Source organism: Sparus aurata, chromosome 12 (assembly GCF_900880675.1).
Source record: "Sparus aurata chromosome 12, fSpaAur1.1, whole genome shotgun sequence".
NCBI lineage: Eukaryota > Metazoa > Chordata > Actinopteri > Spariformes > Sparidae > Sparus > Sparus aurata.
This window is the reverse complement of record NC_044198.1, coordinates 26669038-26811374: the sequence shown is the minus strand read 5'-3', so window position 1 is coordinate 26811374 and position 142337 is coordinate 26669038. Positions and strand designations below refer to the sequence as shown.

Genomic DNA, 142337 nt, shown 5'->3' with positions numbered 1-142337 from the left:
GAGAAGGAGCCACTCATCCCTCCATGGGCGCAAAGCATGAAGAAATGTGCGTGTCACCTGAACCTTTGCACGTCCGTGCAAAACCCATTAAACCCATTAAAAGTCGCCTATTGACCCCATTCCCACTTCCCTGGGAAAGGAAGCCCATCTGCAATTTGTATCCGAGGTGTCACGTTGTACATCACAAATGCGCCGGAAACAGTTGTAACAAATGAGAAAACAACAACTGACCCGTTGTGAAAGAAGCGTCTGTAAAACGGTGGATACATTATTGTGAGTGTCACAACCCCCGAGACATGACTCGTTTCACTGTCAGTCTTTGAGCCATTCGGTCCAATAGCAGTTGGAAAGAGCCACATGATTAAATCATCTTATCCCCCTTCAATTTAGCCGGGCACGAAACCGGAAGTTAGCCGGCTCGATCTGCGATCCAGGTATTTTCATGACCAGGAAGTCGAACCTTTTTAGCTTCAAAACAGCACCAACCAGCTTTCAGAGGAATGAACAGGGCTCCACCTCCAACACTGTGTCCAGTAATAAGACATCCGCATACAAAATTCCTTCTTTATTTATGCACCACCACTGGATGTTGATAGATGTCATCACTTTGCTCGTGTCTACTGCCGAGTCAGCTGACCCGGCTGTAAATGCAGAGTTTACACATTCACATTGCACATAAGAGCCTGATATTAGTGGGTTTAAGTGGGATTCCTGACCAGTGGAAAAGGGTGTTAGAAAGCCTGATCCCAGTGCAGAGTGGAAATCTAGAATGACAACAAGAAGAAAAGACTTTGTTCATGTTTGTTTATTCATGATTTAAACCTTCAGTTGTTCAAACATCAGTAAAGACTGTTACACCATGGTCAGTGTGAATACTTGATTCAGACTGGCTGGATAGTGTCAATTAACTTTTGATATACACACTTCACTTTGACATTTAAAATAAATGTAATTATTAAAAATATGAACATCCGAATATTTTACAACCCTAGATGTGTTCCTTTAGTGCATCATCCTCTGACCACAACAGGACACAGCTTTAAGTGGCTTACACTCAGAAAATTAATTGTCTGCTGACTCAACTATCGATAACACGTAACAGAAAACTCATAGAAACTACTTATTTTTCCGGATCCCCCAAACACCAACACCACCTAAATCTTAATGTAAACAAACTCTGTCGGTGTTCAGCTGATTTCTGTCTTTACACACGACTGATAACATTTTAAAATCAACTAAATCTTTAAATTTCATCACATGTGACCTGATAAACAGTCTGTTGCTGTGTTGTCTATCATCCACCTTGTTAATAAGTCTTATTGCTCTTTTCTCTGACACATACAAAGGTTTAGTACGAGTCAAAGACGAGTTGCCCCGCACCTCAAAATATTAAAAGAATAAGTGAACAGAACAAAATATGAAGAGAATCAAAATCTGAACCATCCTTTGTTCAAAACAGCAAAACATGGACACACTTTCCACTTTGTTCACACGTCCCATCAGTAAATTCTGTTAAACGTCTCTTGTTCAATGATTTCATGAACAGATTCACTTCATCCACACAATCAGTTTGTTGGAGCAGAATCTCAGCTATGTACATGCAAATAATGAAGCATCTCCTTATTGATTATGATCATGTCAGCTGAAGTCATCATTAGCAGCGAGAGCCTCCGTGGCTGAACAGACACAGGAAGGAGCGCCGCCTGAAGAAAGTCCAACATTTACAGAACAACAAGAAGACGTCAAAGTACCGCCCACAATGTTTGATTGACAGGTGATCTGTGTGCAGTGATGAAATGCCACAACAATCAGCTCTCAGCAACAATGATGGAAACACAACAAGTCTGAAGAAATCAAACACACATTTTAACCCACTGACCCTGAAATGACTTCAGTCTATTTGAGTTTACAAAACTCAGCAGAGAATCCAGGAGACAGCCAGTTACCGAGCACCCTAATGCCAAGCCGAAGTCCAGCATAGAGAGGCTGAGTGAATGTGGTCTGGACTCTGTGGAGGAGAGTCATGGTGTCAGAGACGCTGTAGAAGGACAGAATACCTGCACTGTGATCCAGGAACACTCCAAATCTGGAGGACCGAGGACCTGAGACCTCAGTTCGGACTTTGTTGTGATAAAACTCATAAGTGTCTGTGTAACAAAATAACTTCCAAGATTTGTCATTGAATCCGAATTCACATTCACATGAGTTCCCTGCTCTGCGGATATTCTTGTATGCGACTGCTACACCAACTTCTTGTCCACTTATCTCTCTCCTCTTCACCTCCCAGTAACAACGTCCAGTCAGACTCTCTCTACTCAGGACCTGATCCCACACAGTGAATCTGTTCTGGGTGATCAGGATAAGACTGATGTGGACTGGATGTTGCTTTTCTGTTCCCCTCAGATAATAACAGATATGTGTTTGCTGTGTTTGGATCCAGTGTGATTTCACATGAATATCTTAAGAAGTCAGCTCTGGTCTTGGGCTCTGGTTGTGACAGTAAAACATCCACTTCAGTCACTGTCAGTGAGATGTTTGTCCATGTCTCTCTCAGGACGTCCTGTAGTTTGTCTCTGACCTCTGACACAGCTGCTGTCACATCCTCAAAGTACTTGAGAGGACGGATCTTGATGCTGGATGAGTGTGTAGACTCACTGAGTGCTGACAGTGAGGGGTAGTTGTGTAGAAACTGGTTGTGATCCTCTGTGTGTGAGAGCTTCTTCAGCTCAGCGTCTTTCCTCTTCAGCTCAGTGATCTCCTGCTCCAGCTTCTCCTGAAGCTCTTTGACTCGACTCACTTCAGTTTCCTGCTGGGATCTGACCTGCTGCTTCACATCAGAGCGTCTTTTCTCCATGAGACGGATCAGCTGGGTGAAGATCTTCTCACTGTGCTCCACTGCTTTATCAGCAGAGCCATTGATGGCCTCCACCTCCTGTTGAAGCACCTTCACATCTTTCTCTCTGTCCTGGATTCTCTGCTGGATGTTGTGTCGACTCCCCTCCAGCTCTCTCTGCCTCTCAGTCCTCTCTGCTGCAGCTGACACTGTGTCGTGGCCTTTATGTTCATCCAAAGAGCAGAGATAACAGATACACTGCTGATCAGTACGACAGAACATCTTCATCACCTCATCGTGACGAGAGCAGATGTTCTCCTGGAGCTTCTCTGACGGCTCCACCAGCTTGTGTTTCTTTAATGGAGCCACATCATAATGAGGCTGGAGGTGTTTCTCACAGTAAGAGGCCACACACTGCAGACAGGACTTAACTGCTCTCAGTTTCCTCCCAGTGCAGAAATCACAGGCCACATCTTCAGGTCCAGCATAGCAGTGATCAGCAGGAGCAGCTTGGAGTCCAGTCTTCTTCAGCTCCTCCACTAAAGCTGCTAACATGGTGTTTTTCAGCAGCTCAGGCCTCGGTATGAAGCTCTTCCTGCACTGAGGGCAGCTGTAGATCCTCTTCTCATCCTCTGTGTCCCAGTGGTCTTTAATACAGTTCTTGCAGTAGCTGTGTCCACAGGGAATAGCCACCGGATCCTTCAGTAGATCCAAACAGATCGAACAAGAGAAAGTCTCTCGGTCCAGCTGAACTGCTTTCTGCTCCATTTCACCTCTCAGTGACAACGACTGTCTGAGCTTCACTTCCGGATAACTGAACCTAGTCCGAACTCCGATCTGAACAGAGTGTGTTTGTGCAGTGAATGAAACCTGTAAGCTCAGTTACACCCATCCACAAACTGTAGATCTGAAGGGGAGGGAACAAGGAAATGTTCTGACAGAGTGGAGCTGCTGTGTGAGAGGAGGAAGAAGAGGGAGGGCTGATCGAGCTGTGACTCAGTCCAGGACGAGGAGCAGCTCTGTGAATCTGAACTTTGTTTCCTCTTTTACAACCAAGCCTCAGTTAAAACCTGCTCCACACTTGGAAACATCACATTTTTTAGTTGTAAAATATTTCTTGGCTCCTCAGACTTTGCTGATGTTTCTCTATCTCTTCCTCTGATTCTGTTCAGTTTTCATTTCCTGGTTACAAACAGCTGGACTACAACAGTAACTGTCACATGAAGGTTGTATTAACATTAGAAGGCAGAATTTAATGTCACAACAGCTGCTGGTATAGAAAAGTAGGTCAGCAACACTACTAATACAGTTAAATCATTATCTAAAATTAATTAAAAGCAGTTTTCAGTGCGGATGTCTGTTGTTGGGTTAATGTTTTACAGAAACAACGAATCAGGCAGGGACACATTGTGACTCACGTAGGCGTCTTCATTTTAAAATGTCTCCGTTTCTGCCTGTCAACATTAAAATGCTCCCTGGAGTATTCAAACTAAAATATACAGCTGCATTTCCAAAAGTCTCCATTTAACAGGTTCGAAAATACCTGAGTGGTGCCAGGCGTAAACGCAGCAACACTTATTTATGAGTGTGGAAAAGGGAGCACATGACTCCGGTCCTTCATCTTGAGATTGTATCACTCGTCTTTTAAGTACCAAATGTTCTCGGGAATCAGTACATTTCTGATTTTCTTGCACATTATGAAGCATCCAGACCAGGCAGGTGGTCTGAGGCAGATTCACTCAGTGTTTCCAGCATCAAAATAAAGCTAAGTGAAGCAGTTCTTAGTTTTGTGCCTTTATGCCTTCATGTTATTACCTCATTAATATCGTAAATATTAAAATTCTGTGCACCTTTAACCACTATTCCCATCTGAGGAGTCACGCCTCATGTTACTCTGCCCAAAACATACATCAAACAAACATGAACACAAAGAGAAAAGTAACGCACCTTCTCCTGATCAACACTCTTGTCTTTGTGTGACGACGCCAACCAGCAGAATCCAGCCAATCATTGAACTGCGTGCGTCCGTGTGCACATGTATGATAATGGCCTCGGTATGTTTGGGGGGTGTTAATGCTCACTCTGCATAATGAGTGTGTGCAGCCGGTGTGTGAGTCTAAATGCACAGGAACAATGGCGACCATGTGGCTGCAGTGGTGGTAATTGATGAATGGGATGTTTAAAGAGCAGAATATGAATGAAGAGGAGAGGAGCCTGAGGGAATACTCCACACCGTTGTAATCAAAGCCCTGATAGTGTCCCCGCCTTTGACTAATGGTCCCAAAAAGAAGCCTCTTACAGTGCGCCTGTTCAATTCCCTCTGTGTGACACGGACCTCCAGGGAGAGGCCGGCAGGGCGGGAGGGCGACTTGTGTCGGATCTTCTACATCAGCTCAACCTTTGCTGTCAAATACAGGTGAGATACCTGCGTGCGAGCACTTAGAGAATTATGTTTTCAACTGTTTTCTGTGTGCCGTTACATCCATTTCACCTCTGTAACCCGTTCTCATCCGGAGGTGTGTTCCTGCTCGGTGGCCGTTGATTTATGTAGTTCATATGAGGCCATTCTTCACGGGCGGGTGAAGGAGAGGAGGTGGAGAACAAGGCTCTGATGAAGGATGGAGGGCAAGAAAGTGCTAACACAAAGAAAGCAATTCACAAACACACAGAAACACACATTAATTAATGACACTGTGCAAAATCAAATGACTCTCATTCATACTTTATGAGAGCGCCTGTTACGGTGACATTCACACCGACCTCCAGAGAGGAAGCTTTTATATTACAGACCTGTAAAAACAAGCTATGAAAACTGCAGTGGTAGGAGAAGTATTCCCATCCATTGCTGAAGTGAAAGTACTGAATCCAACCTGTTAAAATACTCTATTACACATTTGCATTTTAAATCTTACTCAAATTAAAGTATTATCAGCAAAATGTACCTAAAGAAAAGAATTCCACATTAAAGTTTCCAAAAACGACTCGATCTTCCCTTTATCTTTTGTTGAGTTGTGTACATGGATTATCCCAAATGTTTCCAACAAATATGCAAAGCAGAGGAAGCCAAAAGTTTACTTAAGATAACTGTGTGTTTAATTTGGAAATCAGCGAACGAGACCAAACTTTGTGTGAAAAACCGTAAAACATCAGCTTGTTCGTGAGCATTTGTGAGTCGCATCATCTCTTCTTCTTCGTCTCCTCTCCTCTCTGCAATGTTACGTTCATGAAGTAGAGTACACAGAACAGAAACACCCAACAATAGAGGTCAGGTTGATAAACAGGAGTGAAGATAAATCCACATTTTATTGAGGACGTAATCTCTGAGCTCCCGTCTTGTCTGTAAAAGGCTCCCGTTCAGAGCAGAATCTGACGAGACTCGTGGTGTTTATTCCTAAGGTTTCTTCTTAAGGTTTGAACCTGCACCTGAGTTTCTCTTCAACATCCTGGTGATGTTGTGCATTTAAAACAAAAATTTATATTTATATTTTTACCTTCACTTTACCGGAGATGCATCGTTTTCACTGGATTGGAAGAGTTATCTGAAAAAATGACCAGTAACTGAAGCTCGCTGTGAAACCTGCAGTAGAAATATAAAGCTTCATAATAATATATATCTCTGAATTATCTGAGCTGCTTTAGTTCTAAAGATATTCTCATTACACAAGTATTAATTTGGATTTTCTTCTTTCTCCTCATTTTATCCACTGCCACTTTTTTATAGCAGCTTTAAAGATGTCATATTATGCCAATTTCCAGGTTAATACTTTCATTTCGGGTCTTTAATTTAAAAAAACACATTATGTTTTCTAGAATGGTGTATTGCTGCAGCATCTCTGTGTCTTGAACACTCTGCTTTAACTACAGAGTGAGTTTGATGAGAGTTGAGACATGGGCAAAGATGTGTCACCACCTGACAGTGACACACCTTTGTAACTCCTTTTGGTGTGGACGTTGGGCTTTTTTCACTTTGCAAACCTTTAAAATGCAACATAAACCAAACCAGTCAAAGGCAAAGACCCAAAAAAGCATAATATGTTCTTTAAGTTATTATTTTAAGTGGTCTTGCTGATAAAAATCCACCAGTTCCTGTTAAAACAATTTGCTAAATCTTGATTTTGTCTCATATTCAAGTGCACCAAACTCATTTTAAGCTGCTGTTTTAAGCCCGGGGCCAAAACACAAACACGACTCTGAACACAGAGAAGCTTGCTTACCTTTTCCTCTTAAATGTCACGACGGTGCAAGGCGAGAATATACAACCAACCAACACACACACACACACACACACACACACACACACACACACACACACACATTATTACAAATGTATGGCATTACTCCTGCACACAGTGTGTTCGTGTGGCCTTTTGCAGGCGTCCTCAGAGACGTGGCATTGACAAACCTACAAACAGTAATTGGGCCATTATGACTCCCTGCGATGGTATTGATTCCACTGTTTTAGGTGCAGGCGGGTAATGGGTGTCTAGACAGAAGGGTTCATATTGCAGGCAGTCGGGCCGGGGCGGTATTAGATACAGTAATCCTGATGTTGTTCATGACTCAGGTGTGTTGTTCTGTGAGTCCCAGCCGAGTGGAAATGATTGAATTTAGGGGCACATTTGAGCAGTGATTGTGCAATATTTCTGTGTGTGTTGAGAGCAGTTTCAATGTGCTGTGTGCTGGTATTTCAGCATAGAAGACCCATCTGGTAAAAACTTACAGACTAAGAAGAACCAAGCCGGTCCTCGCCAGAAATTCACCACTCCATCGAACGGGAGACTATGGCGGACAGTTGGGTTGAAACAAATCCAGGTTTTTAACGCAGGAGACGGCTGCTTGTGTCCTGGGTGAAACCAAAAGTCAACACTGATGTCACATAAAAGTAATGAGTTCTCATGCTTGTGCAGCCAAGTGAAGATCTCCTCCTAAAAAAAAAGGTGTAAATAACATCATTTCAAATTCATTTGGGATCTCGGAGCTGACAGGGACTTGGATTATGTTTTTTACATCTACAGCTATAACTCTGTTTTACTGTGAAGCTCCAGAAATGTTTTGTGAACTATAAACCATCAACAGTTCCTTTAAACGCACCATGTTATTAATTGAAATATGGCGGCTGTAGCTCAGGAGATAGGAGGTCATCTTTACCTCACAGTCACGACAGAGCTGACTGACTACAATCTGGTCCAGGATGTTTCCCACCACCTGGAGGGCAGAGAGCAGGTGAGAGGGATCTCATCAGAGCCTCTGCGGCTGTTCACTATCAAATATTACTGAGGCTGGGTTTCTATGGCAATAATGCGCCGCCCCCCTCCGTGACATTTGGGGTTCAGCTGTGCAGGAGGCGACCCCCTCCTCCCCTCCTCGGTCCGAGCGTGAGCAGAATAGATGAGTAAGCAGCATCTCGACCACGTTCTCACCTTGTGTGCATCTCCAGAGTTGTGTGCACAGCGCTCCCTGGGGCTGCACAGGAACATGTGTGGCAAACACACTCCCGGTTCTGCAGAATACTGTCGGTCCACAGAGGAATGCTGAGGCCATCGATTGCTTTCTCCACAGGGGCACGATGTGCAACCTGCAGGCCCACAAAATGTCAATGGATATGAATTGTGCAGAGAACTCTTGATCCTCTAATTCAATATCGTAAAAGCTTCACAAAAGGTCGTTCTGTAAGGTAAAATAGCAACAACACCTTCCACACACAATCTATTCTTACAGATATCTTTCCAGCAATTTACGTTTGCTCCTGGTTTTATTTTAACATGTTTCGGTACAGGACACGTGCTGACGTTATCGCTCGCCGCTCGCTCCAAACCAAGAAAGTTCTGTGCTGTGTCTTAATTTTAGGTGAAACTGTAGCTTCAAAATAACTTTGAGTTGCCAAAACCACATTTCCCAAGCAGAAATTATTCATTTCAAGTTACATCTAGGCCTGTGTAACAAGGGAAATAATTCAATATGCCACCACTATTAAAAATGTAAAACATAAATAGACTGCAAAACTAAAACGACATGAACTATTAGGCCAAGCCTTTAGTTATTACTTGTTTTAAAGCTTCACTCATGAGATTATTTAAACCCTTGAAGATTCATCTCTGAACTGCACAATTACATATTTGGAAGTGCTGAAGTTTAGTTCTATGTAATGAAAACAAAACCTCCTTCAGAGGAAACAACCAAATATATAAAACACATCGAAATACAAAACCAAGCAGAGCTGGAAAATTAGCTAGTTTATTAGCTCTGTGCTAAGGTGTTGTGTTTTTTTGGTTGGTTGGTTGATTTTTTGTTTATTCAGTCAGTTTGTTGGCTGGTTGGTTGTTTGGACGGTTTGGTTGGTAAGTTGATTGTTCTTTCCTTTGGCTGGTTGGTTGGTTGGTTGGTTTCTTTAACATTGTAAAACAGGGCGATTTTCTACAATTTCTGTTGATTTCTCAGTGAATAATAAAAAAATCTTGATGATAAGAAGCGTCTGTTTTTAGGTTGGTGTCTATGAATGAGTACAGAAGTGGACTGTTGCACTTTCTGATTGCATGATTCAGATATTACTGCTGATACTAACACCTAGCATTAGCTTTACAAGCTGTTCAGTTCAAATTCAATGATATTATTAGATATATAGTCAGATTATGTTATTTTCTGTGGGTTTGGTCTATTGGCAAGTCATTTCTCAGTCACAGTCTATTGAGCTCTCAGGGCCACCGTACAGAACAACACTAGAACCAAACCTCCCCCCTCCTTTACGCCACGACTCCTGTTTCTCACACCAGATCCCGCTGCCTCCCCACCTTCGGCCTGCAATATTCATCTGGGAGAGTGCTGTCATGATGAAACACACAGTTTTAATGCTTACAAGCACACTGCCCCGGGCTCTTTTCACAGCATCAGTCACCTACCATCAAATCAAAGCTGCTTCTCAGGGGTGAAAGTATGAGCCGGGCCCATAATGCACCACACGGAAAGAGAGACAAAATAACAGGACTGGAGTCGAGCGAACGTCACGAGATCGCTGCTGGTTTTTTCACCTCAGCGTGTCGATGATCCAGTTTGGACACTCGGCTCTCTGGTTCTTTGTTCAGTCCGTCGCAGATGTTTTCTGCCTCTGTGCGCATGTGTGTGAGGGAGGCAGGCGGCGTGCGGGATGATTTCCACCGTGCTCTGCTGATCTCCTCGCTACATTAGGCCAGGTCATTCCAGTGATTGCTGCCAAAGCTGCCAGAAGACCAAATGAATGTCTGAGGAGGAGACAGGGAGCCGCCACATGCATATGTTTACAGGCCAGCAGGCAGAAAAACAACACAAAGCTGGAACTGGACTCCAGATTAGACCCTATTTACGTGGTGGCCATTTTCCTCCAACGTCACACTCAGGGTTGGAAACTTAGGTTGTACGTCTTAAAAATGTATTCATGTAATTTCACAGCTTCTCAGGTGATCAGTAACTGAAGAGATGATTCATTTGTCCATATTTCAAGGTGAAACAGTATATTTGATACCTCGTTAGCTGATCCTAGCTAATGTTACTGTTTGATTACACACCTGTGTGTTTCACATGCCGTCTGATCCGTCGCTGACTTGGCACCGTCTCACTCAGCTGTAACACCACAAGCATCGCCTCCAACTCTCGACACGACATCAACTGCAACAGGAAAAACTAGAATGGCGCTCGGCAGGCTTGGCTGGCTTGGAAGACAGGTTTCGTTGTAGCTAATCGTTCAGTTACTCATAACTCACATCTGTAAAACAGTGGATAGATATTTTCGAGTGTAACTTCCCCCACAAAATGATCTTGTTCTACTGTCATTATTTGAGCCATTCGGTCCAATAAAAGCTGCACGATTCAAGTATTTTGTCCTCATCCAGGCTGGCAAGTAGCAACATTTTGGCTCCAACACTGTATCCAGGTTTTAATGTTGCAACATGCCCGATGGAATTCAGTCAGCCTCATCAAATACTAAATTAAACACATTCAAATCTGCTAGATCTGGATTTTTATTAGGATCCACGTCAAATTGTTCCCACTGACAGACACCAGCCATCTTTCTCACAATGTTAAAGAAACGTTACTGAGGTCCGCTCTGGATCGAGACCACATTCACCGGAAATCTGGAAATCTGTTCAGTAGTTTTTGTTAAATCCTGCTGACAACCAACAAACAGACACAGGTGAAAACATAACCTCCTTGACGTAGGTAAAAGCAATAAAAACAGTACTTACAATATGACTTCTTGAAGAAACCGTCCACACGTGTATTAGGGCATAAAAACTCTCCTGTGTGTCTGACACAAGAAGTCTACTTCTTCCCTGTTAAGTCCATTCTGAGTGTATATTAGTTGAATATTGAACCGGGGTCGACTTCCAAACTGACAAGCAATGAATGCTTTATTTAAGACCGATGGAGGTAATGAAAAGGATTGTGGGTAAAGACAGTGAGGGAGTGAATGAATTCACATAGTGCTTCGTTCTGTTGGGTCTTAATGGTCATTATTCTGTTTTTTGGACGCTGTCCTGCATGTTGAGCGGCTCGCAGCACCACTCTCAGGTTTAAAACTGTAAAAGCAGCGTGTGGTTCTGTGTCTCAAATCTTGACCCGCTTTATCATATTGAATAAGTTGGACCAAGAGAGGAACACAGAGGAAAATAATCACTGTTTGATCGTTTATTGGGGCGCTGGCTCCGGGTCGTTAAAGGGTCTGGTTGTCCATCAGTGTCCAAAAGTCTCTCCAGTGACGTGCTCCTTAAAATTCCCAGAGGTTTATGGTTATTAATTATAGCAGTTCAGGCATCTCTTATCCAGGTGTAGGAGATTAATAGTTGTCTGAGAGGTGGAGGACGAGGCCTTCAGCAGGTCCAACAACATAAATCTACGCTTCTCAAGGAAAGACACAGCGTTCAGTTGCATCTCTGTCTAAACTTATATCGATCAATCACTCTACAAAGTGTGTTTTTACTTTATGAAGCTCTTTTGCAAACTTTCATCCCTGAGCGATGTGCAGTAATTATTGATTTATTAGTGTATTTTCAGGATCAGTGCCGCAGACTTTCACTATGAGGTAGATTTACTGGTTTGTGTATCCTCACGCTGAGCTCGACGGTGTGGGAGTTCTGCTCTCGCAACACAGGAATCCTCAACGCTCCACTTTATCCAGTGTCATGTACGTTTCTGGAGGCCAAAATGCATCCCAGCAAAGACAAATTATTCCCTCGCTGGGGATCCACGCTTTGATTTCAGTCTAATCCAACCGAAGATGTAGCTGTGCAGAACGTCCCAGGCACAACAACGCATGCATTTTTCATAAAAAGACAGATCATGGAAAGCAGTGCAGAGTTAAGATAGCGATGACATATTTTGTGCTGAACACATCATGCATATTTCATAACCAAAAATGTCCTCTGTCGATGTTTGGGACTCGGAGGATTTCTAGGGGGATCAGGCGCCGTTCTCCTACCTAGAAATAAGAGGAAGTGGAGGTGTTCATCATGTCTGTGTACATAAATCATAGTCATGTTAAAGAATATCCACATTATTGCTAAGAGACTATTCAAGTTTTCAGGCTTGCCAGCAAACTGCACAGCAGATAGAGAGGTTGTAAAGGCTTCAGTTTGTTTTTTAGGCTTTTGTTTTTATTATCTTTATTTTTTTAAGTGTCTAAATGAGACTACAGAGGATGTCGGGGACAAAGAGACTCATCTACTCACTAGTCCAAAGTCCAAACTATTCTGACTCTGACTTTACAACTTGTACATTGATCAGTTTATAGGAAACCTGTGTTGTAATTGTGCAGTAAGACTCTTTGTGGTGGTGACGTTTAGGTGATGTGACCGTGATGTCGTCTGTTTGTAGCCTAACATTAGCTTCTTACTGCTGCATAGTTAATTTACGCTGCAAGAATCACAAAGTGGAGTTCATCTGTAAGATAGAAGATCTGTAATAATCCAAAATCCAATTAAAAAATGAAACGTGCATCACCCTGCTTCCCTCTGTGGGGTGATGCTAACTTCCGGGTTAGCCTACAAAGACACATCATGGCTACACCGCTCTGTAGTCAGTCACTGTGTTGTCTCTTTGTGCTGCAGCTCAATCACGTGCACACATTTGAATATATGTGAAGTGTGATGCAGTTTAATGGTAAATCCCCATCTGGCAGCACAATCGCTCCCCGTCATCTTTCAACTGTCAGCTGCTGCAGTTTGTCACAATCCATAGCATCCCACTGACTTTGCAGCTGACAGCTCGGGGCCCCGCTGAGGGGAATCAAATGGATTGTGAGCACAGCGAAGTGTGCCGACCGAACAGGGCTCACACTCGCTTGTGAAATATACATTTTCGAATAAAAATTGACAAAGAAAATGTAATCTCGATTCAAGGAGCGGGCAGAGGCATCGTCACAGGGGAGAATTAATTGTTATCCGCTCCACGACGGCATGTGACAGTTTTTGAATAGGCTAGATAATGGCTTTATCATCCCGCCATGAAACAGCCATATTGAAATAAGTGACAAGCGGTGCAACAGGAAGGGCACGCGAGCTACAGATAACAGCCACGATGGCAGAGAGGAATCGATGGAATCACGATTCAAAACAGCGTGAACATCTGATCTGACAAGACATCAATTTTAAACGTGTTGACAAGTCTCAGAAGTAAAAAAAAAACGATAAGATTTGAAGCTGCCAGAGACAAAAGGCACTAAATTTAGCCCAGTTTATGGCCTAGTTGATGGTGGATTGGTGGAGAGGAAGGGGGGGCGGCGTATGGGAGTATTGGATTTCTGTGCCACACGACTCTAATGCATCTCATCTCAGAGCTCGTCCACATAGATTTGGTTTAGAGTGAGTATCAGGTCAGAAAGCAATGCATTAGATGGACTCGTTGGCTGCCGGCGTGTCTGACTTCAGAATAAACTCCCCCACTTACATCACAGCACTTCATCTCCACAACTGGATCCAATTTAAATCAATTCCAGATCATTAAATAGATGTTATAGACATAGTTAGGTTTGATAAATCAGATTCAGAGCAACACAACAGAAATCACCAGGTTCTGTTTAGTGATTACGACATTTAGCAGACGCTTTTGTCCAAAGCGACTTACGGTATTTTGCCCAAGGACACTTCGACATGCATGCCAGGGGAATCAAACCGGCGACCTTCCGATAACACAACGCTGGCTCCCCCCTGAGCCACAGCGGGCCAGTCAAAACCGGTTCTACGCTAATTGTAAGAAGCTTGAGCCAGTTGTAAGCTAGTTGAGCTGCTTGAGCTAGTCGCTAGTTGTAAGCTAGGTGTAGACGATTTAAATTTTAAAGGTTTTTTACCTCTCAAAACTGCTTAAACTACACATAGAAACCATTAAAAACAGGCATGACATTAATATATTGATATCCATTAGTTTATGCATTAATTATCCACCTAAATCCAATTTAAGATAACTTAATATATAAACATATAGTCCCTTGGAATTCCCTAATATCTGTTTAATTCATCCTCTTTAATCCTATAAACAATACTTTAATGTCATGGATATTAATGGATTTTGTTTCATTAAAGTTTGTTCGGTAGTTATTGCATATTACCTAATGAGCCTGCATCTTCTGACATTGTTGTGTCTCATTACGCGATCCCTTCGTGACTTTGAAGGATATTAAAGTGAACAAAGACGAGGATTTAAAGAAAATCCAACGTTGTTCAAGAACGTCTGCTAAGCATCATTAAAGAGACGATTTAACTGATCTCTTCTTCGACATTTGCTCGATATAACGGACTGGAACAAAAGGCAGAGCTGGATGAGGAGGCAGGAACATTTTATGAAGCCAAATGAGCATGAAGAAATATAATGTGAAGCTAATGGTTCAAGGTTGTTCTCGGGCTTAAAGAGAGAATCGAGGTAGCTCGCTCCAGATAAGACAACTCACTATGACTTGTCAATCAAAGAGCCACAATAACACATTCTGTGTTGAGTGTCAAGATATCAACTGGATTCAAAGGAGTGTTTCTGATGTCAGACACATCAATCCACGTCAACAACCAACCTGAAAACACTCGAGCATCCCTGCTTCATTCCTATTCCCCTGGAGTTTGTCTCTCCTGGGCCAGAAGATTTGACTGAGGCGTCTGGAATCAGCCCATGAAAACATAATGAGCAAACATGGCAGTAAAAGACGGAGGATTGGGGGGATTTTGTGCAGCACACAGTCCCACCACACACTTCAAAGTAAAGCGCTCGATCCCTGGAGAAGCTGCTCTCACCCTGCTGCAGCAGCATCCTCCCCCTCCTGCCCTCTGCGTCTTCCCTCTGCCCCTCCAATTAAAGATCTGTGGCCTGTTCCCTGACAGTCACTGTAAAGTCCCGCAGCTTTTACTTTATTTGCAGCCTAAATAAAGACGCAGCTCCTCTCATATATGAATCCTTAATGATCTAATTTCACATTCGATCGACCTCTGCAGCTACACAAGGACGTTATTTAGCTGAGTAGACGTACGATAGCCGCGATTTTTTCTTCTATGCATAAAGAACGGTGTGTGAGGTTAACGACAAGCATAACTTTTTTCCTTTTTCATTAAATGACATCAAGAGAAGAGAAACGAGAGCTCTAACGGCCAGTGAAACCCTGGGGGGATGTTGCAGCTCCACTGAACAGGACTAAGGGCCCCATCGTTGCCAGAAACCATTACCCGCTGAGGCCGCTCCGCTGCCACGGCCTCCACCATGGAAATGAAATCAGTAAAATGAACGGTAATTCGATTGCCTCCTTTGTCCTCACAGAGCACCGCGCCGACCTTTCAGTCCTGCTTCTTTGGATTTGACAGTGATTATTAATTAGCAGCCATTACAGCAGATGAAAATACGCTTGCACGGTTCGTCTTGGAGTCAACAACGCACCGACCTGGCAGGTCTGCACATCTCAGCAGTGGTGGAAGACGCATTCAGATGCTTTTCATGGGTAAAAGTAGTGATTGTACACCGTGAAAATACTCCTAAAGTATATAAATATTCCTAAAGGATCAAAGGTACAAATACTCATCCCTGTCAGTATGTTACAGTCATATCTGATGTTGTGGTACTGCTGCTTTAAACAGCATTCGTACGTAGATGGACTTTCTTGTGAGAACATGCAGCCGAGGAAAACAGCTTGCAGAGGGAGAATATCGAGAATCGATTTTAAAAAAAAGTGGGCATGCATTGCAATCCGTGTACGCCCGACCTGTGAGGAATCATTCGTGTTTCTTTGTGTTACTCATGCGACCGTTTAATTCGCCTCAAACGGCCAGAATATTGTGCGTTAGCCGTTAGCTAAAGAGCTTCTCTCTCTCCTCTCTGTAATGTTATAATCATGAAGTAAAGTCCATTTCCCCTCCAGCTCCAGTCAGCAGTCGACAGTACAAAACAGAAACACCCAACAATCACTGCTGCAGTCAGGCTGATCAACAGGAGTGAGGATAAATCTCTGAGCTCCTCTCCTCTCTGTAAGAGACTCCGGATCAGAACAGAACGTCTGGATCTCCACCTGACTCTCTCCACTTTAGCAAGCTGACGTGCCAGATTTGTTCAGTTTGTTTTACAATATCACCTGAAACGAAGCAGCGAGAAACTGATTGGAAAAGGGCAGACAGTTTAAAAAATACTCAAGTTATCTTAAGTGTGTTGTGGCAGAACATCCGCGCGGTGTTTCTGTGGTGAACTTATCAGTAAATTTGCGAATATACACACAATTATAAGCCCACTGTAAAGAAGTGTGCAATAGACTAGTGACTGACCAGATGAGTCTCAACATTGCCTCTCTTTTCATCTTCCACTTGTATTAACACACAGCAACTTGGACAAAATTCTATGAGGTTATTATATTTCTATAAACATATCAAAACCACAAATAGAAAACACATTCTGAGCAGCCGCCACAGACATTAACAACAGAAACACGACCAGCTGATCCCACAGATTCTCCAGCTTCATGTTCTTCCAGCTCTGTCAGAACATCACGCTGTAAATTATCTTTTTTGAAAACTGGTCAGATGTTTCATGAAAATAAGACTGCGAGGTGATCAAGCAGTACATGTCGACACAATTTGACACGCTCCCTCTTCCAGTGTAGTCAGGAATCTGAGCACTTCATGAGATCAATACTCCTGATCATTATCAGGACAGTGTTGTGCGTGTAAACGCAATTCTTTGTTCGTCAGGCAACAATTCTGTCCGTCAGAGATCATTTAAACTGTACAAGTCATTACATGTCTGTAATGAAACTACAACAGAATGCTGTAAATCCAATACAGGGAGCTGATATTTCCCTCCTCACCACAGGTGAGTCACACTACCTGGTCCAGAGGAACATTACCTCACTGTGTGAATTCACAGGCGCTGAAACAAGAAGCTCGGCCTTTACAAAGTGAAGGCAAGTGGAAGAAAGGGGAATTTCCCTCAGTCCCACACCCGCCTTCAAAGGATTTTCATACGCAGCGTCTGTGTGCAGATCATGAATTATCCATGATTGCAAAATAGATCCCTTGCAGTATAGCGGCGCTACATGGAATATTGGTATGTAAAATAATGCGAATGATCCTCAGAAATATGCATGCGAGGATTCAGTCTGTATTTTCCATCAGACAAATTAACTGGGGAGCGTGTTTCCCCGTGACACTCGGATGTCACGAGGAGTTTGCATCCTTTTATAGAAGCTTAATTGCACAGAGAATTTAATTTGTTGTGTTACGTTTTCATGCGTCGACGTGTCCTCTCACCCCCGTCTGCATGCACACACGATAACGTGTGACCATTAATCCTCCAGAAACCAAACAAATAGCAAAAAAGAAAAAAAGCACTCTCTCAAGTCTGACAAGGGGAGGCTGCGGTTGCTGGGGAAACGCCTACGACAGACATTGATGGCCGACACCTCTGGGACCGGATGGACTGATGGGTAGCGAGGGGATGTATCAGTGTTTGTGTGTCTGCGTGTGTGTGTGTTAATGACAGAGTGAGAAAGGGGGGGATTGTGAATAAGTCGAGGAGGAAGTCAGTCGTGCTAGAGGATGGATGGTTGGTGCGCAGCAGGAGGGCAGGTGGGTGGAGGCACCTGGATGAGCAGCTGTGGGTGCATCTCAATACTCTCATGCTCCTCCCTCGTAGCTGTTGACGAATATATCGCTCATCTGAGAAAGGAGAGGCAGAAGGGCTTACGTTAAGTAATTTACTGAATGAAGGAGAACAGGCTGGACAGTACATGTAGTAACACGGTGTAACATCACACCAGCTCCTGCAGCTCTGCGCCTGTTAGACCTGAATACATGTTGGATGCTGGATGAACAGGTATGTGACCTCGGTTGTCCTGGAGACAGCACCTCATCTCCGCGGCTGCTCAACACAACCGTCCCTCCCCTCCAATACCAACCTAGATATGGTGTAGCACACACACACACACACACACACACACACACACACACACACACACACACACCTATGGCCCTGAGCATGACCTCAGGGTAACTCCTCCTCCTACAAACGCTACGAACTTATGAGCTGTAACACCTGGAAAATTAATTCCCAGCAGGTCTATTCAACTGCTTTTTTAGAAGCAAGGGGTTCGGACTTTTACATTCCTGACATCTTCACCTGCAAAGCTCTGAATGTTCCTCCGAAAGATGCACTACTGGTAGTTCATTCAGCTCAAACAGCCTGGGTGCAAACCTTTGTGACTGAATAAGATTTATATAGCTACTTAATTTTGTACATCGCCCAAAATCACAATGATATCGCCTCACTGGGCTTTACAATCTGTACAGTGAACGACAACCTCTGTCCTGAGGAAAATCCTCCCATATTGAGAAATAAAAATCCTTTTACCAGGAAAAAATCGATGGACAAACCTCAGGAAGAGCCATAGAGGCGGGTTCTCTCTCCCACTGACAGAATATCTGACACAAACAGTATGTGAAGTGTGTGGATCCAGGAGGACGACTGAGCAGGTCGAGGCATCGCAAAGTGCTGCCTTAGTCACACAGCGACCTCCCCACCGTGGTGACCTGGAAGATAACTGGCAACAAAAACGAAAACAACAACACAAAGAGGCATCACATTGTACAGAAGTCCACATATAAGGAGAGAGTAAAACATATCATCATGATATAAACACAGTTTTTCTCCTCAAGATCTCGACAAAATTATCGCGTCATCTCATTTGTTATTCTGTCATAATGACGTAAATAACTACTTGAGAAAACAAATCAAATGTAACTTGTTATCGCGGGAAAACAGAGGAAATAATGTTTGACCTTTGACTGTTGAGGACTTTTGTAGTTTTCTGGTCTAATTCATTTAGAAATGAGGGCAGAGGTTTAAGATGGTCTGAGCCGTGATCACTGAGTACTCATGGGTCAACATGTGAGCGGGCCTCGTGTGATCCATCAGCCTATCATCACACAACTGAACTCAACTAACCGACCTGCTCACCTGATGTTGTACAACATGTGACAGGACTCTGCTGCCATCTTGTGTTCAGTGAGAGAAAGTTACAAACCAGCAGCTCATATTTCTGTCTGTCTTTGTCTCCTCAGCATCAACAGTCTTGGTGGTTGCCAGGTTGTGGAGAAAAGAAACGTATCTCAGGCTGCGCCAAGAATACTGCGCCGCTCGAATGTTAGCTGGCATTAGCAACGTTAATACATTTGTCTTTCTTTTCCACACCTGCCGCCTACATTACCCACAATGCAACCCAACCACTCCCTGACATCAATTTATCAGATTACACTCGGCTTCCTCTGGAGCCACAAAAGGCTTTATATTACTTTCTCCACATATGCAGCAGAACGCCACAACACCTGTACACACACTTTAAAGGAGCACTCTGTAATTTTGGAGATCAAATGTTAATGAGAAGAGAAGTATTTTCATTGGTTGTGTTTTTTATCTGCCTAAACAAACTAAATAAACAAATGTTCTTTTTTTTCATGACTGAATAAACAAACTGACCTCAAAGAACAACACAGTTTATACTGTTTTATTTGTTTACATGTGGCGGACCCTGCCACCTTTCTAGCTTCAAACAGTGTTCTGGGACCTTGTTTTCCTCTGAAAGCAGCTTGTTTATTCACTCATGGAACATATACACACATACATATTTAGATATAGAGTTGAGATGGAATGTTATTATTACCTATTATTATTATAAATATTAAAATTTGGAGTTAAAGGGGAACAAAACTACAGCGTGCCCCTTTAATATCAGATACAATAGTCAGTCGACGCATAATGAACAATAAACAATCATGTAAGTATTAATTTTACTTTTACTCAAATTACTCCTTACTTGAGTTCATTTATTTTCAGAATTATTTCATTCATATATTGAAACAACTGGTGTCCAACAGACCCGATGACATAACTTCTCTTCCAGTTGACTTTCATTTGATTTGCATTGTGGAGATGTGGTGAAATCAGCAAATGTGTTTATTTCTGCTCTCACTTTCAGCTGTAACTTCAACATTTCAGTATTCACACGATGGTCTGAACTTTCTGATGTCTCTGCTCTGTTTGTTACTTCAGTTCTCAAAACATAAGTTAGTGAAATTGTGATTAAGGAGAAATGACGGCAGCAGACATTCATTTTGGATGAATTACAAATGACATATTTACATATATACACTTTGAAATAACATATAATGGAAAGATGTCATTAAGTTTTTGTAAAACAACAGGCATTGTTAATGTTGCTATAGCAACTATAACACCAAGAAGGCAGACCATTCACAGGATAAGAAAGGAGGAAAACGGGAGAAGAGAGATTGCGCAACGTTAGAAACTGACCCGATCTGCATTGGTCAAAAATAGTATAATCATTTAGTTTGGGCATCACAAAAAACAAAATAGCATGAAATAAATCAAATTAAAAAAATCTCTTTTTGTCACGTTGTCAGCTACTCTTGAGAATTTAAGGTTTGTTGTAAATCTTTGACTACACACAGGTCATTTCACTTCAGAACCCGTGCTTTTACTTTGGATACTTCAAGTACCCTCAGCAGATTATACCTTTACTTAATTAAGGTTTGGAATGCAGTTGTGTGTACTTCTACATAAATGAAGGATCTGAGTACTTCCTCCACCACTAATCTAATACTGATCAATCTAATTCTTGAGAAAAATATCAACTTATATAAAGACATCACATTTTATACTTTGTAATATCGACCTTAAAAACTACGTATCTGTCAGACTCAACACTGAAGAGCCCACATAAAACAATTTAAACTCAAGGTTTCAAACTGTTTCTTTCTGTCTGCTTGTGTTGATCTCATGTAGCTCCACCACTGTCTGTAAATACATTAAATGTCTCTGATTATACTTGTACATGATTATAGCTTTTTATTATTTTTTGTCATAGCTTATTTACTGCTTTAAAGCTGCACTCTGTAGTTTTTGGGGGACGAAATGTTAATGAGGAGAGAAACATCTTTATTGACTGACTTTTTTTATGTCTAAAGAAAACAAGCTCGCTTGCTGAATAAACCTAATAAACAAACTGATCAACGCAATTTCATACTGTTTTAGTTTGTTTACATGTGGCGGACCCTGCCAATGGCCAGAGTTCTACTGTGTCCCAGTCTGGGTAAGAGTTTGAATGACAATAAAAGGCTGATATATGGATATCAGATATTGTATTATTACCTCATTAATAATGTAAATAACACAATACCCTTTAATGTGTACTGAACAGGTGGAGTCCCCCTTTAACTGAAGATGCGCCTCACTTCAAACAGCCCTGGGTGACACGGTCCGCGCATGCGCAGCGGCTGGCTCCCCTCTCTCCCGGCTGACCGCTGGTGACCTCAGCTCCTGCAGCACAACTTGGACGGGCTCGGCACACGCGCGCACGCACGCACCCAGATAACGGCAGGCGCGGCGGAGAGATGGCCGGTATGTTCGGGAAGATCTTCGTGGGCATTTACGTGGAGATCAAGCGGAGCGACGGTACGTAGCTACTAGCTACACACACGCACACACACACACACACACACACAGACAAGACACCGCTCTCCATCCGGCGGGGCTCAGCTAACGTTCCCGCTCTGCATCCAGACCCAACGGCCGGAGAACGGCTAACGTAACGGCTCGCCGCTAAGCTAGCAAGCGGCTACATCAACGTTCTTTCACCGGGGTGTCGAGTTAAAATCCCCCGCTGACTGAGGTGTTGGAGCAGAAGCGGTGTTTTCTGTCTCGCCGCTGTCGGCTGTCAGTCACGGGGGGAGACACACGCCGGACAGCCGCACAGGTGGACGGACCCGCCCGCCTGTCAGCCCGCTCCCCCTCCCCCTGAGCTGTCCGGACGAAAAATGTCACCTGCCCCTCCGTCCTCTCCGTCCCCTCCGTCCTCTCCTCCGCATCATGGCTGAAACCCCTCCAGAGCTGTACTGCATCATCCAGCAGTGGCCTGTGAATCACGGGCTGGCTGATGGATGTCTGCATGCAGGGGGGCCTCTCCCCTCTCACTGCAGCTCGTCTCACCGCCTCGAAAATAACCTGATTTTACCAAATTAACGTGTGTTTGCTTGAAGTGTCAACGGCCGCTCATGAACCAGAGAACATCCAGTGAACGCAGCTCTTCAAGTTGTGTGTGAAGAAGCAGTGAATGGAAGTGTAATGATCATCCATCATGAGCCACACCCTTCAGCATCTCACTACCATTATTTTATTTTAGGGTTAAACTGAGACTGCAGGACTCTGAGGTGTTTGGTGTTGATGTCATGGTTTTGGTCTGAGTTGAATTATTATAGAAAATGATGCGGCTGTTTGAGGCGTTTGGCTCATTAGATGTGTTAATGTCTGCCTCTGTGATTTAAAGCAGCACATACACCAGTCAGCCACAACATTAAAACCCAGGGGAAGGCCGATAAACACAATTAGAAATCTAGGAGACTGAAAACAATTATTAGGGATCAATATTTATTTACAATAAAAACGAAACTCTTAATGTCATAAATTCAACAACAGTTTACTCATGTTCTGATCTTAAATTCAATTTCCAAGTACTTAACTGTTGTATTTCCATTTTCTGCTACTTCATATCCTCTCCACTACATTTATTTGACACCTTTAGTCAGAAGTTACCTGGCAGATTCAAATTATTCAGTGTTTATAGAGAGCTGAAGTCTCACAGCCTTTCCGGTGGACGTCATGGGACCTTATTTCAGAAAAAAACTTCACTGTCAATGGAGGCAAACAGATGTTTGATCCCGCTTGAATTGTGTCGATCACACATATGATGTTGGTCAATAACGACAATGTCTGCTGTGTCTTCTTTATAATGACGTATTTTCACAGTCTGATATTTCACTAGTTTGATGACAGACTCAGGGGGTTTGACTTCGGCTCATTATTGTATAATAATTGTGACATGTTAACCAATCACACTTTGTTGTAGGCAGGGCGTTGTGTGACAATGTGATGTGATGATGTTGCATCGGAGCCAAAGTACCACATTTTAAAATTAGTTTCTTGAATCTGAAATATGTGATACAGGAATAATCAAAAAATGCTGAATAATCAGCCCTCGCCTATTAAAACCACCGCTTAATATTGTGCAGGTTCCACTGGGGCATCCAAAACAGCTCTGATCTGTCAAGGCATCTTGATATTTTCTAGCACCACTCCGGGTCATTGTTGTGGATCCTTCGGGTCCTGTATGTTGGGGGTGGTGCCTCCATGGATCGGACTTGTTTCAGCACATCCCACAGATGGTCAACTGGATTTGGATGTGGGTTATTTGGAGGACTGGTCAATGTCTTGGGCTCTTTGTTGTGATCTTGTAGCTGTTCCCGAGCAGTTTATGTGATGTGTCAGGGTTCATTGTCCTGCTGGGGCGCCACCGCCATGAGGACGTGTATTGATCGGTGTTTATTAGGGGTCTACTGATATTTTTATCTCAGGACTGATACAGATTATTAGTACTGCTAACTTCTGAGTTAGCCTACAAAAATACGTCATCCCTGCGTGACTCTATAGGCGTTGACAGAAGAGGCCGAGCATCTCTTTACATCCTCTCTCTCTCCCTGCAGGGCGGATTCACCAGGCGATGGTCACATCACTGCATGAGGACAATGAGAGTGTGACGGTGGAGTGGATCGAGAACGGAGACACCAAAGGGAAAGAGGTACAGCTGAACGTCAGCCGCTAACTTCCTGTCCACCTGAATGTTTCTCTGCTCTCGTCATTCATGTTAAACAAATCCTCTCGTGATTTACTCCCCGTCTCCTGAGTGTGTCTGGAAAGTGTCCCTGAGGCACAGTGGAAATAACTTTCATTCAAACACATTCATTCTGTAAATAAAAATAGCGTTATTTGTGCTCATACTGCAGAGGTTAGCTTCTATTTAAAAGTCATTTATAAATGTCCGCTGCTAAAGCTGCCTCAGTGTTTCATCTCTTCTGGAATTTAATGCTTTGTTCATCAGGGGGAAATGCTGAACTCGGTAACATTCCCCCATTTTGCACCGTCAAAATGGAATCAAATTAAACATGAATAATATCACTATTTTCATAGCATGTATTGTGAAGCTTGAAATATATCTCCACATTTTAAAATCTGCTCAAAAGCACACAAAAATACTAGAACTCTGACAATACAAGGGTGTAAATTATGTCTTCTCATGTGCCGCATTACCTTTTACTACTTCTCAATATCTGTATTTACTCCTGTTGACATTTTTATTACTAGTCTGTTTTAGAGCCCGACCGATGCTGGAGTATGGGGCTGACACCGATATTAGTGTAAAAGTCCGGCCCTTGGCACTTCATGTCCATCTAAAAAAGTAGTTCAATAGGCCTGTTTTAGACAATAAACTGTAAAATATCCTGCTTCTCTGTCACAAGTGTTTGGTAACCACATTTGAGGGATCAATGTATAAAAGATGTTTATATTCACCGATATTTTGATATTGGAATTCTTTACTCCATTCTTAATGTCCGACCTGAAAGGCTTGTAATTTAAATGTATAAAAACATCACTATTTTTCTTCACTTCACGTGTATTAGTTTTCACTATTAGAAAAAAGAAACATTACATGGACAAAAGTACAGGGGGAAAAAGGCAATGCTCCTTTTTAATTTAAGATGTGAGTTGTCAGTTTGATTCCCTCAGCCTCAACATCCTGGGTTAAAAATCTGTTAACAAAATAATAGTATTATGGTGGTTGGATCAGACATCACATATATCAGTCAGACTCTAAGTTTAGACTGCAAACCTCTAAGGCTTATGGGAAATGGTGTTTGTTATAAGGCCGCTAAAATACATAAACCTGGCATTGTCCAGGATGTTGGCTTCTTCCTTTAACATATGAAGCAGACACATTATATACTGCTGCTCTGTCTCAAGGTTGGATTTATATCACTCAGTGAGATTTAGAATAAAGTTTTCGTACTTAGTATCTGTTGATCAATTTCATTTTTATTATTTAAATCTTTTCAAGGTATTGTATTGAAGTTAGAAATTCGAGTATTATGACCACAGTGTTTGAAACTAGTGATGCACGATACATTTTCCCAATAATGGAAAATGTACAATTATAGCTGATAATAGAGCCGATTAATACAAAAAAGCCTAATTGCTTTTGCTGACCGACGAGTGAAGCATCTTCACACAGTAGGTGGCAGTATGCACCTTTAAAGTCAGTTTGTGAGCAGCCAATAAACGCAGAGAGAAAGAAGAACAAACAAAAACACTGTTGTTGAGCTCTTGATGTGGAACTGCTGCACCTGTGCAAAAATGTCCACATTAGAAACAGAAGCAGGACAGATCAGGACTCGTTTTACATCAGTTCTCTCTTGAAAAATCTTAATCACAATCACCTGATTAAATGAATGTGCTAACATAATGATCTGTGTCTCGTTTCTGCCTCAGATCGATCTTGAGAGCGTCTTTGCACTGAATCCAGATGTTGCTCCTGACGAGGAGATCCCACAGAGTCCTGAAGCTCCGCCCTCCAATGTCCCCAAGACCAGCAAACTCCCCAAGGTCTGCTCCTCACCAGCTGTTCTGTCAAAGATCAGTAATCAGTCCCTCTCATCCAGGACACTCTCTGAGATTATTCATGATTCCTGATCTGAAGTTTTTGCTCAGCGTCAGCTCATTTCTCCAAGTCAGTGTTTTGTGTTGACCTTGTTATCAAGAGTTTAAATTTTGGTTTAATATGCACTGTTGTGTGTGCTCATGCTTTAAGGTTAAACTCTTGCTTTTTAAAAATATTTTCAAATACAGTACACAAACACAGATACATTGACTCTGTAGTTTATTCAATTCATTCAGTATTTGTTTAGTTGTGTCCACTGGGAACTAACTACAACCATTAGATCTTGGTAATGTCATTTCATTTTGATGCTCTCCATGCTGGTTTTTAAATGTTAAGGTTTGTGGTGTCCAGACTGTCTCTGATGCTGCACTTAATCCTAATGTTGGTGGTGAAAGTGCTGGTTACCGTCCTGTTTGTGTTTTTGTTTTCAGACCAGGCGGATTACGGCAATACCCAAGGCTGAGAACGCTCCACGGGAGAACAGAGGTACTGTTGATTTCCTCCTGATCACCTTGAAATTTATGATTTATTCTGATGTCTTTACCTGATAAAAAAATCAGTGACAAATGTAATTAGTTGGTTGATGTATGGAATAATTAATAGTTTCAGCTCTAAACATGAAACTAAATCTGTCTGCGTGCACAGAAACCAGTGGAGGTAAATGGGAGGATAGTTTGTCTCTTGTTTGTTCTGGAACTGAAGATTCTGTTGGCCTGTGTTCTCCTCAGCTGCAGCAGTAGGAACCACCCGAGCCCGTCCCAGCCAGCACAGCCAACCTTTAGAGCCTCCTCCACCAGCCATCGCTCCCCAGTCTGCCATCAACCAGTCCCTGCTGAAGCAGGAGAACGGTAACACACCTGGATCTTACATGTCAGAGGTCACACCGGGCTTCGTGCCTCTGTTTGTGTTGTCTCCGAAATACTCTGAGGTCGTTTCCATGTGTGTGTTGTTATTTTCTGTTGGAGGGTGATGTCATGCTCCCTCACAGCTGTGAGCGTGAGGGCGTCAAAGGCTCTTTCACAGTCGCTCGCTCAGCTTGGCGTCTCCTCCCCGACTCATACTACAGCATTTGTTTTAGCTGTCAGCTGTGGCAGTGGGGATTAGCATAATTGTACAATGCTGTGGAAAAAAACCTCACACGTGGAAATCAGCAGAATCACTGCTGAGGATAAAATGTTCCATATTTTTACTGTTCACATATTATGTGATCGTTTCTGCAACAATAGGTTTATGTTTGATAAAAGTACAATGACCAGCTTTTATTTATTAACATGCTGTGAAATCAAAACTGTATATTTGTGAGCTATACACAGACAGTGTAGGGAAGTAAAATATAGATTTACACAAGCATTATTCCTAATTAATGTGGTTGTGTATTATGATTATTTATAGTATTTTTGCTCCGTCTTTTCAGCACGGAGGAAATCCAACTGCGTGAAGGAGGTGGAGAAACTACAGGAGAAACGAGAGAAGAGGCGACTTCAGCAACAGGAGCTCAGAGAGAAGAGGGCACAGGTGAGGAGCACACACGCACACACACACACACACACACACACACACCAGGACCGGTTTACAAGTTGTTTTAAATGTCATAACATCATCCTCATACGTACACGTTGTAAGCTAAGATTTAAGGTGAGCACTCTTCAAAAGAAGCTCTTTTGTTTTTTTGTTCCATTTCAGGAGGTGGATGTTAACTTGCCAAACTATGAAATCATGTGTATGATCCGAGACTTCAGAGCCAGTCTGGACTACAGGCCGCTAACCAGTAATGATCTGGTGAGTCTGATGATTTAAGTACTTTACACTAAATCAACAACGGGGCCTCTAAACCAAAGCGTCTCATTAATGAAGGTTTACAGATAGTTGATCATCATTGTAGTTTGTTTGTGCCCTCCCACCTTTAATCACAGCTTCATGCTGTGCAGCTAAAGATTGATACAACTCACAGAACCTTATTTAGATTCTGAGTTGAGATGTCAGAGTTTCCAAATATGACACATATGTCAGGTTGACAGTTTGGGGAAAACTGAGAACGTGACATCTAGAATATTTGCATGTGATGAAATTAGTTTCTTTTTTCTTTATTTTTCGCTTAGTGAACACATCGTAGTGTTTCAGTTAGGTTCAGGATTCATGATGTTTATTGTCTGTTTTTCTATGGCTTTCAGGCTCCAAGACAGAAAATAAAATATATATATAAAAAAGTATATTTAATGTAAAACTGAGTGTAATAGAAGTCAGTCAATCAGATGTACTCAAAGGAAAAGATAAAGAAACAGGACCTAAATTGAAATAAAATTATAAAGTTATAGCTGCAGAAATGTTTTAAAAGCACTCCGTTTAAAATCTGTATAATAATAAAATGCATAATAGTAAAAAAGGTGCAGCAGTTTTGTGGACCACGAAACTTCACCGACTTTCCATCAGCATGGAGGTGAAGGAGATGATGACTGAGTGAACTTTTCCTTTAACGACACATGTTGAACAGCACATTCTGTCTGTTGATGTTTCAGATCGAGGAGCACAGGATATGTGTATGTGTGCGTGCACGTCCCCTCAATAAAAAAGGTGAGAGTCTCTTTATTCAGTTTTTGAATTCAACAGAACAAAGCAAATTTTCACCATTTCAGTCATTTCCACATATTTGACCAGCGTGTGTAGTCAACAGCTGCTGTTTTCTTTGACACATATGGTCACACGTGAAAAACATGGAAATAAATATCTTATCTGTGTCTCTTCAGAGTTGTCAGTGAAGGATTTGGATGTGATCACTATTCCCAGTAAGGACGTGGTGATGGTCCATGAGCCCAAGCAGAAAGTCGACCTGACGCGCTACCTGGAGAACCAAACCTTCCGATTTGACTACGCCTTTGACGAGAACTCCACCAATGAAATGGTTTACAGGTGATGTGTGTTTTTATGGAGGTTCAGTGTTTTATTACCCCACTGAAGGGAAACTTGGCTTGTAGCAGAACACAGAAGTCCAAACTGCTAACGTGGTCTGAAAGCTCACGTGCTGATGGTTAGCTCGGTAGCATGAGCAGCCTCTGAGAAGGATGAAATAACATTTTCTTGTCATGATTAATTTGATTCACTTTGTTTCACTGATATATTTTCCAGAATTTATTATGTTTTTTTTTATTGGATAATTACTAATGTAATATTGAACGCCTTAACGCTCCATCTGCCTACTAACAGAAGCTCTTGTGCTCGCAGGTTCACTGCTCAGCCGCTGGTCGAGACCATCTTTGAGAGGGGGATGGCGACCTGCTTTGCGTACGGACAAACTGGAAGTGGAAAAACACACGTGAGTGTTTTTAACATAACACTTTTTGTTTCTGTGCTCTCCTCCTTGTTTAACTCATGTCTCTGTTTTTAGACGATGGGAGGAGATTTTTCAGGAAAGAACCAGGACTGCTCTAAAGGGATCTATGCACTGTCTGGTTAGTTTCTCCCTCATCTCTCTGTCTTCGCTGCTGGTTTGCTTCATTTGACTGATTGAAGTGTCTCTTTTTCTTTCCTCGTGCAGCCAGAGACGTCTTTCTCATGATTAAGAAGCCAAATTACAAGAAGTTGGACCTCCAGATCTTTGCCACATTTTTTGAGATTTACAGCGGGAAGGTTGGTGTCTTTTTAAATGATTAGTTGCCATTTTAGCATCCATGTCAGGATTTCCTGTCTAAATGTAATAGACTGAAATGAGGCTTAATTTTGAACAACAAAAATCAAAAAGCAGATCTGTATTTTTTCTCTCTCAATCCCCTCCAACTTGTGCATGTCTGAGATCTGTAATTGATTTGTTTGGGAAGAGGGTTTCCTCCGGACAGATTTGAGAAAACAAAATATTTTTTTTTAACTCTGGAATCTTTATTTTTGGAGAATATAATTTGAACTTGTCTAACCCTAAAGTGCAAAGAGGCACCAGGAGACATCAGCACCAACAGCTCCACACTTCCTGAACAACTCTGTAATCAAAGTTATTTTAGTCGTAGTTTATCTTTCTGTTGTATTTGTTCCAAACCCCCCAGTGTGTTCAGTTCATGTTGTGTTATTTGTTGCCACATTGAGAGACATGACAGACGTCCTGATAGTGCTGATGTGTTTGTATTTAAAGGTGTTCGACCTGCTCAACCGTAAAGCCAAGTTACGGGTCCTGGAGGACGGGAAGCAGCAGGTGCAGGTGGTGGGGCTGCAGGAGAGAGAGGTGAAGTGCACAGAGGACGTCCTCAAACTCATCGAAGTGGGAAACAGCTGCAGGTAAAACAGCAGCCCGAGCAGCAGTTTGAGACGAGCTCAATTACTGTTTTAGGTTTGTTTCATACCAGCTCACCCAGGATCAGAGCTTTTCCAGTTCACGTCGAGGAATTATTTTTTTCAGGAGAGAGAGATAAAAAAAAATTTTTTCACTCAATTCCTCCCAAAGAAAAAAGAAAAAACTAATTTCACTCAGTTTCACACATGAAAAAAAATTTTCTCAGCAAGTTCCTTTTGAAAGATTATGAATTTGTTTAGAACCAAGTTTAAAAAATGTTTGCTGTCATTCAAGTTTTGTATTTATTTTTTGTATTTGGGAACTGGTTTCGAAAAACTTTGAAAGATCCATTTTGAAAACATGACTTTTTTTTTTAGTATGTTTTTGCAAAACCAAGCAATTTGTTTTTTTGTGTTTTTTCAGGAGAGAGAAAACATTTATTATCTTCAGAAAAAACAGTGAAAGGAAGAAAAAAATTATCTTGGATAAACTTTTGTCCCACCTGATCTATAGTCATGAACACAGGACAGGAAACAATTTACATCAGACGTAGATTACCAGATAAAAACATTGGCATAATGTAAACATAAATAACGTTTGGACACAAGAATAAGCATTGTGGTGTTCTTTTTCCTCCGTCCCTGCAGGACTTCTGGTCAGACCTCGGCGAACGCTCACTCCTCTCGGAGCCACGCCGTGTTCCAGATCATTCTGCGTCGGCGGGGGAAGATGCACGGAAAGTTCTCCCTCATCGACCTGGCGGGGAACGAGAGAGGGGCGGACACGTCCAGCGCCGACCGTCAGACTCGCCTCGAAGGAGCTGAGATCAACAAGAGCCTGCTGGCACTAAAGGTCAGATTTGAGACTATTTCATCAAATATGTATCACTGTTAGAGCTGCAGCGATCAATTAGTCATCTACTATTTACTGTAAGCTATTTTTATAATCTCTTAATTGTTCCGTCTTTCTGCAGGAGTGTATTCGAGCTCTGGGCCGAAACAAACCTCACACTCCGTTCAGAGCGAGCAAGTTAACCCAAGTGCTGAGGGACTCCTTCATAGGAGAAAACTCCAGAACATGCATGGTGAGCTGGAGACGGATCTGTGTGTGTTTCTGGACCTCCGGTGGACAGAAACATTCATGTAACACTGATCTCACTCTCTAATGTTCCCCTGCACAGATTGCGACCATCTCTCCTGGAATGGCGTCATGTGAAAACACCTTGAACACGCTGAGATACGCCAACAGGTAAAACTGATTCTGCTGACAGCCGAGGATAAGTGAACCAGAATTTATTTTAGTTCATGACTGTTCGACATTGTTGGTATTTCTCTCAATTGAACATAAAAACATATCTCTACCTGCAGGAACATTAACGTCCTCACGTCCACATGCAACTTTAAAGAAGAAATCAAACTGAATTCATGGAGATTTGTCTCCACTGATCCATTAATCATCTGATTACAACACAACAACTTACACTCTGATTCATATCAGATCAAAACACCTCGTCACACATTTGATCTGTTGTTAACATTAAAGTTTATGTGTTGATTCATTATTGCTACCTTTAAAACACATTTTAGTTTAAAGGTGCAATATGTAAGAATTTAAGGGTAAACATTTAAAAATAAAGTTAAGAGCAAGTTAACGTAAAGAAATAACAGTTTCGACATCAAATAAGCTTTTGTTTTGTGTTGCAGCAGAGATATCTATTGAAGTTAGCATGCTAACCAGTTAGCTCCTGAAGTGGGGGTGATGGTCCCATAGTAAACAACACCAGCACTCACCCCTGAAGCTCTGAGCTCCCAGTTTGGGCAGAATCAGCTAATGCATCCCTATCTGCACAGCTAACTAGCCGAGTTAGCAGTTAGCGGTTGCTCTGGTGATACGTTTGTTTGCAGGGTGAATTTGATGGATTCTTACATATTGCACCTTTTCGAAAACACTGAAAATACATTCCAAAAAAATTCAATGCTTAAAAATGATGGTATATGAGAATCGTGTGAGTTTTGTTTTTGTATCAAGCAGCAAAAAGGTTGAGTTCATATCACACATGTGCAACACAACATGATCCTCTCCTGTCCCTTCTTCTTCTTCTTCTTCTTCTTCTTCTTCTTCTTCTTCTTCTTCTTCTTCTTCTTCTTCTTCTTCTTCTTCTTCTCCTTCTTCTTCTGTTTTGTGTCTCTGTCCCGTCATGTCTCCAGAGTGAAGGAGTTCGGGATAAGTCCTTCAGACATCCCCTTCTCTCAGAGCGGGGGCGGAGGAGGGCGCTCTGAGCTCTCTCCTACTTATGAGTACGATCACTTTATCCAACGTCTCACAACAACCATCACAACACATTCTTTCCCTTTAATCACTTTCTGTTGCTTCCCCAAGTTTCCCTGAGTCACTACTTTCTGCTTTCTTTTCTTCCACCATCCATTTTGTTCCATGTTGACCTGCTGTTATTGTTTCCAGGCTTTATGTTCTGCATGGACTCAGTCTGTGTTGCTTGTTGCATCTCTGGCATGCTGAGCTTTTTCCACCAGCAACACGTCTGCATGTATGCACGTAACAACCAGCCAGCATCCGTGTTGTTGTCTGACGAGCGGCGCTGATGTGTTGTCAGGGTGAAGGAGCTCACCGTGGACCCTGCGGCAGCTCTGGACAGCCGTCAGGGGGGACACGTCACCCAGCTGGAGGTGCTGGAGGCTCAGTGGGGAGTCGGGAGCTCTCCACAACGAGACGACCTGAAGCTGCTCTGCGAACAGAATGTAAGACAGACTCAGCTACTCGTTCACTCAGGTTGATGTAGGTTTGATTTATCAGTTAAAGGAGAAACAAAACTCATATCTCTGCTTGTTGTAATCATTCCACCTGTTCATACCAGACCAAAACCTCGTCACAACATGTAACAACTCTAATCAATACAAATCCAGTCTCAGTGCACAGAACTGTGAATTTTATCCTCCATTTTATGACGCTGTAAGTCCAGTATGAACAGGAGTCCTGGAAATCTGGTTCAGTGAACACACCTGTTTAAAGACGGGGTTTTAATGTATGAACCACAGACTGTGACAGCTGTTATGTTTGTGTTCTCTGCAGGAGGAGGAAGTTTCCCCGCAGCTCTTCACTTTCCATGAAGCCGTCTCTCAGCTGGTGGAGATGGAGGAGCAGGTTCTGGAGGACCACCGGGCCGTCTTCCAGGTACAGCACAGCCTGCATTTTAAAAAAAAGCAGCAGTTCATAAATTCACCGACAGCAAATCACATCACTGCTCTCATAGCTCTGATGCAGCTGAGACAATCACAGTTACAGGACTTACAGCTTCAGTGTGAAACTTTGATGACCTCTAATGTTTCACCATCAGAAGCAACATCCAGTTTATCAGTTTAAAGTATTGGTAATGTGTGTTTGCCCTCTAGTGGACAGAAAGTATAACAACCACATGCTGCTGGCATTAGAAATGAATCAGCCCACTGGTATGTGTGCAGTGTAGAGGCACATGACAAACATTCATAACAGTCTACATTAGAATATTGAAAATAAAAGAAATTCAAATGGGATTTTAGAGGAAGATTGCGACGACTTGGTTTGAGAGAAGATCGCAATTTGAGCTGAAAAAAATGAGTAAATACAAAAATTTGGTTTCATGTTGACCACAAGCAACAATAAAAAAATAAAAATGATCTCTGAACCTTCAGAAGACCTCACGCCTCATTTTAACTTCAGTCTTGGTTTCAGGTTCGCTAGTTTATCCAATAGTGAGTTTTTAGGGCTGATTGGTTTGTTCTGCCTTTTTTTCTTTGCTTTTTTCTAAATTACGTCAGTTTGCTTTATCTTATCTTAATTTTATTTACCTGAACTTCTTAAATGGAAGGATGTGAATGATATAAGCCTGTGCCATCTTGACACATCTCTGATTCTTACCACCTTTTTTCAGTCTTATTTGTGTGCAAATAATCTAAATACTCACAATAACTGATTTGAGAAATAAAACTAACACCACCACTGTAAAAGTTCAAGATGTGCAGGAATTTAAAGCTCAAGAGTTTGGAGGTAGCACTCTCACAAAATCCCAATGAACTATTGATTTCTTTTCACAATTTAGTTCTCAGTTTGTTCCTGTTCTCTTCATCAGTCTCACATTAAACAGTGTGAGCAGCACAGGTGTTAAAGTTCAGTCTGTACCTACAGGAGTCCATCCGCTGGCTGGAGGATGAGAAGGTGCTGCTGGAGATGACGGAGGAGGTCGACTACGATGTCGAGTCGTTTGCGACTCAGCTGGAACAAATCCTGGACCAGAAGATCGACATTCTCACTGAGCTGAGAGGTAAAAAGATCAGCTGCCATTAAATGTGTCGGTCACGAAACCTTTTTATTTCACCTTCATACTTCTGACATATTTTTAATTTTTTGGTGAACTGTTCCTTTAACATAAAAGCTGCTTCTTTAACAGACAGATGAAGCCGCCATGTTGAGTTTTTAGTGTCTGAAAAGGGCTTCAGAGATGTTGAACTGGAGTGTTTCTGTCGAGTCGTCGTCACCTGTGCTGTTCTCTCTTCTTTCAGATAAAGTCAAGTCTTTCCGCTCGGCCCTCCAGGAAGAGGAACAAGCCAGCCAACAGATCACCCCGAAGAGGCCTCGTGCACTATAGACACACACACACACAGATAACAGATATTTCACTGTAATGTTGACTTGAGAAAGGTGAAGACCTGCCGCCGAGCAGGTCGCTGTTGACGAACGAGCTGATGGAGCTCAGCTGTGATTTAATGACTTACTGTCTCTCTGTGCGTTTCTCCTCAACCTCTTTGCTGTACAGGCTGCCGTCGCTTCCCATCATGCATCCGTCCACCTGTGAAACCAAAGAGCAGACCGTCTTTGCTCTTCCATCCTCCTGTGAAGTGTGTCCACAAGGTTTTGTATGTGTGATCAGTCACAAGTGCTCCATTTTAAACAAAAAATGAAAAAAAGGTGAATATTTATTTGTTTTAAATACACTTTTATAGGGTCAATCACAGCTTCTCTTCACTTTGGCCAATTTTATAAACAACTTTTTGCCATTTTGTGCAATATTTGGAGGCTTTTCTTCCTGTTCTTCCCTTTGTTTCAGCTCGGGGGCAAACAGGGCGGTTTGTGTGTAAAATGAGCCAATGTGTGTTTGTGTTGATACTGTATGTAATATATGTTTGACTGAGAGGAAGCTTAAAACAAAACGTATCATGCATTACATAAACTGACCTAAAGGGGGCGCTGTAATCAAAGACAAAGCAGCTGATCCAGAGTGTCCCATGCAACAATTAAACAAGCAGTCATTTTTAATTTGCCAAAATAAAGAAAAGTTACTTCTTGTTGCTGTACTTGTTTTTATTTATTCTGTAATCACTTTATTTAAATTGCTATGATTGTGATAGAAGTCACAGCAGACGGCCTGTGGCACTTTACACTTAATGAGAACTCATAAACTCAGGTTTTAAATTAAGTTAATATTTCTTTAATAATTTGTGGGGCAAAAATGTTTTAGTTCTGACGCCTTCTTACATGGTTCGAACTTTTTTTCTCAGAGTTAAATTAAAAATACACAATTATGATGAAATTTAGATCTCAGTGAAATCCATGATGTGAACTGGGAGACCTGAGGTGAGTTAGTTTTCAGTACACATTAATCAAACAGGAAGAAACACTGCATGTGTTGGGACTATTTTCAGCTGTGGAGTAATATACAGTTACCAGGAGGAATCTGGAAAACAGCTGAATATCTGGAACAATATATACAAAATAAAACAAAAAACATGTATTGTCATCAAAACAGCCAATTTAAGTCCAAATTTGTGTTTAAGAGGAAAGACAAGCTACAAGCAGCTTCCTCTGGAGACACAAAAGGCTCCTTACGATCAACTGAAACTCAACTGAGTGCTTCAAAGTAGATCATTAACTGTGTGAGACAACTATTATACAGCAGTTTGAATCTTTATGACAGTTTAGTTTGATAACTCCCGGAGTTAACCAGGAAATGAAAAGTGAACAGAATCACAGGAAGAGATAGAGAAACATCAGCAAAGACTGAGGAGCCAAGAAATATTTTACAACTAAAAACTTTTCAAATGTGGAGCAGGTTTTAACTGAGGCTTTGATGTAAAAGAGGAAACAAAGTTCAGATTAACAGAGCTGCTCCTCGTCCTGGACTGAGTCAAAGGTTGATAACCGCTCCCTCTTCTCTCTGGTAACGTATCTTGTTTCGTCAAATTAACTTTAGTCATTGGTAAGTGAAGGTCAGACAGTCGTTGTCACTGAGAGGTGAAATGGAGCATAAATCAGTTCAGCTGGACCAAGAAATAATTTCTTGCCCGATCTGTTTGGATCTACTGAAGGATCCAGTGACTACTCCCTGTGGACACAGCTACTGCAAGAACTGCATTAAAGACCACTGGGACACAGAGGATGACAAGAGGATCTACAGCTGCCCTCAGTGCAGGAAGAGCTTCATACCGAGGCCTGAGCTGCTGAAAAACACCATGTTAGCAGTTTTAGTGGAGGAGCTGAAGAAGACTGGACTCCAAGCTGCTCCTGCTAATCACTGCTATGCTGGACCTGAAGATGTGGCCTGTGATTTCTGCACTGGGAGGAAACTGAGAGCAGTTAAGTCCTGTCTGCAGTGTGTGGCCTCTTACTGTGAGAAACACCTGCAGCCTCATTATGATGTGGCTCCATTAAAGAAACACAAGCTGGTGGAGCCGTCAGAGAAGCTCCAGGAGAACATCTGCTCTCGTCATGATGAGGTGATGAAGATGTTCTGCCGTACTGATCAGCAGTGTATCTGTTATCTCTGCTCTGTGGACGAACATAAAGGCCACGACACAGTGTCAGCTGCAGCAGAGAGGACTGAGAGGCAGAGAGAGCTGGAGGGGATTCGACACAACATCCAGCAGAGAATCCAGGACAGAGAGGAAGATGTGAAGCTGCTTCAACAAGAGGTGGAGGCCATCAATGGCTCTGCTGATAAAGCAGTGGAGCACAGTGAGAAGATCTTCACCCAGCTGATCCGTCTCATGGAGGAAAGACGCTCTGATGTGAAGCAGCAGGTCAGATCCCAGCAGGAAACTGAAGTGAGTCGAGTCAAAGAGCTTCAGGAGAAGCTGGAGCAGGAGATCACTGAGCTGAAGAGGAAAGACGCTGAGCTGAAGAAGCTCTCACACACAGAGGATCACAACCAGTTTCTACACAACTACCCCTCACTGTCAGCACTCAGTGAGTCTACACACTCATCCAGCATCAAGATCCGTCCTCTCAAGTACTTTGAGGATGTGACAGCAGCTGTGTCAGAGGTCAGACACAAACTACAGGACGTCCTGAGAGAGACATGGACAAACATCTCACTGACAGTGACTGATGTGGATGTTTTACTGCCACAACCAGAACCAAAGACCAGAGCTGGCTTCTTAAGATATTCATGTGAAATTACACTGGATCCAAACACAGCAAACACGTGGCTGTTATTATCTGAGGGGAACAGAAAAGCAACATTCATGAAACAACAACAGTCTTATACTGATCATCCAGACAGATTCACTGACTGGGAGCAGGTCCTGAGTAGAGAGAGTCTGACTGGACGTTGTTACTGGGAGGTGGAGTGGGGAGGAGAAGGAGTTGGTGTAACAGTTGGTGTAGCAGTCGCATACAAGAATATCAGCAGAGCAGGGAGCTCAGAGGAATGTAGATTTGGATCCAATGACAAATCTTGGATGTTATATTGTTCCAGAGAAAGTTATAACTTTGATCACAACAAGGTCCAAACTCCAGTCTCAGGTCCTCGGTCCTCCAGAGTTGGAGTGTACCTGGATCACAGTGCAGGTATTCTGTCCTTCTACAGCGTCTCTGACACCATGACTCTCCTCCACAGAGTCCAGACCACATTCACTCAGCCTCTCTATGCTGGACTTCAGATTAACGGTTTCTGGTTGTCTCGAGGTTCTGCTGAGTTTTGTGAACTCAAATAGACAGAAGTTATTTCAGGGTCAGTGGGTTAAATTGTGTGTTTCATTTCTTCAGACTTGTTGGGTTTCCATCATTGTTGCTGAGAGCTGATTGTTGTGGCATTTCTTCACTGCACACAGATCACCTGTCAATCAAACATTGTGGGCGGTACTTTGAAGCCTTCTTGTTGTTCTGTAAATGTTGGACTTTCTTCAGGCGGCGCTCCTTCCTGTGTCTGTTCAGCCACGGAGGCTCTCGCTGCTCATGATGACTTCAGTTCACATGATCATAATCAATAAGGAGATGCTTCATTATTTGCTTGTACATAACTGAGATTCTGCTCCAACAAACTGATTGTGTGGATGAAGTGAATGTGTTCATGAAATCACTGAACAAGAGTCGTTTAACAAACTTTACTGACGGGACGTGTGAACAAACTGGAATGTGTATCCGTGTTTTGCTGTTTTGAACAAAGGATGGTTCAGATTTTGATTCTCTTCGTATTTTGTTCTGTTCACTTATTCGTACAAAACCTTTGTATGTGTCAGAGAAAAGAGCAATAAGACTAATTAACGAGGTGGATGAAAGAAAACACAGCAACAGACTGTTTATCAGGTCACACGTGATGAAATTTAAAGATTCAGTTGATTTGAACATGTTTTCAGTCGTGTGTAAATACAGAAATCAGCTGAAAATCTACAGAGGTTGTTTATATTCAGATCAAATGCAATTTTAAAAGTCTGTATGATGTCGTACATTAAAGCAGAGACACTGTGATGTAACATGCTGCTCAAATATTCAATTTAAGAGGATTTAAAAGGGAAATAAGGAGAAATTATCAGCATATTGATTAACATTTATGTTAAGATGACTGTTATTGATTGTATCTGAGTTGATTTGTGAAAACAGAAGTGAACAATAAAATGATGTCCATCAGTATCTACAGTATCTGGTGTTATTATTAAGAAAGGAGCAGCTCATACTGGTTTTTCTTCTTCCTGCTCCTGTGATGATTATACAACAATTAAAGCACCATTATGGGATCAAACTTCACCTGTGAAACAAACAGTGTTCACCTCCCTCTGTGCTGCCATCCTGCAGAAAAAGAGCAGAGAGGAGAGCTGTGGCGAGGGCAGCGGCGTGGAGATCCTGGAGAACAAGCCCTACGAGGACGGCCCGGGAGGCTCGGGTCAGTACACGCACAAGGTCTATCACATCGGCAAACACATCCCGTCCTGGTTCTGTGCCATCCTGCCTCAAGCTGCCCTTCGAGTGGAGGAGGAGTCCTGGAACGCCTACCCCTACACGCGAACCCGGTGAGACCGCCACACATCAGGAGAGTGATTCATCACATGTTTAAAATGATGAATAAAGACATAATCCCTCAGACTTTAAGAGAAACGAATCATGTGAAAACATTTGCTCTGTGATACCACACATTACATCAGCTGATGTCAGGCGGCTGGCCTTACCTAAAGTAGAAACACAGAAACTCTCAGCGATAAAACGTTAATGGTTTTTATTATACAGCTTCTAGATTCATAAATTAAACGAATGAAATAACATTCAGCTGATTCTGCTGATGGAGCCGTTTCTTTATTTGGAACAATTTCAGCTGAATAATCACTTTTTCATTTACTGCACACACTGCTGCCAACTTTGAGCCACATTTGCTGAGATTGTATCTTCTCAAAGGTTACTTATCTCCTCCAGCTCGACCAGCCTGACTGCTTCATCAGACCAGCAAGATGTTTTCATGACCGTGGCAGCGATTCTTATTTCTAATAGATTAGATTTGCAGGACATCACCTGCTGTAACCTTCGATAACAATCAGGAGCCAGTGATGAGGAATGCTTAAACTTGCATGGCAGGACAAAAGGTAGCTAAGAGTCTACATTGCGGATCCAACAGAGACCATGTTCAGTGAATTATTGGTATCTCATCAGTATCGGCCATGAAATTCTCTTGTCCTATCCTCACTTTTTTAAGCTCATCTGTTATTTATCTGATTCTGATTTATCTGAATTTGTTTAGTGTTTAGTATACATCATTTAGGCAGCATATGAACCAGGTTTTCACATTTTTTTGTAAACATCCGTCACTGTTTTGTCTCTCAGGTACACCTGCCCCTTTGTAGAGAAATTCTCTATAGACATCGAGACGTATTACAAACCAGATACTGGAAATCAAGTGGACGTCTTCAACATGTCTGCTGCTGAAAAGAGACAGAGGACTGTAGGTGAGTCTGTCATCACACACACACACTCACTGGAAACTCCCAGAGTGCACTCTTATGAGTTTGAGCTTTTCGGATCGACCGGCCTGTTGTCGTCTCCTCACAAGTCGAGGATCAGGAGTCCAGTATGAACAGGATTCCTGATTGCAGTAAGCACAATCTGGTTCAGTGAACATACCTGACTGTTGTTTAAAGACAGGGTTTTATTGTACGAACAGCTGTCTTCATGTTTTCGAACCACAGACGGTGACAGCTGTTATGTTTGTGTTCTCTGCAGGAGGAGGAAGTTTCCCCGCAGCTCTTCACTTTCCATGAAGCCGTCTCTCAGCTGGTGGAGATGGAGGAGCAGGTTCTGGAGGACCACCGGGCCGTCTTCCAGGTACAGCACAGCCTGCATTTTAAAAACAGCAGCGCTTCATAAATTCACCGACAGCAAATCACATCACTGGTCTCATAGCTCTGATGCAGCTGAGCCAATCACAGGGAAGCAGGACAACGACTCAAACAAAGAGAGTCAGTTGATGAAGTATGAAGAGAGAAAAAGTCCACAGAGGCAGGAAGTTGTTGTTCTGGATGAGTGGATCAGTTACAGGACTTTGACTCTGAGCACCAGGTTCAGCTTCAGTGTGAAACTTTGATGACCTCTAATGTTTCACCATCAGAAGCAACGTCCAGTTTATCAGTTTAAAGTATTGGTAATGTGTGTTTGCCCTCTAGTGGACAGAAAGTATAACAACCACATGCTGCTGGCATTAGAAATGAATCAGCCCACTGGTATGTGTGCAGAGCAGAGGCACATGACAAACATTCATAACAGTCTAAATTCAAATATTAAAAATGGATTGAATTCAAATGGGATTTTGGAGAAAGATTGCAACAACTTGGTTCAAGAAAAGATTGTAATTTAAGTTGAAAAAAATTAGTTTAGTTTTGGTTTTATGTTGAACACGAGCAACAACAAACTAAAAATGATCTCTGAACCATCAGGAGACCTCACGCCTCATTTTAACTTCAATCTTGGGTTCAGGTTTGCTAGTTTATCCCATAGGGAGTTTTTAGGGCTGATTTGGTTAGTTCTGCCTTTTTTTTCTTTACATTATTCTAAATTACATTAGCTTGCTTTATCTTTTCTTAATTTTATTTGACTGAACTGCTTAAATGGAACGATGTCCATGATAAAAGCCTGTGGCCTCTTGACACATCTCTGATTTTTACCACCTTTGTTGCAGTCTTAATTGTGTGCAAATAATCAAAATAATCACAATAACTGATTTAAAAAACAAAACTAACACCACCACTGCTAAAAAGTTCAAAAGAGGGTCATGATGTGCCGGAATTTAAAACTCAGGAAACTTTTTGGTGGTAGCACTCTCACAGAAACAAATCCCAATGACAGTTCATTTCTTTTCACAGTTTAGTTCTCAGTTTGTTCCTGTTCTCTTCATCAGTCTCACATTAAACAGTGTGAGCAGCACAGAAGGTGTTTAAGTTCAGTCTGTACCTACAGGAGTCCATCCGCTGGCTGGAGGATGAGAAGGTGCTGCTGGAGATGACGGAGGAGGTCGACTACGACGTCGAGTCGTTTGCGACTCAGCTGGAACAAATCCTGGACCAGAAGATCGACATTCTCACGGAGCTGAGAGGTAAAAAGATCAGCTGTGATCAAATCTGTCTGACTTTTTATTTTACCTTCATACTTTGAAAACTGACTGAATTTTCCTTTTTTGGTGAACTGTTCCTTTAACATAAAAGCTGCTTCTTTAACAGACAGATGAAGCCGCCATGTTGAGTTTTTAGTGTCTGAAAAGGGCTTCAGAGATGTTGAACTGGAGTGTTTCTGTCGAGTCGTCGTCACCTGTGCTGTTCTCTCTTCTTTCAGATAAAGTCAAGTCTTTCCGCTCTGCCCTCCAGGAAGAGGAACAAGCCAGCCAACAGATCACCCCGAAGAGGCCTCGTGCACTATAGACACACACACACACAGATAACAGATATTTCACTGTAATGTTGACTTGAGAAAGGTGAAGACCTGCCGCCGAGCAGGTCGCTGTTGACGAATGAGCTGATGGAGCTCAGCTGTGATTTAATGACTTACTGTCTCTCTGTGCGTTTCTCCTCAACCTCTTTGCTGTACAGGCTGCCGTCGCTTCCCATCATGCATCCGTCCACCTGTGAAACCAAAGAGCAGACCGTCTTTGCTCTTCCATCCTCCTGTGAAGTGTGTCCACAAGGTTTTGTATGTGTGATCAGTCACAAGTGCTCCATTTTAAACAAAAAATGAAAAAAAGGTGAATATTTATTTGTTTTAAATACACTTTTATAGGGTCAATCACAGCTTCTCTTCACTTTGGCCAATTTTATAAACAACTTTTTGCCATTTTGTGCAATATTTGGAGGCTTTTCTTCCTGTTCTTCCCTTTGTTTCAGCTCGGGGGCAAACAGGGCGGTTTGTGTGTAAAATGAGCCAATGTGTGTTTGTGTTGATACTGTATGTAATATATGTTTGACTGAGAGGAAGCTTAAAACAAAACGTATCATGCATTACATAAACTGACCTAAAGGGGGCGCTGTAATCAAAGACAAAGCAGCTGATCCAGAGTGTCCCATGCAACAATTAAACAAGCAGTCATTTTTAATTTGCCAAAATAAAGAAAAGTTACTTCTTGTTGCTGTACTTGTTTTTATTTATTCTGTAATCACTTTATTTAAATTGCTATGATTATGATAGAAGTCACTGCAGACGGCCTGTGGCACTTTACACTTAATGAGAGCTCATAAACTCTTAAATTAAGTTAATATTTCTTTAATAATTTGTGGGGCAAAAATGTTTTAGTTCTGACGCCTTCTTACACGGCGCCAGAACTTTTAACTTTTAACTTTTAACTTTCTATTTTTTTTCTCTGAGTTAAATTAAAGATACACAATTTGAAATTTTGCTCTCAGTAAAATCCATGATGTGACCTTGGAGGGCTGAGGTGAGTTAGTTTTCAGCACACATTAATTAAACAGGAAGAAACACTGCATGTGTTGGGGACTATTTTCAGCTGTGGAGTAATACACAGTTACCAGGAGGAATCTGCAAAAAACACAATATCTGGAATAACATATATGAAAAAAGTTTAAAAAAAAAACATGTATTGTGATGAAAACAGCCAATTTAAGTCCACATTTGTGTTTAAGAGGGAAAACAAGCTACAAGCAGCTTCCTCTGGAGACACAAAAGGCTCCATACTATCAACTGAAACTCAACTGTTTGGTCACGAGTGCTTCAAAGTAGATCATTAACTGTGTGAGACAACGTTTATACAGCAGTTTGAATCTTTATGAGAGTTTAGTTTGATAACTCCTGACTGTCAGTCAGCTGTTTTTAAAATGAATTAAATGAAAAGTGAACAGAATCACAGGAAGAGTTAGAGAAACATCAGCAAAGCCTGAGGAGTAAATAAATATTTTGCAACTAAAAACTTTGATGTTTCCAAATGTGGAGCAGGTTTTAACTGAGGCTTTGATGTAAACAAGGAAAAAAAAGTTCAGATTCACAGAGCTGTTCCTCGTCCTGGAATGAGTCAAAGGTTGATAACCGCTCCCTCTTCTCTCTGATATCTTGTTTCGTCACATTAACTTTAGTCATCGGTAAGTGAAGCTCAGTCAGTCGTTGTCACTGAGAGGTGAAATGGCGCAGAAAGCAGTTCAGCTGGACCGAGAGACTTTCTCTTGTTCAATCTGTTTGGATCTATTGAAGGATCCGGTGACTACTCCCTGTGGACACAGCTACTGCAAGAACTGTATTAAAGACCACTGGGACACAGAGGATGAGAAGAGGATCTACAGCTGCCCTCAGTGCAGGAAGAGCTTCATACAGAGGCCTGAGCTGCTGAAAAACACCATGTTAGCAGTTTTAGTGGAGGAGCTGAAGAAGACTGGACTCCAAGCTGCTCCTGCTGATCTCTGCTATGCTGGACCTGAAGATGTGGCCTGTGATTTCTGCACTGGGAGGAAACTGAGAGCAGTTAAGTTCTGTCTGCAGTGTGTGGCCTCTTACTGTGAGAAACACCTGCAGCCTCATTATGATGTGGCTCCATTAAAGAAACACAAGCTGGTGGAGCCGTCAGAGAAGCTCCAGGAGAACATCTGCTCTCGTCATGATGAGGTGATGAAGATGTTCTGTCGTACTGATCAGCAGTGTATCTGTTATCTCTGCTCTGTGGACGAACATAAAGGCCACGACACAGTGTCAGCTGCAGCAGAGAGGACTGAGAGGCAGAGAGAGCTGGAGGGGAGTCGACACAACATCCAGCAGAGAATCCAGGACAGAGAGGAAGAAGTGAAGGTGCTTCAACAGGAGGTGGAGGCCATCAATGGCTCTGCTGATAAAGCAGTGGAGCACAGTGAGAAGATCTTCACCCAGCTGATCCATCTCATGGAGAAAAGACGCTCTGATGTGAAGCAGCAGGTCAGATCCCAGCAGGAAACTGAAGTGAGTCGAGTCAAAGAGCTTCAGGAGAAGCTGGAGCAGGAGATCACTGAGCTGAAGAGGAAAGACGCTGAGCTGAAGAAGCTCTCACACACAGAGGATCACAACCAGTTTCTACACAACTACCCCTCACTGTCAGCACTCAGTGAGTCTACACACTCACCCAGCATCAATATCCGTCCTCTCAAGTACTTTGAGGATGTGACAGCCGCTGTGTCAGAGGTCAGAGACAAACTACAGGGTGTCCTGAGAGAGACCATGAAAAACATCTTACAGACTGTGACTGATGTGGATGTTTTACTGTCAATACCAGAAAACATGACCAGAGCTGACTTCTTAAGATACTCACGTGAAATCACACTGGATCCAAATACAGTAAACACACGTCTGTTATTATCTGAGGGGAACAGAAAAGCTATAAGACTGAGACAACATCAGTCTTATTCTGATCACCCAGACAGATTCACTATGTTGCTTCAGGTCCTGAGTAGAGAGAGTCTGACTGGACGTTGTTACTGGGAGGTGGAGAGGAGAGAGAGAGGAGGAGGTGGTGTAGCAGTCGCATACAAGAATATCAGCAGAGCAGGGAGCTCAGGTGAATGTGGATTTGGATCCAATGACAAATCTTGGATGTTATTTTGTTCCACAGGTATTTATAACTTTCATCACAACAAAGTCCAAACTACCGTCTCAGGTCCTCGGTCCTCCAGAGTTGGAGTGTACCTGGATCACGGTGCAGGTATTCTGTCCTTCTACAGCGTCTCTGACACCATGACTCTCCTCCACAGAGTCCAGACCACATTCACTCAGCCTCTCTATGCTGGACTTCAGATTAACGGTTGGTTGTCTGGAGGTCTGCTGAGTTTTGTGAACTCAAATAGACAGAAGTCATTTCAGGGTCAGTGGGTTAAATTGTGTGTTTCATTTCTTCAGACTTGTTGTGTTTTCATCATTGTTGCTGAGAGCTGATTGTTGTGGCATTTCTTCACTGCACACAGATCACCTGTCAATCAAACATTGTGGGCAGTACTTTGACGTCTTCTTGTTGTTCTGTAAATGTTGGACTTTCTTCAGGCGGCGCTCCTTCCTGTGTCTGTTCAGCCACGGAGGCTCTCGCTGCTCATGATGACTTCAGTTCACATGATCATAATCAATAAGGAGATGCTTCATTATTTGCTTGTACATAGCTGAGATTCTGCTCCAACAAACTGATTGTGTGGATGAAGTGAATGAAATCATTGAACAAGAGACGTTTAACAAACTTTACTGATGGGACGTGTGAACAAACTGGAATGTGTATCCGTGTTTTGCTGTTTTGAACAAAGGATGGTTCAGATTTTGATTCTCTTCGTATTTTGTTCTGTTCACTTATTCGTACAAAACCTTTGTATGTGTCAGAGAAAAGAGCAATAAGACTAATTAACGAGGTGGATGAAAGAAAACACAGCAACAGACTGTTTATCAGGTCACACGTGATGAAATTTAAAGATTCAGTTGATTTGAAAAAGTAATCAGTCGTGTGTAAATACAGAAATCAGCTGAGAATCTACAGAGGTTGTTTATATTCAGATCAAATGCAATTTTAAAAGTCTGTATGATGTCGTACATTAAAGCAGAGACACTGTGATGTAACATGCTGCTCAAATATTCAATTTAAGAGGATTTAAAAGGGAAATAAGGAGAAATTATCAGCATATTGATTAACATTTATGTTAAGATGACTGTTATTGATTGTATCTGAGTTGATTTGTGAAAACAGAAGTGAACAATAAAGTGATGTCCATCAGTATCTACAGTATCTGGTGTTATTATTAAGAAAGGAGCAGCGCATAGAGGTTTTTCTTCTTCCTGCTCCTGTGATGATTATGCACCAATTAAAGCACCATTATGGGATCAAACCTGTGAAACAAACAGTGTATCGCCTCCCTCTGTGCTGTCATCCTGCAGAAAAAGAGCAGAGAGGAGAGCTGTGGCGAGGGCAGCGGCGTGGAGATCCTGGAGAACAAGCCCTACGAGGACGGCCCGGGAGGCTCGGGTCAGTACACGCACAAGGTCTATCACATCGGCAAACACATCCCGTCCTGGTTCTGTGCCATCCTGCCTCAAGCTGCCCTTCGAGTGGAGGAGGAGTCCTGGAACGCCTACCCCTACACGCGAACCCGGTGAGACCGCCACACATCAGGAGAATGATTCATCACATGTTTAAAATGATGTATGAAGACATAATCCCTCAGACTTTAAGAGAAACGAATCATGTGAAAACATTTGCTCTGTGATACACACACATTACATCAGCTGATGTCAGGCAGCTGGCCTTATCTAAAGTAGAAACACAGAAACTCTCAGTGATAAAACGTTAATGGTTTTTATTATACGGCTTCTAGATTCATAAATTACACAAATTAAATTACATTCAGCTGATTCTGCTGATGGAGCCGTTTCTTTATTTGGAACAATTTCAGCTGAATAATCACTTTTTCATTTACTGCACACACTGCTGCCAACTTTGAGCCACATTTGCTGAGATTGTATCTTCTCAAAGGTTACTTAGCTCCTCCAGCTCGACCAGCCTGACTGCTTCATCAGACCGGCAAGATGTTTTCATGACCGTGGCAGCGATTCTTATTTCTAATAGATTAGATTTGCAGGACATCACCTGCTGTAAACTTCGATAACAATCAGGAGCCAGTGATGAGGAATGCTTAAACTTGCATGGCAGGACAAAAGGTAGCTAAGAGTCTACATTGCGGATCCAACAGAGACCATGTTCAGTGAATTATTGGTATCTCATCAGTATCGGCCATGAAATTCTCTTGTCCTATCCTCACTTTTTTAAGCTCATCTGTTATTTATCTGATTCTGATTCATCTGAATTTGTTTAGTGTTTAGTTTACATCATTTAGGCAGCATATGAACCAGGTTTTCACATTTTTTTGTAAACATCCGTCTCTGTTTTGTGTCTCAGGTACACCTGCCCCTTTGTAGAGAAATTCTCTATAGACATCGAGACGTATTACAAACCAGATACTGGAAATCAAGTGGACGTCTTCAACATGTCTGCTGCTGAAAAGAGACAGAGGACTGTAGGTGAGTCTGTCATCACACACACACCCTCAATGGAAACTCCCAGAGTGCACTCTTATCAGTTTGAGCCTCTCGGATCGACCGGCCTGTTGTCGTCTCCTTACAAGTCGAGGATCGGGAGTCCAGTATGAACAGGATTCCTTATTGCAGTAAGCACAATCTGGTTCAGTGAACATACCTGACTGTTGTTTAAAGAAGGGGTTTTAATATACGAACAGCTGTCTTCATGTTTTCGAACCACAGACTGTGACAGCTGTTATGTTTGTGTTCTCTGCAGGAGGAGGAAGTTTCCCCGCAGCTCTTCACTTTCCATGAAGCCGTCTCTCAGCTGGTGGAGATGGAGGAGCAGGTTCTGGAGGACCACCAGGCCGTCTTCCAGGTACAGCACAGCCTGCATTTTAAAAACAGCAGCGCTTCATAAATTCACCGACAGCAAATCACATCACTGGTCCCATAGCTCTGATGCAGCTGAGCCAATCACAGGGAAGCAGGACAACAACTCAACAAACAAAGAGAGCCAGTTGATGAAGTATGAAGAGAGAAAAAGTCCACAGAGGCAGGAAGTTGTTGTTCTGGATGAGTGGATCAGTTACAGGACTTTGACTCAGAGCACCAGGTTCAGCTTCAGTGTGAAACTTTGATGACCTCTAATGTTTCACCATCAGAAGCAACGTCCAGTTTATCAGTTTAAAGTATTGGTAATGTGTGTTTGCCCTCTAGTGGACAGAAAGTATAACAACCACATGCTGCTGGCATTAGAAATGAATCAGCCCACTGGTATGTGTGCAGAGTAGAGGCAAAGATCATAATTTGAGTTGAAACAAATAAGTAAATAAAAAATATGCTTCATGTTGAACACGAGCAACAACAAACTAAAAATGATCTCTGAACCATCAGAAGACCTCACACCTCGTTTTAACTTCAATCTTGGGTTCAGGTTTGCTAGTTTATCCCATAGTGAGTTTTTAGGGCTGATTTGGTTAGTTCTGCCTTTTTTTTCTTTACATTATTCTAAAGAACATTAGCTTGCTTTATCTTTTCTTAATTTTATTTGACTGAATTGCTTGAATGGAAGGATGTCCATGATATAAGCCTGTGGCCTCTTGACACATCTCTGATTTTTACCACCTTTTTTTCAGTCGTAATTTTGTGCAAATAATCAAAATACTCACAATAACTGATTTAAAAAACAAAACTAACACCACCACTGCTAAAAAGTTCAAAAGAGGGTCATGATGTGCCGGAATTTAAAACTCAGGAGACTGTTTGCGGGTAGCACTCTCACAGAAATAAACCCCAATGAACGATTGATTTCTTTACACAATTTAGTTCTCAGTTTGTTCCTGTTCTCTTCATCAGTCTCACATTAAACAGTGTGAGCAGCACAGAAGGTGTTTAAGTTCAGTCTGTACCTACAGGAGTCCATCCGCTGGCTGGAGGATGAGAAGGTGCTGCTGGAGATGACGGAGGAGGTCGACTACGATGTCGAGTCGTTTGCGACTCAGCTGGAACAAATCCTGGACCAGAAGATCGACATTCTCACTGAGCTGAGAGGTAAAAAGATCAGCTGTGATCAAATCTGTCTGACTTTTTATTTTACCTTCATACCTTGAAAACTGACTGAATTTTCCTTTTTTGGTGAACTGTTACTTACATAAAAGTTGCTTCTGTAACAGACAGATGAAGACGCCATGTTGAGTTTTTAGTGTCTGAAAAGGGCTTCAGAGATGTTGAACTGGAGTGTTTCTGTCGAGTCGTCGTCACCTGTGCTGTTCTCTCTTCTTTCAGATAAAGTCAAGTCTTTCCGCTCTGCCCTCCAGGAAGAGGAACAAGCCAGCCAACAGATCACCCCGAAGAGGCCTCGTGCACTATAGACACACACACACACACAGATAACAGATATTTCACTGTAATGTTGACTTGAGAAAGGTGAAGACCTGCCGCCGAGCAGGTCGCTGTTGACGAACGAGCTGATGGAGCTCAGCTGTGATTTAATGACTTACTGTCTCTCTGTGCGTTTCTCCTCAACCTCTTTGCTGTACAGGCTGCCGTCGCTTCCCATCATGCATCCGTCCACCTGTGAAACCAAAGAGCAGACCGTCTTTGCTCTTCCATCCTCCTGTGAAGTGTGTCCACAAGGTTTTGTATGTGTGATCAGTCACAAGTGCTCCATTTTAAACAAAAAATGAAAAAAAGGTGAATATTTATTTGTTTTAAATACACTTTTATAGGGTCAATCACAGCTTCTCTTCACTTTGGCCAATTTTATAAACAACTTTTTGCCATTTTGTGCAATATTTGGAGGCTTTTCTTCCTGTTCTTCCCTTTGTTTCAGCTCGGGGGCAAACAGGGCGGTTTGTGTGTAAAATGAGCCAATGTGTGTTTGTTGTTGATACTGTGTGTAATATATGTTTGACTGAGAGGAAGCTTAAAACAAAACGTATCATGCATTACATAAACTGACCTAAAGGGGGCACTGTAATCAAAGACAAAGCAGCTGATCCAGAGTGTCCCATGCAACAATTAAACAAGCAGTCATTTTTAATTTGCCAAAATAAAGAAAAGTTACTTCTTGTTGCTGTACTTGTTTTTATTTATTCTGTAATCACTTTATTTAAATTGCTATGATTATGATAGAAGTCACTGCAGACGGCCTGTGGCACTTTACACTTAATGAGAACTCATAAACTCTTAAATTAAGTTAATATTTCTTTAATAATTTGTGGGGCAAAAATGTTTTAGTTCTGACGCCTTCTTACACGGCGCCAAAACTTTTAACTTTTAACTTTTAACTTTCTATTTTTTTTCTCAGAGTTAAATAAAAAATACACAATTACGATGAAATTTAGATCTCAGTGAAATCCATGATGTGAACTGGGAGGGCTGAGGTGAGTTAGTTTTCAGTGCACATTAATCAAACAGGAAGAAACACTGCATGTGATGGGATTATTTTCAGCTGTGGAGTAATACACAGTTACCAGGAGGAATCTGCAAAAAACAGAATATCTGGAATAATATATATTAAAAAAAAATAAAAGAACATGTATTGTGATGAAAACAGCCAATTTAAGTCCACATTTGTGTTTAAGAGGGAAAACAAGCTACAAGCAGCTTCATCTGGAGACACAAAAGGCTCCATACTATCAACTGAAACTCAACTGTTTGGTCACGAGTGCTTCAAAGTAGATCATTAACTGTGTGAGACAACTATTTATACAGCAGTTTGAATCTTTATGAGAGTTTAGTTTGATAACGCCGGACTGTTAGCTGTTTTTAACCAGGAAAGGAAAAGTGAACAGAATCACAGGAAGAGTTAGAGAAACATCAGCAAAGACTGAGGAGCCAAGAAATATTTTAAAAAAAACTTTGTTTTCAAATGTGGAGCAGGTTTTAACTGGGGCTTTGATGTAAAAGAGGAAACAAAGTTCAGATTCACAGAGCTGCTCCTCGTCCTGGACTGAGTCAAAGGTTGATAACCGCTCCCTCTTCGCTCTGATATCTTGTTTCCTCAAATTAACTTTAGTCATCGGTAAGTGAAGCTCAGACAGTCGTTGTCACTGAGAGGTGAAATGGAGCAGAAAGCAGTTCAGCTGGACCAAGAAATAATTTCTTGTCCGATCTGTTTGGATCTACTGAAGGATCCAGTGACTATTCCCTGTGGACACAGCTACTGCAAGAACTGTATTAAAGACCACTGGGACACAGAGGATGAGAGGAGGATCTACAGCTGCCCTCAGTGCAGGAAGAGCTTCACACCGAGGCCTGCAGCTGCTGAAAAACACCATGTTAGCAGCTTTTAGTGGAGGAGCTGAAGAAGACTGGACTCCAAGCTGCTCCTGCTGATCTCTGCTATGCTGGACCTGAAGATGTGGCCTGTGATTTCTGCACTGGGAGGAAACTGAGAGCAGTTAAGTCCTGTCTGGTCTGTCTGGCCTCTTACTGTGAGAAACACCTCCAGCCTCATTATGATGTGGCTCCATTAAAGAAACACAAGCTGGTGGAGCCGTCAGAGAAGCTCCAGGAGAACATCTGCTCTCGTCACTGATGAGGTGATGAAGATGTTCTGTCGTACTGATCAGCAGTGTATCTGTTATCTCTGCTCTGTGGAGGAACATAAAGGCCACGACACAGTGTCAGCTGCAGCAGAGAGGACTGAGAGGCAGAGAGAGCTGGAGGGGAGTCGACACAACATCCAGCAGAGAATCCAGGACAGAGAGAAAGATGTGAAGCTGCTTCAACAGGAGGTGGAGGCCATCAATGGCTCTGCTGATAAAGCAGTGGAGCACAGTGAGAAGATCTTCACCCAGCTGATCAGTCTCATGGAGAAAAGACGCTCTGATGTGAAGCAGCAGGTCAGATCCCAGCAGGAAACTGAAGTGAGTCGAGTCAAAGAGCTTCAGGAGAAGCTGGAGCAGGAGATCACTGAGCTGAAGAGGAAAGACGCTGAGCTGAAGAAGCTCTCACACACAGAGGATCACAACCAGTTTCTACACAACTACCCCTCACTGTCAGCACTCAGTGAGTCTACACACTCATCCAGCATCAAGATCCGTCCTCTCAAGTACTTTGAGGATGTGACAGCAGCTGTGTCAGAGGTCAGAGACAAACTACAGGACGTCCTGAGAGAGACATGGACAAACATCTCACTGACAGTGACTGAAGTGGATGTTTTACTGTCACAACCAGAGCCCAAGACCAGAGCTGGATTCTTAAGATATTCATATGCAATAACAATGGATCCAAACACAGCACACACACTTCTGTTATTATCTGAGGGGAACAGAAAAGCAATAAGAATGAGTCCACAACAGTCTTATTCTGATCACCCAGACAGATTCACTATGTTGCTTCAGGTCCTGAGTAGAGAGAGTCTGACTGGACGTTGTTACTGGGAGGTGGAGTGGAGAGGAGGAGTAGTTGGTGTAGCAGTCGCATACAAGAATATCAGCAGAGCAGGGAGCACAGATGAATGTGGATTTGGATCCAATGACAAATCCTGGATTTTATATTGTTTCACAGATGATTATAAGTTTTATCACAACAAAGTCCAAACTCCCGTCTCAGGTCCTCGGTCCTCCAGAGTTGGAGTGTACCTGGATCACAGAGCAGGTATTCTGTCCTTCTACAGCGTCTCTGACACCATGACTCTCCTCCACAGAGTCCAGACCACATTCACTCAGCCTCTCTATGCTGGACTTCGGTTCTGCTTGTCTGGAGGCTCTGCCGAGTTTTGTGAACTCGAATAGACAGAAGTCATTTCAGCGTCAGTGGGTTAAATTGTGTTTCATTTCTTCAGACTTGTTGTGTTTCCATCATTGTTGCTGAGAGCTGATTGTTGTGGCATTTCTTCACTGCACACAGATCACCTGTCAATCAAACATCGTGGGCGGTACTTTGACGTCTTCTTGTTCTGTAAATGTTGGACTTTCTTCAGGCGGCGCCCCTTCCTGTGTCTGTTCAGCCACGGAGGCTCTCGCTGCTCATGATGACTTCAGTTCACATGATCATAATCAATAAGGAGATGCTTTATTATTTCCTTGTACATAGCTGAGATTCTGCTCCAACAAACTGATTGTGTGGATGAAGTGAATGAAATCATTGAACAAGAGACGTTTAACAGACTTTACTGATGGCACGCGTGAACAAACTCGAAAGTGTGTCCATGTTTTGCTGTTTTGAACAAAGGACGGTTCAGATTTTGATTCTCTTCATATTTTGTTCTGTTCACTAATTCTTCCATATTTTGAGGAGAAAGGAGCAATAAGACTCAATAACAAGGAGGATGAAAGGAAATAATGCAACAGACTGTTTATCAGGTCACACATGCTGAAATTTAAAGATTAAGTTGATTTGAAAACGTTATCAGTCGTTTGTAAAGACAGAAATCAGCCAAAAATCTACACACGTTGTTTATGTTAAGATCAAATTTCATTTTAAAAGTCTGGATAATATCGTACATTTAAGCAGAGACACTGTGATGTAACATGCTATTTAAATATTCAATTTAAGAGGACATTTATGTTAAGATTACTGTTATTGATTGTATCTGAGTTGGTATGTGAAAATAGAAGTGAACAATAAAGTCATGTCCATCAGTATCTACAGTATCTGGTGTTATTATCAATAAAGGAGCAGCTCATCAAGACTTTTCTTCCTCATGCTCCTTTTTGTTTCAGTTTGTTTAGGCAGAGAAAAAAATCAGCTGGTGAAGATCTTTCTCTTCTTCTTTACATTCCTTCATCAAAACTACAGAGTGCGTCTTGAACTGTGTGTTAAAAACCTAAGTGCAATTTTCTCTCAGTTTTTCGTATTCGGCTTGTAGAAACAAATACGAAGATATATCCATCAGTATCTACAGTGTCTGGTGTTACCATTAACAAAGGAGCAGCTCATACATATTTTCTTCTTCATGCTCCTGTTTGGTTCATTGAATGTGTGGAAGTGTAACCTGGTGGTTAGGATACTCAGAAATAAAGTCTCACTCAGGTTTGTGATCGCTCTCTAACATGTTTAAATGTTCATGTCTTCTTTGTTGTTTTCTGAGTGTTACATACGGTGACCATATGTCCACGTTGTTTGAAGGACAGTCCCCATTTTCAAACGAGCGCTTTGTTGTTTTGGAGGTGAATTTTAATGAGGTAACTAGACAATTCCCCGCCGGGAAATCGCGAGAGTGGGCTGTGCGCTTTGCCCCGTGACGAAAAAGCAAATATGGCATCAGCAAAGTTTCCTCACCATCAAGCGGGAAAGGCCTTAAGGAACACACACATCAAGTTTTGTGGTCCTAGCTTCAGAAATGTGGAAATGGCAGCGAGTTAAAAAAGGGTGCAGCTTTGAGATTGCTCCTCCCGATTTACATTGGAGCAAATGGAGCATTTGAGAGCTACTCTTGTTGGTTAGCGGTCAATAATTCAAAAACAGTAAATCCTACCGATAAAGTCGACACACTGGGAGAAAGAAGACAAGTGTGGCTACAACTCTGGAAAATATCACTGTTTTTGGGGCTAATTTGTGGCCAGGATCGTCACGGAAAGAGAACATTTCGGAGCAAATTTTTGAGTCTCTCTCACTCTGTCAGTTGGCCCTCTCCACTCTGCTGCACGAACATTCCGCCATACACAATCATTGAAAACCCTGAATTTTTCCAAAATCACTCACTGTCATTCAAGGATCACAGTTCAAAAACTACACATCATAGCAAAAAAGTTCAAATACAACTTAAATACTCAGGACTTGTGCCTACATTTTAAAGCTGAAATGGTCTTTCTATGTGAACGTATGCCAGAGCAGGAGATGTTTGAAAAACGTCGCAGATTTGCGAGTTTTTTGACCTCATCCCATTCATTCCTTATGGGAAGTGTCTCGCAGCTGTTCGTGTCTTACGACGCAAAAGATTTATATTCTAGAAAACTGAATTATAGCATACAGAGTCCGATCAAGCCGCACATTGAATGAGTGAAAAAATGATCGTTTAATGTAATTTAAATGTTGGGAAATATACTGTGTGTGTGCGTCTGTGTGCATGTGAGAGCACGCTTAAGCAGCTCTGTGTGTGTGTGTCTACATGTCGCTCTGTCTGTCTGTCCGTCTGTCTGTCTGATGTGTGTCTCCTGTCTGTCTTTCTGTCTGTCTGATGTGTGTCTCCTGTCTGTCTGTCCGTCTGTCTGTCTGATGTGTGTCTCCTGTCTGTCTTTCTGTCTGTCTGATGTGTGTCTCCTGTATGTCTGTCTGTCTGTCTGTCTGTCTGATGTGTGTCTAGTGTCTGTCTGTCTGTCACTCTCTCTCTTGGCCCAGCTGTTTTTGGTTGCTAGGTGACTGTTGGCAAGGGCCGTAGCAACGGACTGTGAGGGAGCTGATTTGAGAGCAATTTCTGCCTCACATCTAGGACGTCAAACTAGTGCTATTTGGTCAAAATCATACATGATATCGACAATTTTTTTTCACGATCGAGCCAGAAAGGCCTTAAAGAACACACTCATTAAGTTTTGTGGTCCTAGCTTCAGAAATGTGGAAATGGCAGCGAGTTAAAAAGGGTTGCAGTTTTGGAAATCCTTCTCCCGATTTACATTGGAGTAAATGGAGCATTTGACAGCTACTCTTGTCGGTTAGCGGTCGATAATTCAAAAAACGTAAATCCTACCGATAAAGTGGACACATTGGGAGAAAGAAGACACGTGTGGCTACAACTCTGGGAAATATCACTGTTTTTGAGCCTAATTTGTGGTCAGGATCGTCACGGAAAGAGAAAATTTCGGAGCAAATTTTTGAGTCTCTCTCACTCTGTCAGTTGGCCCTCTCTGCTCTGCTGCACGAACATTCCGCCATACACAATCATTGAAAACCCTGAATTTTTCCAAAATCACTCACCTTCATTCAAGGATCACAGTTCAAAAACTACACAACATAGGAAAAAGGTTCCAATACAACTTAAATACTCAGGACTTGTGCCTACATTTTAAAGCTGGAATGGTGTTTCTACGTGAACGTATGCCCGAGCAGGAGATGTTTGAAAAACGTTGCAGATTTGCGACTTTTTTGACCTCGTCCCATTCATTCCTTATGGGAAATTTGTCGCAGTTTTTCGCGACTTACGTCGCGAAAAATGTATATTCTGGTGAGAAAAATAATAGCACACCCCATGCAATCAAGCCGCACGTTTTGATATATTTTTTGTTTGTGTGCGCTCAACGGTGCGGGGCGAGTTAGCGACAGAATAAATAATAAAAAGAGGCGCGAGCAATAATAATAGTGGGCTGTGCTCTGCACAGCCCACTATGGACACTATGGACACCATAGCTCTGCTATAGAGGTGTCCATAGTGGGCTGGCGAGCACAGCCCACTAATTAACGATTATCAGGAATCATTTTAAATCATGATAACTAATAAGATCCAATTTATATCATACCACCTCGGGGCACCACCCTTGAAGAGGGAAAAAGATAGCCAATTCACCAAATTAGTTTCAGAAAAAGGTCCTTAACTGTCAGTTTGTGACTCTGATTAATATTTAACTTAATAACTACAAACAAAATTACCATAGCAGCTAATAATGGTTGAAGGATTTTGGAGTTCTTGACAGAGTAGAGGCTGGTAACTTTCACTCTTGTATAATATTTAATAGAGTCATTAAACAGACTTTAATGACGGGACATGTGAACAAACTGAAGCTTTAACTCATGAATAAACAAATGTGAACAAAGTCTTTTCTCCTCTTCTTCATTCAGGGTTTCATACAGAGCTGACGGAGAACATGTCAAACTAACATGAGAAAATAATTGAGGCAGTTTTACCCCTGAAATAACACAAAGTTCAGTTTTCATGTTCCTCTCTAAAACAGCTTCGTCACAGAGAAATGAGATGGATCTTTTTACAAAGAACATTTTGTTTGTGCTCAGAAAACAAAAATTGTTTTAAAAAAAACATTGAGTTGTAATAATCATTCAAGGAAACCTTTACTGAATATATTTGTGTGATTGTTATTAGACATTACAACACTGCAGCACAAACCTCCAATGAACTGCAACTCTCCCGTGTCGTCCATCTTCCTCCGTGTCATTAAACCTAATCACATCAATTAGGAAGATATTCTGTGATTCATCGACATTTTTTCAAACATTCAACTTTCCACTCTAAATGTTAAGATTAAATTTGTAATGAAAAAACAGCATTTCAGTCAGAACACAGGAAGAATAGACGTATCTTCACTGGTGGTCTTGGACTTTTTTCTATCCTGCTGTGTTTCACCGACAAAACTCTATCCAAAGAGCCTCGCCGCTGTAGCATGGCTGATCAAATGACACATACACATGTACGGTCCAGCTGTTGCTTCCTCAACCTGCACTACATCTTTACTGGATTTCTGAGTTTCCTGAATATATTTCAAAATTATGCATCAATGAATAAAATGTACTCTTAATATGCATCACACTTATTTAACTTATTAGAAAGAACTTTTGTATATTAAGGGAATAGCCAAGGTTCAGGCTTTATGGAACCAACTTTGTCATTTAAAAAAAGAGAGAAAAAAACAAAACTCATGATAAAAAAAAATGATAACATAAGGTAAAATAAAACCCAAACATCCTTCACTTTCATTGTTGATATCTCACTACAGAACCATTTTAAGACCTCACCTGAAACTCTGTTCCTGATTCATCATCAGCCTGCTCTACATTTGTAGCTTCATGCTGCTGTTTTTCCTGTGTGCAGTGATTCATGGTTACTGGCCAGTAACTCAATAGTTTAACCCTTGTTATTGTTAATATTGGTTGAAAGACTAGAGGAGACACGGTTAGCTTTATTACTACCCACGAAACTTATACTTAACACCCGTTATGTTTTACACAGTAGAAGACTCGTGATATTACGCTAGGCTAGCATGTTTGCATGTGTGTGGGACCACATCCACTTGTCTTCAAATCGACCAGCAAACATTACAGAACCCACAGTAAGTTAACTTTAATACTGGCCTACGTTCACTACACTAACACCTTAATAACACTTTACCATAGTAGAATGAGTGTTAATGTTGGACTAGGAGGCTTGCATTGTGTGGGTAGATAACTAACAAACAACAGCCTAGCAGCTAGGCTACTACTTACTCTCTGGGTGGTGAAATCGCTTCGGATGTCTCTTTTCATTTTCGATGGCATTTTCTATATACAAAGCAGACACACGGGCAACAATGTTGAGACCAAACGAAATACTGATGTGAGGATTTACATTCATGATTTCCTGGTGGATTTACGTCAGCACACTCTGCAACAGCCAGCGTGATATCTTACCGTCAGTCCAGCTATCTTGCAGCAACTCTGCCACACAGCGCATCTTCTTCACGAGAGGTGACGAGAGGGGCTTTGATCCCTTCATGTGCTGAGTATGTGATGACCCTACAGCCAATAAAATCGCAGCATATCTAAACTTGTTGCCTTGCAGGTTACACTGAAGATTGCTATGAGAGGGCACGTCTGAAAAATAGTTCTCTACATATGCTTAATGCTACAAATGAGTTCGCGAAAAATATTATATTCAATGCATTATGTAAAAAAAAGTTTCTTATATAAAAATATATCAAAATATTGGTAGGACAGCTCTGTCTTTCCCAAACCGTGGTTGTGACTTGTCCCTATGGTCTCTATGAAAACTTACACCATTGTCTAAATGTTAAGATGATATTCGTATTGTTAGGATTTATACATTTTCATTATGCCCCACCGACCTCTTAGTATGTCCCCCTATGACCCCGGCCTACTAAATACTGCCTATGACTGCCCGTGACTCCCCTTAACAAACACACTACTCATGAAACTACACGCACATCATTCATTGCTCATTAAATTATGACGTCTGCCACACTGTGACACATATAGATTGTCTTTTCCCATCTTTTCCTGTTATCTCACATTATTAAGAGTTGCACATATCCTGCTGACTGAAATGGTCAGAAGCGAACAGAACATATTCACTTATCCCTTTCACACAGGAAGAGGCCTCCAAGGCCAGCGATATCACCTCCCAAATCCCTTATGCGTATGAGACAGTGAAGGCGCCATAAACAAAGGCAGATAGCGGGGAACAGGCAGTTGAGGCCAGGAACAATTTGTTTTCTTCAACAGGTTGACGACTCCAGGAATCATGGTTCGTGTGCTGAGAAACTGGGACCAGTTTGTGCACCAACGATGGGAGGGCTAAAGTCTAAACCACGGTTTCTCCCCACCTTTTTTCTTGACTGTCCAATAATAGTACTCATTCTATCTATATGATTGACCAATGATAATTCAACACATACATTGTGACAGCAATATATAATGTATTACATGCTGAAATTCTGCATCTTTTTCTGGGCGACTGGTTGCTTGGCTTTTGCGGCCTGCGATTTTTCAAACAGAGAAAGACCTTGATCAAGCTTTTTTTGCTTTTGCTTAAATGATACAATTCCCTTATTAAATAGTTAACAGTACGTCGTAGTCTGTCTTCTATATTGGTCTGTCTACTTTCACCTCTCAAACAAACGAACACGCCTGACAGTATTGAAAAAATTGCATTTCAATCAGAACAAATGAAGAATAAACGTATCTTCACTGGTAGTTTTGGACTTTTTCTATCCTGCCGTGTTTTACCGACAAGACTCTGTCCAAAGAGCCTTGCTGCTTTAGCATGGCTGTTTTAGGGCTTCAAAGTAGATCATTAACTGTGTGAGACAACTATTATACAGCAGTTTGAATCTTTATGAGAGTTTAGTTTGATAACTCCCGACTGTCAGTCAGCTGTTTTAACCAGGAAATGAAAAGTGAACAGAATCACAGGAAGAGTTAGAGAAACATCAGCAAAGTCTGAGGAGCCAAAGACAATTTTACAACTAAAAACTTTGATGCTTTCAAATGTGGAGCAGGTTTTAACTGAGGCTTTGTTGTAAAGAGGAAACAAAGCTCAGATTCACAGAGCTGCTCCTCGTCCTGGACTGAGTCACAGCTCGATCAGCCCTCCCTCCTCTTCCTCCTCTCACACAGCAGCTCCACTCTGTCACTAGATATCCTTGTCCCCTCCCCTTCAGATCTACAGTTTGTGGATGGGTGTAACTGAGCAGACGGGTTTCATTCACGGCACAAACACACCCTGTTCAGATCAGAGCTCAGACTAGTTCCAGTTATCAGGAAGTGAAACTCAGACAGTTGTTGACACTGAGATGAGAAATGGAGCAGAAAGCAGTTCAGCTGGACCAAGAAATAATTTCTTGTCCGATATGTTTGGATCTACTGAAGGATCCGGTGACTACTCCCTGTGGACACAGCTATTGCATGAAATGTATTAACGATCACTGGGACACAGAGGATGAGAAGAGGATCCACAGCTGCCCTCAGTGCAGGAAGAGCTTCACACAGAGACCTGAGCTGCTGAAAAACACCATGTTAGCAGCTTTAGTGGAGGAGCTGAAGAAGACTGGACTCCAAGCTGCTCCTGCTGATCACTGCTATGCTGGACCTGAAGATGTGGCCTGTGATTTCTGCACTGGGAGGAAACTGAGAGCCCTCAAGTCCTGTTTGTTCTGTCTGGCCTCTTACTGTGAGAAACACCTGCAGCCTCATTATGATGTGGCTCCATTAAAGAAACACAAGCTGGTGGAGCCGTCAGAGAAGCTCCAGGAGAACATCTGCTCTCGTCACGATGAGGTGATGAAGATGTTCTGCCGTACTGATCAGCAGTGTATCTGTTATCTTTGCTCTGTGGACGAACATAAAGGCCACGACACAGTGTCAGCTGCAGCAGAGAGGACTGAGAGGCAGAGAGAGCTGGAGGGGAGTCGACACAACATCCAGCAGAGAATCCAGGACAGAAAGAAAGATGTGAAGCTGCTTCAACAGCAGGTGGAGGCCATCAATGGCTCTGCTGACAAAACCATGGAGGATGGTGACAGGATCTTCACCCAGCTGATCCGTCTCATGGACAAAAGACGCTCTGATGTGAAGCAGCAGGTCAGATCCCAGCAGGAAACTGAAGTGAGTCGAGTCAAAGAGCTTCAGGAGAAGCTGGAGCAGGAGATCACTGAGCTGAAGAGGAAAGATGCTGAGCTGAAGAAGCTCTCACACACAGAGGATCACACCCAGTTTCTACACAACTACCCCTCACTGTCAGCACTCAGTGAGTCTACACACTCATCCAGCATCAAGATCCGTCCTCTCAAGTACTTTGAGGATGTGACAGCAGCTGTGTCAGAGGTCAGAAACAAACTACAGGACGTCCTGAGAGAGACATGGAGAAACATCTCACTGACAGAGACTGAAGTGGATGTTTTACTGCCACAACCAGAGCCCAAGATCAGAGCTGACTTCTTAAGATATTCATGTGAAATCACACTGGATCCAAACACAGCATACACACAGCTGTTATTATCTGAGGGGAACAGAAAAGCAACATTCATGAGACAGCAACAGTCTTATTCTGATCATTCAGACAGATTCACTCAGTGGCTTCAGGTGCTGAGTAGAGAGAGTCTGACTGGACGTTGTTATTGGGAAGTGGAGAGGAGAGAAAGACCTTTTGGAGTAGTTGGTGTAGCAGTCGCATACAAGAATATCAGGAGAGCAGGGGACTCAGATGAATGTAGATTTGGATTCAATGACAAATCCTGGATTTTATTTTGTTACACAGACTGTTGTGATTTTCATCACAACAAAGTCCAAACTACCGTCTCAGGTCCTCAGTCCTCCAGAGTTGGAGTGTACCTGGATCACAGTGCAGGTATTCTGTCCTTCTACAGCGTCTCTGACACCATGACTCTCCTCCACAGAGTCCAGACCACATTCACTCAGCCTCTCTATGCTGGACTTCGTCTTGGCTGGTCTGGAGACTCTGCTGAGTTTTGTGAACTTAAATAGACAGAAGTCATTTCAGGGTCAGTGGGTTAAATTGTGTGTCTCATATTTTCAGACTTGTTGTGTTTCCATCATTGTTGCTGAGAGCTGATTGTTGTGGCTTTTCCTCACTGCACACAGATCACCTGTCAATCAAACATTGTGGGCGGTACTTTGACGTATTCTTGTTGTTCTGTAAATGTTGGACTTTCTTCAGGCGGCGCCCCTTCCTGTGTCTGTTCAGCCACGGAGGCTCTCGCTGCTCATGATGACTTCAGTTCACATGATCATAATCAATAAGGAGATGCTTTATTATTTCCTTGTACATAGCTGAGATTCTGCTCCAACAAACTGATTGTGTGGATGAAGTGAATCTGTTCATGAAATCATTGAACAAGAGTCGTTTAACAGACTTTACTGATGGGACGTGTGAAGAAAATGGAAAGTGTGTCCATGTTTTGCTGTTTTGAACAAAGGATGGTTCAGATTTTGATTCTGTTCATATTCTGAGGTGTGGGGCAATTCGTCTGTGACTCGTACTAAACCTTTGTATGTGTCAGAGAAAAGAGTAAAAAGACTTAATAACAAGGTGGATGAAAGAAAACACAGCAACAGACTGTTTATCAGGTCACATGTGATGAAATTTAAAGGTTTAGGTGATTTGAAAACATTGTCAGTCGTGTCCAAAGACAGAAATCATCTGAAAATCTACAGAGGTTGTTTTTATTATGATCAAATTGAATTTCCAAAGTTTGTATGATGTCGTAAATTAAAGCAGAGAAACTGTGGTGTAACATGCTGCTCAAATATTCAATTTAAGGGGACATTTATGTCAAGATGACTGTTATTGATTGTATCTGAGTTGATTTGTGAAAACGGAAGTGAACAATAAAGTCATGTCCATCAGTATACAGTATACGTTGTTATTATTAAGAAAGGAGCAGCTCATAGAGGTTTTTCTGCTTCATGCTCCTTTTGTTTATTTAGTTTAAGTAGAGAAAAAAATCAGCTGAAGAAGATCTTGCTCTTCTCATTAACATTTCTTCAACAAAACTACAGAGTGCTTCTTTAACTGTGCATTAAAACCAAGGTGAAATGTTCTCTCAGTTTTTCTTATTCGGTTGGTAGAAACAGATACGAAGATATATCCATCAGTCTCTATAGTATCTATAGTATCTGGTGTTATTATTAATGTGTGGAGGTGTAACCAGGTGTTAAAGCTACTCAGAAAGAAATTCACACTCAGGTTTGGGATTGCTCTCTAACATGTTTAAATGTTCATGTGTTCTTTGTCGTTTTCTGTTGAGTGTTACATAGGGTGACCACACATCCGCGTTTTGAAGGACAACCCCTGTTTTCAAAGGAGCGCTATGTTGTTTTGGAGAAGTCAGAATTTTGATACTTAGAATTTTAATGAGGTAATAATACAATTCCAGATATATATTGTTTTACACTGCCTCACCGGGACACCATATATTGTACTTTATGTAACATTAATAGGGAGTTTCAGATTAAATTTTGCTATCAATAATAATGAATGATTATCAGGTATAATTTTTAAACATGATAACTAATAAGATCCAATACATATTTTATCACCTCGGGGCACCACCCTTGAAGAAGGGAAAAGATAGCCAATTTACCAAAATAGTCCAAGAAAAAGGTCAGAAACTTTCAGTTTGTGACACTGATTAATATTTAACCTGATCATTACAACCAATATTGCCATAACAGCTATTAATGGTAGAAGGACTTTGGAGTTCTTGACAGAGTACAGGTTGGTAACTTTCCCTCTTGTATGATATTAAATAGAGTCATTTAACAGACTTTAATAATGAGATTTGTGAACAAACTGGAGCTTTCAATCATGAATAAACAAACGTGAACAAAGTCTTTTCTCCTCATCTTCATTCAGGGTTTCGTACAGAGCTGACGGAGAACATGTCAAAAACTAATATGAGAGAATAATTGAGGCAGTTTCCTCTTGAAATAACACAAAATTCAGTTTTCATGTTCCTCTCTAAAACAGCTTTGTCACAGAGAAATGACCTTGGATCTTTTCACAACCAACATTTTGTTTGTGTTCAGAGTCAATATACAGGATTTATTACTGAGACCCTGGTGTCAAAAATTGTTAAAAAGACATTGAATTGTAACAATCATTAAAGAAACCTTTTACTGAATATATTCATTAGATTGTTATCAGACATTACAGCACTGCAGCAACAACCTCAAATGAACTGCAACTCTTTCATGTTGTCCATCTTCCTCTGTGTCATTAAACCTAAATGCACCAAATAGGAAGATATTCTGTGATTCATGGACATTTTTCAAACATTCAACTTTTCACTCTAAATGTTAAGCTGATATTCGTGATGAAAAAATTGCATTTCAGTCATAAGGCATGAAGAATAGATATATCGTCTTGGACTTTTTCTATCCTGCTGTGTTTCACCGACAACACTCCTTCCAAAGAGCCTCGCCGCTGTAGCATGGCTGATAAAATGACACGTACACATGTTGAGTTACTGTCCAATTGGATTTATTCCACAGCACAAACAATGGTAGAGAGAGCCGGGGCCGGGCAGAAGAGGTGGTCCGATGTATGAACCAGGAGACATCGGTACTGAATCCTCTGTCTGAAAAGTCAAAATCACTCAGAGGAGTCATTCTAATACTGGTGTTGTTAATCCAGCACACAGTGTCGTCAATTAAAGGATAAATAGTTTCCCATCATTCAAAAAGATCTTTATGTTCGTCTGTGTACAGCTGCTGACAGACTATAGAGAAACACTTTATTTCAAACACCCCTTGTTTCGATTTAAAAGCAAATTAACACAATAAATTGCATTGTTTGAAACACTACTGTGTTTGTAGTTGTAATCAGTTATGACAACCAATGTCCATTGAAGCATCTGCAACATTTATAAACAGTAAGTGGATGCTTTAAAAAATACACATCATGAAAGTTGTGAATAAATCCGTATAGGAAGGTTTAATACGGTTTAAGAGAAATGATTATAACCAGGTTGCATTTGGCTGTCAGGTATGAATTGTCTATAATCGAATTAAGGATTCTGAATGATTAGTTGTTAATCATTATTGATGAAGAGTTCAGGAGTCTCTCAGTCAGAGGAATGAAGCTGAATCTTTCTCCAGATGGCCTCAGTTGAATTGTGGGTAATTTAGGAACCGTGTTTAGTTAAAGAAGAAGGACTGTGTGGAATAAACAAGTTGATATCTCTGCTTCTGCGGTGTCCATTTTGAACATTTGTTTTTAAAGTTTCCATGAAATGAGTCCACCAGCTTTCCAAAACCTGATCAACAAAAAGATGATCAATTAATTATTTGTCTCTCTCCATTCAATCAAAATTTTTACTACCAATCTGCTAATTGATTAATTGATGTCGACAATTAAAATGAAAGATAGTTGCAGTCCTCCTTGCAACAGTCCAGTTTAATTCATTTTTTTTATTTTTAAATATTTTCTCAGTCTTGTTACTGTTCACAAAACATATGATAATAACCACTGACCACCAATGAATTATTGCACTCAACTTCAGAAGCAGCTGATCTGGTTCATGCTCGTCCATTTGGATTCACAGATAATTAATAACCTCTCTGATGATTTTTGTTTCAACACATCGGAAGCTTGAAATGCTGCTTTGGTTCAGGATGAGATTCTGAAACTCAACTATTTTCTCACGAGCGCTTCAATGTAGATCATTAACTGTTTGAGACAACTTTTATACAGCAGTTTGAATCTTTATGAGAGTTTAGATTGATAACTCCCGCCTGTCAGTCAGCTGTTTTTAACCTGGAAAAAAAGTGAACAGAGTCAGAGGAAGAGTTAGAGAAACATCAGCAAAGCCTGAGGAGCCAAGAAATATTTTGCAACTATAACCTTTGGTGTTTTCAAATGTGGAGCAGGTTTTAACTGAGGCTTCGATGTAAAAGAGGAAACAAAGTTCAGATTCACAGAGCTGCTCCTCGCCCTGGAGTGAGTCAAAGCTCGATCAGCCCTCCCTCTTCTTCCTCCTCTCACACAGCAGCTCCACTATGTCACTATATCTACTTGTTCCCTCCCCTTCATACCTACATATTGTGGTTGTTCTTCACAGCACAAACACATCCTGTTCAGATCAGAGCTCAGACTTGTTTCAGTCATCAGGAAGTGAAGCTCAGACAGTCATTGTCACTGAGAGGTGAAATGGCGCAGAAAGCAATTCAGCTGGACCGAGAGACTTTCTCTTGTCCGATCTGTTTGGATCTACTGAAGGATCCGGTGACTATTCCCTGTGGACACAGCTACTGCAAGAACTGTATTAAAGACCACTGGGACACAGAGGATGAGAAGAGGATCTACAGCTGCCCTCAGTGCAGGAAGAGCTTCACACCGAGGCCTGAGCTGCTGAAAAACACCATGTTAGCAGCTTTAGTGGAGGAGCTGAAGAAGACTGGACACCAAGCTGCTCCTGCTGATCACTGCTATGCTGGACCTGAAGATGTGGCCTGTGATGTCTGCACTGGGAGGAAACTGAGAGCAGTTAAGTCCTGTCTGGTCTGTCTGGCCTCTTACTGTGAGAAACACCTCCAGCCTCATTATGATGTGGCTCCATTAAAGAAACACAAGCTGGTGGAGCCGTCAGAGAAGCTCCAGGAGAACATCTGCTCTCGTCATGATGAGGTACTGAAGATGTTCTGCCGTACTGATCAGCAGTGTATCTGTATTTTGTGCTCCATTGATGAACACAAAGGTCATGACACAGTGTCAGCTGCAGCAGAGAGGACTGAGAGGCAGAGAGAGCTGGAGGGGAGTCGACACAACATCCAGCAGAGAATCCAGGACAGAGAGGAAGATGTGAAGCTGCTTCAACAAGAGGTGGAGGCCATCAATGGCTCTGCTGATAAAGCAGTGGAGCACAGTGAGAAGATCTTCACCCAGCTGATCCATCTCATGGAGGAAAGACGCTCTGATGTGAAGCAGCAGGTCAGATCCCAGCAGGAAACTGAAGTGAGTCGAGTCAAAGAGCTTCAGGAGAAGCTGGAGCAGGAGATCACTGAGCTGAAGAGGAAAGACACTGAGCTGAAGAAGCTCTCACACACAGAGGATCACAACCAGTTTCTACACAACTACCCCTCACTGTCAGCACTCAGTGAGTCTACACACTCATCCAGCATCAATATCCGTCCTCTCAAGTACTTTGAGGATGTGACAGCAGCTGTGTCAGAGGTCAGAGACAAACTACAGGACGTCCTGAGAGAGACATGGACAAACATCTTACTGGCAGTGACTGAAGTGGATGTTTTACTGCCACAACCAGAGAACAAGACCAGAGCTGACTTCTTAATGTGGCGACACGAGGGCTATTACTACGTTATACACCAGATACCAACAACGCCACCTTGGGTTAGGGCCCAAGGACCCGTACTAAAGGTCAATTATTACCTTCAAAACGAAAAGGACACTCAGGTTCGTTCACTCAGGGAGGGAGAGAGAGACGGCGTTCAATGATCATATACAATATTTTATTTATTAAAAGATAAGCACAAGATTGGCAATGCAACAGAAAGAAGGGAGCCCAACCAAAAAGGGGGACGTAGGCTGAGGCTTACCGGCTGGGAGAGGGGTTTGGTAGGGGAAGTGACATCCAAAAGAAAAAGGAGAACACCCCACGCACACAGCAAAACGTGACGTGAAAACAAAGAAAATCTTAAAAAGGGATCACACAGCACACAGGGGACCACCACCACCCAGGAGGACCACCACCACCACCGTCAGCCTTCAGCACTAAAGGGGAGAGGAAAACACGATTAAAAGGGCTCAAATTTAAGGACAAAATCTTTTATAATGCGTGCCCACACATGTAAATTATCAATTAATAAACTGAAAAGTGTTAAATTAGATTAATAAATCAACCCAACAAACAAAAGAAACAAGTCTCTGGCCAGAGATATCAACTCAACAATTAACCAGTTTTAACAGTTTTAACTCAAATTGATCAAATTAACAACAGAAATTCAACCATTAAACAGGGAATAAATAAATAAACAATTAAACCAAACCTTGCCAGATTGCACTTAAGACACACACACACACACGCAGAATTACAGTTTTAGTGAGTGGCTGAGAGTTCTAGCAAACTCGTTGCATCCAGTACGAGTGACAGCCACACACACACGAAGCAGCACCGCACTTAGCAGCAGGAAACAGGCTGACCACCGGCGGCTGACCGGACCAGAGCCAGGCCGTCGGAGCAGCAGCAGCAAAGCAGCAGAACAGCGGCGAAGCAGCAGAACAGCGGCAGACAGCGGCGAAGCAGCGGTAGCAAGGTAGCAGAACAGCGGCGAAGCAGCAGAACAGCGGCAGACAGCGGCGAAGCAGCGGTAGCAAGGTAGCAGCGGTAAAAGCCGTGATTAATCAGCTGTGCTCGCAGCTAACGTTAGCATTAGCTTAGCGTTAGCGTTTCAGTTCCAGCTATAAGTCAGAGTGCATTGGCATCCCTCCCAAAGAGGGAGAGGGGTGAAGAAACCAAACGTAGCAGGGAAGACAGCCACCATGCAGCACACAACCAGCAGACTGTTAGAGGGAGAGGAGCAGAAGAGGGGCTTAGCACCTGGCTACAGCAATAAATGGCAGAAGCATGTCATCACTCACCAATGCTCTGGTTGCAGCAATAAACAGCCCCTGACCGGTTGGCTCGACCGCGGTGAAGACGCCAAGTCTATTAGGGAACGACGGTTTTAATTAAATGAAACACGGACGAATATACAAAAAACAGCACGGCAATGTGCGCTTACCTGTGCTCGGGCGCTAGCGGCACATACGACGACCCGGAAGTAGGCGGGCCGAAAAGGCAGGAAGCGAGAGGTCAGGAGGGGGGACACGGCCTACTTTTATCCCCTTGGGAAGAGCAGTGATTGGCTAATAAGCCAGAGGGACCGTGATGCAGCCAAACTAAGTCTAATAAGGCAGTGGTGCCTCATACCACTACATTAAGATATTCACGTGAAATCACACTGGATCCAAACACAGCAAACACATATCTGTTATTATCCGAGGGGAACAGAAAAGCAACATACATGAGACAAGAACAGTCTTATTCTGATCACCCAGACAGATTCACTGTGTGGGAGCAGGTCCTGAGTAGAGAGAGTCTGACTGGACGTTGTTACTGGGAGGTGGAGTGGAGAGGAGTCGTAGTTGGTGTAGCAGTCGCATACAAGAATATCAGCAGAGCAGGGAACTCATATGAATGTGAATTTGGATCTAATGACAAATCTTGGAGGCTATTTTGTTCCATGGGTAGTTATAACTTTTATCACATCAAAGTCAAAACTCCTGTCTCAGGTCCTCGGTCCTCCAGAGTTGGAGTGTACCTGGATCACAGTGCAGGTATTCTGTCCTTCTACAGAGTCTCTGACACCATGACTCTCCTCCACAGAGTCCAGACCACATTCACTCAGCCTCTCTATGCTGGACTTCAGTTTAGCTGGTTGTCTTTTGGAGACTCTGCTGAGTTTTGTGAACTCAAATAGACTGAAGTCATTTCAGGGTCAGTAGGTTAAATTGTAGGTTTCATTTCTTCACACTTGTGTTTCCATCATTGTTGCTGAGAGCTGATTGTTGTGGCATTTCTTCACTGCACACAGATCACCTGTCAATCAAACATTGTGGGCGGTACTTTGACGTCTTCTTGTTGTTCTGTAAATGTTGGACTTTCTTCAGGCGGCACTCCTTCCTGTGTCTGTTCAGCCACGGAGGCTCTCGCTGCTCATGATGACTTCAGTTCACATGATCATAATCAATAAAGAGATGCTTCAATATTGTGCTTGTACATAGCTGAGATTCTGCTCCAACAAAATTTTGTGGATGAAAATTTTAAAAATTTTAAAAATTTTCACCATGGCACCTCATCAAGAAAACTCATTACAGGAGTGAACAAAGACAGAAATAATTTATTGATTCTGTTTGAATTGTGTGATGAATCACATACATGGTGTTTGTCAATTAAAAAGATATTTTTTCAAGTCAACAAAGTTTCAGTTTGTCGTAATTAAAATAATATTTCATGTAATTTTGTGTTAAAGCGCTCAGTGAACTGCATTGTCTCATTCTAAACCAACATGGGGCCAACTAGGCTCAGAAAAGGCCATAAAAAAGGTGAAAATCACACTAAACCTGCCCCTTGAAAAAAAAAATCATCATACAGCCACAGTGTCTGAGCCTCTCAAACAGCAGCAGCATCTCAAAACAGGAGAACGACACTTACCTGCACAGGTAAGCAAGCGAGCTCAGCCGGTTTTGATACGATATGTAACTGACTTATGTGGTAGGATTTAGTTCAATAAAGTTGGGAATATATTCACAGATTCAAACTTCCCGGATCAAGCGAAACATTGTTAAAACATAAATGACAACTCTTTCCTATTGTAATAAGGTAGACAACGAGCTACGACCCTATTTTCATCTAAACAAGTGGTCCTCCGGGTTGGACATTAACATCGGTCTCTATGGTCAGCCGTCTGTGAGACAATGGCGCAGGGACCATCTACAAAGTGCAACACTGAAAACAGATACTACAAAAAATATTCAATAATTTCACTGTTATAAAGTGTAATGTCCTCAAGATCACTCCATGCATCAATGGTCTCCTGATGGTTATTATACAATTGTTTGTTTTGTAAAATATTACTTTGCCATACTTTTGGGGAATTTCTATTGGGAGAAATATTCAATAATTTTACTAATATTCAGTGAAGTGTCACCAAAATCACCTAACCCTAACCATACTTTTAAAATAAAGTTTTCTAATGTAACATTTACTTGATATTGGTATTAAAAATGTTTTAATACATGATCCATATCTTATTATAAATTAGGATGTTATGGTATCAATCTGAAAGGTAAAACCATAAAATTTTACTCAGTGGTCTTTGTGCCCTGTCGCGTGGCCTTGGTGCCCCCAAAAAATAAAAAAGTGAAGGCCAAATGGCCTTGTCCCTAAAATGACGGAATTCCAAGGCTGGTTAGGACATGACATCACTAACGACACTGTCGTCTTTACAATGACGTATTTTCACAGTCTGATGTTTCATTAGTTTGATGACAAACCGACAGACATCGTGTGTGATTCATGACACAATTCAAACATGATTAATAAATTATTTGTCTCTCTCCATTGGATCAACATTTTTACTACCAAACAGCTACTAAATTAATTGATATTAAAAATTATAATTTCAGTCCTGCTTGCAACAGTGCAGTTTTATTAATTCTTTACATTTTAAAATATCTTCCAGTCGTCTTACTGTTCACAAAACATATGATAATAAACATTAAAACATAAATTATTGCACTGAACTTCAGAAGCAGCTGATCTGGTTCATTCTCGTCCCTCTGGATTCACAATTAATTAATAACTTGTCTTTTGAGTTTTGTTTCAACACATCTCAAGATTGAAATGTTGCTTTGGCTCAGGATGAGATTCTAAAACTCAGCTGTTTAGTCACGAGTGCTTCAAAGTAGATCATTAACTGTGTGAGACAACTATTATACAGCAGTTTGTATCTTTATGAGAGTTTAGTTTGATAACTCCCGACTGTCAGTCAGCTGTTTTTAACCATTAAATGAAAAATGAACAGAATCAGACAAAGAGTTAGAGAAACATCAGCAAAGTCTGAGGAGCCAAGAAACATTTTACAACTAAAAACTTTGATGTTTTCAAATGTGATGCAGCTTTTGACTGGGGATTTGTTGTAAAAGAGGAAATAAAGTCCAGATTCACAGAGCTGCTCCTCATCCTGGACTGAGTCACAGCCCAATCAGCCCTCCCTCTTCTTCCTCCTCTCACACAGCAGCTCCACTCTGTCACTATATTTTACTTGTTCCCTCCCCTTCAGATCTGCAGTTTGTGGTTGGCTGCAACTAAGCTGACATGTTTCATTCACTGCACAAACACACCCTGTTCAGATCGGAGTTCGGACTAGGTTCAGTTATCAGGAAGTGAAGCTCAGACAGTCGTTGTCACTGAGAGGTGAAATGGCGCAGAAAGAAGTTCAGCTGGACCACGAAATAATTTCTTGTCCGATCTGTTTGGATCTACTGAAGGATCCGGTGACTATTCTCTGTGGACACAGCTACTGCAAGAACTGTATTAAAGACCACTGGGACACAGAGGATGAGAAGAGGATCTACAGCTGCCCTCAGTGCAGGAAGAGCTTCATACCGAGGCCTGAGCTGCTGAAAAACACCATGTTAGCAGCTTTAGTGGAGCAGTTGAAGAAGACTGGACTCCAAGCTGCTCCTGCTGATCACTGCTATGCTGGACCTGAAGATGTGGCCTGTGATTTCTGCACTGGGAGGAAACTGAGAGCAGTTAAGTCCTGTCTGCAGTGTGTGGCCTCTTACTGTGAGAAACACCTCCAGCCTCATTATGATGTGGCTCCATTAACGAAACACAAGCTGGTGGAGCCGTCAGAGAAGCTCCAGGAGAACATCTGCTCTCGTCAGGATGAGGTGATAAAGATGTTCTGCCGCACTGATCAGCAGTGTATCTGTTATCTCTGCTCTGTGGACGAACATAAAGGCCACGACACAGTGTCAGCTGCAGCAGAGAGGACTGAGAGGCAGAGAGAGCTGGAGGTGAGTCGACACAACATCCAGCAGAGAATCCAGGACAGAGAGGAAGATGTGAAGCTGCTTCAACAGGAGGTGGAGGCCATCAATCACTCTGCTGATAAAGCAGTGGAGCACAGTTTGAAGATCTTCACCAAGCTGATCCGTCTCATGGAGAAAAGATGCTTTGATTTGAAGAAGCAGGTCAGATCCCAGCAGGAAACTGAAATTAGTCGAGTCAAAGAGCTTCAGGAGAAGCTGGAGCAGGAGATCACTGAGCTGAAGAGGAAAGATGCTGAGCTGAAGAAGCTCTCACACACTGAGGATCACAACCAGTTTCTACACAACTACCCCTCACTGTCAGCACTCAGTGAGTCTACACACTCATCCAGCATCAAGATCTGTCCTCTCAAGTACTTTGAGGATGTGACAGAAGCTGTGTCAGAGGCCAGAGACAAACTACAGGATGTCCTGACAGAGACATGGACAAACATCTCACTGAAAGTGACTGAAGTGGATGTTTTACTGTCACAACAAGAGCCCAAGACCAGAGCTGACTTCTTAAGATATTCATATGAAATCACACTGGATCTATACACAGCACACACACGTCTGTTATTATCTGAGGGGAACAGAAAAGTAACAGTCATTAGACAACGTCAGTCTATTGCCAGTCCCCCTGACAGATTCACTGCGCAGCAGCAGGTCCTGAGTAGAGAGAGTCTGACCGGACGTTGTTACTGGGAGGTGGAGATGAGAGGAGGAGCAATTGGTGTTGGAGTCGCATACAGGAACATCAGCAGAGCAGGGAGCTCAGAGGAATGTTTATTTGGATCCAATGACAAATCTTGGTCATTATATTGTCTCAAAAACAGTTATAACTTTCAGCACAACAACATCCACACTCCCGTCTCAGGTCCTCGGTCCTCCAGAGTTGGAGTGTACCTGGATCACAGTGCAGGTATTCTGTCCTTCTACAGTGTCTCTGACACCATGACTCTCCTCCACAGAGTCCAGACCACATTCACTCAGCCTCTCTATGCTGGACTTCGGCTTGGTTTTGGGACCACTGTTGAGTTGTGTAAACTCAAATAGACAGAAGTCATTTCGGGGTCAGTTGGTTAAATTTTGTGTTTAATTTTTTTCTAAGGACATGCTTCATTATTTGCTTGTACATAGCTGAGATTCTGCTCCAACAAACTGATTGTGTGAATGAAGTGAACCTGTTCATGAAATCATCGAACAAGAGTCGTTTAACAGACTTTACTGATGGGACGTGTGAACAAACTGGAAAGTGTGTCCATTTTTTGCTGTTTTGAACAAAGGACGGTTGAGATTTTGATTCTCTTCATATTTTGTTCTGTTCACTAATTCTTCCATATTTTGAGGAGAAAGGAGCAATAAGACTTATTAACAAGGTGGATGAAAGGAAATAATGCAACGGACTGTTTATCAGGTCACACATGCTGAAATTTAAAGATTAAGTTGATTTAAAAACGTTATCAGTCGTGTGTAAAGACAGAAATAAGCAAAAAATCTACAGAGGTTGTTTATGTTAAGATCAAATTTCATTTTAAAAGTCTGGATATATCGTACATTTAAGCAGAAACACTGTGATGTAACATGCTATTTAAATATTCAATTTAAGAGGACATTTACGTTAAGATTACTGTTATTTATTGTATCTGAGTTGATATGTGAAAATAGAAGTGAACAATAAAGTTATGTCCATCAGTATCTACAGTATCTGGTGTTATTATCAATAAAGGAGCAGCTGATACAGTCTTTTCTTCTTCCTGCTGCTGTTTGGTTCATTGACTGTGTCGAAGTGTAACCTGGTGGTTAGGCGACTCAGAAATAAATTCTCACTAAGGTTTGGGATTGCGCTCTAACATGTTTAAATGTTCACATGTTCTTTGTTGTTTTCTTTTGAGTGTTACATGTGGTGACCGTATGTCCACATTGCTTAGGGACAGTCGGCATTTTCAAATGAGCGCTTTGTTGTTTTTGGAGGTGTCAGAATTTTGATACTTGAATTTTAATGAGGTAATAATACAAACCCAGAAATATATTGTTTTACACTGCCTCGCATGGGGCACCATATATGGTACTTTATGTAACAATAATAGGGTGTTTGGGATCAAATTTGGCTAGCAATAATTATGAACGATTATCAGGAATAATTTTCAATCATGATAACTAATAAGATCCAATTTATAGAATAGAATAGAATTACTTTAATGATCCCAGACTGGGAAATTTTTTTGTTACAGCAGTAGTGGGTCAGCAAATAAAACACTTAAAACACATAAATAGAATCCAATATATACATAGTGTATATATACAGTGCACAGTGTGCTATAAACAATAATAATATATACAACAAAACAAAATATGCAAAATATACTATAACAATAATAATATATACAACAAAACAGTAGAGAGACCAGAGTTCTCTGTCAGGCAGAGGTGAGAGAGTTATTATATAAAGTGATGGATTGTGGCAGGAAAGATTTCCTGTATCTGTTGCTTCGACAGCGAAGCTGAAGCAGTCTTCCGGAGAAGGTGCTCCGCTGTCTGACCAGTGTGAGTTGGAGAGGGTGGAGAGGATTATCCATGATGGATAACAGTTTTTTCAGTGTCCTCCTCTCCACCACAGCCTCCAGAGTGTCCTGTTTGCAGCCAATCACAGAGCCAGCCTTCCTGATCAGTTTGTTGAGTCTGTTGGTGTCGCTGGCTCCAATGCTGCTTCCCCAACAAACCACAGCAAAGAAAAGTACACTGGCCACCACAGACTGATAAAAGATCTCCAACATCTTGCTGCACACGTTGAAGGATCTCAGCTTCCTCAGGAAGTAAAGTCTGCTCATACCCTTCTTGTAAACAGCTTCAGTGTTAGATCTCCAGTCCAGTCTGTGGTTGATGGTAACACCCAGGTACTTGTAATCCTCCAACGCCTCCACATCCTTTCCCAGAATGCACAGAGGTTGGAAAGCCGTCTTCCTCTTCTTCCTGAAATCTATCACCATCTCTCTGGTCTTGCTGATGTTCAGCCGCAGGTGATTCTGTCCAGTCCACTCCACAAAGTTGTCTACCAGTGCTCTGTACTCCTCCTCCTGTCCCTCACTTATACACCCAACAACAGCCGAGTCGTCAGAATACTTTTGCAGGTGACACGACCCGGTTTTGTACTGAAAGTCGGTGGTGTATAAGGTGAACAGAAAAGGAGACAGTACAGTCCCCTGTGGAGCTCCTGTATCACTAACCACCACATCAGACAGAACACTGCCCATACGGACAAACTGTGGCCTGCCTGTCAGGTAGTCAGTAATCCAGGAGATCATTGTGTTGTCTACACCCATCACCCGCAGCTTCTCCCCCAGTAGCAGTGGCTGAATGGTGTTAAAAGCACTAGAGAAATCAAAGAATGTGATTCTCACAGTGCCTCCTCCACCATCCAGGTGCGAATGGGCTCGTTGCAGCAGGAAGATGACAGCGTCATCAACTCCCAAGTGGGGCTGGTAAGCAAATTGCAGAGGGTCTAGCAGGGCTCTCACCTGCGGCCTCAGGTTGGCCAAAACCAGTCTCTCCAGCACCTTCATGACGTAAGATGTGAGGGCCACTGGTCGATAGTCATTGAGGTCTGATGGTGTCGACTTCTTTGGAACAGGAACCAGGCAGGAAGTCTTCCAAAGCACCGGTATTCTCTCCTGACCCAGGCTCAGGTTGTAGAGGTGTTGTAGGATAGGAGACAGCTGGCTGGCACATGTCTTCAGGATCCTGGGGCTGATACCGTCAGGACCTGAAGCCTTCTGCTGGTGGAGTCTCTCCAGCTGTCTCCTAACCTGGCCTGCAGTCACAGTCATGCGGGGGAGGCTGCTGGTGTCTTCAGTGGAGGACGAGGAGGTGGAGGAGGAGGTGGAGGAGAAGGAGGTAGAGGAGGAGGAGGTGGAGGAGGAAGAGGTGGAGGAGGAAGAAGAGGTGGAGGAGGAGGAGAGGTGCTGCACAGGAGAGCTCACAGCAGGGGAGTGAGGGGGGAGAGGAGGAAGCATTTGGGGCAGTGAGGGTGTGTGGGGGTCTGGAGGTGTCAGGGAGACGACAGAATGCTGTGAGCTGAACCTATTGAAGAATCTGTTCAGCTCGTTTGCCCTCTCCAGGCTGCCCGATGACTGTCTGCCGCTCACCTTACACCCAGTGATCTGCTTCATACCAGTCCACACATCCCTCACATTGTTCTGCTGGAGTTTGGCCTCCAGCTTCCTCCTGTAGGCATCTTTACAGGCCCTCAGCATATCCCTGAGTTCATGCTGCACTCTCCTCAGTTCTTCCCTGTCTCCAGACCTGAACGCCCTCTTCTTCTTGTTAAGAAGGGCTTTCAGGTCATTGGTGATCCACGGCTTATTATTAGGGAAGCAGCGTACAGTCCGGGTTGGCATGGTGGTGTGTTCACAGAACCTGATGTATTCTGTGATGCAGTCGGTCATGCTGTCCAGATCCTCTCCATGTGGCTCAACAAGTGCATCCCAGTCTGTCGACTCAAAGCAGTCCTGTAGTGCGTCAGCAGCCTCCTGAGTCCACCTCCTCACGCTCCTAGTGTGGACAGGCTGCCGCTGAACAAGAGGCATATACTTAGGGGTCAGCAGAACCAGGTTGTGGTCAGATCTTCCAAGAGGGGGGAGGGCTGTGGGACTGTATGCATCCTTAGCATTTGCATACAACAGATCCAGTGTGTTACAGTCTCTGGTGGGGCAGTCAACATACTGGTGAAATGTTGGAAGGGTTTTATCCAGTGAGACATGATTAAAATCCCCAGTGATGACAATAAATGCGTTAGGATGCTGCGTCTGTATCTGGGCAACAGCGGAGTGGATGACGTCACAGGCCAGCGCTGCATCAGCTGAAGGAGGAATGTACACACCGATAATGATGGCGGATGTGAACTCCCGGGGCAAATAATAAGGCCTCATCCCCACAGTCAACAGTTCAATGTCCGGGGTACAGAGACGTTTCTTCACATGAACATGTCCGGGATTACACCACCTCTCACTCACGTACAGTGCAATCCCTCCTCCTTTTTTCTTTCCGCTGCTTGTCACGTCCCTGTCCGCCCGAACAGTGCTGAAGCCGGGAATCGCCACGCTGTGGTCCGGGATGTTTGAGTGAAGCCATGTCTCCGTGAAACACAACACACTGCATTCACGATATTCACTCTGAGCCTTTATCAGCGCGGCGAGCTCGTCCGTCTTGTTTCCCAGAGACCTCACGTTTCCCATGACGATCGCCGGTACAGCCGGTCTGTGTCTCCTCCTCTTCACCCTCCGTTTCACTCCGGCTCTGCAGCCACGGCGTCTCCTCCGCAGCTCCTTCAGGACCTCAGGCCTGGCTCCGGGTAGCAGTGCAGGTTTACACAGCGCAATCAGCTGGTCGCGTGTGTAAACAATGCGCTCAGTGATGCGCTCCTGACCCTCCGTTGCTAGGGCTAGCAAAAACATCTCAAAAACATAACAAAAAGTGCCGTAAAAGTTCAAAAAGAAAAAAAAAAGAAAGGTGTTCGTCCTCTCCCAGTCTCCGGAGAAGAGCCGCCAAAAGTTCAGCGAAAACCAGAACACAAACACAACACAAATACAACAAAAACTACGAAAAAAACTTAAAAACCCACGGGAGCTGCTGTTACAGGCTGCCACCTAGTACGGCGCCATAGCAAAAATACCAGTTAAGTCTCTCTCTCAATCCCTGTAACATTTTTGCATTATACATTTTATATTATATCGCCTCGGGGCACCACCCTTTAAGAAGGGAAAAGATAGCCAATTCACCAAATTAGTCTCAGAAAAACTGAAAACTGTCAGTTTGTGACTCTAAGTAATATTTAATTTGATAACTTTCCACTAATATTACCATAGCAGCTAGTAATGGTCGAAGGATCTGAAGTTCTTGACAGAGTAGAGGCTGGTAACTTTCACTCTTGTACAATACTAAATAGAGTCGTTTAACACACTGTAATGACTGGACGTGTGAACAAACTGAAGGTTTAAATCATGAAAAAACAAACGTGAACAAATTGTTTTCTCCAAGTCTTCATTCAGAGCAGACGGAGAACATGTCAAAAACTAATATGAGAGAATAATTGAGGCAATTTTTCTCTTGAAATAACACAAAGTTCAGTTTTCATGTTCAGAATAGAAGAGCATTTGTCAGTGGTAATTAGACAATTAAAATAAATGATACTTGCAGTCCTGCTTGCAAAAGTCCAGTTTAATTCTTTTTTTTTATTTTTAAACATTTTCCCAGTCTTGTTACTGGTCACAAAACATATGATAATAAACATTAGAAAATGAATTATTGCACTCAACTTGAAATGCAGCTGATCTGGTTCATTCTCGTCCTTCTGGATTCACAGATAATTAATAACTTGTCTTGTGATTTTTGTTTCAACACATCTGAATCTTAAAATGCTGCTTTGGCTCAGGATGAGATTCTGAAACTCAACTGTTTTGTCACGAGTGCTTCAACAGCGTTTCCCCCAGTATTTTCTGAGACAGTGGGTATGTAATATTTATACTTATGTCATAGGCTACTTAGGGATTTTTTTTTTCTCTGGTTATAATGCTCTCACACAGCCATCATGAACTCTAATATTGTAAAGAAATGCTATTTTTATTATTTGTTTCAAGAGAGGAGTTATCTAAGTCAGAGTCCTGCACGGGTGAAAAATAATGTACTGTGTCGGACACAGATGCAGGACATGTGGACGCCTGGAGAGGTGGATCGGGTTTTACGATTGCCATTTTCAAGGCGTCACTTATCATCAGTCATTATTAGCGACACAAATGATAAGCATTTATATTTCATATGAGCTCATTCATGCGTGCTTGTGCCCTCCCAGAACTCATTCCCTCTACGCTGTCTTACTTTCACTTTTAAAAATTGCATCCATCCAATTTTCCTTCGTGCGTCGGTATCAATTTATACCGGGTCAGCTCGGGTGCGGAATGTAAGTTGTGTCAGAAAACTGGTCAGATGCGGTGACCCATGCAGGATTCCACTCTAAGTGACCATTTTAATCCTCTAGCTAATTATCAAGCGAAATATCCCACATGCTAGTTAACGTCAAAGACTGCGGTGGAAGATGACAGTAAAATATTTCCTTTCTCTGACACTGGATTTATTTACGCCTGAATTTGAAGGTGTGGCGGCTTTTAATTTGCCGTGACGGTGCGCCACAGTCAATTACATGTAGGGGAAACCCTGTTCAAAGTAGATCATTAACTGTGTGAGACAACTATTAATCAGCAGTTTGGTTTGAATTCTTTATGTGAGTTTAGTTTGATAACTCCAGACTGTCAGTCAGCTGTTTTAGACCAGGAAATGAAAAGTGAACAGAATCACAGGAAGAGTTTAGAGAAACATCAGCAAAGTCTAAGGAGCCAAGAAATATTTTTTGACTAAAAACGTTGATGTTTTCAAATGTGGAGCAGGTTTTAACTGAGGCTTTGTTGTAAAATAGGACACAAAGTTCAGAACCGAGCAGCTCCTTGTTCTGGAATGAGTCAAAGGTTGATAACCGCTCCCTCTTCTCTCTGATATCTTATCTTGTTTCGTCATATTAACTTTAGTCATCGGTAAGTAGAGCTCAGACATTCGATGTCACTGAGAGGTGAAATGGCGCAGGAACGAGTTCAGTTGGACGAAGAAATAATTTCTTGTCCGATCTGTTTGGATCTACTGAAGGATCCAGTGACTATTCCCTGTGGACACAGCTACTGCAAGAACTGTATTAAAGACCACTGGGACACAGAGGATGAGAAGGAGATCTACAGCTGCCCTCAGTGCAGGAAGAGCTTCACACCGAGACCTGAGCTGCTGAAAAACACCATGTTAGCAGCTTTAGTGGAGGAACTGAAGAAGACTGGACTCCAAGCTGCTCCTGCTGATCTCTGCTATGCTGGACCTGAAGATGTGGCCTGTGATGTCTGCACTGGGAGGAAACTGAGAGCAGTTAAGTCCTGTTTATCCTGTCCAGCCTCTTACTGTGAGAAACACCTCCAGCCTCATTATGATGTGGCTACATTAAAGAAACACAAGCTGGTGGAGCCGTCAGAGAAGCTCCAGGAGAACATCTGCTCTCGTCACGATGAGGTGATGAAGATGTTCTGTCGTACTGATCAGCAGTGTATCTGTTATCTCTGCGCTGTTGAGGAACATAAAGGCCACGACACAGTGTCAGCTGCAGCAGAGAGGACTGAGAGGCAAAGAGTGCTGGAGGGGAGTCGACACAACATCCAGCAGAGAATCCAGGACAGAGAGGAAGATGTGAAGCTGCTTCAACAGGAGGTGGAGGCCATCAATGGCTCTGCTGATAAAGCAGTGGAGCACAGTGAGAAGATCTTCACCCAGCTGATCCGTCTCATGGAGGAAAGACGCTCTCATGTGAAGCAGCAGGTCAGATCCCAGCAGGAAACTGAAGTGAGTCGAGTCAAAGAGCTTCAGGAGAAGCTGGAGCAGGAGATCACTGAGCTGAAGAGGAAAGACGCTGAGCTAAAGAAGCTCTCACACACAGAGGATCACACCCAGTTTCTACACAGCTACCCCTCACTGTCACCACTCAGTGACTCTACACATTCATCCAGCATCAAGATCCGTCCTCTCAAATACTTTGAGGATGTGACAGCAGCTGTGTCAGAGGTCAGAGACAAACTACAGGACGTCCTGATAGAGACATGGACAAACATCCTACTGACAGTGACTGAAGTGGATGTTTTACTGTCACAACCAGAAAACAAGACCAGAGCTGACGTCTTAAGATATTCATGTGAAATCACACTGGATCCAAACACAGCAAACACACATCTCTTTTTACCTGAAGGAAACCGAAGAGCAACATACATGAGACAACATCAGTCTTATTCTGATCACCCAGACAGATTCACTGCCTGGTCCCAGGTTCTGAGTAGAGAGAGTCTGACTGGACGTTGTTACTGGGAGGTGGCAAGGAGAGGGAGAGTAGTTGGTGTAGCCGTCGCATACAAGAATATCAGCAGAGTAGGTAGGTCAGATGAAAGTGGTTTTGGACTAAATGACAAATCTTGGATGTTATATTGTTCCACAGACAGTTATAAGTTTTATCACAACAAAGTCCAAACTCCTGTCTCAGGTCCTCGGTCCTCCAGAATTGGAGTGTACCTGGATCACAGAGCAGGTATTCTGTCCTTCTACAGCGTCTCTGACACCATGACTTTCCTCCACAGAGTCCAGACCACATTCACTCAGCCTCTCTATGCTGGACTTTGGTTCTGCTTGTCAGGAGAGTCTGCTGAGTTTTGTAAACTCAAATAGACAGAAGTCATTTCAGGGTCAGTGGGTTAAATTGTAGGTTTCATTTCTTCACACTTGTGTTTCCATCATTGTTGCTGAGAGCTGATTGTTGTGGCATTTCTTCACTGCACACAGATCACCTGTCAATCAAACATTGTGGGCGGTACTTTGACGTCTTCCTGTTGTTCTGTAAATGTTGGACTTTCTTCAGGCGGCGCTCCTTCCTGTGTCTGTTCAGCCACGGAGGCTCTCGTTGCTCATGATGACTTCAGTTCACATGATCATAATCAATAAGGAGATGCTTCATTATCTGCTTGTACATAGCTGAGATTCTGCTCCAACAACCTGATTGTGTGGATAAAGTGAATCTGTTAATGAAATCATTGAAAAAGAGTCGTTTAACAAACTTTACTGATGGGATGTGTGAACAAACTGGAAAGTGTGTCCATGTTTTGCTGTTTTCAACAAAGGACGGTTCAGATTTTGATTCTCTTCATATATTGTTCTGTTCACTAATTCTTCCATATTTTGAGAAGAAAGGAGCAATAAGACTAATTAACGAGGTGGATGAAAGAATACACAGTAACAGACCGTTTATCAGGTCGCATGTGATGAAATGTGAAGATTTAGTTGATTTGAAAATGTTATCAGTCATGTGTAAGGACAGAAATTAGCTGAAAATCTACAGAGGTTGTTTATATTAAGATCAAATGTAATTTTAAAAGTCTGTTTGATATCGTACATTAAAGCAGAGAAACTGTGATGTAACATGCTGCTCAAATATTCAATTTAAGAGGACATTGATGTTAAGAAGACTGTTATTGATTGTATCTGAGTTGATTTGTGAAGATAATAATAATATAATATAAGTGAACAATAAAGTGATTTCCATCAGTCTGTTCAGTATCTGGTGTTATTATTAAGAAAGGAGCAGCTCATAGAGGCTTCTCCGCTTTCTGCTGCTGTTTGGTTGATTGAATGTGTTGAAGTGTAACCGGGTGGTAAATCTACTCAGAAATACATTCTCACTCAGGTTTGAGATCGCTCTCTCACATGTTTAAATGTTCACATGTACTTTGTTGTTTTCTGTGGATTGTTTTATAGGTTGACCACACGTCCGCATTTTCAGGGACAGTCTCTGTTCTCAAAGGAGCGCTCTGTTGTTTTGGAGATGTCAGAATGTTGATACTTAGAAATTTTATGAGGTAATAATACTAATTCAGATTGATTCAGACTGTTTCACACGGGGCACCATTTGTGGTACATAATGCTCAGTAATAGGGACTTTAGCTATCAATTTGACTATCAATAATATCATACAAATAATCAGGGTTCAAACTGTCAGTTTGTGACTCTGATTATCGTTGAACTTAATAACTACAACCAATGTTACCTTAGCAGCTATTAATGGTCGAAGGACTTTGGAGTTCTTGACAGAGTAGAGGTTGGTAACTTTCACTCTTCTACACTATTAAACAGAGTCATTAAACAGACTTTAATGATGGACGTGTGAACAGACTGAAGCTTTAAATCATGAATAAACAAACGTGAACAAATGTTTGTCCCCACGTCTTCATACAGGGATTCATACAGAGCTGACGGAGAACATGTCAAAAACTAATATGAGAGAATAACTGAGGCAGTTTTCCCCTTGAAATAACACAAAATTCGGTTTTCATTTTCAGAGCAGAAGAGTGTTAGTCAGTCAGTCTCTGTTCTTTCAGCTTTCCTCTCTAAAACAGCTTTGTCACAGAGAAATTGTTTTTATTTTTTTACAACAAACATTTTGTTTGTGCTCAGAGTCAATAAACAGTCCATGTAATATATGTTTGACTGAGAGGAAGCTTAAAACAAAATGTACCATGCATTACATAAATTGACCTAAAGGGGGCACTGTAATCAAAGACAAAGCAGCTGATCCAGAGTGCTCCATGCAACAATTAAACAAGCAGTTATTTCTAATTTGCCACAATGAAGAAAAGTTACTCCTTGTTGCTGTTCTTGTTTTTATTTACTCTGTAATCACTTTATTTAAATTGCTATGACTATGATAGAAGTCACTGCAGACGGCCTGTGGCACTTTACACTTGATAAGAGCTCATAAACGTGGGTTTTAAATAAATTAAGTCAATATTTCTTTAATCATTTGTGGAGTGAAAAAAAATGAGTTCTTGTGCTTTTTTCCACGATTCCAACTTTTTTCTCAAAGTTAAATAAAAAATACACATTTATGATGAAATTTAGCTCTGAGGGGGAGTAATATCCATGATGTAAACAGGTAGGGCTGAGGTGCAGCAGACAGACAGCAGAATATCTGGAATAATGTATAAAAAGTAAAAAATATGTATTGCAATCAAAACAGCAATCTAAGTCCAATCTAAGTCCAAATTTGTATTTAAGAGGGAAAAAAGCTACAAGCAGCTTCCTCTGGAGACACAAAAGGCTCCATACTACTTTTATCACACAACACTTGTAAAAACACTTTAATGTGGACAATTGGTGGAGTTACTCTTTAAGAAATCCAAACAGAGTTTTGTTCTACCTGGGTGTGATGATAATAAAAATCTGAAACCACATTTAAAATGTTCTGCCTCAAATTATCTAAAAGAATTAGAGAATGTAGTTTCTGGGCTTCCCTCCTCAAAGGTGTCAGCGTGTAGTTTGATGACAAAAGAATTCTGCGGAGGCAAGGCTGGGTGGAAAGATAGAGCAATCTTTATTAAAACAGAACCTAGAGCATTGAGTCCGGATCAGAAGCGGCCGCGTTCTGATATTATCAAATCTGTGGACAAAACAATGCCAAAATGCTTTGCCCTCTGCTCCATCAAAACCTCAGCCTTTGCTCTTAGGAGGTTTACCAAGTGCCCCCCCCCCCCCCCCGTCTCTACTCGTAGGAGCCTTCTTAAAGTCCCTTGGGCTGTACCTGCCTACTCTTAATTGGTCACTGTGGTGAGGGTCCATCTATCCAATCGACAGGAAAAGGATGTGGTCTATCTCCCTGCTCATCTCCCATGAAGGGCTAAATCTGTTACTGTCCCTCCTTGGGTCTTGTACTCCAAAATTACCTAAATGATCTCTCTATCCTTTTCTGGAGATGTACACTTTTAAATATCTTCTTCCATCTGACATAGGAGTCAGGCTCCGTTTTAGTAGTGGCCTTGTCTCCTGCTAACCTTTGACCCACACATAGCTGAATGCTGCCTCCAAGTTCCCATGGAGCTGTGAGCCCCGTATTGTCTACATTCCTTAACTCACACAAGGAGGAACAGCTTAAATTTAAACTGAGTTGAATTAAGGGCCCCAAATGTGTTGCAGTCCAGATACCTCAAGAACTTTAAGACTTCTGTAAAAATGTTTCATGGTTGATTGTTGATGAAGAGTTCAGGAGTCTCTCAGTCGGAGGAATGAAGCTGAATCTTTCTCCAGATGGCCTCAGTTGTATTGTGGGTAATGTAGGCACCATGATTTGTAAAGGAAGAAGAGTGTGTGGAATACACAAGATGATATCTCTGGTTCTGCTGCATCCATTTTTATCGTTTGTTTTTTAAGTGTCCATAAAATAAGTCCAACAGCTCTCCGAAACCTGATCAACAAAAAGATGATCAATACATTGTTTGTCTCTCTCCATTTGATCAACATTATTACTATCAAATAACTAATCAATTAACTGACGTCGACAATTAAAATAAATCACGGTTGCAGTCCTGCTTGCAACAGTCCAGTTTTATTAATTCTTTAATTTTTCAAATATTTTCCTAGTCTTGTTACTGTTCGCAAAACATATGATATTTAAAATTTAAAAAATGATTGCACTCAACTTCAGAAGCAGCTGATCTGGTTCATTCTCGTCCTTCTGGATTCACAGATAATTAATAACTTGTCTGATGAGTTTTGTTTCAACACATCTGCAGCTTGAAATGCTGCTTTGGCTCAGGATGAGATTCTGAAACTCAACTCTTTTGTCACGAGTGCTTCAAAGTAGATCATTAACTGTGTGAGACAACTATTAATCAGCAGTTTGAATATTTATGCAAGTTTAGTTTGATAACTCCCGACTGTAGGTCAGCTGCTTTTAACCAGGAAAAGAAAAGTGAACAGAATCAGAGGAAGAGTTAGAGAAACATCAGCAAAGTCTGAGGAGCCAAGAAACATTTTACGACTAAAAACTTTGATGTTTTCCAAATGTGATGCAGGTTTTAACTGAGGCTTCGTTGTAAAAGAGGAAACAAAGCTCAGATTCACAGAGCTGCTCCTCGTCCTGGACTGAGTCACAGCTCGATCAGCCCTCCCTCTTCTTCCTCCTCTCACACAGCAGCTCCTCTCTGTTATTACATTTCCTTGTTCCTGCCCCTTCAGATCTACAGTTTTGTGGATGGATGTAACTGAGCTGACAGGATTCTTCACTGCACAAACACACCCTGTTCAGATCAGAGATCAGACTGGTTTCAGTTATCAGGAAGTGAAGCTCAGACAGTCGGTGTCACTGAGAGGTGAAATGGAGCAGAAAGCAGTTCAGCTGGACCGAGAGACTTTCTCTTGTCCGATCTGTTTGGATCTACTGAAGGATCCGGTGACTACTCCCTGTGGACACAGCTACTGCAAGAACTGTATTAAAGACCACTGGGACACAGAGGATGAGAAGAGGATCTACAGCTGCCCTCAGTGCAGGAAGAGCTTCATACCGAGGCCTGAGCTGCTGAAAAACACCATGTTAGCAGCTTTAGTGGAGGAGCTGAAGAAGACTGGACTCCAAGCTGCTCCTGCTGATCACTGCTATGCTGGACCTGAAGATGTGGCCTGTGATTTCTGCACTGGGAGGAAACTGAGAGCAGTTAAGTCCTGTCTGCAGTGTGTGGCCTCTTACTGTGAGAAACACCTCCAGCCTCATTATGATGTGGCTCCATTAAAGAAACACAAGCTGGTGGAGCCGTCAGAGAAGCTCCAGGAGGACATCTGCTCTCGTCATGATGAGGTGATGAAGATGTTCTGTCGTACTGATCAGCAGTGTATCTGTTATCTCTGCTCTGTGGAGGAACATAAAGGCCACGACACAGTGTCAGCTGCAGCAGAGAGGACTGAGAGGCAGACAGAGCTGGAGGGGAGTCGACACAACATCCAGCAGAGAATCCAGGACAGAGAGGAAGATGTGAAGCTGCTTCAACAGGAGGTGGAGGCCATCAATGGCTCTGCTGATAAAGCAGTGGAGCACAGTGAGAAGATCTTCACCCAGCTGATCCGTCTCATGGAGGAAAGACGCTCTGATGTGAAGCAGCAGGTCAGATCCCAGCAGGAAACTGAAGTGAGTCGAGTCAAAGAGCTTCAGGAGAAGCTGGAGCAGGAGATCACTGAGCTGAAGAGGAAAGACGCTGAGCTGAAGAAGCTCTCACACACAGAGGATCACAACCAGTTTCTACACAACTACCCCTCACTGTCAGCACTCAGTGAGTCTACACACTCATCCAGCATCAAGATCCGTCCTCTCAAGTACTTTGAGGATGTGACAGCAGCTGTGTCAGAGGTCAGAGACAAACTACAGGACGTCCTGAGAGAGACATGGACAAACATCTCACTGACAGTGACTGAAGTGGATGTTTTACTGTCACAACCAGAGCCCAAGACCAGAGCTGACTTCTTAAGATATTCACGTGAAATCACACTGGATCCAAACACAGCATACAGACATCTGTTATTATCTGAGGGGAACAGAAAAGCAACATACACGAGACAACAACAGTCTTATACTGATCATCCAGACAGATTCACTGACTGGGAGCAGGTCCTGAGTAGAGAGAGTCTGACTGGACGTTGTTACTGGGAGGTGGAGTGGAGAGGAGAGGGAGGAGTTGGTGTAACAGTTGGTGTAGCAGTCGCATACAAGAATATCAGCAGAGTAGGGAGCTCACGTGAATGTGAATTTGGATCCAATGACAAATCTTGGAAGTTCTATTGTTACACAAACGGATATAACTTTTATCACAACAAAGTCCAAACTCCCGTCTCAGGTCCTCAGTCCTCCAGAGTTGGAGTGTACCTGGATCACAGTGCAGGTATTCTGTCCTTCTACAGCATCTCTGACACCATGACTCTCCTCCACAGAGTCCAGACCACATTCACCCAGCCACTCTATGCTGGACTTCAGTCTTATGGTTCGTGGTTGTGTGGAGGCTCTGTTGAGTTTTGTGAACTCAAATAGACAGAAGTTATTTCAGGGTAAGTGGGTTAAATTGTGTGTTTCATTTCTTCAGACTTGTTGTGTTTCCATCATTGTTGCTGAGAGCTGATTGTTGTGGCATTTCTTCACTGCACACAGATCACCTGTCAATCAAACATTGTGGGCGGTACTTTGACATCTTCTTGTTGTTCTGTAAATGTTGGACTTTCTTCAGGCGGCGCTCCTTCCTGTGTCTGTTCAGCCACGGAGGCTCTCGCTGCTCATGAAGACTTCAGTTCACATGATCATAATCAATAACGACATGCTTCATTATTTGCTTGTATGTGTCAGAGAAAAGAGCAATAAGACTTATTAACAAGGTGGATGAAAGAAAACACAGCAACAGACTGTTTATCAGGTCACACGTGATGAAATTTAAAGATTTAGTTGATTTGAAAACGTTATCAGTCGCGTGTAAAGACAGAAATCAGCAGAAAATCTACAGCGGTTGTTTTTATTAAGATCAAAATGAATTTTAAAAGTCTGTATGATGTCGTACATTAAAGCAGAGACACTGTGATGTAACATGCTGCTCAACTATTCAATTTAAGAGGATTTAAAAGAGAAACAACGAGAAGTTATGAACTTATTGATTAACATTTATGTTAAGATGACTGTTATTGATTGTATCTGAGTTAATTTGTGAAAATAGAAGTGAACAATAAAGTGATGTCCTTCAGTATCTACAGTATCTGGTGTATCTGGACATGTGAACAAACTGAAGCTTTAAATCATGAATAAACAAATGTGAACAAATTGTTTTCTCCACGTCTTCATGCAGGGTTTCATACAGAGCTAACAGATAACATGTCAAACTAATATGAGAGAATAATTGAGGCAGTTTTCCTCCTGAAATAACACAAAGTTTTATTTTCAGAGCAGACTGACTTTTGTTAGTCAGTCTCTTTACTTTCAAGTTACCGCTCTAAAACAGCTTCATCACAGAGAAATGAGTTTGGATCTTTTTACAAACATTTTGATTATGCTCAGAGTCAAGAAACAGGATTTATTATTTAGCCCCTGGTGACAAAAAAAGAATTGTATTGAATTGTAATAATCATTCAAAGAAACCTTTTACTGAATATATTTGTGTGATTGTTATTTGACACGACAACACTGCAGCACCAACCTCCAATGAACTGCAACTCTGCCATGTAGTCCATCCTCCTCTGTGTCATTAAACCTAAGTGCAGCAAATGGGAAGATATTCTGATGTTAAGATGATATTTGTAATGAAAAATTGCATTTCAGTCAGAGCACATGAAGAATAGATGTATCGTCTTGGACTTTTTCTATCCTGCTGTATTTGACCGACAATATTTCTTCAACAACAAGAGCCTCGTCGCTGTAGCATGGCTGATAAAATGACACGTACACATGTTGAGTTACTGTCCAATTGGATTTATTCCACAGTACAGACAATGGTAGAGAGAGCCGGGGCCGGGCAGCAGAGGTTTGGCCCGATGTATGAACCAGGAGACATCGGTACTGAATCCTCTGTCTGAAATGTCAAAATCACTCAGAAGAGTAATTCTAATACTGGTGTTGTTAATCCAGCACACACAGTGTCGTCAATTAAAGGATAAACAGTTTCCAATCATCCAAAAAGATCTTTATGTTCGTCTGCGTACAGCTGCTGACAGAATACAGAGAAACGCTTTATTTCAAATGCCCCTTGTTTAGATTTAAAAACACATTAACACTTAATAAATTGTATTGTTTGTAACATTGTGTTTGTATTTGTAATCAGTTATAACAACAATCATTGAAGCATCTGCAACATATATAAACAGTAAGTGGATGCTTTAAAAAATACACATCAGGAAAGTTGTAAATAAATCCGGACAGGAAGGTTTAATACTGTTTAAGACTAATGATTATAACCAGGTTGCATTTGGCTGTCAGGTAATAATTGTTTAGAATCTAATTAAGGATTCTGAATGATTAGTTGTCACAACAAATGCATAAAAGAAAACTAAATAATGTCCTAAAAACTGCTTACAACTACATTATAATGTGTTTATAAATTCTAAATAAAGGGGTTCAAATAAAGTGTCACTGAATCACTGCATATATCCAAAATATAAATGAATTATTGCCACCTTAAATGTTGACAGACCTACACTTCTATTAATATCTGTGATGTTTCATCTCAGTTAAATATCCTACAGCTGGATTACAACTGAATGACCATTTCATATAATATAAATTATATAAAATATTGGTACAACTTAATAATAATGCACCCGTTATTTACTAGATTTATTAGTTGTGAGTTATGGTTCATGAATCATTTATAGATACAAGCATTAATATCATCTAGTCTGATACAGCCCAGCCCACTTCCTGTTTAAGCACCACCCACTTCGATAAACCATCAGTTACAACTTATATCCTCTTCATGACGGGTGTTTTATTATAAAGTGGTGCCACAAAAACTCAAACTCAAACTAGAGTGTGTGTTTTAAAAACGAGCTGATGACAAACCTCTGTAAGCGTTTTACGTCTAATCCAAATGTGGCAATAATTGTGATAATCTCAAATATAATCAGCAGAATGTTTTCATACAGATCTCATTAAACAGCGAGGACATAGTGGACAACACAACTGCTTTTATTATTGTTAAGCATGAAGGTTAAGTAGTTCCGATCTGACGGGATGACATGCAACAGCTTGTTAAATAGAGCTGCTTCCTTATGGGAGTTTCACTCTTTCATGCACCCGCTGACTGAAAAAACAGTCTCCAGTTAATATTTCAAAGGTTTTGTAAAATACTGCAGTTTGAAAAATAGGTACTGTCAGTCCTATAAAATGCTCAGCAGTTGTCGACGGTTGTAAAGAGACAGCAGAGGTCAACAGTAGCTCTGATACAAAGAGTTTTCACCAGGTGTGAACTGCAGGTGGTGTGTAGTGAGTGTGAACTGCCTCGAGCTTGTGCCCCTGCTGTGATGGCGCTCCTGCCTGGCTGTGAGGATCAGAACGATAATATTGCACCGGTAAAACAAAAAAAAAAACAACAAACTTCCCGTGTTGGTCCGTAGCCTTAATGACCGCCAAAGTGACAAACAAAATGCTACATATTTCAAATATATTTCACCTGAAATTTCCAGAGTAACATCATGATCTTTATGTAAATAAATAACTCTCAAACATAGAAGTCCTACATACACATCTTTACAGTATGTACACTGACACGTCCGTCGGGCCTGAACAGCCTCAGGATCTGAAACGGACGGACATTCAACTCAGCAAGAAGGGAAACAATGTGTGTTTGTCACCCGCAGCGCAACAGAAACTCAACGCAAAAGTCCATGACTGTTTTGCAAAATAGCTTATTGTCCACAATTGACAGCAACACGCTCAATCTCTGCTCTCAACTCAAACTCTAAAAGACGTCATTAGTTTCCTTCTGAAACCTCTTTTTCAGACGTGGACGACATCAGATCAAAAAGTTGTCAAATCTCCCCTTCTCACTGTGATTAAAGGACGGTTACTCTCTGAATCAAACTGTGAGGCGCCTCCCCGGGCGCTCTGGAACAGGAAGTTATTTTTTTTGTAGTGTGCACATGGAAAACGCCAAAAAGTCATAATTCTGTCATATCTGAACACTTCCATTTGGCTTCCATTTAGCACTGAAATTAATAAGTTGATCGAAAGAAAATTAGTCGCCAACTATTTTGATTTTGATTCCAGCTTCTCAAATTTGACGATTTTCTATTTTTCCTTGTCATTTATGACAGAGAGTGAAGAGTTTTGGGGTTCTGGCCTGTTGGTTAGACAAAAGAAGCAGTCTGAAGACGTCACTTTGAGCATCTGAGACTTTGTGATAACCTTTTTTTCCTTACATTTTATAGCTTAAAGTTAAAGGAATAGTTCACCTAAATAATTGAATCTGCTCATCATCTCATCTCCCCCACATGTTGATGGAAAGTCAGGTGAAGTTTTGTGTTCCTCAAAACATTTCTGGAACTTCATAGCACATACATTCATCAGAATTAATCATTTTGGGTGAACTTTTCCCTTAATTGATTATTCGTGAAAATATCTGACAGATTAAAGGATACTGAAAATAATCGCTAGTTTTTCTTAATCTCAGATTTAACATCTTGCTTGGAAATCAAAGCACAAATTCGCTCCTCATCCTGTAACTGCAGAACTTGCCCGAGATTCTTCACGCTTTTAGGTTTTCTTCAGCATCAAAGTAATCCAGTGATATTTATATGTACATCCATGACTTCGCTGCAAACAGGAAGTACTAAGAGCTAATTCGGCATACTTTTAATGGTGCCAATTTACTAAAATGCAAAACAAACCTAGGCTTAAAAAACATGATCATCGCTGCAGCCAACAGCACAATGCACTGAATCTACAGCTACATTTTACTTCCTGTTTACATCTCCCAAAGATTCATTGGAAATAAAGTTCCCAAATTTTAATCAGCATGATTATCTACCAAATAGAAGTAAAGACAAAGAAGAATAATAGGAGAGTAGAAGGTCGGGGGTGTTGGGGGGGCCCACACTGTCAGACTTCGAACACCTCTGCTCTAAATGCTTCTCTTAAACCATCCGCTGTTTGGCACATTTACTTACATTATTTTCATACCAGACAAAATGCACAGACACGAGCGTGGCTGCACACACGGTTTACCCTGAAATTAATTTTAAAAAAGTGTCATGCACTACAGAGGTGTTCGTATGTAGCAACATGAGATGGTAACTACAGTATACTTCCACCGTAAACTAGTGCAAAAAAACAACAATGAGGTTCCACAGTTGATCGACTACAGTATTAGAGAATGATTTCCGCTTCTGTGGTGGGTTGAAGACATTTCTGATCACACAGAGGGTGGAGACAGACACTCTGGTGTCGGAAGCCGGGCATCAGACAACAGCATAGTACAACGAAGAGAACGAGAGAAACAACCGTGCTACTTATCCTAACTCCAGGAGCTGACAAGGGTTTAAAGGACAAGTTCATCGTTTTCAAGTCTGTCTTAAAACAATTGTAAGGTGTCCAATCGATCACATTAAGAAGAGGATTAATCTTCTTTTGTCCTTCCATTCCTTCTGTTCATACTTGCAATTAAGAGATAAATTCTTAACGCGCTTCCAACGAGCACAACAAAGACACAATACATGTTTCATCTTAAGCTGATATGAGGCTTTTAACTATTCTCGTTAATTCTACGTCTTCGTCGCCTGTGGTGATAAATCCCCAGACCTCCTTAACAAATCACCTAATTTTGTGTGATACTAAGTGAGAAGAAACTTTATAAACTTTGTGCGATGTAGTTTGTCAACAACATTTCACAAATCACTGCTGCCTTCTGGTAAATCTGGCATTAAATGCAAAAAATGAATTTGTTTCCTTCCTCATAGAAAGTGTCGGTTTGTTGCAGCAGCATCATTTAAATTAAGATCTGTTTTTATTCACTCCAGCCCTGATGTTGGGTGTATATATTTAAAACATGGAAGTTATAATATAAATGAAATAGAGGGTTGGCTTAATATGAAGTTTATCAAGTTTTTGCACACGAGGTCGATGTTGTTCCCCCTCATATTTACTAGAAGCACGTTAGAAGTGTTTTAATGGTCAGTATGAACACAAGGAACGACTTCAGCGAGACAGACTTGAAAAAAACAAACCTTTGGTGGCATCAGGACTGAAAAATCTGACTACTTGTGCACATCATTTGTGTTTTTGGATTGGAGATGTGAGGTGGCTTCTTCTTCAGTGTCCCCTTCCTAATAAAATATACAGTTCAGTAGACAGAAGCTATGAAATGTTTGCTCTCATGAGGGCGCTGTTGATTTTCTTTCCACCACTGAAACTGATCCAGTCTTTTAAACATTCACGCTGAATCACATCCGGCCCGTTCTTCAGTACATTAGGTAAAAACAGTTAAAGATCAACACGTGTCTGTAAGTGAAAGCTTTGTGGAAACGCTGGGTCCAGCCTGACAGGAAACAGGCTCCTCGGCACAAACACCAGGTCCGTCCTGTTCGGGAACACCACACGAGTGTCCCCCAGCAGCAGCACAGGTGGGGAACAGAACACCACCAACAGGTGGATCAGAGGTATTGCAAGCAGATGAATATATAAAGGGATTGTTGCTGTGGACTGTACAGAGTTCAGTTGTTGCTTTAATGCTGCATGCCCTGTTTTTCTGCTTCCTGTTCCGTCTGTGGAGAAAAGTGTCTCGTTGGATATTAAGGCCTTGGATGGCCCAGAGGCCACACTGAAAGGGAAAATACTACGGAGACTCACACACGCCGGAATGAAAACTGGACTAGCAACCTGGTAGCATCAACACACGTAAGATATCAGTGACAGCCGAATTGTTCTGTGACGAAGACAAGAGGAAATTTCATCTCTGATACATTTAGATGCTTCAAGGATCAATTCAACCAAACTACAAAAAATACAGATTTTCTCACCTCCACCTTCTCACCTGTCGAGTCTAGCTCTGACTCGACAGTAACATTGCTTCTTAATGATATCTCCCCACTGTTCAATAAGCTCATGATGTCACTGCTTTCTGTAGAGCTCTGTGTTTATCTACTGCTCACACAAACTGAACATTGTTTATGTAAAATGCTCGGATATTTCATTGTTTAAATCAAAACATTACTTGACGTAAAACAACAGTTTTTATTGGCTTTTTTTGTCAGCCAATAGTTGGAGTTTGTCAGAATATCTCCTTGTTTTGAACGTAGGGCATCAAAATGTCTAAATTTGGAAAAAGAAAAAAACCCCAAACTATCTCAGCTCAACACCATGAGAGCTAAGTGAGAAAGTGTGTTTTCTTTCTGCAGTTTGGATGAACCAGTGGATGCTTCGCTTCCTTGTTTCCTGTCTCCTCCCATGGTGTTATTGCCCGTCGTTGCTAGGTGCTTGAAACGTGTCGCTCAGCTGACAGTGGGACAGAAACAGAAGTGAAAGTCATTTGGCTTTCTAACATGGCTGCCAATCAGCTTGGCCTCAAACCCGTGCTCGACTGTTTGGATCTGGCTCTGTGGTTTGTCCTGAGCTCATGACTGTGAAGTCCAGGACAGTGTGTTGTATATGTGTGTGTATGTGTTCGGAGAAGGGGAGGTGGGGGTTTCGTCCCGTTACACGAGATTAGTTTAAGGCTTATAATATTTCATTTAATCCCTCCTTGTCACGTTTTAAATATTTAGCGATGTATCCTATAAAAGTATTACTGTAAAAGAGTCATGCTACAGAATAGTCTTTGTTCGCTGGATCCTTCCGGGCCTGATCAGTCCACTCCTCCTGGACAGCTTCCCAACCTTTCATTTCTAAAATACAACCCCTCCGTTCACCTCCGCCTCTTCCTCCACCCTTCTTTCTTTCTCCAGAGATCATGGTGGCTCAGGCCGAGTCCTTCAACACCACAGCTCCGATTTGAACCTTACTTTGGGCCGAGTAACCCGCTACTACCCTCCTTGGTGCTCCCGCTGCGGCCCCAGCACCCTGCGGCGATGCTCATACTCCTCTGGGCTGCAGGCCCGACCACTCGGTCCCGCTCCATTTCGCACTGGCTTAGGGTTCGCTCAGTCCGCCCCTGCTGGTTGGGAGAGGACGACCCCGCCCCGCCGGGCTGCTTAGAGGAGATGGTGCGAAAGATGTGATTGCGTTTGCGAAGGAAGTCTCCTCCGGCGGCGCCGAGCCCGAAGCTGCCCTTGCGGAGGACCATGCGGGTGCTGGCGGACTTGGCGGGCCGAGACCTCTGGTTGTACTCCAGCTGGGACAGGTGGGAGGCGTAGCCGTCCGGGATGAACTGGAAGAGATATTCATGACCATCAACTCACAACATGAACTCTCTGATGGTCAACAAAGAATATTATATGTGTGTGTCTGTTCTGTTTACCTGACACTGGTGCTGCATTTTCTTCGTGGGCCTCCCCACTATGTAGATATGTGATGGAGGCAGGCCGATGGACGAGTACACAGAGATGTCCTTGGTGGAGCCGTAGGCAGCAAAGATCCTCATGTGGGCCTAATCAAAGAGGGAGGTCAGCTTTCAGAGACGTCAAGAATTTAAATATGAAAACACCTCAAAACTCAGCGCGGCCTACTTTACCTCGTTGATGAGGCATTTGAGGAAGTTGGCCTTGTGTCGAAGCGGGTCATGAACGAGCCCGTCGCAGAACGAGACGATGCCGTGAGGAAAGTTGTGCTGGGAGAGCCAGGCGACCACGCGCTGCTTCTGCATGTCAGGGCGACCCGTTACGTATACGATCAGGTAGCCCAGATCCTGCCAGTATCTATGAATAATAAAGTATATGGAGCACAAAGTTGGTTCAGTTTTTTCCAGTTTTACAAATACAGTAAACAGGAACTGATAAAGGCTACTTTTTTCTTTGTCGCCCGTGGAGAAAGTCACTAGACTCCCTTTCATAATCAGTCAGTTTTGTGAGTTGTTGCGTTAGGATGACAAACTCTTAACTATTTGGGCCTTCTTGTAAATTCAGCATTAGTCTTTCTTTATCATTTATGAAGTGCCAGTTTGTCAAGGCTTCTCCTTCTTCTCCTGCTACAATTAGCAGCTGTTTTGAATTGATTTTACAATAAACACAAAATGTATGAAAGAAGACAACATTTTATACAAAGTAAATGTCAAATTTGACAAATACAATAAGCAGTTACAAATATAGGGTACTTCTTTGTCCCCAAGTCCAAGTCCCCAAACTCCCTTTAAAAATCGGTCAATTTTGTGAGTTGTTGCGTTAGAAGAAAATGTATTAACGGCAAATTCTTAACTATTTAGGCCTTCTTGTAAATTCTGCATTAAATGGAAAACATAACGTTGTTTCTTTTCTTGTAAAAAGTGTCAGTTTGTTGCAGAGCCTGTCTGCTGCTCTGTTTAAACATTTAGCAGCTGTTTGAACACACTGTTTCAACTAAGTGCACCATTTGTGCCAAATTAATGAAAGAAGATAACATTTTATTGACAGTAAATGTGTTTTTAGTAACCATTTTGTCCACTTTGTCGCCAATGGAGAAAGTCCCCAGACTCCCCTAACAAATCTCTTAATTTTATGTAATGTTGAGTTCAAAGAAACTTTATTAACCTTGTGAAACATTGTAAATTCAGCAAATGTTGTACATTAAGTTTTATTTCTTTGTGTCAGGTATAAATAGCCTCTGATACTTAATATTCATATACGTGTTTGTTTCGATTGGATTAGTTCCTGCAGAATCTCTGTTGCTGCTTTAGTTCTCTGAAAGAGCCTTTTGTCAGCTCTTACAACACAATCATTTACAGTGTATGCTATTGAAAAATAAGCCTGCAGAGGGTTGTGGATCTGACCCTTACCTCACCACATCCACAGCTCCAGCTCGAACCTTTGGGTCGCTGCCCATTATAGACACACTGGCAGCAAATGATCCGTCAATACTGAACACAACAAACTCTGTCCCTCGTGGTACCACAGTGAGATAGCTGTCTGCAAACGTGTGGTCCCCTCTGCAAGAGAGGAAGCAAAAAAATATAGTGAAAATGGTAAAACATGCATTTTTTAATACGTTAAGTAAAGTTTCAGCGTACCTGACCACCATTTTGACAGGATACACCCCGATACCGAGCCTCTTGCTCTCAGGGATTACATAAGAGACTCGTCCGCTGCTGTTGGTGAGCTCTGTGTTAAAGTACACCCACTCTCCAGAGGGAGGCTGGGTCATGATGTGGATGTCAATCTGAGGGAAAATAACACAGAGATCTTTTCAACACTGCGACTCAGAGTGACCTTAACGACACAGATGGTGACACAGTTACATAACTCGTCTTATTTACGGCACATCACAGCTGGACGCTGTCATTACCTTCTCTCCAGTGAGGGTGACCATGTCCAGAGGGCCGTACATGAAACGCCCCGTCACCATCTGGGCTCCGTCCTCCGTGTACACCGCGTCGTTCACTCGATGGTTGGCCGTCACATTCTGACGCACAGAGGACAGAACAGGAAATCAGACGAACGTCCTCCTCATCTCAGTTGTTTCATAACGTTAACCGTGATTGTTTTGATTAATCCTTTAAAATCAATCCAAACAGCTTCTTCTAACTGTGAAGCTGCCAGAATTCAAATCAGAGAAGTTCTAAGTTGATCAAAATGTTTATTGAGTTCAGAACTTAAGCTTTCGACGTAGTATCGAGTGGTTTGTCTGACTCTTTAGCCCTCAACTTCAACTCTCTGGCAACACTCAAACTGTTTCAGGAGGAGACAGAGAAAAAAAAGTACCAGTAAAGCGATGTACAAAACACTGATGCATTAATGTCAGAGCTGCATTTCACAGTTGGAGCTGCTCCAGGTGGATACAGTTTGAACTACTACTATACACAGTCAGCTAGTTCAGTACAGCGGTTCCCAACATGGAGGTCGAGCCCCTCCAAAGGGTCACATGGAGAATCTGAGGGGTCATGATGTGAGCGAAAACTTCGAAACTTTACCTCGTCTTTGAACATTTGTGCCTGAGACAACAACTCCCATGATCCCACACTGCTTTGTTTTTTTGTTTTGATTGAGACACAAATTGCATACTTTGCATTTAAAACAGCTTGAGGCCCAGAGGTAAAATCATCTATGGAAGCCCTGAAGGAGAAGGGAAGACTTTAGAACTGGTGAAAAAAAAAAAGGTTTGCCAGAAGATTTTCTGCTGAAGAAAACAACTTTTTGTCATGTTTTCACAGATTTAAAAAAGGAAAAGAAGAAGAATTTTAAGATTATTATGGCAAAAAAAATTTTCCCACCACTTCTCAAGTCATAAACACAGGAGAGGAAACAATTTAGATCAGACTTAAAAAAAAACAGAAGAGCAGAAAACAAATCTCTTGCTGTCAGAGCAGCCGGAGATCATTTTACCTCTGACAGTGTTATAATGAAGTACTGAGATGTCCTGACCTACAAATGTTATCCAAATATGAGAAAACTGTCGCATCATCAAGATTTAATAGATTATTTCCCAGTGAAAAAGAAAATTATAGCGCTAAAATGATCATCTCCAGGGTCAATAACCACTTCTTGCTTCAGATTTTCTTATCATAATTTAATATTTATGGTATGTTTGAAGACATCTTGTAAAAAGTATCTTTAAATGACTCTCAGGCCATACTGAAGTCAACTGTCATGAGCATTTCACAGGCAGATATTAGTTCTTTGACAACATTTTCAGACAACTGCCGACATTAAAATCTTTCCTGACGGAGTGTGTTTGGTGGCCACCAGGGGGAGACAGACGTTGTGCCCTGCAGGTTTGAGTCTCCACCGCTGGCTGAATGTCAGGAGCTGCAACGACTAATCGATTTAAGACTCAAACGAAGATAAATTGCCAATTATTTTGACTAACAATTAATTGTTCAGTCATTTTTTAAGTAAAAATGTCAAACATTCACTCGCTTTTGTTGATGAAGACTCTGAGAGATTGTTTCAGTGCACTGATGTCATTTTAGACAACAAAGTTTATCATTAATCTAGAAGATGTCCTGCTGCATTAACAAAAATCTTCGTCCCAGTTTTTGATAATCACATTTGGCCAACATATATTAGAATCGAAATGCATTACTCCCAAAAAAAATGATAATCAGCTGGCCTCTTAATTGTTTCAAGGATTTTTCAAGCAAAAATGTCAAACGTTGTCTTGGTCAAGCTGCTTAAATGTGACAATTTGCTTCTTTTCTTTATAGTTTTTGAGTTTTAGACTGCTGAAGACGTAACTTTAGGCTCTAGGAACTTATGATGCAAATTTATTCACAATTGTTTTTACACAACGATCCACAAATCTGATGGATTACGAAAATCATTGTGAGCTGTATGAATGCCTGAGGGGAAGGCTAAATGTAACAGGTCATACATGTTTGCAATGACAGAGGTAAAAGCATTTAAAACCAAACAGAGATCTTACCCTAATCTTAACGTGAGTCCTCTTGCGGAGCCACTTCTCACGAGGTTTGGATGGAGTGAATTCAGACACTTCTTTACCATCCAGCTCCAAAATACTGGAGTTCTCATGTCTCATCACCTACAGAAGGAAATTTGTTTTAAATGAGAACAAAAGCACAAAACCGTTCTCACACTCGAGCAGTAAATTGGTTATTGTAGGATTCAGTTTCACAGCTCAGCCACAGTTAATAAAATGCTCCATCAGACTGTTACTGCAAAGTACTTAAAACTTTAAGATTTACTAGAGTCGACATTTTCTCTGCTCGCTTTCTTGGCATCCATCTGTTGCAATTCTTCAGCTGGATATTCAATTTTTAAACATAACCATTAAGACTTAAGATGAATTGATGAAACGTAATGTTAGCTTTGGCCGAGTGCTTCATTTCGAAGTTTATGACTTTGTCCTCTGCACTAAAGTCCCAACTGTAGACAGAGCTGAAGTCTCAGTCAGAAATAAATGAGCTGTGACAATAAAATTTACTTAAAAACTACAAAAATGGGTGAAATTAAGGGTCATAAATGCCAGAATGCCTGCAGGCTTCATGATTTATCATCTGGGGATCATGAATGTGTGTATAAAAACTGTGCCAATCCATCTTCTTGATGCAGAAATAACAAAAGTTGTCAACCAGGTGGTGGCTCTAGAAGACAAGTCCGAGGATCACCACAGTCGTTAGGGTTCATCCTCTTGGTACCATGAATACATGTACCCAGTTTCTTGGCGTTCTATCCAATGATTCTGAAGACTTTTCACTAAGAAATAACAAAAATTGTCAACTAGATGGTGACACTAAAAGAAAAGTCAGAGGATCACCAAACTAAGCAGGATTCATCACCTGGGGACCATGAATGTCTGTACATGATCAATGTTGAGGTATTTCACTGGTTAAAAGTAAATTGAGGAGCCTAATCATTGTTGTACAAATGAATTTTGTGACATGGTGGGGAATCGAAAAGCCAGAAGATTATTAAAGTTCATCCTCATGGTACAATAAATATCTTATTTTATTATATTTTATTTAATTATTTTATCTACCCAATAATTTTGAGGAGATTTCCCTAAAAAAAACAAAAACTGTCAATAGATCAAAGGTAAGGGGATGATCAAAGGTTGCACGATTTATCATCTGGGGACCATGAATGTGTGTATAAAAACTGTGCCAATCCATCTTCTTGATGCAGAAATAACAAAAGTTGTCAACCAGGTGGTGGCTCTAGAAGACAAGTCCGAGGATCACCACAGTCGTTAGGGTTCATCCTCTTGGTACCATGAATACATGTACCCAGTTTCTTGGCATTCTATCCACTAAAAGAAAAGTCAGAGGATCACCAAACTAAGCAGGATTCATCACCTGGGGACCATGAATGTCTGTACATGATCAATGTTGAGGTATTTCACTGGTTAAAAGTAGATTGAGGAGCCTCGTCATTGTTGTAAAAATGAATTTTGTGACATGGTGGGGAATCGAAAAGCCAGAAGATTATTAAAGTTCATCCTCATGGTACAATAAATATCTTATTTTATTATATTTTATTTAATTATTTTATCTACCCCAATAATTTTGAGGAGATTTCCCTAAAAAAAACAAAAACTGTCAATAGCTCAAAGGTAAGGGGATGATCAAAGGTTGCACGATTTATCATCTGGGGACCATCAATGTCTGTATAAAAACTGTGCCAATCCATCTTCTTGATGCAGATGTATTTCAGGCATTTTACGAAGAAACAAAAATTGTTTTAGAAGGTGGCACTAGAAGAAAAGTCAGAGGATCACCAAACTCAGCAGGATTCATCACCTGGGGACCATGAATGTCTGTACATGATCCATATTTATCCACCTCACTAATCCATCGAATAAATTAGATATTTCAATGAATAAAAGTAAATTGAGGAGCCACGTAATTTCTGTAAAAATGAAATTGTGACCTGCTGGCGAATCAAAAAGTCAGAAGATTACTCAAGTTGGAGAGATTCATTCTCTTGGCACCATGAATATCTGTATAATTTTTTTTGGCAATCTACCCAATAATTTTAAAGAGATTTCCCTAAAAAACAAAAACTGTCACAAGATAAAAAGTCAGGGAATCATCAAAGGCTGCAGGATTTATCATCTGGGGACCATGAATGTCTCCATCTTTTGATGCAGATGTATTTCAGGCATTTCATTAAGGAACAAAAATCGTTCTAGAAGGTGGCTCTAGAAGAATAGTCAGAGGATCACCACACTCAGCAGGATTCATAACCTGGAGGCCATGAACATCTCCACCCAGTGTCATTGCAATCTAACCAGTGTTATTATGGCGCCAGCATGACTAAAAACACACGTTTAATCAAAATGAAAATATGAAGTAGAATGAACACAAAGACTGTACGAACCTGTCTGAGTAAGAACGAGACGACGTCTGTGGACTCCCAGTACGACGCGTGGAACAGATGAGGAAGCGCCACGGTGGGAAACGCTGTCAGGGCGTCAGGGCAGTACAGGGCGTAGTCCATCCTCTTACTGCCCCACCACCGGGAGGCAACTACAACAGGAGGGGGAGGAGACGGGGGAAAGATGGAGACAGAGAGGAAGAGTGACTTCAGGGAATCAGTGCGTCCGGTGAATGTTTGCGGAGTCCACTGCAGATTTACGTTCTGCTCGAGTGGAGATGAAGTTCAGGGTTCTCACAGACAACAGGAAGTTTAAAGATCTCGAGGAAAACACTACGAGGACCTGGAGGTTCGACACTCGTAAGGAAGCAGCTCAGACTCTGACAGAACCTCGTCGAAGCTGCTCTCACAAGTCTGAGCTGAAGAGAAGTCACACAAGAATGACTGTAGAATGTAACTAAGTACATCTACTCAACTACTGTACCATTTTGAAGTACTTGTAGTTTCCTTGAGTATTTCCATTTTCTGCCACTGTGTACTTCCACTCCACTAAAGTTTGGAGGCAAATATCTTATTGATAACTTTAGTTACTAGTTACAGATTACATGCTGCATCAGAACCAAAGCAGCACGGTTTTAATTTAATTGATCAGTAATCAGATAATAAGCAACAAGCAGAAACATGCTGAATGTCAGATCCATGCAAGTATTTGTCTGATCTTGATACAAAGCAGAATATCAGATCCAATAAATAGTCAGCCCACAACATACAGGTAGATATAGGTATAAGTTAGTTTTACTTAATATCAGATACTTTTACTCAGGTACAATTCATACAAGTGACTTTCACTTTAACGTGTGTTTTAAAATGATAACTTTACTTTTACTTTTATGGGTACTTTTAACAAATTATAATATATTGTAATATTGTAGTTTTTTTTCTAATTAAATTGTATTTACTGCCATATAAATAAGAATGCTTTGGTTCCTGTCAGTCCAAAGTTTCCGGGTCCCGTTTGTCATTTCTGAAGACTACTGAGGAAGACTATCTGAGAGAGGAAGATACAGGAGGAGGAAGGAGGAAGCGCACACAGGAGAGAGGATGGATCCTAGCATCCTTCCCTCATGTCCTCTCACTACAGCTCCCAGGGTACCTTGCTCTATGTTCTTCAGCACCCTGGGCGACGGGGGCGCTGAGCTGATGTCTGTGATGTCAGACGTGACATCGGTGAGGTCAGAGGTCATGTCAGAGCTAACGTCCGAGCTCTGCTCAGACTCCACTCCGTTGGATTTCGGGAACACCTGACGGGTTTTCTGGCGCAACCGCAAGGACGGAGTCCGAGAGGCGAACCTATTGTAGGGAAGAGCCAGCTGGGACAGCAGACTGGACCTTTTAGAGTGGCTGACCTCACCTTTGTGTGCTGAGGGGATGTTTGGAGGGAGGAACAAGAACACAAACACTGTCAGCTTGGAGACGAAACGTGGGTCAGGCGCTGGCGGTTAAAGGTCCACTTACTCGTGGCGATGTTGGACGCGGTGTAAGAGTCGGCTAATCCCGACACCTGGCTTGCCAGACTGGCCTCGCTGGCCCGGCGGTTGAAGCGAAGGTGAGGGACCCCCGGTGATGTGGAGGACGGGTACTGACCATCCACGAAAATATGTGAGTGAAGAGAATCAGCTGCAGAGACAGAAGAGATAAGTTAGAGTCATAAACTTCACTGCAAAGACAAAGAACTAACAATCATTCATTTATTCAGTCGTATTTGTAAAGACAGACAATGATAATTTATATAAACCTAAAGGTATGGTGCTAGCTTAGCTTAGCATAAAGACTGGAAACAGGTCAATAAAGATCTTTCTCTTCTGGTTAAGATGTCTTCCCCAAAAATTACAGAGTGCTCCTTTAAAATCAGTCAAAAACTGCCCCAGAAAACAAGTGAGAACAAAGATGAACAGATGATAACAGATACACACTCTCTGCGTGGAGCTGCGAGCTCTGCCAGTTGAGGACGGGTACGGGGATGGACGTCTCATTGACGGCGTTTTCCAGGCAGCGTTGGGACACGGCACCAGCAGACTCCATCAGAAGCTGAGGGTTATTCTGCACCGTCTCGACTAAGGAGTCACAAGAAGGGAGGAAGAAAGAGGATGACACTTTAACAACGAGAAGTAAAATCTGCAGCGATATGTTTGGTTTGTTTGTGCGAACTCACCCAGGAGAGCTGAGTGTCCGTCGCCCAGAGGAAAGCGCTGGTAACGGGGGACGCTGAAGGGAGGCAGCAGGTGGAAGCGTTTGTCCAGGAGAGGCTCGAGGCGCGAGGCCGACGGATCGGCTGGATGGAACAAGTTATAAACCTGCTGACAGGCCGGACGCAGAGCCGACACTGGAGAGCAGAAGCAAAGACACATTGAGAAACCTCGATCAATCAACAAACAGAGAAAATCAAACCATACAGGATCGTATAATATTGGATACGAGTCCAGATGTTAACTCAACAGCTGCAGGTCAGAAATCACTCTCCAAAGGAAACACAGTGCAGTCAGATTCCTGCCTGTGTGACTTTAATCACGTATGTTTCTTCTCGCAGCCAAATTTTTTCTGCCTATGACATCAAACACCAAACCTCTGACCTCTGACTCGTGCTGTCCAGCTGTTTGGAGACGTGACTCTCACACAGAAAAAAAACATCAGAGGCTACAAAAAAAACTTCCTGCTCTTCTGGCAAGAGGAAAATCATTAAAGGCCCTTTTTGTTTTAAAACCCACAGCGTGGGACTAAAAGGATACATGAGGAACATCATGAAAAGCTTCCTCACCATCTAACGAGGGCACCACAGTCTTCCTCAGCGCGAGCACCAGCCCCAGAGGAGAGCCGAACAGGAAGAAGTCCGTCACCTCGAAGTCAAACTTTCCCAGCGAGCCTCCTTCCAGCATGGTGCTGTTGCTGGAGCGCCGAGAGCCGGGCTCCCCGTGGAGAACGCTGGAGTGGAGACTGATCATCCAAACAATCAGAGTTTTCATTCAGCATTCATGGAAACCAAAAAAACTGCACATATTAGCTGAAATCTGCAGAAGACGTCTGTGTGTCACCTGGACAGGAAGGCTTGGTGGTGTTTGATGGTGTCCAGCTCGTACGTGGACGAGTCGCTGCGCTTGCGTGGAAGTTGTCTCTTGGGGTCGTCGGGCCCCGAGCATCGAGGGATGTCAATGTTGCTCCGGCTGAGGTGGCGGCTTCCTTCGAGGGACGGCGAGGAAGGAGAGACGCTGTTTATGACGATACCTGGAGAGAGGAGGTCGGTGTCCTGAGAGACAAAGACGTAAAGAGAACACAAACACATCGTCAGGCTGAAACGAGCTTCTAGCGTTGCTCTAGCCTGACTATCTGAAGTCAGAGTTGAGGCTGATACCTGCACACTGATGGCGCTGCCCCGTCTGCTGCTGTTTTGGCTTTCGGACACCGTTACAGAGCTGCTGCACAGAGCATCAAACCCCAGGATGCCTCCAACGCAGTCGCCGATAACACACACCTGCATCATCACACAGAAACACAGAAACATGTAAACACACCGAGCTGGAGGAGAAACCCCACAGCAACACACACCTTCAGGCTTCACACTGACCTGGCCGTTAAAAGACTCTCCTTCCAAAGACCTGATGAAGTCACTGTACACCTGATTGGCCCGTAATATGACGGTTGCCACGGCGTCTTGGTACTGCGGCGCGGAGGTAGCCAGGAGAGGCAGCGCGGCCAGAGGGATGTGGTCCTGGCTGCTGGACAGGCAGCTCTCGTCGTAGCTGTAGGGGCTCAGACTGCAGAGCAGAGACAGCAGGTTATTCTCGTACACAGCAGGTCCTGCATGTATTACACCGGATAATTTAATTACTGCTCAACACTCGGGAGTATCGCTCACTTGGAGACCAGTGAGAAGGCGTCGACACACACAGCGGGGCAGGGGACCATCCGGATGGCGATGCGGCCGAGCGCCGTGGGGTAATGGACCCTCATCACCGTCTCAAACGCCCCGCTCAGCGTGTTGCCATCGCCCTGCTTGCTGTTCTGCTCACCTGCAGACAAACAACAGCAGAGGCAAAGTTGTCTCGTGGGACTCTCAGTTCACACAATAACGATGATCCAGTAATTATCCCTGGATAAGAGACTGGAAAGAATAAACCAACATGTGTGCACCACAGAAGGTTTTTATCTTTCACACCCTCAGATTTATCTTGTGTCACCTTGAGACCAAACTACTATTTTAGTTTGAAGCTTAAAAGAAAAGATCAACAGCCTCTGATTCTCAAGATCTAAGAGAAGACCAATATTCTCCTCCTTTAAACTCTTCTACTGAGGAGAGGCATCCTCCATGTTTAGCCGCTCTCTAACTGTGTCTGCTTTATCAGCAGGGGCGGTTCTAGGGGGGGGCCAACAGGGGCCAGTGCCCCCCCAACTCTGAGTCTGGACCCCCCTGTGGCCCCCCTGACAGGGAGTCTGCATTAATAATACAATGACAGATTTCTTGCAATGATTTTGTTCAGAAGGGAAAGGCAGAAATAAAGTGTCTCAGCAGTTTACTACCCAATCAAAATTGCTGAAATTGTAAACACTGCTTTGTCTGAATGAGGGATTTATCCTAGTTTCTGGTTTTGTATGTGCCCCCTAACAAAAAAGCCGGCCCCAACCTGACCCCCCTATTAAAACTGGTCTAGAACCACCACTGTTTATCAGAGAAAACAACTGAAACTGAAGGATCTTTTATGAAATCTGTAGTAAAAGTTGTGGCACCCAAACTGAGAAACACCTAACTGAAAGACGCTACAACCCTCTGCAGAGCTGGTGGTGACGCTCTGTAGGTTTGAGTCCATTGTTATCTTAAAACTATTGTTGTTATGTTGAGGTTTGGTACCAGAGCCGGTGTCCAGGATGTTGCCTCCATGCAGGACCAGGACCAGAACGTGAATTTTGGACGGCTGGAGACACTGCTGAGCTGAACAGTCCTGCAGGTGAGAGGACAGAAGACGGACAGGAAGGAAACAGGAAACAGGAAGGAAGGGTTAACAGGGAGGAAGGCAGGACAACATACTGAAATAATCAGTTAATAGATCAGTCGAGTGAAAAGATCGACATCATTCATGTCCGTCTAAGAAACACTGAATTCCACGTTCAATTCTACGTGACCAGTAACTTCAGTCTACTCTAATGTTCTGCTACATTTCTTCTAAGCTCTATAATCTCAACGTCTAATGTTTTTCTGCTCTCCTCAGTCAGAGGATCTCTGCGCTACCACACAACCTTTTTACGCTCCACTGACTCACATTTCGTTTTCTGATGGATTCGTGTCTTCTCCGTTTTGAGACGGGGCGCTGGGCACAAAGAGCAGGAACACACACTCACACAGTGTAACCTGGGAAAAGTCTTTTTTTAACCAGCCGCAAGAGCGTCAGCTGGTCCTGAAGATGCCTCAGACACTGAAGAAGTGTCTGTCTGTCTGTCTTTTTGGACAGATTTCTGTCAACATGAAACATCACAGGTGTGTAACGTGTGTTTACAGATTGGTGAGGTGAAGCTTGTTCCTGCAGCAGAGGAGGCTCCAGTTTCTGCACCAGAGTTCTGGGATTTGACTCAAACACTACTTTCTGTCCGAGTACTTCGAGTTTTAAAGTTTCAAGTAAAGAAACATGCAACCCACTGAGCAAAATCATGTCCCAAAGACGTCAACTGAACGTCTTTTCAACATTGACTATCGATCTCCCAGTGACGTCCTTACAGGGTTTAAATTTAAAGTTTTTACTGAGGTCGAGGCTCGGAGTTTTAATCCACTCTGTAGCTTTTGCCATCCTTGTAGAGGAAGGGGATGGAAAATTGTAATCTGAGTAGTAACTAGTAACTAAAGCTGTCAGACAAATTAAGTGGAAGAGAAAGTATGTCGTATGAGATGGAGGAGAATTATCTCCAAGCTATTTAATTATGGCTGTCAGTGATGAAAGAAACTGTACCTCCATCTGCCTCTCCTCGTTACTCATCCCAGCGTACTCTCCACCAGACTCCTGATACATTGTCTCTGTGGAAACAGACGAAGGTACAAAGGTAAGACTTCTTCTGCGTGTACGTCAGAGAGTTTCCAACAGAAAAACACCGCCTACCTTGTGCTTCGTCCACCTCTATCGTTTCTATCTTGTCCATCAGATCGTTGGAGCTCCACTTGGTCATCTCTTTGGCGAACATCTCCTCGTTGTCAGAAAAGTCCTCTGCAAGACACACAGCGCTGATATAAATCGACTGAAACACTTCAACATGTCAAAACAATCAGCCACGTAACACAAACCAGAGTCGAAGATGACTCAGGCAGACCTCAAACCTGCTGCAGGTCTCTGACTCGAGGTCACTAGGTGTATATATAAAACTAACATTGGGGAGTTTGTTGCCATGAGGAGGTGTGGGTCAAGGTTTCCTAACAGAATATTGTTTTGTAACAAGATAATCAGTGCAGACCTCTCTACTGCGCTCATACTGGGGATATGTAGATTTTTGTACAGCAGGAGGAAGAGGAGAACTGATGATTTTACCATGAGCATCGAAGAACTCGTCGTCTGTGCTGTCCTCTGAGTCTCGGGCGATGCTCTGCATCCTCCACTCTGAAATACTCTGGTGAGACGGACTCCCTGCAAACACACCGAACACAGCTGATGTTACTGATGGTAGTTTGTGGGCAGTGTTGTAAGAAGTACACACAATCCTACTTGAGTAAAAGTCCTGAAGTATCTGATATTAAATGTCCTCAAGTTTCAAAAGTACACGTAGAAGAAAAGCAGACATGTGCATGTTCTGATAAGCAGAGTGTGTTTTGTTTTGTTTTGTTTTTATCTGATTGGATAAAATAAATTAATTTCCAACATGTTACTGTAGCTGTGAGGCATCAGGGAGTAACTAGTAACTAAAGGAAATAAACAAACTAGTGAAGTAAAAGTACAATATGTGGCTGCAGAATCTCATGGAGTGGAACTGACTTCAGTGCATAAAGTAGCAGAAAATGGAAATACTCAAGTAAAGTACCTCAAAACTGGACTTGCACAGTACTTGAGTAAACCTACTTAGTTACACTTCATCAGCAGTGAAATGAACCTCAGCTGATCATGATGTCACGCTGCTCCTCACCTCCTCTCTTTGAGGACCTGTTGGAGGATCTGGAGGACGTGGACCACTGCTTGGTGAGCTCCCCTCGAGTCTCCAGCGAGTCTCCCAGTTTTGCTCCTCCTCCTTCGGCCTCTGCGGTCGACCCGGCGGTCTCAGCTCCGGGCTCCTGGTCCTGGCTGACGGAGGAGCCGTTGGTCTCCGCTCCACCCTCCTCGTTGAGGCTGTAGTGGGCCATCTTCTTAGCCAGAGCCAGCTGCGTCTCCAGCTCCAGCTGCCGGATGTCCTCGATGGTCAGGCCGTACCACTCGTCCTGCCAGCACCACGCCTGCCGGTGGGCTCGGACCATCACCTTACGGAGGCCTGGAGGGACAGAAACCAGAATCATTTCATTATTAACTCATTGCTAAAAATGAAACTGCTGCCTCATGTACATTTTTACATATTTTCTCGTAGCAGAATTATTCTGCTGCGCTCGGCTCTCAACCGCCAAACAGATCTTGATCTCAGCGATATTATCCGATTAAGAGAAGTGTCGTATGAAAATAAGACTCCAAAAAAGAACAAAAAGACTGGAGGAAAACGTCTGAAAGGTGATCTGTCAGAGCAGATTTAATTCTCATCAACGTCGTCCTCTTGATGAACCAAACAAGCACCAGCTGGTTATTAAACCTGAACCCTCCGAGCGGGTCGTGATTAAAACATCGCGCCTGCCAATAAAAGACGAAATTAGCAACCAGAAAGAGTTATTCTATTAATACCGGGTGAAAATGACCACTGACACATTCTGACGTTACTCATAAAAGTTTAAATTGTTGAATGGATGATGTGAAATAGAATAAAGCGTCTGTGTGACGATAATCAATCAATAATAAGAGTCCGGCTGGATGCAGATGAGATGAAGGTTCAGAGTAGAAGCTGCAGATGAAATTAACATGAAAATAAAGATTCTTGTTGAATTGGCAGTGAATGAGGAAACAAAAACACACTGTGGTTGATGTTTCTGTCGATGACACGCCGGAGTGAGAACGCCGTGAAGAAGAGCAGCTGCTGCTCGGTTAGTAAACGCTGTGAGGAGAGCAGAGGCCTGCGAGAGTCTGCAAACATCTTAAATCACAGCAGTGACACAGAAACAGTCCGACGCCGGCAGGAAATGAATCCAGCCTGCTGTTTTATCTCAGCCAGACAGACACTTTCTCTGCGCTCCCGCCTCTCCAACAGGCATCCTCAACATTTCCATTCATTTGATTTACCTGTCGTCCAACTATTCCTCACACTTACCTTGTTCATTTCACCATTCATGACTACAGAGATCAGCTCTGTTGTCTTCTTATGGTCCACTAGTTAATCACTGTTTGAAAAATCATTAGAAGCTCTGAATTTTCTATTATTGTTAATTCATTTTCTGGATTACTTTCAACATTTTCAGTGTCATCAGTGACTTTCTGGATTATCTCTCGTTTTCAGGGTGTTTCTTTTTAACTTCACTACATTTTTCTCCAATAATTTCAGTTTTCTACTGGTGAGACGTGGTTATAGCGCCGCTGCGGTCTTCACTGACTTTTCTGGATTATAATAATTATTAATGTTCTTTTAATCTTTGGCTCTGACTCTGTTTTTTCCCAATATTTGGGGGATTTTTGCCAAATGCTCATCTTTCATGGTTTATTATTTATTCATTCATAACTTTTCTGGGTAAAGTTTGTCTGAACTTTTTCAGGACTATTCCTAAACTTTCAAAATTAGTCAATTAAATCTATAACATCTCCTGACTTTTCCCTCATTTTCAGGATCTGCCTGACTTTTAAAGGTTATTTCCGATTTTGTAAGCAAGACTTTACTCCGAGAAAGAGACAAGATGAAAATAAATTGATTTGAAGGTGACGGTGTCAAAGAGTGCCACACTTACCCACGTCGTGTATGAAGCGCTCGATCTTGGACTGCATGCCCCAGTATCTGAACTCCACTTTGCAGAGCTTGTAGGCACACATGACCGGGCTCTGCCCATGGTTCTGGTTGATCTCCTCGATCCAGTCGTCTGACAGCGGACCCCGTTTGGTCTTGATGGACTGATACAGCTTCGGGTCTTCTTCCACCAGGTACTCGTGAGGAGGGATGTAGTCCTTCACGATGTCTATGGGGTCTGCGAGGGGCACAAAGTTATAAAGAATCACACGAATGCTGCGCTGATGCAGACGTGAGCAGCAGGACAGATCAGTCACCACGTCCCGACTGAACACCTGCCTCAAGGTGTGTGTGTGTGTGTGTGTGTGAGACAGACAGTGTGTGTGTGTGTGTGTGTGTGTGTGTGTGTGTGTTATGTAATCACTCCCTGCAGGGAATGTGTCTGGAGCAGACTGCACACTTTTCCTGCAGCCTGGTGAGTTTTAGTATTCAGAGGCTCAACACGAGCGCTCTCTCTCCACAGTCTGCACTCCGCTGCATCACACTGTCTTTGTTTTCTCTGCTAATAACATCGTGTGAATCTGACTCCTGATTCTCGACTTGAGAGGAGACGACAACAGGCCGGTGTGTGTGTGGTGACAGACTCACCTACAGTCCTCTGTCTCTTTTCAGCAGCGGACATGTTGAAGACGTCCACTTGATTTCCAGTATCTGGTTTGTAATACGTCTCGATGTCTATAGAGAATTTCTCCACAAAGGGGCAGGTGTACCTGAGAGACAAAACAGAGACGGATGTTTACAAGTGCAGAGTCACCAAAAAAAATAACACTAAACAAATTAGCATCCGATGAATAACAGATGAGCCGATAGAAGTGAGGATAGGACATGAGATGCAGCTGATAACTGATAATCACCTTCTTTTCATGGCTGATACCAATAAGATAACCAATGATATATAACAATATTATAAATATTCACTGAGCATGTTCAGAATGTCCTCTGGTCTCTGTTGTATTCCTGATGTAGACTCTTAGCTACCGTTTGTCCTGGTGAGCAAGTTTAAGTGTTGGACAGGTCGCATGGACAGAATTTTGTTTTTTTAATGGTACAAAAACATATCTCTATGAGTGTGTAAAAGGCCTGAAACTCGACACTATGCATCACATATTCTTCTTCATTACTGGCTCCTGATTTTTATCAATGTCTATGTGGGAAACAAAGTTTACAGCAGGTGACGTCCTGCAAATCTAATCTATTAGAAATAAGAATCGCTGCCACGCTCATAAAAATATCTTGCTGGTCTGATGAAGCAGTCAGGCTGGTCGAGCTGGAGGAGCTAAGTAACCTTTGAGAAGATACAATCTCAGCAAATGTGGCTCAAAGTTGGCAGCAGTGTGTGCAGTAAATGAAAAAGTGATTATTCAGCTGAAATTGTTCCAAATAAAGAAACGGCTCCATCAGCAGAATCAGCTGAATGTTATTTCATTCGTTTAATTTATGAATCTAGAAGCTGTATAATAAAAACCATTAACGTTTTATCGCTGAGAGTTTCGGTGTTTCTACTTTAGGTAAGGCCAGCCGCCTGACATCAGCTGATGTAATGTGTGCGTATCACAGAGCAAATGTTTTCAACATGTGATGAATCATTCTCCTGATGTGTGGCGGTCTCACCGGGTTCGCGTGTAGGGGTAGGCGTTCCAGGACTCCTCCTCCACTCGAAGGGCAGCTTGAGGCAGGATGGCACAGAACCAGGACGGGATGTGTTTGCCGATGTGATAGACCTTGTGCGTGTACTGACCCGAGCCTCCCGGGCCGTCCTCGTAGGGCTTGTTCTCCAGGATCTCCACGCCGCTGCCCTCGCCACAGCTCTCCTCTCTGCTCTTTTTCTGCAGGATGGCAGCACAGAGGGAGGTGATACACTGTTTGTTTCACAGGTGAAGGTTTGATCCTATAATTGTGCTTTTATTTGTGCATAATCATCACAGGAGCAGGAAGAAGAAAAACCAGTATGAGCTGCTCTTTTCTTAATAATAACACCAGATACTGTAGATACTGATGGACATCATTTTATTGTGCACTTCTAATAATTTCCCACGACTGATAAAGTTTTCAAATCAAATCAACCATTAAATTTCATCACGTGCGACCTGATAAACAGTCTGTTGCTGTGTTTTCTTTCATCCACCTTGTTAATAAATCTTATTTCTCTTTTCTCTGACAAATACAAAGGTTTAGTACGAGTCACAGACGAGAATGAGTAAACAAAACAAAATATGAAGAGAATCAAAATCTGAACCGTCTTTTGTTCATAACAGTAAAACATGGACACACTTTCCAGTTTGTTCATATGTCCCGTCAGTAAAGTCTGTTAAACGACTCTTGTTCAATGATTTAATGAACAGATTCACTTCATCCACACAATCAGTTTGTTGGAGCAGAATCTCAGCTATGTACAAGCAAATAATGAAGCATCTCCTTATTGATTATGATCATGTGAACTGAAGTCATCAGGAGCAGCGAGAGCCTCCGTGGCTGAACAGACACAGGAAGGAGCGCCGCCTGAAGAAAGTCCAACATTTACAGAACAACAAGAAGACGTCAAAGTACCGCCCACAATGTTTGATTGACAGGTGATCTGTGTGCAGTGAAGAAATGCCACAACAATCAGCTCTCAGCAACAATGATGGAAACACAACAAGTCTGAAGAAATGAAACACACAATTTAACCCACTGACCCTGAAATGACTTCAGTCTATTTGAGTTTACAAAACTCAGCAGAGTCTCCAGACCAGCCGAACCAAAGTCCAGCATAGAGAGGCTGAGTGAATGTGGTCTGGACTCTGTGGAGGAGAGTCATGGTGTCAGAGATGCTGTAGAAGGACAGAATACCTGCACTGTGATCCAGGTACACTCCAACTCTGGAGGACCGAGGACCTGAGACAGGAGTTTGGACTTTGTTGTGATAAAACTTATAACTGTCTGTGTCACAATATAATGACCAAGATGTGTCATTACATCCAAATTCACATTCATCTACATCCCCTGCTCTGCTGATGTTCTTGTATGCGACTGCTACACCAACTCCATCTCCTCTCCTCTCCACCTCCCAGTAACAACGTCCAGTCAGACTCTCTCTACTCAGGACCTGCTCCCACTCAGTGAATCTGTCTGGATGATCAGAATAAGACTGTTGTAGACTCATCCTTGTTGCTTTTCTGTCCCCCTCAGATAATAACAGATATGTGTGTGCTGTGTTTGGATCCAGTGTGATTTCACATGAATATATTAAGAAGTCAGCTCTGGTCTTGTTCTCTGGTTGTGGCATTAAAACATCCACTTGAGTCTCTGTCAGTGAGATGTTTGTCCATGTCTCTCTCAGGACGTCCTGTAGTTTGTCTCTGACCTCTGACACAGCTGCTGTCACATCCTCAAAGTACTTGAGAGGACGGATATTGATGCTGGATGAGTGTGTAGACTCACTGAGTGCTGACAGTGAGGGGTAGTTGTGTAGAAACTGGTTGTGATCCTCTGTGTGTGAGAGCTTCTTCAGCTCAGCATCTTTCCTCTTCAGCTCAGTGATCTCCTGCTCCAGCTTCTCCTGAAGCTCTTTGACTCGACTCACTTCAGTTTCCTGCTGGGATCTGACCTGCTGCTTCACATCAGAGCGTCTTTTCTCCATGAGACGGATCAGCTGGGTGAAGATCTTCTCACTGTGCTCCACTGCTTTATCAGCAGAGCCATTGATGGCCTCCACCTCCTGTTGAAGCAGCTTCACATCTTCCTCTCTGTCCTGGATTCTCTGCTGGATGTTGTGTCGACTCCCCTCCAGCTCTCTCTGCCTCTCAGTCCTCTCTGCTGCAGCTGACACTGTGTCGTGGCCTTTATGTTCCTCCACAGAGCAGAGATAACAGATACACTGCTGATCAGTACGACAGAACATCTTCATCACCTCATCATGACGAGAGCAGATGTTCTCCTGGAGCTTCTCTGACGGCTCCACCAGCTTGTGTTTCTTTAATGGAGCCACATCATGATGAGGCTGGAGGTGTTTCTCACAGTAAGAGACCAGACACTGCAGACAGAACTTAACTGCTCTCAGTTTCCTCCCAGTGCAGAAATCACAGGCCGCATCTTCAGGTCCAGCATAGCAGAGATCAGCAGGAGCAGCTTGGAGTCCAGTCTTCTTCAGCTCCTCCACTAAAACTGCTAACATGGTGTTTTTCAGCAGCTCAGGCCTCGGTATGAAGCTCTTCCTGCACTGAGGGCAGCTGTAGATCCCCTTCTCATCCTCTGTGTCCCAGTGGTCTTTAATACAGTTCTTGCAGTAGCTGTGTCCACAGGGAGTAGTCACCGGATTCTTCAGTAGATCCAAACAGATCAGACAAGAGAAAGTCTCTCGGTCCAGCTGAGCTGCTTTCTGCGCCATTTCACCCCTCGAGGACAAGGACTGCCTGAGTTTCACTCCCTGACAACTGAAACTAGTCTGAGCTCTGATTTTAACAGTGTGTTTGTGCGGCAAATGAAACCTGTCAGACCAGTTACGCCCATCCACAAACTGTAGGGGAGGGACAAAGTGGAGCTGCTGTGTGAGAGGAGGAAGAAAAGGGAGGGCTGATCGAGCTGTAACTCACACAGGACGAGAAGCAGCTCTGTAATTCTGAACTTTGTTTTTTCTTCGACAACAAAGCCTCAGTTAAAACCTGCTCCACATTTGAAAACATCAACATTTTTAGTTGTAAAATATATCTTGGCTCCTCAGGATTTGCTAACTCTTCCTGTGATTTGGCTCACTTTTCTCTTCACAGTTAAAAAGATATTCAAGGTATCTTTACAGCGACAGCTTGACTTTACCCTATTGGCTTTCTGGGGGTCAAGATTAGACAAGCATAAAAAAAAGATTCCAGAGTTCAACACAAAACACCAGCCATCAGTGATTCAACAATAAACAACAAGAGAGATAAATTGAGTGTGTTACAATGTTCATTTTCTCAAGAATGATTCCAGAGTGAACCCTCTTCCCAAACAGAAAATAAACCCAACATCCAAGATGCTGTCAGAGTTTCTTCCGGTCCCAGTCAGCATGTGGAAGTGCAGCTACAGGCTAATGCTAAGTTAGCTGTGTCTGTGAAGTGTTGTTTATTTATTTATTTATTTACTGAATTATTTCCTTCCTTCGGATTTGCACAAGTAGTCGTGGGTGGAGAGAACAAAATAGTGGGAGAATCGCAGATTGACTTTGAAGATGAAAATGTAACGCGTGTTGTCGATGAGCCGGGTGGGTGGCGGGCGTTCAGCTGGAGGGCTGAGGTCACTGGAGGACACGGGTTTGATTTGTGACACATGAAAGGTGGGGTGCACAGGTAGGGGGAACGAAGAGATGCTTTACTCCTAGCACACACCACACAAGCTGCCACAAACCCTCCCATGTCTCTGGCTTAGTCCGGCCACCAGAAATGTTGGCGGAGGAACTGTAATGTCTGCTGGGCTCCGGGGTGAGAACTTAACTTAGAGGAGTGTCCCCACTGAAGCACCTGGGAAGGAACTTTCTCCGGTACGAATAGACAATTAGGAGGACCGGTGCCGGGGTCAAGATGAATGTGTTGGGCCGTCTGTACGATGGACTCAATCTCCTAGGTAACGGCTCCAAGTTGGAGAACGGGGGCATGTGTGAATAACATTTTTAATCTTCTAAAGGGGTCAGCAGCGGGGGGGCCAGGTGAAGGGTGAGTTGGGGGAAGTTAGTTGAGTGAGGGGAGCGGTGACATGGCTAAAGTCGTGAATGAATCTCCAGTAGAAATTAGCGAAACCCAGGAATTTTTGGATCTTTATCGGTTGGCTGAATCCATCCTTGAGCAATGACCCAATCCCCAGACAGTGACTCTAGCCATGGGGACATGGAATGTTACTTCGCTGGGGGGTAAAGAGCCTGAGCTACTGCAGGAGGTTGAGCGGTACCGGCTAGAGATAGTCAGGCTCACCTCCACGCACAGTCTGGGCTCTGGAACCCAACTCCTTGAGAGAGGCTGGACTCTTTTCTACTCTGGAGTTGCCCGCGGTGAGAGGCGGCGAGCTGGTGTGGGCTTGCTTATAGCTCCCCAGCTCAGCCGCCATGTGTTGGAGTTCACCCCAGTGAACGAGAGGGTCGCCTCCCTGCGCGTTGTTTTGGCTTATGGGCAGAACAGCAGTGCAGAGTACCCGGCCTTCTTGGAGGCCCTGGGAGGGGTACTGGAGAGCGCTCCAACCGGGAACTCCGTCGTTCTACTTGGGGACTTCAACACTCACGTGGGCAGCAACAGTGTTACCTGGAGGGGTGTGATTGGGAGGAACGGCCTCCCCGATCTGAACCAGAGTGGTGTTTTGTTACTGGACTTCTGTTTTAGTCACAGTTTGTCCATAACAAACACCATGTTCAAGCATAAGGGTGTCCATATGTGCATGTGGCACCAGGACACCCTAGGACGGAGGTCAATGATCAACTTTGTAGTCGTGTCATCTGACCTCCGGCCGTATGTCTTGGACACTCGGGTGAAGAGAGGGGCTGAGCTGTCAACTGATCACCACCTGGTGGTGAGTCGGATCCGCTGGCAGGGCCAAACGTATTGTGAGGGTCTGCTGGGAGCGTCTGGCGGAATCCTCTGTCAGGGAGGTCTTAAATGCCACCTCCGGGAGAGCTTTGACCAGATACCGAGGGAGGCTGGGGACATTGAGTTTTCTCTCCACTTCCATTGTTGACACGGCTGTCCGGAGCTGTGACTATAAGGTCTCCGGTGCCTATCGTGGCGGCAATCCCCGAACCCAGTGGTGGACCTCAAAAGTAAGGGATGCTGTCAAGTTGAAGAAGGTTTCCTATAGAGCCTGGTTGGCTCGGGGGACTCCTGAGGCAGCTGACGGGTACCAGCAGGCCAAGTGTGCAGCAGCACGGGCGGTCACGGAAGCTAAAACTCAGGTCTGGGAAAAGTTCGGGGAGGCCATGGAGGAGGACTACCTGTCAGCCTCAAAGAAATTCTGGCAAACCGTCCGGCACCTCATGGGGGGGAAGCAGACCTCCACCAACGCTGTTTACAGTAGAGGTGGGGAGCTGTTGACCTCAACTGGGGACATTGTCGGGCAGTGGAAGGAATACTTCGAGGATCTCCTAAATCCCACTGACAGGCCTTCCATAGAGGAAGCAGAGGCTGGGGAGTCAGAGGTTGACTCATTCATCACTCAAGCCGAAGTCACTGAGGTAGTCCGGTAGCTTCTCAGTGGCAAGGCACCGGGGGTGGATGAGATCCGCCCTGAGTACCTCAAGTCTCTGGATGTTGTGGGGCTGTTTTGGCTGACACGCCTCTGCAGCATCGCGTGGCAGTCGGGGACAGTGCCTCTGGACTGGCAGACCGGGGTGGTGGTCCCCCTTTTCAAAAAGGGGGACCGGAGGGTGTGTTCCAACTATCGGGAGATCACACTCCTCTGCCTCCCTGGGAAAGTCTATTCCAGGGTACTGGAGAGGGGAATTTGGCTGATAGTCAAACAGGACACGGTTTTCATCCTGGCCGTGGAACACTGGAACAGCTCTATACCTTCTGCAGGGTGCATGAGGGTTCATGGGAGTTTGCCCAACCAGTCCACATGTGCTTTGTGGACTTGGAGAAAGCACCGTGTCCCTTGTGGCATTCTGTGGTAGGTGCTCCAGGAGTACGGGGTCGGAGGCCCTCTGTTAAGGGCTGCACGGTCCTTGTACGACCGGAGCAGGAGCTTGGTTCGCATTGCCGGCAGTAAGTCAGACCTGTTCCCAGTGCATGTTGGACTCTGGCAGGGCTGCCCTTTGTCACCGGTTCTGTTCATTATTTTCATGGACAGAATTTCTAGGCGCAGCCACGGGCCGGAGGGGATCTGGTTCGGGAGCCACTGTATTTCATCTCTGCTTTTCGCAGATGATGTTGTCTTGTTGGCTCCTTCAAGCCAGGACCTCCAGCACGTCCTGGGGCGGTTTGAAGCCGAGTGTGAAGCGGCTGGGATAAGAACCAGCACCTCCAAGTCCAAGGCCATGGTTCTTGACCGGAAAAAGGTGGCCTGCTCCCTCCGGGTTGGGGGAGAGTTCCTGCCTCAATTGGAGGAGTTTAAGTATCTTGGGGTCTTGTTCACGAGTGAGGCAAGGATGGCGCGTGAGATTAACAGGCGGATCGGTGCAGTGGCCGCAGTAATGCGGTTGTTGCATCAGTCTGTCGTGGTGAAGAGAGAGCTGAGCCGAAAGGCGAAGCTCTTGATTTACCAGTCAATCTACGTTCCTATCCTCACCTATGGCCATGAACTTTGGGTCATGACCGAAAGAATAAGATCCCGGATACAAGCGGCCGTAATGAGTTTCTTCCGCAGGGTGGCGGGGCACTCCCTTAAAGATAGGGTGAGGAGCTCTGTCACCCGGGAGGAGCTCGGAGTAGAGCCGCTGCTCCTCCACATCGAGAGGAGAGCTGGAAGAAGTGTCCGGGGAGAGGGCGGCTGAAGGTGCCTAGAGAGCGGCGTGGTGGTTATCCGCTCAGAGGGGCGCAGATCAGGCAGTGGGCTTGTAGTCGAGCTGGAGCACTGCGTGGTCGAGCTGCTCAGAGGAGCACAGGGCAGGTGGAGTGCTGCAGCTGGGCTGAGGAGACACATATTGCCGGATCGCTCGGACAAGCGCAGGGCAGGTGCAGTGCTGCAGAGGTGATGGGGCAATGGTTCACTGGAGCGGAGTTGTAGGTTGTTTGGAACTCAGGAGGACACCAGTGTGGTTCACGAAATCATCTGGCAGCAGGTAGTGTGATGTCCAAGGCTTTTAAACGGGCTCTGATTGTTGATCTGCTGCTGGTGCGTGTGCAAGCAGACAAAAAACACACAAGCACAAAAATACAACACACACACACACACACACATACACTGCAGCCATAAGATCGTGACAGTTTCGTCTGAACAGGCAGGAAGGCAAATTAAATGAATGAGTAATTAGAAGAACCTTTCCTTCCATTCCAAGTTCTGGTGGTAAATGTGGGGGTGAGAGCTAATTCAGTGTGAAACACAGTCCAGCCTCATCCAGACTCAGCACTGACACACATCCTCTCATCCTCCCTCCTTCTCCTTTGACTCCCAATTAAACCCCTGCCACCCTGACACAGCACTCCCGTCTCTCACTCAGGTGTTCAACCCTGTGAAATCCACTTTCCTCTCTGAGCTGCGTGGATGATGCAGCAGAGGCAAAGTGATGAGCTGGAGAGAAAAACAGCTGCCACACGGAGAGAGAGATAGAAACTGCTTTAAGTCACATTCAACCTTTTATTTATAATCCTGCACTCCTATTCTTTAACCTGTGCTAATTTTCACAGATGAGTCGAGGTGAGGCGACTTTAAAAAGGAGACAGATTCACGGCGTAGAGGAGGTCAAAGCAGCCATTTCTCCCCAGCATGAGGCTTCCCTCTAATAAAAGGCAGCAGATGGTTCAGGCCCACAGATCCTGTAAGACTGAGCCGTGTATTAAGCCCGTTGATTCACAGAGGAGGCCGTGGATTACTGCATCAGTTTATAAACACACTACATCTCCTTAAGAGGCTCTCCATTTAGACTGGAGGCGTCTGGGTGGCAGCACTCAGCAAATGAGAATGCACAGAGAGAGTTTAGATGGCTGGTCAGTTATATTGAACCCCTTCAGGATGAGACACAGGAGCCCAGGAGAGGCCAGACCAGTGCTGGAATGACACTTAGTTAATCGATTAGGCTTTTCTACTCATGATCGGATCAATTTGTTACCAAAAATACTGTTCCCAGTTAATAAAATGTGCTCAATGTGCTTCTTTTCTTTCTGTTTAACATCACTATAGAATTAAACATTTTTGGACTCTTAACAAAACAAACCCAAGAACATCACCTTGAGTGCCGGGAACTTTTGATTTCATAGCCGTTTTATGGTCGACTCATCAATAAATCAATCAATAATAAAAAAATAAATAGCAGCTGAAAGCATCTGTTGAAACCATAGCCGATTATTTCTGTTCAAATCTGTCTGCTTTCCATTCATACAGACGTAGAAAAACAGAGCAGGAGGCTTTGCCAGAAGAAACTTCTTGAGCAAAAAAGGAAATGTCTTAAGAAACTAAAAACAAGTTGCCTACAACATGACCTCTGCCTGAGCGATATCTAATCTGATCGAGGTCGGTATCTGTCATGGTCCGAAGTTAAATACTTTGTGTCTTTGCCACATTTTTTACTGTTTAGCAAAAGAGGAAGTAAAATGCAAGAGACCAAGACGTACAGTTTAACAGAAGAAACAAAAAGTCAACTTTAATAATGTAGGGCGGGAAACCCAAGAAACAGACAAAGAAAGAGAAGAGAAATATATAAAAACTTAACTCAGAACAAAACGGAAGCAGAAAGAGAAACACTAAAGACACAAGGAGCAACAACGGACAGCTGAGGGTACACAAATGGGACACGAAACATCTGCCACACCCGCGATGGTAACCCTAACCCTGCTCCTGAGCAGCGCCATCCACACTTCCATCCATCAATACGTTTATACGACATGTAACAGCATCAAAACATTATCCCAGCATTCCCACTGTGAGCGTGACATCAAAGGAAAATGGCCGCTGTGTGACTATGCTCCATTAGTAACCCCTGGCAGCCTCAAGAAGAAAACACACATTAATTTCAGGCGTCGATAATGTACATTTCAGTCCCCAGTCAGCCAAACATCACACCCATGATAAATACATTGTATGCACACTGGTCCTCAGAATATAAATCAGCTGACGCTCTGCAACTTAAATATTTTAACCAAATCTTAAAATCTTAAATCTTTGTTTGTATAGGCTTCAACATTTGAATCTTCCTGCTGAGACAGGCCAGGTGACCATTGTGCATAGACGCTGTATTCTGGTTTCAAACTGATGATTGAAAAGCCGTCTTATTCCTTCCGCTGTAAATGTGCTGCGGGTCGAGGAACAGCACAGCGCGAATACAAATCACGGTGATCATTATTAACAGCAAGGAGTGGGGCGCTCGGGGTCAAGAATGAGAGCTCAGATTGAACACGGAGCTCTCTCTCCTGAAGACTTCGGGGAGGTGGTATCAGTAATGAAGGTCAGAGGAGGCAAACAGCTGGAAAATTGCTGTAATCTAGCAGGTAATGTAATTTAGGTGAGGAGCTAAGGGCTTTAAATTACCCTGCTGGTGTCTGCTGCAGCACAGCAGAGAGAGCACAGGATCTGTATTAATGACATCTGAGAGCTCATAGCTCAAGTGTCGACTACACAGCGACTCCTCGACGCTGACCAGGAGCAGGTTTATGGATCCTTATGAAAACAACAGAGGTGGTTTTATAACTTTGGTAGTCTCTTCTGGGGTTGGGCCAATTCAAAACTTCGCAGAGTGGTTTGATATAGTGATATAAGAGCAGGAAAGTGAGAGCGTTGCAGCACTACAGTCCATCAGGACAACTGTGACACGTCAGGTTTCCAATTCTCAAGGCAACCATCTGACTTGACTTGTCTTCTTCTAAAGTTCATCATCAAAATGATATATAGAATAAGACGAGTGAAACTGGAGAACAAACGGCAGCAGCGGTGATTCCTTAGTTTCACGTTAAAAGACTTGTTAGGAAATGATGGGTTTCTGTCCACTGAAACACTAGAGGGCTTTTAATTTGAAATGGACAGAGGAAGTGTTGAGATTGCAATTAAAGTCCCCATCAAATGGCTAATGGAGAGCTACTTGTGTTGGCATGGTTACATGTTTCCAGGCCCCGCCCCTCCCGCCTCACAGTAATATAACCTTCAGTTCTCTCCATGCGGCTTTACTCCAAAACTTTTCCCATGTGGAAGCTTTTTTTTTGTTTTCGAAACCGAGGATGCTGCGTCTGCTGCTGAGGTGTGTGTGTTCTGGTGTTTGGCTGTCAGCAAAATTAGACATACACACACACACACACACACACACACACACACACACACTCTTACACACACACACACACACACACTGAAGGAAGCTAACAAGACCTCAGCAGCTCTGTGAGGCTGCACTTCAAGCTAATGTCAGCAAGTGAACGTGCTCACAATGATGACACCAACCTGCAGATGTTTAGCAGAAATGTCAGTTTGGGGTCTAATTAAAGGGAAACTCCACCATTTTTACACATTAAAGTATGTTTACAGGTCTCATGAAAAAAAGTATTTTATGGCTCCAGAGGAAGCTGCAGGAATCTGATAAAAAAAAATGCCTCCAGCGATGTCATTCAGTCGCTCAGTTGCATCATGGGTAACGTAGGCACCAGGTTTTGAAAAGGAAAGAAGAATATGTGGAATAAAAACATCAACATCTCTGGATCATTTGATTTGAAATGGGTCTGCTTTCCAACACCTGCTGCCGACATCACTTATTTCTTTCCAGGAATCTTCCTCGGAAGTTTTTAGTAAAATATTAAAGTTAAGAGTTACTGAAATCCGTGAACGTAATAAAGATGCAGTGATGTGATGGAGAACACAGCAGAGTTTGACCACTAAAGATCTACACGAGGCCATAATTGTGAGAAGAGGAACTCGTCAGTTAGACACAAAGACAAGAACTGTTTGAGAGTTAGAATAACTGTAATATAATATTTAACAGCTGACAGGAAAAGAAATACAGTACAATTAGAGCCCAGCCCGGCAGACACACTGTGGACCACGTCTGTGGAATTACAATGGGTCCGGCCTCGCTGAGGGTCTCGTTTCTGCCGGGCTGAGCTGTCCCTGAATAATTTATGTGACACTGCAAGGTTAGCATAAACCAGGGTACAAAACTCCGCTCCTCAGGCCCGCGTTCAGTCCAACCGGAGCACCAGCAGAACCTCATGCATCAAGCGTTATCGCTGGCTGCCCACACATTTCATACCCCCCTCCTCCTTCAGCCACTCTGCCATTTTTCAAATCTGTGCAACAGACAACTCTCATGGATCAAACTGTCAGCTCGCTCGTTAAATAAAACAAAAACTGCAAAGACAACTCGCACTCTTGCAGAGAGTGGATAAAAACGGGAAAAAAAAAGCAGAGAAAAGCTGCACAAGGGTTTTTTTTCTCACAACAGAAAACTGGAGACTCTAAGATCAGGGATTTTAGGCTATTTTGCTGTTTTCTTTCAGAATAAAATGTCAAAAATAAACATTTAGGTCAGATTTCTGTTCATAGATTATTCATCATTCACATATTTAAAGTCCAGAATAATAATAAGAAGAAGAAGAAGAAGAAGAAGAAGAAGAATATATACAATAATTGTATTTATGTAAGTAATCAACTTGAGAGGTTTAACTTCCGCTGTACTTTGTGTTTAGTGCTAATTAGCAAATGTGAGCATGCTAATAATCTAAACTGGGACATTGAACATGGGCAACACAAAGCTGCTAATCATCAGAGTGGGATCATCTGACTTTAATCTAAGAACTCTGACTTTAAAGCTCTAAATAAAATCGCAGAATTCCAAGACAAAAAGTCAGGATTCTTATATATAAAAAAAGTATTCTTCTACTTGAGTTTTTATCCTGGACTTTAATTCTGACGTTAAAGTCAGAATTCTTAAGAAAATGCCAAAATTCTGGGTTTTTACTCGACTTCTGAATTTAAAGAGAAAAAAGTCGGAAATCTGAGTTTCTATCCGTCTTTAATTTAGATATTAAAGTCAGAATTTTGTTAAAATTCAGAATACTGAGATTAAATTTTGAATTCTGATGAAAAAATGTCTCTAAATGCTTCATGACTTCCCGTCCCGTCTGTGGCGCTGAACTTCAGGCCCACCGGTTCTCACTGACGACACTTTGGTTTCCTTCACTACCTGGAACAGCAGCTCACTGTGGATTTTATTACAGACATGTCTGGGACTACTTTCAGCGGCGGATTGATATGTAAATGTTGACATTTTTTTCCCCACGACAGACAAAACAGCAGCCAAAAAAACTAAAATCTATCATAACTTCAGGCTGGTCGTGTTATTGTGTCCACCCCCTCCCGTACCTGAGTGACAAGCAGTATTTACAGTCAGACATGTTGTCACGGTAACGTCGCTGCGCCATCACCTCCTCTCTCTCTCTCTCTCCCTCCATCTCTCGCCCGTATCACAAACAGATGATGGCAGCCCCATCCCGCCATGCTGCAGCTGATGTCACCGGTTACCGTGGCAACCGGTGCTCAACTGTGACGCTGAGCAGGAGGGGTTCGGGATGTGTGTGTGTGTGTGTGTGTGTGTGTGTGTGTGTGTGTGTGTGTGTGTGTGCATGCGTATGTGTGTGTGTATTTAATCATGTGTTTTATCAAAGCTGATATCGAGTTGAGTTAATCCTGTCATGTCTGTTTTATTATCTTTCTTCCTCTCCTTCTTTTAATCTTATATTTCTGCTGTAATCCGTTTTGTTTCTGTATTATTCTATTGTTGCCTTGTTTCAGTCCTGATGGTTCAAACACGCAAAGCACTTTGTGGTTTTGTTATGAAAAGTGCTTCATAAATGAAAAGATAAAAATATATATATATTATCATTGTTGTTATTATTATCAGTCCACATGTGCACAACTCATTAAGGGAACACGTTAAACCCACGTCAGATCTTGATGAACGAATGATTCAAGTTTAAAGTCTTTACTGATGTACTTTCTATAATTTGTTGAGAACAAAAAGAAGCAAACGACGATCAACAGAAACTAAAATCATCAACCTCACTGAGGGCTGCATTCAAAATCACTCTGACGGTCGAAGTAAAAAATTTAAATCACCGGCAGATGAACTCATGAAGCAGCTCATGATGTGACTCAGCAGTGAGCCTGTACGCACTCCGACACCGTCTGGACTTCCTCCTGATGACTCTGCAGGTGGTGTCCTCCCACACCTGGATCAGGACATCACTGAGCTCCTGGACAGTCTGTGGCCGTACTTAGCAGCGTCGGCTGAACGACACATAACATCCCGTAGGTGCATAACTGGATTCAGGTCAGGGGAACGAGACGGGCCAGTCAGTGGCAGCAATGCCTTCGTCATCCAGGAACTGACAACACACTCTGACCACATGATCGTCTGTTAATAATCTCAAATACCAACTTATTGTTTTGTTTGTCTCTGTGTCAGAATTCTATCAAGGTTTTCAGGCAATAGCAGAACACCGTTGACTGAACGTTGGCTCGTTGGTGTTAGCGACGTTAGCTACAACAAACTGGCAACCACTGGAGTCACATGTGATTTGGACCCCAGCGGTGTTGTGAGGTGACGCAACAGAAGAGAAGAGATGGAACGACACATTTAGTGACTGAATGAGATCAATAACGGCTTCATGGTGATTTCTGTCAGAACAAACTTCTTGTGTCTTTTAATTTTCCTTCACTAATGTCTAATTCAAACACTAAATAAAATTACCCTTACCCAGAGGAGAATAATTTCTCTGCATATTTTTACTACTGTGTCTGTTTCCTCCAAATTATGAACCAGAAAACAACCCTGCCGCATACGGGGCACCATCTGGTGTGCAGAACAACACCGGCCTGTTGACCCTCTGAAAGTGCTCTTGTTCTGCTAGAATACAACACGATGACACTGTGACCTCCAGCCGCCTTCACACACGGACCTGAACTCGTGTCAGCACATGATCTGAATCACACTCCAGCTCCCTCGTACCTCCCAGCACCACCAGACTAATCCTTTAATTTGAGATAAACAGCATTTTGACTATTAGTAATTCTGTTGTCCACTCACCTGGATCATGTAGAGCTGAGCGATGCGGTACTCCTCCACGCTCATCGGCATGGGGATGCGATACTCCTTGATCAGCATGGCTGTGGTTGAATCGGGCCGACTCTATGTGTGTGTGTGTGTGTGTGTGTGGAGGATAAGGAGTGTACGAGGGTAGTCGCTCCTCTCGGTCAGCTTCGCTACCCAAGCAGCATGTTCAAACAGCGAGGACGGGAGTCATCGTTATTCACACCTGAGGAGAGGAGGAGAAAAGAGAAGAGTGTGTCGATCGTAGCGTCCAGGAGGAGTTAGCATGTTTACCTCAAGGATTAAAGCCCCCGGACACAAGCCAACACATCCCGTGTGTGTGTGTGTGTCCTCAGCCCTCCCACAGATCTATTACAAGGTAATCCACTGACCTAGCAACATCCCTGAAATCCCCCAGCAACCTAAATCCCGACTGTGTCCACACACCAAGATTCAGCCAAGTTGTGGTCAACGTTTAAATCCAACAAAGCTCTCTCATCTTCTGCACAGACGGTACAGTACTGCACCGTTGAACAATATTCAGATGCTTTTTATTTTTCCTCCTACTTCAAATAAATGTAGTGGAACAGAAGTTTGAAGTTTTTACAGATTAAAAAGGTGCAATATGTAAGAATTCGAGTTCAAACACCCAAGAATTGACTGAAATGATGGGCAGAATGTAAAGAAATTACAGGTTTTGACATTGTGACGTCTGTGAAACACGTTCCAGAGAAATCTACTGGAGTTAGCATGCTAACCAGTTAGCCTCACAGTCCACAGCTCCTGTGCTAGCGGCAGTAACAACACCAACAACCCGACCCCGGTGCTCCGAGCTCGCAGTCTGGACCGCTAGAAGACAGTTAGTCAGTTTCATTCAGGTTTGTCCTTTATTTATTTATTCTTTAACTCTGTTTTTTGAGGGAAATCTCTCTCTCTGTATCTGTTAAATGCTTCAGTATGCTAACTGAGCTACTTGCTAACAGCAGCAACCAAAGATAGCTAAAGCAAAAAGTTCAGTGAGCAGCAGTTAGCAGTTACCCTGCTTCAAATTCTGTCAGTTTCTTCAAAGTCTCAACTTAAAACCACCAACATTAACCTCATGGTGACCTCATCCGGCACAAATACAATAAAGGTTTTAAACACACACACACACACACACACACACACACACACACAGTACTGATTCAGCTTGTTTACTCCAGTAAAGTAATAGATTACAGGCTCTGACATGTACTCAGAGTATCAGAGTAAAAAGTCTCCATCTGAAGGACATTTGTGGTCAAAGCTAACTGAAGCTCACGTCATATTAATGGATGTCAAAGACTATTAAAGTTAAAGGTAGAATCTGCAGGATTTGTCCCAGCTGTTCCTGAACGCACCACAAAGACAGTTGATTGTTGAGTCTCATTCCCAGGACGTCAAATAGACACATGTTGGGTTGGTAAAGCGTCCCGAGCAGCAGCAAAGAGAGAAAATCAGAAACTCTCTGCAGATACGAGACACTAACACGCCTTTTCTCCACATTCCAGTCTCCCTCTCTGTCTGTTTACAGCTTCTTACGTCTGAAATCAGTCGTGTGATGTTGGGAAGGCGATGACCTCAATTGCATCAAACTGAAGTAACGAGGCTGTTTTGTAAATGTGAGGAGGAGAAAGTTCAGATGTATAGAGGAGAAGTCAAAGTACAAGAATTAAGTATTTTTACTTTGTAACTTCTCACCTCTGATTATTTTTAGGGATGTATGATGTTGGATTTCTGCTGATATCAGATATTTTCCAGCTGTTTTTGCTCTCTGATGCTGATGTACTTTTTTTCTCCACCTAATCACAGAGAACATCTGTGAAAACGAGCAATTAAGCGCAACTCAGCACGAAGAAATAAAAGAGGCGTCGATGCAGCTTCACTGATTTTTTTAGCTTGAAGATGAAATCATGACTGAAATCATGTCAGACACAAACACTTGTGAGATCTGGTGCTCAGTATAAAATATGTCTCTCTAAACTGTTTTTTAAAGTGCAGTCACAGAGGTGTTGTTTGTGTCTTCCACCCGGGGAAAAGAGGAAAGAACATATAACTATTCCTGCTCTCACTGGGAAAAATAAAAAGAAACTTCTGCTCCTGAACCTGCAGAGCTTCAGTCATTCCCATGATGCCTTTAATAAACAATAACTGCAGGTATCAACACTGCAGTCCTCCGCATGAACCCAGAATGAAGATTCAGATCCCAGCTGCTCTCCAGAGGCGGTATCGTCCGACCCGACTCGCTGCGCTCTGATACAATTACAGAGTGGAAGATGGAGTGGTGCTCCCTCCATGAATCTGTGAAGAATAAGTCCTCGACTGACAGAAGAGCTGCTAAATATAGAGACACAGTAACCCCCACCAAGCAAGATGTGAGACAGACAGGCAGACAGGCAGACAGACAGACGCGAGCCTTTTGTTTCTCGTTCGCCTCCATCAGACGAGCGAGCTGTGAGTCAGCACATCAAACACAGCAGACTGAACTCAGCGGAGAAGAAAACCTGAAGAAGGAACCGAAGACGACGTTCCTGCAGCTCGACACCAGAGGAATGTCTCATCTTAAAGCAAAGATGAAGCTAAATTCTTATGTTTTACGTGATTGTTGAATTAATATCTTTGGGTTTTGGACCGTTGGTTGGACAAAAATGACACATCTGCAACCATCACCACGGTACGGAAGCCCTGAGGGGAAAGTGAAGATTGCTTTTTCTTCTGGTGATCAATTTTCTAATCTAAAGTGATCTAAAGTGTTTTCTCTCTTCTGTGTTTATGATTTGAGAGCTGGTGGGGGGAAAAAAATCTTGTTTTTTACATCTTTATAAAAATAAAAAATCAGGGCAGTTTTTTTTCCATATAAAAAAAAATATCATGAGAATTTGTGTGAAACTGAGACACAACATTTCTTTTTATTTATTTATTTTTTAAAAAAGAGTGAAAAAAATCAAACCAAGTAAGAAAAATAATTTTTGGAGAATTGTTTGTCTTGTTTTCATGTTTGAAAGCGAGTGAAAAAAAACATTTCAGGAAGAAAAAAAAATAAATCACACATGAAACCGAGTAAAAAAAAAAGAAATCCAGAAGAAAATGTTGTTTTTTTCATGTGTAAAAATTTCAGGAAACATTTTTGTTTTGTTTCAATGTGTGAAACAAGAAAAAATGCCCTTAAGTTATATTTAAAAGCAGATTATATATATATATATATATACATAAGGAACTTGAAGATTGTTCTGGCCAAACGTTTTTTTCCATCAGCTCTCAAATTATAAACACAAAGAGAGAAAACACTTTAAATCACAAAAGTTCTTCAGTACCACAGTGATATTTTCACAACCAGCGGTCCAAAACACAAAGATATTCATTTTACAATCATGAACATTTGGAGCCATTTCTGTCTTTAAAATAAGAAGAAGAATGTTCCGAGACTTTCCTCTCGTGTGGAGCTCCAGGAACATCTGAAAAACAATCCTACATTTTAATAAATTCAGGAGAAAAACTTTTTGTGTTTGTTTCTGTAATACTCATTTTGACCACAAGAGGCTTCAGTGCTCGTCTCCCTCATGTTGTTGTTAGTAGGATTACAAACATTCACGTGTTCAGCCAGGAGAGTTTAATTTCACACTGAATATCAGACGTATCTTGTGTTTATTCTCAGACATGATCCATGTTTAACATGTGCAACTAAATCATGAGCTTATTTCCCAACACTGCTTGGTTTAGTTTGTCACTGTCCGTTTGTTTGTTGGTTTGTTTGTTGGTTTGTCAGCAGGATTACACAAAAACTACCCAACAGATTTTCACTAAACTCAGACAGAGGACGAGTCTCGACCCAGAAAAGATCCACTTAACTTTTGGTGCAGATCCAGATAACGTTGCAAGATTGGGTATCTTTTTATCATATTGGTATTTCTCAGGGGATAATGGATGGATATTGATATAAAAATCAGGCACATTTAAGTGGCTGGCATCTACGAGTGAGAACAATTTGATGCAGATCCAAATAAAACTGATTTATTTCTGTTTTATTTGATATTGGATTGGGTCTGATTGGATTAAAGGGGAGAGTTGTGCTCTCCACTGAGTGACTCAACCCTGAAACTACAACATGAAAAAAACAAAATCCTGCCTCTTCTTTGGCAGACAACCATAAATGTTACTTATATTATGCAGAATTACAGGAAGCACTCAGTCAACATGTGATGTAATGCTTTTCATCTCCACATCCTCCGATATCTGTTTTGGAGTCCGGCTCCATTCCCTCTAATTGCTTTGGGTTCAAACCAAAGCTGATGGCTGATTTCCCACAGAGCGACCCGACCACAGCAAAGAGGAAATTAGCTCTCTGCCTTCCCTCTGTGCCTCCACCTCCACCTCAACCCACTCTGATCCATTTAAAGGGATATTCCGGTGTAAATTTAATCCATGGTCTAAATCACCGTGAAACTGTTTTAGACTCCCTCTCGAGAGATCAAGTTAGCAGACCGCTAATTTACGGAGTTTTATCAACCTCAGAAACGACCACACGACAACAATACACTGCAGTAAATGGATCCAAATATAAGCCGCCACCAAAAAGCCACAAATAATGCTCAGAACAGCACCAAACTTCAGCAACAGTACAAATAGGGTCTCAGCACATAGTCCGGGGCATCTAACCTCCGCTAGCTTAGCTGGATTTCTACTGAAAAGCTGACTAAATTTACCACTCTTCTGCAGCAGCTTCCTGTTGACGGGAAGTCCCGACGAGTCGATTACCGAGTGCAGTAGAGTTCCGCGGCTCATGGATGAAAATGTATGATTATGACTCCATGGAAAAGCAATCAAAGTTCATATGTGTCTTACCTGCCAGTTTATAACAGTTATTATCGAGAGCGGACAGGGAAAAGAACAGAATTGAGCATTTCTAACTGCACTCGGTAATCGTCGCGTCGGGACTTCCCCGACCCGGAAGCTGATGGAGGAGAGTTGAACTCTGTTTTTAGCTTCACAATAGAAATCCAGCTAAGCTAGCGGAGGTTAGATGCCCCGGACTATGTGCTGAGACCCTATTTGTACTGTTGCTGAAGTTTGGTGCTGTTCTGAGCATTATTTGTGGCTTTTTGGTGGCGGTTTATATTTGGATCCATTTACTGCAGTGTATTGTTGTCGTGCGGTCGTTTCTGAGGTTGATAAAACTCCGTAAATTAGCGGTCTGCTAACTTGATCTCTCGAGAGGGAGTCTAACAGTTTCACAGTGATTTAGACCATGGATTAAATATCCCTTCAACTGATGAAGTTTGCACCTCACATTATGGAGGACCAGCCTCGACAGAAATCAATGCGAGCGCTGTCGGCTGGCGTGACGGAGGATCGTCCTCCTGCACGAACTTCAACCCGCCCCTGCAGTTTCCTGCTTAAATTCAAAATAATTGAGCCCAAAATCACAGCCGGTGTCTCATCTCCTCGTCACCACCGACAGGCCGACTGCCTCCTGCGTGATGGCCGACACGCTGAGACGACCCGCAGCTAAAAACTGCACCGGATCTGCCAGCGAGGAGAACAGCTCTGATCCATCACACCATCTGCAGCGCCTCCATCTCAGCGGTCGACTCTCTGAAAACACAAACCCAGCCCGCCGTCCACCTCTTCACATTAAACTCAAACTCAGTGTGAGCACCTAAAAGACAGACTGTCACCTCTCAGCCCTGTGCAGACGTCTACAGCTACAAACTGTGAGATAAAAGATCCAGAATTAAATACCGACTGGACCAGTTGACTCTATAAAGGTGCAATATCTTTATTCAAATGTGATTATCAGGAGAAATAACGTCTCTCTTTTGTGTTGCAGCTACAACTAGCTGCTGTGTGTGAGTTCTTTTTACAATATGTGTTCGACAGGAGGCCGATTCTTCTTCTTCTCTTCTTCTTCTTCTGTAGATCAGCTAATGTTGGTGGAAAAGTCTTATAAATGACATTAAGTGCTTAAGTGAACTTAGCAAACGGACACATACAGCAGTGAAGGAGCAACATTAGCATTAATTGATGCCCCTGATGAATCGAACTCACGAGCCTTTTAGTTAGAGCTCCACAGAAAAAGTCGATTGTCGAAGGAAAATCATTTTTCCCCTGATGGAGCAACGCCTGCAAGTGTTCAGCAAGTTTGGGCCACAAATCTGGAACAAACTTCCAGAAACCTGCAGGTCCGCTCCGACGCTCAACTCTTTAAAATCGAGGCTGAAGACCTTTTTGTTTTCTCCTTCTCGAGGCTTTGAACTGCACCTTTAATTATTTAGTCTCGTCTCTTTTAAACGTCTTCTATTTTAGCTTATTTTCCTATTTCTTAACTTTCTGTTTTGATGTTTTGTTTCTTAATGTCTTCCTACTTGTTTTGAATATATTTTGATATAATTTCATAACCCTGTAAAGCACTTCAAGTTGCCTTGTGTCTGTTTTGTGCTGTACGAATAAACTCGCCTTGCTTTAATTGTTTCAGCCATTTTTAAAAGCAGAAATATAAAACGTTTGCTGGTTCCAGCATCTTAAACATTAGGATTTGCAGCTTTACTTCAACGTTCATGACAGTAAATGAAAAGTCTTTGGGGTTTTGGACAAAAGACACAATTTGAAGACGTCACTTTTGAAGACTTAACGATTAATCATGAAAATAATCTACAGATTATAACCAACCAGACTACTGAAACTATCCACCAGCTTTTTGATAAAATGCTAAATGCTAACAGCTAATCCTGCACTCTGAAAAGATTATTTCTTATGGAGAAATAAAAGTTATATTTTTATTTCTTTACGAACTTACACTTTCAGTCTGACACATGTCAATCTCCTCATTATGTGTGAACATTTCCACCGTGACGTCACACTTAAGCAGTTTTAACGTTTGACGTTTGAGTCATGAAAATGTAAAGCCCTGTTAAAGTCCTCAGACGGTGTTGACAGAATGCATATCTAATGAATTAACATATTTATGAAGACACATGGATTAAGTGCATACACACAATCTGTCACACTGCGCTCCGACATGCTCGAGCAAATTCAACGAGAAGAAGCCGAAGCATCGTGTCGCTGTCGCAGATCAGAGTGATGCAGTCATTCCTTCACAAAACGGATTCAAACCATCGATCATCTGAGATATTTCATCCCCTGGAGACAAAGAGCGAGCACCTGTTCTGTTTCTATTATATTGTAATATTATACTGTATCGTTAAGATGCAAAATGGTTCCCTAAGGAAGCCCCGAAAGGCCAAATAACAAAGTCTGATCTAAATATTTTTCTCAACTTAAGAAAAAAGTTTTTCTCTGATCAAAGTTCCTTATTTTCTTTGTTTGTACTCTTCAGTTCTTCCTTATTACTACAAACACAAGTTCCCTTAACTGTGGGACAAAGTGTCACTCTGCCCGTCGTGCTCAGATTATGAAAAACAATGAACAATTTAAGATATTTACAGAGCATTTTGTCTTGGTGGCTGCACAGATCAAGTGTGAAACAAATGTGCATGGTGGTCAATAAAAGAAATAAATCCACACAGACGTTTTGTCAACAGTCCAAACCCCAAAGATTTTCATTTTGCAGCGAAATCGATAATATAAAACAGACAAACAGAAAATCATCTTTGCTTTAAATACTATCGATTGTATTCAAAGAAATGTGCCTCGATTTATTAATCAAATATTTTGTCCACAAAATGCCAGGTTCACATCTTGTTTTATCCAACAAACAGCAGATTATCAGCGCCGATTAACGTGATTAATGTGTAATCTCGTTCAAATAAGCTTTCAGATTTAAACATGCTGCAGAGATCGTCAGCAGCTGAGGCTGAACTGCACCGAACATCTGCTAAATATTTACACTTATAATCAGATAAAAAGGATCTGATTCAAGCGTCACCTCCTTCACTGGCTGATTTTCACAGCTTCCTCCCAACAGAGACGAGAAACTCGGCGAACGTGCGGCGACAAACGCCTGACGTGACCACGAGACATGTTGCACGCAGGACGAGCTAACATTTCAGCAGTGAAGCGTCGCTCTGATCCTGAACATCAGACGTGAATCCATCATGTTCTCCTTTAAGAGAAAAGACAAATCCGCCCTCAAACAGCAGCAGCCACCTGCAGAACCTCAGACGAGTCCAACAAGGCAGACGTCCATGTTGCCATCGTGTAACGGACCTGTTCTGGCGACGGCTCAGTCCAGAGGAAACATGTTTTCTGCATGTGCATGTGAAAGATTTACCTCTCAGCAGGCAGCACCTCACCACGGTCTCCCTGTGGGCAGAGGCTCAGGGGCCATTGCAGATCCTGGTCCCACAGAGACCAGCAGCCCAGGCTTCCTCCACCTCATCCCTGCGCTCGTCTGCCGTCGGCCAATCCTCACCGGCTCGCTCGCCCCCCCGATTGGGAAGGAGCGTCGCTTTTTAAATCCTCGCTGTGAAATAAGAGAAGGAATCGATTCTCTCTCTCCTTCTCTCTCTCCTCCACCTCTTCCTTCTCCTCTTCTCTCATCCACCTCTGTTCTGTTTTCCCTCTCTTCCCCCACCACCACCCTCTCCTCGCTGTCTCCACCTCCTCGGGACTGAGGAAGCTCTGTTACCATGGAGACGCATGAGGCTGAAGCCCGATTGGTGGAGTTTGTTGTGATGCAGCCGGTCGGTGGTGCAGCCCACCGGACCGACCGCCTGCTCAGAGAACGTCGTTCTTCCAACGGCCGAGTTTAACGGCTGCAGATCAGCGAGGAAGTTCTGCACAGTCGGCCAGGAAATCAGAGCGTTTATACATAAATGTAAATATAAACGTTGCATCCTTTAGATTTAGTGTAAATCAGACACATGCACAGCAAAATGTCTTTCTGATAGAATTTGATTTATGTACATTACTGTTATCATGAAGAGTTGTTCGGTGAATGATTTGCATTTTTCTCCAATTTGCTTTTTATCTTATTACTTATGTTCATTATTACTCTCTGAATATTCAATAAAAAGCTAAACAGAACAGATTGATGCCACGCTGTGATCTAAAAAACATTTGTAGCTCATTGAAGTGTGAAACAAATGTGAATAATAGTCTGTAAGATGCCAGAGAAACGAGTCCAGGGGGACGTTTTCAAATGTCTCAATCCGTCCGACAGTCTAAAACCAAAAGATTTCATTTATTTTAGAGGCTGCGGCCTGAGAAATGTTGGCATTTTTACTTAAAAATAACAATTAATATGCCCATTTTTTCCTGATTTATCAACTATCAACTGGTCTTGCCAGAAAACGAGGCAGAAAAACAAAATATCCTCATGTTTGAGAAGCTGGAGGCTTCTGAACATCACGAGGAAACTGTGATCTAATAAGTTTTGGTATCATTTGTTCCACAATTCGCCAGAAAACAAATAAGAGGTTTTGTTTCCACAAGTCCTGTTCTGTCCAACCAGCAGCTCAAAACACAAAAAAATAAAAAGATGAAAGAAAATCAGATCTAAGGAGCTGTAACCTGAGACATTTCGGGCAATTTTGTATTAAAAGTGTTCTTAAACGATCCACTGATCCTCTTATTGTTGTAGTTTGGACATCAAAAGGCGCTTTGATCAAAAACCTCTTTTTTAACGCTCAACAGATTTCATGTTCTGCACATTAAACACTGTGAAACACACAAACCGTAAATCATCTGCTGACACACGGGCGCTTCACTTCAGCTGTGATTATTTCTGAATGTGATACGCGAGCTGAAGCGCTCGGCGGTGACGTGCACAACACGTGCATGAATCACTTTTATCTGCTCCCACAGGCGGATCACCTGCTCTCATCATTATGCATCTGTTTGCAGGATGTCGTGACCGTCCTGCCTCTCCTGCTGTGTGTTCGTCTCACCTGCGCCGGCCACAGAATCTGAATGAGCCAGCTGAGCAGGTCTCTCTCTCCTTTTTTTTGACTAACAAATCAGCGCACAAGGAAAAAAAAGTGTGCAAATGTTATTAATCCGGCGCGCAGCTGTGACGCCGCTCTGCTGCCTCGCCGGCTGTAATCTACATTTACATGTGGAACCTGCAGCAGCTTCGGCTTAAAGACTTGAAAGTCATTTAAAATGCAAAATCTAAACTCGTATGAAAATATGCGCTGTGGGTCGCAGAGACATTCACTGTTGTCCCTGTTTTTCAGATTTCATGCTAAGCTAAGATGCTAATTAGCGGTTTCTTAAAGGCGATGTTGATCCACGAGAATCTCAAACTGGAGGTATTTCTCTGAATGAGTCCTGATGTGCACTGAGTGAGCTGAAGGCGTGGGATAAAACTCTATGACTCACATGTCGACGCTTTATAAACGTCTCTTTAATTACATCCAGCCAACACGTCTCAGCGGGTCTGAGGTTAAAAATATCCCACCTGCAGCCAGACGGCTCTATAGGGGATCGTGTGGCTGCTGCTTCAACATCCAGCACACAGAACCGCAGACAACCGAGGGTGAACCCGAACACTACAGCAGATCACAGAAGGCAAACTCAAACAGAGATTTAATCTACTGGCATACCAACAAACAGGAAGTGAGGCCGAGAATGAGAATGAGCTCTGCGATTTGTGCAGCGGTACCTCCATCACAGCCTCCGGTTGTTATCTGCGAGCTGCAGGGATGTGTGTGCATCTTCAGAATGAAATGACTTGTTGATGGGTACTCCGCCCAACACACACACACACACAGACACACACACACTTTATCTGAGCATCAGCAGAGCACCAGGCTAACAGAATCAAGCCCTGCTCTCCAAACACCACAGTCCTGCTCGACACACAGATCCTCGCCGGGAACATCTGCCGCGATTACAGCTGTTAATTTGTGATGCTGTCAAACGTCTCTCCTCAGCAGAACGTCCTGCTGCACGGATCAAACAGCAGGTCGCTCCGCGTCGCCTCCTGTGGTGTAACTGACGGCATTTTGTCAGGACGTCACACGCGGCATGTGTTCGATTAAATTCCCAGAGGATTGCTGTTACTGCGGCACAGATAACAGCGTTATAATGAAGAGGAGATATCGTGACCTACAAATGTTGTTCTTTACATGTTTGTCTTTGTCTCCATCACACAGACCCGTTTCCATCACCTCTTTACACAGACCCGTCTCCACCTCATCTTTACACAGACCCGTCTCCATCACGTCTTTACACAGACCCGTCTCCATCACGTCTTTACACAGACCCGTCTCCCTCACGTCTTTACACAGACCCGTCTCCATCACATCTTTACACAGACCCGTCTCCGTCACATCTTTACACAGACCCGTCTCCACCTCTCTTTACACAGACCCGTCTCCATCCTCACTCTTTACACAGACCCGTCTCCATACGTCTCTTTACACAGACCCGTTCCCATCACGTCTTTACACAGACCGGCTCCATCACGTCTTTACCAGACCACGTCATCCATCACGTCTTTACAACAGACACGTCTCCATCACGTCTTTACACAGACACGTCTCCATCCACGTCTTACACAGAACCCCGTCTCCATCACATCTTCACACAGACCCGTCTCCACCTCATCTTTACACAGACCCGTCTCCGTCACATCTTTACACAGACCCATCTCCATCACGTCTTTACACAGACCCGTCTCCGTCACATCTTTACACAGACCCATCTCCATCACGTCTCTTTACACAGACCCGTCTCCATCACATCTTTACACAGACCCGTCTCCGTCACATCTTTACACAGACCCGTCTCCATCACCTCTTTACACAGACCCGTCTCCATCACATCTTCACACAGACCCGTCTCCACCTCATCTTTACACAGACCCGTCTCCATCACATCTTCACACAGACCCGTCTCCACCTCATCTTTACACAGACCCGTCTCCACCTCATCTTTACACAGACCCGTTTCCATCACGTCTTTACACAGACCCGTCTCCATCACGTCTTTACACAGACCCATCTCCATCAGTTCTTTACACAGACCCGTCTCCACCTCCTCTTTACACAGACCCGTCTCCGTCACCTCTTTACACAGACCCGTCTCCGTCACCTCTTTACACAGACCCGTCTCCGTCACCTCTTTACACAGACCTGTCTCCATCACATCTTTACACAGACCCGTCTCCATCACATCTTTACACAGACCTGTCTCCATCACATCTTTACACAGACCCGTCTCCATCACCTCTTCACACAGACCCGTCTCCATCACATCTTTACACAGACCCGTCTCCATCACCTCTTTACACAGACCCGTCTCCATCATAATTGTTTAACTAATGTCCCACACAATCAAATATCAGTCACACAAGACATTTTGCTGCTATTACTTTAGTAGGTTTTTAAATGCATGCCTATTGTTTGTAATGGAGTATATTTACATTACTTTACTGGTACTTTTATCTCAGTAAAGGCTCTAAATGCTTCCTCTGCCTCTGCTCAGCTGACAAAAGATATTGTTTTTTTCCAAACAGATGTGAGACGTTGTCACTGACCTGCAGTCCATCCTCAGGGTCGATCTCCACCCTTCCTTCCTGTGAATGATAAAACAGCTGAGATGAGACTCAATGGCTGCTGTTTTTTGGAATGAAGCGAGCACAGTTACATGAATTCAGAGCTGGAGAACTACGACACAGCTCTCTGAAAGTCAGAAATGTCGCATTCATACTGCAGACACAGCCGATATGGAGCAGAGAGTCGTGTTTCCAAACAGTTTCCTTCCTCAATCCAGTTTGAGAAACACACACACAAAAATGTAACAGGACAGAGTGCAATATTATGAAATCTAACCTCTAATTTCAGAAAATGGACTTCCGTGTATGAAATTAGCTGGAAGTGACGGATGCCAAACATGTTCACCCACGGCTAATTTGATCATCTGACACTGTCAAAACATCACAACATGAAGAGAGGCGTGGGCAGCGAATGAGAGTGAACGCGGGCCTGACGCGATGGCCGGGTGATGAGAGAGGACGGGCTATTTTTAGCTCAGGGCAGTGGAGGTGGTGGAGGTGGAGGGAGGGAGGGTGGGGTGATGGCAGAGAGCAGTGTGATGGTGGCAGGGCTGCTAGCAGGGGTTAGTGGGGATGCTTCTCAAATTGCTGCGCTTTCCTGCATTCTGGTAAATGGCGGCGATGCATCAGCGTCTGAGGAGGGAGGGGAGGGAGCTAATCACCGTGCACGCCGTCCATCTGAGTCCCCGCTTACTTTCTGTAATGATTTTCACTGCACTTAAATACAAATACATGAGAAATGAGGAGACATGCTGATTCATTTCTTGTAAAGCCTTTGGATTCTCTTTTAGAGCGTTGCAGAGCGTTTGATTTGTTCGTCCACTGCAGGAATAATGAAACAGTTCATCAAGCAGCTGTTTATTGTAACGATGCAACTGATGTTTATTTATCTAAAAGGGGCATTCTGTAGTTTTAGAGAAGAAATTCAAATTCAGGATTTTAATTAATTAACACTGTTTGAAGCTAGAAAGGTGGCAGGGTCCGCCACATATAAACAAAGTAAAACTGTATAAATTGTGTTGTTCTTTAACATCCGTTTGTTCATTCAGTTTGTTCAGACTTGAAAACAAAGAGAGTTTGATTATTTAGTTTGTTTATGCAGAGAAAAAAATCAGCCAACGAAAATCTTTCTTTTCTCATTAACATTTCTTCACCAAATCTACAGAGTGCTCCTTTAATAAATGATTTATAAAGCACAACTGTTCACCCAGAAATGAATATCCAGTCCTCCTCTCCTCCCTCCATGTTGACATAAAGTCAGCTGAAGTCTCTTCATCCACAGAACGTTTCTGGAGCTTCGCATTAAAACAGAGTTGCAGCGTTCTGCTAAACAACTGAAGCATCTGGAGATTTAAAATGTAAATAAACAAGCGAAGCTGAACTCATCACTGTAGCTGTAAAGCTTAAAGCGTTCACACTCATCCCGTCTGAAGTGAGTGCACGAGCTTGAAAGAAGAGTCGAGTGTGGAAAAATAACCTCTTTTCAAATAAACTTGGGATCTCGGTGCTTCTGGAGATTTGGATTACGGCTGACGAGACATTTCCTGTTTGTCTGAGAGCTGCAACACTGTTTTGCTGAGGGTGAGCAGATAACGACTGAATTTTCATTGGGTGAACTTTTCCTTTAATCTCAGGAGTTCTTGGTGTTTCTCAGTATGCTGTCGTCACTTCGCCTCCTTTAATATCCTCTTCTTCACCCTGACATGAAGGAACTGCAGGGGAAAATAAATGAGGAGCTGGAAGATGAAGACTGCTTGTGGTTTTAAATTTGACACCTGAGCAGTGATACGTGCACATACCTGCACACAGGAAGAAGAGGGTGAACAGGTGGAAGTGGAGGTGGGTGGAGGAGGAGAAGGGAGGGCGTTCTGTTAATCAGATATAGAGAAGGAACCAGCAGGAGAGCAGAGGAAGACCGTGTTGTTAATAGAGCTGAGCTGATCCGAAGGCCCAGAGATAAAAGAGGAAGCAGATCGACTCCTCGGGGCCAATACCATTACGCTCTGGCCCGACTCCAGAGGCTCCGATGCCGGCTGACATACAGGAGCAGAGCAGGTGACACGGAGCTCGCTCTGCTCCGACTCCAGGTCCTTTCACACACTTTCATTTGTCACGGTGATTAAGCATCTGTTAAGACTACAGATCCATCTCTTGATTACTCACATTCATAACGTCTGACTGAAAAATGAGTGAGTCTGCTGAGGAGAGGAGGCGAATCAGCCGCACACACGATCATTACACACAAATACTGATACTGGTTTAAATGCACGTTTAGAGATGAATCTTCGTATTCGTGACGTGAGACTGAATCTAAGAAACCCGTCTCCATCACCTCTTTACACAGACCCGTCTCCATCAGGTCTTTACACAGACCCGTCTCCATCACATCTTTACACAGACCCGTCTCCATCAGGTCTTTA

General features: G+C 42.8%; 9 protein-coding genes, 2 long non-coding RNA genes and 2 pseudogenes across 13 annotated transcripts; 8 read left to right on the top strand and 5 right to left on the bottom strand.

Moving 5' to 3' along the window:
• Nucleotides 1–1849: 1849 nt before the first annotated feature.
• Nucleotides 1850–3606, bottom strand: LOC115592220 (tripartite motif-containing protein 16-like; annotated as a pseudogene).
• Nucleotides 3607–21584: 17978 nt separating this feature from the next.
• On the top strand, nucleotides 21585–35474 carry LOC115592212 (kinesin-like protein KIF2A). Of its 2 annotated transcripts, XM_030434769.1 has the most exons (21): nucleotides 21585–21787; nucleotides 23872–23966; nucleotides 25712–25825; nucleotides 26312–26366; nucleotides 26609–26728; nucleotides 27295–27395; nucleotides 27564–27659; nucleotides 28397–28451; nucleotides 28625–28787; nucleotides 29100–29190; nucleotides 29263–29326; nucleotides 29413–29504; nucleotides 29998–30140; nucleotides 30783–30987; nucleotides 31109–31219; nucleotides 31316–31383; nucleotides 32343–32432; nucleotides 32747–32891; nucleotides 33223–33324; nucleotides 34315–34450; nucleotides 34689–35474. In XM_030434769.1, exons 1-21 carry the CDS (start codon nucleotides 21727–21729, stop codon nucleotides 34772–34774), a joined length of 2193 nt encoding a protein of 730 aa, XP_030290629.1. In that variant the 5' UTR covers nucleotides 21585–21726; the 3' UTR covers nucleotides 34775–35474. The 2 variants fall into 2 exon arrangements, with proteins under 2 accessions (XP_030290629.1, XP_030290630.1); XM_030434770.1 differs by lacking the exon at nucleotides 32343–32432.
• Nucleotides 35475–36402: 928 nt separating this feature from the next.
• On the top strand, nucleotides 36403–38253 carry LOC115592213 (tripartite motif-containing protein 16-like). The gene has a single exon (XM_030434771.1). The coding sequence runs from the start codon at nucleotides 36423–36425 to the stop codon at nucleotides 38115–38117; it is 1695 nt and encodes a 564-aa protein (XP_030290631.1). The 5' UTR covers nucleotides 36403–36422; the 3' UTR covers nucleotides 38118–38253.
• Nucleotides 38254–43971: 5718 nt separating this feature from the next.
• Nucleotides 43972–45837, top strand: LOC115592988 (tripartite motif-containing protein 16-like). The gene is made up of 2 exons (XM_030436306.1): nucleotides 43972–45640; nucleotides 45830–45837. Exons 1-2 carry the CDS (start codon nucleotides 44002–44004, stop codon nucleotides 45835–45837), a joined length of 1647 nt encoding a protein of 548 aa, XP_030292166.1. The 5' UTR covers nucleotides 43972–44001.
• Nucleotides 45838–48145: 2308 nt separating this feature from the next.
• Nucleotides 48146–50460, top strand: LOC115592222 (kinesin-like protein KIF2A). The gene is made up of 3 exons (XM_030434778.1): nucleotides 48146–48265; nucleotides 49305–49440; nucleotides 49675–50460. Exons 1-3 carry the CDS (start codon nucleotides 48224–48226, stop codon nucleotides 49758–49760), a joined length of 264 nt encoding a protein of 87 aa, XP_030290638.1. The 5' UTR covers nucleotides 48146–48223; the 3' UTR covers nucleotides 49761–50460.
• Nucleotides 50461–51259: 799 nt separating this feature from the next.
• Nucleotides 51260–53274, top strand: LOC115592218 (tripartite motif-containing protein 16-like; annotated as a pseudogene).
• Nucleotides 53275–57414: 4140 nt separating this feature from the next.
• Nucleotides 57415–58731, bottom strand: LOC115592307 (uncharacterized). Its single transcript, XR_003986111.1, has 4 exons — nucleotides 58672–58731; nucleotides 58489–58542; nucleotides 58021–58086; nucleotides 57415–57448 (listed from the first exon to the last, which is right to left on the bottom strand). It is a non-coding gene; the product is annotated as an uncharacterized LOC115592307 (long non-coding RNA).
• Nucleotides 58732–60564: 1833 nt separating this feature from the next.
• On the top strand, nucleotides 60565–62379 carry LOC115592319 (tripartite motif-containing protein 16-like). The gene has a single exon (XM_030434928.1). It carries the CDS (start codon nucleotides 60580–60582, stop codon nucleotides 62260–62262), a length of 1683 nt encoding a protein of 560 aa, XP_030290788.1. The 5' UTR covers nucleotides 60565–60579; the 3' UTR covers nucleotides 62263–62379.
• A 4069-nt stretch (nucleotides 62380–66448) lies between these two features.
• On the top strand, nucleotides 66449–70116 carry LOC115592318 (tripartite motif-containing protein 16-like). Its single transcript, XM_030434927.1, has 2 exons — nucleotides 66449–67590; nucleotides 69240–70116. The coding sequence occupies exons 1-2, from the start codon at nucleotides 66449–66451 to the stop codon at nucleotides 69775–69777; spliced, it is 1680 nt and encodes a 559-aa protein (XP_030290787.1). The 3' UTR covers nucleotides 69778–70116.
• Nucleotides 67746–69222, bottom strand: LOC115592320 (uncharacterized). Its single transcript, XR_003986113.1, has 3 exons — nucleotides 69040–69222; nucleotides 68897–68963; nucleotides 67746–68029 (listed from the first exon to the last, which is right to left on the bottom strand). It is a non-coding gene; the product is annotated as an uncharacterized LOC115592320 (long non-coding RNA).
• Nucleotides 70117–80518: 10402 nt separating the features above from the next.
• LOC115592987 (E3 ubiquitin/ISG15 ligase TRIM25-like) lies at nucleotides 80519–89073 on the top strand. Its single transcript, XM_030436305.1, has 2 exons — nucleotides 80519–82188; nucleotides 86528–89073. Exons 1-2 carry the CDS (start codon nucleotides 80519–80521, stop codon nucleotides 88362–88364), a joined length of 3507 nt encoding a protein of 1168 aa, XP_030292165.1. The 3' UTR covers nucleotides 88365–89073.
• Nucleotides 89074–89762: 689 nt separating this feature from the next.
• On the bottom strand, nucleotides 89763–136006 carry pitpnm2 (phosphatidylinositol transfer protein, membrane-associated 2). 2 transcript variants are annotated; one of them, XM_030435517.1, is made up of 27 exons: nucleotides 135688–136006; nucleotides 127440–127668; nucleotides 113402–113616; nucleotides 112379–112500; nucleotides 111735–111968; nucleotides 109850–110188; nucleotides 109261–109356; nucleotides 108838–108942; nucleotides 108691–108755; nucleotides 107601–107691; nucleotides 106611–106764; nucleotides 106320–106509; nucleotides 106107–106226; nucleotides 105790–106001; nucleotides 105516–105691; nucleotides 104913–105083; nucleotides 104674–104814; nucleotides 104216–104377; nucleotides 103854–104120; nucleotides 102704–102852; nucleotides 100290–100406; nucleotides 98214–98330; nucleotides 97939–98087; nucleotides 97708–97857; nucleotides 96472–96655; nucleotides 96259–96387; nucleotides 89763–96168 (listed from the first exon to the last, which is right to left on the bottom strand). In XM_030435517.1, exons 2-27 carry the CDS (start codon nucleotides 127515–127517, stop codon nucleotides 95800–95802), a joined length of 4302 nt encoding a protein of 1433 aa, XP_030291377.1. In that variant the 5' UTR covers nucleotides 127518–127668; nucleotides 135688–136006; the 3' UTR covers nucleotides 89763–95799. The 2 variants fall into 2 exon arrangements, with proteins under 2 accessions (XP_030291377.1, XP_030291376.1); XM_030435516.1 differs by lacking the exon at nucleotides 103854–104120.
• LOC115592587 (tripartite motif-containing protein 16-like) lies at nucleotides 113781–116368 on the bottom strand. Its single transcript, XM_030435519.1, has 2 exons — nucleotides 114746–116368; nucleotides 113781–114664 (listed from the first exon to the last, which is right to left on the bottom strand). Exons 1-2 carry the CDS (start codon nucleotides 116154–116156, stop codon nucleotides 114483–114485), a joined length of 1593 nt encoding a protein of 530 aa, XP_030291379.1. The 5' UTR covers nucleotides 116157–116368; the 3' UTR covers nucleotides 113781–114482.
• Nucleotides 136007–142337: the final 6331 nt, after the last annotated feature.

Excerpts from the sequence above, each read along its gene's own strand:
- LOC115592222 (XM_030434778.1), top strand. The coding sequence starts at position 48,224 with ATGGAGGAGCAGGTTCTGGAGGACCACCAGGCCGTCTTCCAG. Across the intron at positions 48,266-49,304 it reads ACCACCAGGCCGTCTTCCAG|GAGTCCATCCGCTGGCTGGA; the intron begins GTACAGCACAGC and ends CTGTACCTACAG. Across the intron at positions 49,441-49,674 it reads CATTCTCACTGAGCTGAGAG|ATAAAGTCAAGTCTTTCCGC; the intron begins GTAAAAAGATCA and ends CTCTTCTTTCAG.
- LOC115592318 (XM_030434927.1), top strand. The coding sequence starts at position 66,449 with ATGGCGCAGAAAGCAATTCAGCTGGACCGAGAGACTTTCTCTTGTCCG. Across the intron at positions 67,591-69,239 it reads ACCAGAGCTGACTTCTTAAT|ATATTCACGTGAAATCACAC; the intron begins GTGGCGACACGA and ends CACTACATTAAG.
- LOC115592213 (XM_030434771.1), top strand. The coding sequence starts at position 36,423 with ATGGAGCATAAATCAGTTCAGCTGGACCAAGAAATAATTTCTTGCCCG.
- LOC115592212 (XM_030434769.1), top strand. The coding sequence starts at position 21,727 with ATGGCCGGTATGTTCGGGAAGATCTTCGTGGGCATTTACGTGGAGATC. Across the intron at positions 21,788-23,871 it reads GGAGATCAAGCGGAGCGACG|GGCGGATTCACCAGGCGATG; the intron begins GTACGTAGCTAC and ends CTCTCCCTGCAG. Across the intron at positions 29,191-29,262 it reads CTGGAAGTGGAAAAACACAC|ACGATGGGAGGAGATTTTTC; the intron begins GTGAGTGTTTTT and ends CTCTGTTTTTAG.
- LOC115592987 (XM_030436305.1), top strand. The coding sequence starts at position 80,519 with ATGGCGCAGGAACGAGTTCAGTTGGACGAAGAAATAATTTCTTGTCCG. Across the intron at positions 82,189-86,527 it reads GCTGAGTTTTGTAAACTCAA|ATCTACAGTTTTGTGGATGG; the intron begins ATAGACAGAAGT and ends CTGCCCCTTCAG.
- LOC115592988 (XM_030436306.1), top strand. The coding sequence starts at position 44,002 with ATGGCGCAGAAAGCAGTTCAGCTGGACCGAGAGACTTTCTCTTGTTCA.
- pitpnm2 (XM_030435517.1), bottom strand. The coding sequence starts at position 127,517 with ATGCTGATCAAGGAGTATCGCATCCCCATGCCGATGAGCGTGGAGGAG. Across the intron at positions 104,121-104,215 it reads CGCGTCCAACATCGCCACGA|CACACAAAGGTGAGGTCAGC; the intron begins GTAAGTGGACCT and ends ACATCCCCTCAG. Across the intron at positions 98,088-98,213 it reads TCACCCTCACTGGAGAGAAG|ATTGACATCCACATCATGAC; the intron begins GTAATGACAGCG and ends ATTTTCCCTCAG.
- LOC115592587 (XM_030435519.1), bottom strand. The coding sequence starts at position 116,156 with ATGGCGCAGAAAGCAGCTCAGCTGGACCGAGAGACTTTCTCTTGTCTG. Across the intron at positions 114,665-114,745 it reads AGATGAATGTGAATTTGGAT|GTCCTCGGTCCTCCAGAGTT; the intron begins GTAATGACACAT and ends CTCCTGTCTCAG.
- LOC115592319 (XM_030434928.1), top strand. The coding sequence starts at position 60,580 with ATGGAGCAGAAAGCAGTTCAGCTGGACCAAGAAATAATTTCTTGTCCG.